This window comes from Oncorhynchus mykiss, chromosome 14 (assembly GCF_057628025.1).
Source record: "Oncorhynchus mykiss isolate SJ-2025 chromosome 14, ASM5762802v1, whole genome shotgun sequence".
In the NCBI taxonomy this organism is placed as follows: domain Eukaryota; kingdom Metazoa; phylum Chordata; class Actinopteri; order Salmoniformes; family Salmonidae; genus Oncorhynchus; species Oncorhynchus mykiss.
The window spans coordinates 21,098,488-21,242,666 of NC_143035.1; the positions used below are offsets into that span (position 1 = coordinate 21,098,488).

At 43.2% G+C, this 144,179-nt stretch overlaps 1 protein-coding gene across 10 annotated transcripts; it reads left to right on the top strand.

Moving 5' to 3' along the window:
- The first annotated feature begins 3,972 nt into the window (after positions 1-3,972).
- pcdh19 (protocadherin 19) lies at positions 3,973-87,958 on the top strand. 10 transcript variants are annotated; one of them, XM_021561495.3, is made up of 5 exons: positions 3,973-7,365; positions 12,188-12,539; positions 53,155-53,210; positions 55,695-55,879; positions 85,157-87,958. In XM_021561495.3, exons 1-5 carry the CDS (start codon positions 5,219-5,221, stop codon positions 85,744-85,746), a joined length of 3,330 nt encoding a protein of 1,109 aa, XP_021417170.1. In that variant the 5' UTR covers positions 3,973-5,218; the 3' UTR covers positions 85,747-87,958. The 10 variants fall into 10 exon arrangements, with proteins under 10 accessions (XP_021417170.1, XP_021417171.1, XP_021417174.1 ...); XM_021561496.3 differs by having other exon boundaries at positions 55,695-55,867; XM_021561499.3 differs by having other exon boundaries at positions 12,188-12,317.
- The last annotated feature ends 56,221 nt before the right edge of the window (positions 87,959-144,179 follow it).

Here is a 144,179-nt window from a genome sequence, read left to right on the forward strand (position 1 = left end):
TAAATTTGATGATGTTTTCTTTATTGTGAGCTTGACAATAAGCCATTGTCTGGATGGAAGCTTGTTGATGGTGAAGGGCACAGGGAGTTCATCCTTGCTTGGTGTCCCTCACCCAGTGGTGGAAAAAGTACCCAATTGTCATACTTGAGTAAAAGTAAAGATACCTTAATTGAAAATGACTCAAGTAAAAGTGAAAGTCACCCAATAAAATATTACTTGAGTAAAAGTCTAAAAGTATTTGGTTTTAGCAATTACATTTTCTTTTGATACTTAAATACCAAAATTAAAAGTAAAAGTATAAATCTTTCAAATTCCTTATATTAAGCAAATATTGTTCATTTACAGATAGCCAGGGGCACAGTCCAACACTTAGACATACTTTACAAACAAATCATTTCTGTTATGTGAGTCCGTTAGTCTGCCAGATCAGAGGCAATAGGGATTACCAGGGATGTTCTCTTGATTAGTGCATGAATTTGACAATTTTCCTGTCCCGCTAAGCATTAAAAATGTAATGAGTACTTTTGGGTGTCAAGAAAAATGTATGGAGCAAAAAGTACATCATTTTCTTTAGGAATGTAGTGAAGTAAAAGTAAAAATAGTCAAAAATATAAATAGTAAAGTAAAGTACAGACACCCCAAAAACAACTTAAGTAGTACTTTAAAGTACTTTTACTTAAAGTACTTTAAAGTACTTTTACTTAAAGTACTTTACACCACTGCCCTCACCGAACATTAATACCACCCTTGTCTCACTTCTCTCTGTGTCCCTCACCCAATGTTAATAGTAGAAATGAATGACATATAGTTGTGGGTCACAACTCACAGGTAAACAGAACCCAACACCATCTGGGTAATGCTTAAAGTTCCTTTAATTGCAAACAAGTAACACCTTTCCCCATGCACAGTAGGGGTGTGCTGACTGTGCTCCACATGTGGTCCAATGTCTACGGAGAAACACATTGTCATGGCCACTTTGTTAATGAGAGTTCAATTGGCAGTGCATTCTGGGTAATTAGACTGAAACAATAAAAAGTCACAATCATAATAAAGGGAGAAGTAGCCTAGCCAATCACCATCGTCTCCTCTTAGATGACAGAGGAGATACAGTATATTAGTGTCTGAGATCAATATCTGGCTTCGACCAAATGATACAGATAAAACAACACCATGCTTAGAAATGTAAACAATTATCTTTACAACCACTCAACACAAAGCACTCAAATCATTAAAATCAAAAGGACAAACCAATGAGTATAATTTGTCCAGTAGTCTACTCTATCGCTACTTCCATGGAGACAGAGACATAGCTAGTGGCTAGGCTACTGGCACTATTGATTTGTTCACCTTAATTCCCCTTTCCTATGAAACAGCAACTTTGTTTCAACCTTTGCACAGTTTCAAATGGAATATAATACAGAATAAAATGTACAGGCCTTTACTCTGCAACGGGATTCAAATATGCCGTCTAAAAAGCCTTGAGTAAAAAGTCCCACAGCCGCCTATGGTTGTTTTAATTCCCTGTCCATTAAGAATTTATTACGAGGATACTGTATCTAGCCTCAGAATCCACCCAGTGTAATGTCTTGTAAAAGCACCAGCAATGTACCCTATTACAGGCTACACAGAGAGAAATGTTGCTTGTTTTGCTTTTCAAAGAAGCAGAATGACAGAGTAGTGTAGCCTGCAGTTGACAGTTAGACGTAAAATAACTCAGAAATATTTAAATAATGCATCCATCCATCCAAGCCCATTCTATATATACATACTGTTACAGTTCTATAGTGATTCTTGTCTTACTAGAGCCTCTTATTTCATGTGGTGTAAGACTGTGAGATACTCTGATGCATATTTCACAAGCAATCAGTGTTTTGGCCTTTTCCATGTTGGGGTGTACGGCCAGTAATTTGAATATAACAGTACCCCCATTCTGAAAGTAGAGGGCTGTTTGAGGCTTTGGTGTACAGGGGTGCAATTTTCACTGGGGACAGAGGGGACATGTCCCCCGAACATTCTGAAATTGTGTTAAAAATTAGGCTACGGTGTGCTTTAGGACCATGCGGACGCCTCCGAGCGGTCGGGTAGACTGTTTGGAGTGTTATCCGATAGGATAAAAATATATATATAATATTAATATTATGTCCCCCCCATTTCTAATACCAAAGTTGCGCCCCTGGTGTTGTATTACAGAAATATGGCTATTTGGTATAATAGTTTGATGTATGGCTATTATTACTTTTCATTACATCTCAGGTAAGATAGGTGGAATACAAAACATTTCTGTGAAAGCATAACTTGTGGACAAATACTGTATGTTGATCATGAGAAAACAAGAATCACCTGTAATGCAGGTAATCAAGCAAACTACATCCAAACGTAATAAAACGTTGAAAAGCAAAATGTTGTGACAAATGTTGTTGGGTCAATGTCAATAACCGAGCCAAGCAGCAAAAGGACGCTAGGTGTCACCCTTGTGACTTTTAAACCGGGTAACCCTCGATATGGTCTGGGTTGTCTGCAGCCAAGTTTGCCAGATGGGGAGGAGTGAGCTGGGGAATGAGAAGGCAGCGAAACCCACGAGGGATAAGGTCTGTTCTAAATGATAAATAGGTCTTACAACACATACTAGGCCTAGTCGTTGCAAAAAAACAAACATTATTAGACTACCTATCCAAGCAAATAGCCAACCTTTTTGACCATGGAAAAAATATGCAGTCAATCGCATCCTCAAAATAGTCATTTTAGGAATAGGACCTGGCCAATATACACATGACACAAATGTTAGTAAAAATCAGTGTGCTTTCTGTACCATTAATACAACAATTAAATATTGCCACTCAGCTTCGTGAACTTCCGAATGTAAGTTGATATGAGTTCTCAGGTAGGCTTCCCTTCATTTCCACTGATTGACGTGTGAAGTTATAATGCTGTTCTACCCAAAAGCAGATCGAAGTAGCCTAGTCTACAGGTAATTTACCGTACTGGCCTTATCAGGGATCAGCTAGCATGACACAAAACAGTGTTCCTTTCAACAGACCTAAGGACTGCAGTGACATATTCTAAGAATTCTCTCAAATGATTTTAATTAGAACATGTTCCTGCATCAACGCAATCATATGTTTTTGTTGTTACACATTTTAGTAACCATATCGTTTTCTTCACATCTAAGAAATGCAACGCGTGTGTTTGCGTGTGTGTGTGTGTGTGTTTGCGTGTGTGCGCGCGTGTAAGTTTGCGTGTGTGTGTGTGCGTGCGCACGTGACTGAGTGTGTGTGTGTGTGTGTGTGTGAGAGAGAGAGAGAGAGAGAGAGATAGGGATATTTTGCAGCCTGCGACTACAATCACATTTGTTTCATTGTCCAGATATAAGACACGATGTTACACAAATAATATGCAACATCACACTTGTCGTCGTTGTATTGGTAACGCATGTGTCCTTGTTTTACATGCCAGACTATACCTACCTGTTTCTCAAGAATGCTTGGTTTTACATTTCACGCATCTACAGTACAGCATTCTGAAGCAGCAAAAATATTCAGCGTTTCATAGTCGAATTTGGCTCACCTTAACAAAATAGGCTACAATAAGATATAGGCTACTTCCATTATGTAAAAAAAAAAAGACTACATCAAATCATCGGGATGTCATCAGCAATCATGTGTGGATCAAGTATTATTTCGATTCATTGAAGGATTGGACTCTCTGTCCTCAGATCACAGTCGCCTTTAGGGCAAACCCTGAATACCACCGGTATATCAAATTTAGAAAGGAAGCATGCAAAAACTCCGATTGCATTGGAATGACGAGTAAACATACCAAGAGTTCTAACCATTATGCTATATAGACGTAGGGTCTTTAATTAGTCCTACTACATTAACTACATGATACACATCGAGTAATAAATAAATACATGTATTTACACTACTTAACCCATTCCACAGATGAACTAGTGTGCAGGTAGCTGGCCGAGTTTTCATTGCTGTATATTTCCCCACCAACCAGCAAATCCAACCCTCCTGTGTAACCTCTGATTGGTTGAGGGGATTGCTGGTCCTGGTCCGGAGAATTAGCGCTCAGCGCTGAGCTGTGCATTCGGCAGTGTGCAGCATTGATGCGAGCGGAGCCGAGCGCGTATTGTGGTGAACTAGTAGTCTACTGACAACGAGTGGTGCTGGATATTTTTCATGCAATTGGCTCTGCTGCATGCTTGAAACGAACTGCTTTTTATCGTGACGGTATAACATAATTTTTTGCCTCTATATTTTTACACTGGATTTGATATTGACCATATCTCCCCGGGACGTGTTCGATGTATTCATGTGTGAGATTGGAGGAAACGAATTAGCAAAAGAAAGATAAAAGACTTTGACAGAGAGAGAGAGAGTGAAACCTCTTATCGGCTCGCCTGGAAATTAAAAGGTAACCGTGGTCTTCACTGATAGCATTAGGCCCATAAGATTCGTTCTGTCAACAGCATCATTGGTCTACATTCGATGACTGGACTTTGGCTATTCACGGATTTTCTCAATGCGGATTCCTTTTTTACGTTTCCATCGGATATGTGGTGTGATATAATTGCCAATTGAAGAGGAAAAGTCATTACAAAGGAAAAGTCATTACAACTTGAACAAATCATTCATATGCATTTGTGGACGTATGCGTAAAATTCAGTGTCTAAAATTGTCCTTATGGTTGTTGAATCGCAATCATGATGCTGGGAAGAATTGAAATGGATCATTTTTAGCCAATAATTTAATCTTCAGTGAACATTATTTTTTCGGGTAAACCTGTTCATTAGAATTTTCCTCCCTTTTGATTTTTTAATTCATTATTTGCATTGTTTTCCAGCCTGTATCGAAATGGTCGGGTTATCATGTCAGACGTTCCTATAGTTGTAGCTTGATACAAACAGCGCAGATTTATATGTTGTTCTGAGACCATCAGTGTTCTGAGACAATTCATAATGTTTTCTAATATCTATCCTCAAGATCTCACGCGTTGCAGCAGATTGGAGAATGTGGTTTCTCTCAGAAGAGCACAATGAGGTAGATGGACTTAAGACCATATAATCAAGTTACATGTATACCAAACCTATTCCAAGGATAACTTTTCGATGAGATTCGCTAACTGGAAAATTTTGCCAGTTATCTCTGACATGCATAGGTGTGCGTGATCATACGAGGTCCCAATTAAATCGAAGGAAAAATCAACAGGTACAATGTACGCCAAGGAAATGGATTTTATGCAAATTATTTGGATAGTCCTTTTATGCTGGACTGGGGCTGATTCTGTTATCAATTTGAAATACTCGATAAACGAGGAGCAGAAGGCTGGGTATATCATTGGAAACGTGACAAAGGACGCACAAACTCAAGGATTTGCCATTGCACCGCGTGCGCCGTACTTGCGGGTCATCTCAAATTCAGAGCCGCGATGGGTGGAACTCAGCCCTGCTGGACTTCTCCTCACACATCAGAAAATAGACCGAGATGTGGCTTGCCGACAGACGTCAAAGTGCACTGTCTCTCTGGAGGTGATGTCAAACTCCATGGAGATATGTGTGATTAAAGTTGAAATTGTGGATTTGAACGATAATGCGCCCAGGTTCCCCACAAACCACATTGACATTGAAATCTCAGAGAATGCCTCCCCTGGTACCAGGTTTCCCCTAGAGGGGGCAAGCGATCCGGACTCTGGGATTTTCGGTGTGCAATCATATTCGATCACCCCGAATGAGCTCTTCGGGTTGGAGATTAAGACTAGGGGGGACGGGTCCAAGATTGCCGAACTCGTAGTGCAAAAATCGTTAGATAGGGAGACCCAGTCTCACTACTCATACGAAATCAGTGCAGAAGACGGCGGAGACCCCCCAAAGATTGGCGCAGTTCAGCTCAATATTAAAGTAATGGATTCGAATGATAATAATCCCGTTTTTGACCAGCCTGTGTATACAGTGAATGTGATGGAGAATTCTCCTATTAATACACTTGTAATTGACTTGAATGCAACGGATCCTGACGAGGGAACTAATGGTGAGGTTGTATACTCGTTTAACAGTTACGTCACCGAGAAAACTAGAGATGTATTTAAAATCGACCCTAGAACCGGTATTATCACTGTAAATGGCCCGTTGGATTATGAAGCAACCCATATTTACGAGATTGATGTCCAAGCCAAAGATTTAGGTCCAAATTCTATTCCGGCTCATTGTAAAGTCACGGTCAATGTGATGGATGCAAATGATAACCCACCTGTCATTAGTTTATTGTCGGTGAACACAGAGCTGATTGAAGTTAGTGAGAACGCGCCACGTGGATACGTTATTGCATTAGTAAGGGTCTCAGATAAGGACGCTGGCGCGAATGGCAAGGTGCAGTGTAGACTACAAGGCAACGTCCCTTTCAGGCTCCAGGAATACGAGAGCTTCTCAACCATCCTTGTCGATGGCAGGCTAGACAGAGAACAGAGGGACACGTACAATCTAACTATCCAAGCAGAGGACAGTGGCACCCCTCCTTTACGTGCCACTAAGTCGTTTGTAGTGAAAGTCACAGATGAAAATGATAACCCTCCCCACTTCCTAAAACCCCATTACCAAGAGATGGTCCTAGAAAATAACCTGCCCGGCTCATGTTTGCTGGCAGTGTCTGCTGTAGATCCCGATTTGGGCATGAATGGCACCGTTTCATACACCATCGTTCCCAGTGAGATTAAACACATGGACGTAAACACATATGTCAGTATAAATCCTTCAGGACGTATTTACTCCATGAGATCATTCGACCATGAGTACACTAGGACTTTTGACTTCAAAGTTTTGGCCAGGGACCAAGGCAATCCGTCCTTATCCAGTAACGCGACGGTGCGCATTGTCGTTTTGGATGTGAATGACAATACACCTGTTATGACTACTCCACCCCTGGTAAATGGCACCGCGGAAGTATCCATTCCAAGGAATGCAGGGGTGGGTTACCTGGTGACCCAAGTCAAGGCCGACGACTACGACGAGGGGGAGAATGGAAGGCTCACCTATACCATTTCGGAGGGAGACAGGCCTTTCTTTGAGATAGACCAGGTGAATGGAGAGGTGCGGTCCACTAAGATGTTCGGGGAGCAGGTCAAGTCGACCTACGAGATCACAGTGGTGGCACGCGATCACGGGAAACCGTCCTTGTCGGCGTCTGCATACATTGTTGTCTACCTCTCACCGGACCTGAACGCCCAGGAATCTATTGGACCAGTAAACCTGTCATTGATTTTCATCATTGCCCTGGGCTCTATTGCAGCTATCCTGTTTGTCACTATGATTTTTGTGGCAGTCAAGTGCAAAAGGGATAACAAGGAGATCCGAACGTACAACTGCAGGTACTGAAAACAGCTCTTCATACGCATCTCATTACTTTGGTGTTTCAGTCAGTCATGGTTATAGCCAAGTACCTATTTTCTTATTCTCATGGGCCTACATTTACACATTTTATTGCCCATTCAGTGGTGCGCGCGTGTGTTTCTGCTGGCGATATGCGCGCCCTTGCGTTGGTGCCTCCGTGTGTGTGTTGTTCAGGCTAGTCGTGAGTGCACGTAGCTGTATTTCTAGTGCATGTTGAGGGCCCCAGATGTTAGGCGGCACTAAGGAATGCAGGTGCCCATAACTGATAAGAAAAAATGGCCAATGGACTCCTAGACTAGGCGCTGTTGCCTTACTTCCTTTTTTCAACACGCACAATTAACTAGGACTAATAATCGTGACTAGGCGAGGACAATTAGCTGAATTTTACAGCTATTGAATTTCTAGTGCATTCTATTCCCAAAGGTTTAAATGGATGTTCTAAAGAAGACAGCATGGCCTACGATTCTGCAAGAATGATGACATAGTAATGATGATATTGGTAATAATAGTGTTAATAATAATACAGAATTTAAAAAAAAAGTAATGCAAATCAAGTGGGATCTACTATTATACTAAAACTACTAAGTAATGCAGCTTTGAACCATCTAGGCCTCTACTCCGTGTATGACTATGCCTCAGAAGGGAAGCACATTATTATCTTGATCCATCATAATAAAAATGTTTTTTTTCATCAATCTGTATAGCATCAGCTCTCACTTTCCTTGTGTATTACCACTTAAAATATATAAAATATATACATTACCAGTCAAAAGTTTGGACACACCTACTCATTCAAGTGTTTTTCTTTATTTTTTACTATTCTTTACATTGTAGAAATAATAGTGAAGACATCAAAACTATTCGCCTTGATGACAGCTTTGCACACTCTTGGCATTCTCTCAACCAGCTTCACCTGGAATGCTTTTCCAACAGTCTTGAAGGACTTCCCACATACGCTGAACACTTGTTGACTGCTTTTCCTTCACTCTGCGATTCCATATGTTTATTTTATAGTTTTTATGTCTTCACTAATATTCTATGATGTATAAAATAGTCAAAATAAAGAAAAACCCTGGAATGAGTAGGTGTGTCCAAAACTTTTGACTGGTACTGTGAATTTGTCAATTTAACCTGAAGCTATTATCATATTTCAGATTTTACACTCAACATCATTCTTGTTGATGTGCTGCTATGTCAGGCCATTTCATACATGTGGCAATTGGCTGACCCTGTATGATTCCTCCATAAAGTAGAGCAAACATACATCTCTCAGTAAGTCCCAGTGGATGAAGCTCTATTGACCAAAATGTTGGGTTGAGATCCATTAAACACACATGTAGCCTAAGAATGCCATTGTGCGGCAGTTACTCTTTTTTTTAACATTGAGTTTCTTCTCCTTTATGCACTTAAAGAACTACATAAGGTGTCCAGACAGATCTCCTTTTTAAAGTGTGGACCTTCACAGGCACACAGAAAAGTTTATTTCCAAAACACTATACCCACCAATTTTTCACGTGTGTTTTTTCATCAGAAATGATTGCTTATGGGTACCTTCATATGTGTTTAAAATATTACCCCTCTCAGATTTGTAATTCATAGATTTTAGATCTGTATTAAAATGTTAAAAAAATACACTTGTGCAAAACGCTATATATCCATTGTTTAGCTGGAATAGAACGTTTGCATCCTGTATATTAGTCTCAACTACTGTAGCTATATTAAGATGAATGCACTAACTGTACGTCACTCTGGATAAGAGCATCTGCTAAATGTAAAATGTTACTTGTAAATGTTTTACATACAGATCTCATATTACTGAATTGATTATTTTGTTACAAAATATATTATTTACATATATTGTCACAAATGTATAATTTGTAGAGTTCTTTATAAAAAAAAAGGCCATTTGTTCTATTTGACTGTGTAAAACTTAGCAGTACCACTTATTTCCCAGAGAGTGAGGCAGATATATAGTGTTTTGCAAAAAAACATGACTATTTGTTTAAAGTGATAGATTTCAAACAAATATATGTTTCTCATTCAACAACCCCATGCCATGATTAGATAGATTAGATAACACACCAATCTATTTCTTTAAACAATCTCTTTAAAGAATCTCTTTCATAAGTTCTTTAAAGAATAAACGTAAATATATGTACCAATATTTCTGAAAATATTGCTTTCTGAAATGAAACTTTTCACATACTCATGGATAATGGTTAATATTGATCACCTATTGATTTGAAATCTAAAGCAGTCATGTATTTGCAATATCATGTGATGGTTGGTGAGATATCCACATCAGGTTCAGAGATGTAGATTTGATGAGGGTTTCACCTAGTAGGAGAGCATCTTTACATTCAGTATTCTAAGTATGTAGTATAGCACCTCTAAGGCCTAACTTGTTAAGATACATAGCTTCTACTGAACAAAATTATAAACGCAACGTGCAACAATTGCAACGATTTTACTGAGTTACATTTTTTATAAGGAAATCAGTCAATTTAAATAAAATCATTAGGCCAGGATCTTTGGATTTCACATGACTGGGCATGGGCGCAGCATTGGGCAAAGGCCACCCACTGGGGAGAATTAGTTTTTTCTGAATGAGTTTTTCACAACAAAAGGGCTTTATTACAGACATAAATACTCCTCAGTTTCATCAGCTGTCTGGGTGGCTGGTCTCAGACAATCCCGCAGGGGAAGAAGCCCGATGTGGAGGTCCTGGGCTGCAGTGGTTACACGTGATCTGCGGTTGTGTGGCTGGTTGGACGTACTGCCAAATTCTCTAAAACAATGTTGAGAGGCTGCTTATGGTAGAGAAATGAACATTAATTTCTCTGGCAATAGCTCTAGTGGACATTCCTGCAGTCAGCATGCCAATTGCGCACTCCCTCAAAACTTGAGACATTTCTGGCATTGTGTTGTGTGATAAAACTGCACATTTTAGAGTGGCCTTTAATTGTCCCCAGCACAAGGTGCACCTGTGTAATGATCATGCTGTTTAATCAGCTTCTTTTTATACCACATCTGTCAGGTGGATGGATTATCTTGGCAAAGGAGAAATCCTCACTAACAGGGATGTAAACAAATTTGTGCTCAACATTTGGGACCAACACTTTACATGTTGCATTTATATTTTTGTTCAGTATAGTTTCAAAGTGACATTGTTGTCAACACTACAGCCCACAGACCAATTTAACGACATAAGAATAAAAACATCTGTTTTCTGAAAAGCCAATGCTCTTAGAGAACTATGCAAAAGACTCGCAACATAAGTTATGTTATTAAGACAATTTATAGGGGTTTTAGGGCATTTTATATGATTTGATGGCTGTCATTGTCATATTGACAAATATAGCCTAGTACATTTCTCAACATGCTTTCAGATTTGGATGTGACCCACAATGCACTATTTCTCTAATTAAAAAAAACACAAGAAACCAACCAACCATTCAAACAAACAACTAAGGTAAATCAAATAATATCTGACCCACACCACCTAACCTTCCTCTTTAAAAATCCTGTCTTGTGGCATAAAAATCATTTTCCTGCTGGGTACTGTAATCAGTATTGATTTGCAGTGCTCCTGAGTAGTTAGCTACCACCTCAAACCTGAGCAGTGCTTATCTGTAATTTATTGCTCATTCTCTTTGATTCTCCTGTCCATTTTCTGATTTTGGGCCCAGAAGCACTAAAGAGAACAATGACAGAACAATGCACTCTTTTTTTTACCCTCAGTCTCTTCTCTCCCCTACTCAGACTCCAAAGATTGAGAGAGAAAGAGAGAGAGAGAGAGAGAGAAAAAAAATAACAGTTTTGAGATATCCGGAAAAAGAAACATTCGAAGGCTGCTATTACCATTTTCTTTGCTAGAATGAAGGCATGGAAGAGCAGCCAGACCCAAACTTCATCATACATGAAAAGGAAAACCCATCCAGTTAATACTAAGGATGGGGAATCTTCCTAGGGCATTTCAGCATATGCAGCCAGGGCCTCAAGTGTTATTAGATGCAGGCTAGAAACAAGAGTAAATACTATTTCCAACCAGTGCTAAAAATATACCTTTGGAGAGTGGGAGTCCATGCAAATGTTTGACACGTTAAAACTCAGAGGCAAGGCCCGGGTCAGGAGGGATTCAAGGGTTCAGAGCACAAGCTGCTTAAAACACAGCTTCCCCTCATAAGAATTTGCAAGCCTGGATGGAGAATGGACCCGAGCATCAGCAGCATCCTCTCCATAAAGAATCTCCGGCTTTCTCATTTGGGCTGATTAGAATCAAAATGCTCTGCTCAAGTCAGGGAACAGCCACAGAGACTAGGCTCTAAATGAATTTGAATTTACAGTGCTCCTGCACTCCATATCGCCAGTGGGCCTCGCTTGATAATGAAAGAAAAAAGTGAATTAGCAGTGAGGCTTTAATATGATGGCTGATTCTGGTTGGTGATCTTCAGTATCGTCTTTTGTTGTTGCCTTGTGTGCTTTTGTGGTTTGGCATGTTTGCATTGTGTGTGCTTGTTGTTTGTGACATGTCAACTGTGCCGAGCATGCAAATAAAAACAAATGAGGGATGACGGCTCCATTGGTGGCCCGGGGAAGGCGGTCAGGCTTGGGTGGAGGGGGGGGGTCACTTGAGCGTGGCTCCTCTGTCTCGCTACCCCGGATGCTTACCAATGTGCTTGCCACCACCACGGCACACTTCGGTCAGCACTCTGGCATGGCTGAGCGGGGGGCCTCTGGCCGAACGACGTGTGCCTGTGGGCGGGTACGACAGAGCACTGCTTTATTGAGTCTGTTCAGTTTCTTCTACTTGCGCAGGGTGGCGGAGTACTCGTATGGCAGCCAGAAGAAGTCGAGCAAGAAGAAGCTGAGCAAGAACGACATCCGCCTCGTGCCGCGCGACGTGGAGGAGACGGACAAGATGAACGTGGTGAGTTGCTCGTCTCTCACCTCCTCGCTCAACTACTTCGACTACCACCAGCAGAGCCTGCCGCTGGGCTGCAGGCGCTCCGAGAGCACCTTCCTCAACGTGGAGAACCAGAACTCGCGCAATGCCGCGCCCAACCACGGTGGCTATCAGCAGCATCCCTTCGCCAGCGGGCAGGGTCCCCAGCAGCCTGACCTCATCATCAACGGCATGCCGCTGCCAGAGGTGAGACCACGCTTAGTTCGCTCTGATCTGATCTGTCCCTGCAGCGTGTTGCTGTTGTGCCAATCTGTGCCAATGCCCTGGGGGAGAGGGGGACAGGGGGTGGGTGTACAGGACAGGGGAGATCAATGGTTAAGACGGGAACATAGGAGAGTGATGGTTAAGATGGGCCCAGTCGACTCTCAGACTCACTACTCATTGTCATGACTGCGTAGTGCTTCAGCATCCAATGGGTGTATTGTTGTTGTGTGTTACAATATAGTCTTTGAAGGATGTATAGTCACTGTGGGTTATAATATAGTCTTGTAGAGAGTATAGTTACTGTGGGTTATAATATAGTCTTTGTAGGGAGTGTAGTCACTGTTGGTTATAAAATAGTATTTGTAGGGTGTATAGTCGCTGTGGATTATAATATAGTCTTTGTAGGGTGTATAGTCGCTGTGGGTTATAATATAGTCTTTGTAGGGTGTATAGTCGCTGTGGGTTATAATATAGTCTTTGTAGGGTGTATAGTCGCTGGGGGTTATAATATAGTCTTTGTAGGGAGTATAGTCACTGTGGATTCACCTGGTGAATGTCAATTAGAGGTCTTCACGGATCCACCTGTACTCGAATACCCTGCCTTGTCCGGAAGGGCCGGTACAAATTAGAGTGCGACTGCTGCAGTAGAGAGGTAGAGATATCTTAAAATGTGTGCTGCTGCCCTTGCTTTTCAAGAGAGTGGAGCGTGGCGTGTGTAGATTGTTGCTATTGTTGGCCAATCATAAGTCATCAAAGCAGCAATAGTCTACAGTCATAGAGCCTCCGTGTGTGGCAAAAGTCAGGAGATATCTAATCAGTGGAAGTTGAAATTAAAATGGCGGAATTAAAAGTTAAAGGACAAGGATAGGCTACAACGAACAAGAGACAACAGTTAGGCTGCTGCTTAATATTCTGGGTGGAGTTGTTGTTATTTGTAACTGTAGGATGAGAAGCACATCCACTGCAGCCTGAATTAGCCTAGCTAGCTAACGTTAACTTAACTAGGTTCTCACGGTTTGATGCAGTCAAGACAGGCACGACGTAATCATATTGCATGATAAATAACCTAGCTATGGCAGCTATTAGTCTACTACAGAGCGAGTCGGTACCTCTCTCTACTACATTTAATAAAGTAGCTTAAAAAATGACCTTTCTGCTGCTTCTATCACTCGGATCGGACCGGGTCTGGATCTGACCAGATCTGTATGGAACGGGTGTAATTGTCCTCAGGTCTGTTCGAAACAGGACTCTATATTTAACAAAGATCATCTATGTATCGGTTCGGGGTGGGAAAGCCCCAGGTTCATTTCAATCTTTTTAGATCTGTGAAGAAGTCTAAAGTGAATGAATGGTCACATTTACCGTGGATGTTCTGTCAACAGATTGAGCCACACCTTCAGGGCCAGTCATAAGCTCATATGTTCCAGAAACATAACAGATATTCTATACGGAGTCTGGTCAGACAGATACATTTGAGAAATAGATCAAGGCCTTTCAGAGGTTTATTTGTTTCAACTAATTATTATTAAGTAACTGGTTCCACAGCCTTTTTGTTTACTTAACTTTTCGATCCAAGTGTTACCGAACTTAGTCCCAACTTGAGAAAACGTTCAGAAAAAATTCAGTGAATGTATTATGCTGTCTTTGCTTAACAAGTTGAAAACATTGTATGTTAAAAATACTGTGTGTGTAACTAGTTCCACAGCATTTTTTTAGGTAAGATGTCCAAATAATAACGACCAATGCACAGACAGGAAACAGAAACAATTACACCTGGGGAAGGAACCAAAGGGAGTGACATAAATAGGGCAGGTAATCAAGGAGGTGATGGAGTCCAGATGAGTCTGATAACGCGCAGGTGCGCGTAACGATGGTGACAGGTGTGCGCCATAACGAGCAGCCTGGTGACCTAGAGGCCAGCTAGGGAGCACACATGACAGTAGTTGAATGAACATATGAACCAATTGGAGCAAACACATCACTTGATTTTTTTACAGGGTGCCAGACGCATTGATCCAGGTTATCAGCTCCACCACCACAATGAATAATCATTGCTCGATGTGCGAACTGCCCAATCGTCATGCAGTGAAGGCCAAGGTTGCAGCTTTGCACTCCGCGCAGCTTGCTATTATATAGCTATAGTCACCCCACCATGCATAGGGGTTGATTGTATTGCCGTAGAGATTCAGAAGAAAGCAAAATTCTCGCTCGAGTGGGCTATTCAAGCTAACAAAAGTGTCCACCAACCAGCTGATCTTAAGACTATAGATTTTTGCCTCTATGACCTAGTCTACTGGATTCCTGGACAACCTCTCTAGCTTGACCTACTGCTATGGCCCTCAGCTGGGTAGGTGGTTCTCACAATCTTGTTCAGCCCCAAGTAAAGCAACCCCAACCCACCCATCACATATTTGATGACTCCAAATCCAGTTTGACATTCAGCAAGAAGAAGAAAAGTCTAAAAACAAAACCAGAAACATAAGAATGATTATTGATCCATTGATTGGCGGATCCAGTTAGGATCTGGGCACTTATTGGGTCTCGCGAGGGTCAAAAGGGCCCCGTTTACAGCCACAATGATTTACTGCAGACTGTCTGGGATAGATGGGGAGAGAGGGGGATGGGGAGAGGGAGAGAGAGGGAGAGGGGACAGGGGGAGAGAGAGAGAGACAAAGAAAGAAAGAAACTAAGAAAGGGTGTAGATCCATCCTGTGGAACTGTAAAGTCAAGCGTTAGTAGAGGGGAACGAGTGCATGCCGCTATGCTGTGTCCAGGCCTTTATGTACCCACAGGTAGCATTCAGGTCACAACCCTCTCCATGAGCAAAACACAAGGATAGTCCAGCCGGCACAAAGGAATTCCTGAGCAGTTGTTAAACCCAGGCGTAGTAGCCTGTCTTGGCGGCTTAAGCATCCAATAAAAAAGCACCTTAGCCGCGGGATTAGGGAGGCCTTTCTTTGTTTCGGTTCATGAAAAGAGGAGAGAGGGAGAGGGAGAGGGGGAGACAAATAGGGCCGCAAATCGAATCTGATGATCTCATATGCAAAGCTTGGAGGTGTCTGATAGGGCTGAGTTAGGGGGTGGCTGGATGAAGGAAAAGAGGGAGAGGGATGGAGGGAAGGAGGGAGAGTGTCTTAATGCCAGGTGTCTGGGCCCTACCGCATTTTCTCATTTTCCTAGCGCCTGTGATTGGCTTGATTAAGGCAGAGGGGCTGCTTAACATGCAAGCATCGTCGCAGCTCCGCGTTCCACATGACGTTGACAAACATCTCTTTGACTGCGGCCCCATGCATATTTCCTGTGGACTGATGGAGAGAGGAGGTGCTGATAGCTAGTCGATGGAAGCGATGGAAGAGAGGGAAGGAGGGAGTAAGAGAGAGAGAGAGAGAGAGAGAGAGAGAGAGAGAGTATGTTCATGTACGTGTGTGAATTCTCCCCCTCAAGCAGGCTGCAGCTATCTCCAAATATTTCTTCTCCACTCTGACATTTAGAAAAGACAGTAACTCCGTAACCACACATTGCTGTTAAATTACAAAAACTGTTGTCAAGTGCAATTACATAGCCATTTATGTAGAGTGTAAACAGACAGTGCATCTGTAAAATTAACGAAAATACAGCTGTAGGATCTTAATTTGATTAGTATTATAGCAGAAAAATTCTCCTGCAGCACGAGGATTTGAATGTTTAGTTCATAATGTTGCTTGATCAGCAGATAGGCTATTAGCTGGCCAAAATGAGGCTACAATAAAGTGCAATACTGTTAATATCAACGTGTGTTAGTGCAGGTTTTGACTGAATGGATGTAAATCATGAAGCTCATCTGCGGTGCAGGAATATTCTCAGTAACAAAATGAAGATAATACATCTGTAGCTCTGTCACGGTGAGCAAGCCCGGGCTTGAAACCCACTTGACTCCACAAGTCCACATTTCCCCGAGGTCTAGCTAGGACACTAGAGCACTGTTGTGATTAGTGAGGCTTTTGCTTCGTCCCCAAAAACATTTGTCATCACCTTGGCGCCAGGGCGCCGTCATAATCATTTGTGAGTCAACCACTGTTTTACTGGTTCCATTTCCAACCTACTGTATGAAGCCTAGGCCGAGCCTCATGGAATTATACTATTAGGATTTGAATAAGAGGAGAATAAAGAAGAAGAATAGAAAAGATCAGAGTAAAAGACTTCATGTATAATAATGAGGATGTCACGCGGGACTAGGTGTGTGTGCAGGAATCAGACACAGAGAGAGAGTAACGGAGTAAAGTGCTTTACTATTGCACACCAAACTGATAAGCCCAATAAAATACAGGGCGCAGGACACTATACCAGACAACCCAAAACCACAGGGTGTCCAGTATAGAAAATAAAATACACCACGACCTAATATGTACACACGTAACAGAAGACAATCCCGCACAAAACAAGGGCGGGTCAAACTACCTCATATAGGGAAGCTAATTAAACAAAAATACACACAGGTGAAACTAATAAGACAAAACCAACAGACAAACGAAAAAGGGATCGGTAGCGGCTAGTAGGACGGTGACGACGACCGCCGAGCACCGCCCGAACAGGCAGGGGAGCCAACTTCGGCGGAAGTCGTGACACAGGATTTGATTTTAGGCGATTCATTATTGTTATTGGATTTGGCTTGTTGGTGTAGATGGGTCTCATCAACACCCAGTACATGTATCAGGTCTGCTACAGTGGTTGTAGTATTCTACTTCAGATAGAGAGAGCTTTTTAGTAGTACTTCACTGACCAGGTATTTACTGAGAAAGAACATAGTAGTTAGGCAGGTAGTTAGGCAGGAAGCACCTATGTACAGTATCACTTGTTTGTTTTCAGGGATTCACTAAAAAAGAACCACTGGGCACCATTGGTACCAGGTAATCACCAACAGGAATGAATTACACCCATTGTTACCACAGAATTTCCAATAAAACACCAGATAAATACCAGTGGAAAGAGGAGCATAAAATAAACTACCATCAGCTGTTCCAGCAAGGAGACACAGGTAGACTACACATAGCAGCAGACTGGTGCATAGTATACAGTAGTTGGCCAAGAAAACAGTGGCAACGCTTCCCCAAAGACTTTCTACCTGCAATTGCATTGTGTGTACAGTATTCCCTCTCCCGAGACACATGCAGCTCCAATAGACATCCCAGTGGAACCCCTGTCCAATGTTGAGAAGTAGCAGCAGCAGCTGAGATATGTTTGGTTGACCTGCCTGTGGTTGTGGTTGCAGATGAAAAGACTAGAAGTCACTGGAGAATAGAGCCTTCTGCCATGTCTTAATTATACCAGATCAGTTGGTGGAGAGAGACAATTAGACAGTAAGCAATGGCCTTTGGCTATAATGTGTTTTTGAATTGGTAATGTGTATTCCTGTGACTTGATTTTTCCTCCACCTGTGTTTCCATAAAATGAATATAGCAGAAAGAAAATAACTTATCGTGGGTATTGATTCAGTTTATGCTTATCCTTATGCGGGAAAGAGATTGAATTTGATAAAATTGTTATTGGGTTTCATTATGGTGTTCAATGAAATGGAAAAAAGGGAGGCAGTCTTTTAACTCTAGTGTTAGACTTTCTGTGGAGAAACTGTAAGAAGACCATTATTCTCGAGTTCTATCATTTTTTAAATCAAATTTAGTCAAATCAAATCAAATGTTGTAGGTCACATACACATGGTTAGCAGCTGTTAATGCGAGTGTAGCGAAATACTTGTGCTTCTAGTTCCGACAGTGCAATAATATCTAACAAGTAATCAAACAAATCCCCAACAACTACCTAATACACACAAATCTAAAGGGGTGAATGAGAATATGTACATATTAATACATGGATGAGCGATGGCCCGAGCGGCATAGGCAAGGTGCAGTAGATGGTATAAAATACAGTATTTACATATGATATGTAAGATACTGTATGTAAACATTATTAAAGTGGCATTGTTTAAAGTGACTAGTGATCCATTTATTAAAGTAACCAGTGATTGGGTCTCAATGTAGGCAGCAGCCTCTCTGAATTAGTGATGGCTGTTTAGCAGTCTGATGGCCTTGAGATAGAAGCTGTTTTTCAATCTCTCGGTCGCAGCTTTGCTGCACCTGCACTGACCTCGCCTTCTGAATGATACAGTAGCGGTGTGAACAGGCAGTGGCTCAGGTGGTTGTTCACCACACTGTCTGTGTGGACCATTTCAGTTTGTCTGTGATGTGTAAGCTGAGGAACTTAAAACTTTCCACCTTTTCCACTGCTGTCCCTTCGATGTGAATAGGGTGTGCTCCCTCTGCTGTTTCCTGAAGTCCACGATCATCTCCTTTGTTTTGTTGACGTTGAGTGAGAGGTCATTTTCCTGACACCACACTCCGAGTGCCCTCACCCCCTACCTGTAGGCTGTCTAGTCGTTGTTGGTAATCAAGTCCACTATTGTTGTGTCGTCTGCAAACTTGATAATTAAGTTGGATGTGTGCATTGCTACGCAGTCGTGGGTGAACAGGGAGTACAGGAGGGGGCTGAGCATGCAACCTTGTGGGCCTCAGTGTTGAGGGTCAGCGAAGTGGAGATGTTGTTTCCTACCTTCACCCCCTGGGGGGTGGCCCGTCAGAAAGTCCAGGACCCAATTGTATAGGGCGGGGTTGAGACCCAGGGCCTCCAGCTTGATGATGAGCTTGGATGGTACTAAGGTGTTGAATGCTGAGCTGTAGTCAATGAACAGCATTCTTACATAGCTATTCCTTTTGTCCAGATGGGATAGGGCAGTGTGCAGTGTGATAGCGATTGCATTGTCTGTAGGCCTGTTGGGGTGGTATGCAAACTAAAGTGTGTCTATGGTGGCCGTTAAGGTGGAGGTAATATGATCCTTGACTAGCCTCTCAAAGCACTTCATGAAGACAGAAGTGAGTGCTACGGGGTGATAGTCATTTAGTTCAGTTAGCGTTGCCTTCTGTGCAAGCAGCCTAGCGAGGGTTAACATGTTTAAATGTTTTACTCACGTCACCCACGGAGAAGGGGCGCAGACCTTGTTATCGGGCCGCGACGGTGGCACTGTATTATCCTCAAAGCGGGCAAAGTAGGTGTTTAGTTTGTCTGGAAGTGTGACGTTGGTGTCCGTAACGTGGCTGGTTTTCTTTTTATAGTCCGTGATTTCTTGTAGACTCTGCCATATACGTCTCGTGTCTGAGCCGTTGAGTTGCGACTCCACTTTGACCCTGTACCGGCATTTCGCTTGTTTGATTGCTTTGCGGAGGGAATAACTACACTGTTTATATTCAGCCATATTCCCAGACGTATTTTCATGGTTAAATGCGGTGGTTCGTGCTTCAGGTTTTGCGCTAAGGCCGCCATCCATCCACGGTTTCTGGTTAGGGTAGGTTTAATAGTCACAGTTGGTACAACATCTTCAATGCACTTCCTTATAAACTCACTCACCGAGTCAGTGTATAGATCGATGTTGTTCTCTGAGGCTAACCAGAACACATCCCACTCCTCGTGATCAAAACAATCTTGAAATGTGGATTTTGATTGTTAAAACCAGTGTTGAATGGCTCTAGTCACTGGTGCATCCTTTTTGAGTTTCTGCCTATAAGACGGTAGGAGCAAGATGGCATCGTGGTCAGATTTGCCAAAGGGAGGTAGGGGGAGGGCTTTGTATCCATCGCGGAAGTTAGAGTAGCAGTGATCAAGTGTATTACCCCACGCGTAATGCAATCAATATGCTGATAGAATTTAGGTAGCCTTGTTCTCAAATTTGCTTTGTTAACATCCCCAGCTACAATAAATGCAGCCTCAGGATATATGGTTTCCAGTTTACATAGAGTCCAGTAAAGTTCCTTGAGGGCCGTCTTGGTGTCTGCTTTAGGGGGAATGCACATAGCTTTAACAATAACTGATAAGAATTCACTTGGTAGGTAATATGGCCGGCATTTGATTGTAAGGATTTCTAGATCGGGTGAGACAGCCATGTTTCCATGAAGCAGAAAATGTTACAATCTCTGATGTCTCTCTGGAAGGCAACTCTTGCTTAAATTTCGTCAAACTTGTTGTCAAGAGACTGGACATTGGCGACTAGTATACTCGGGAGCGGTGGGCGATGTGCACGTCTACGGAGCCTGACCAGGAGGCCGCTCCGTCTGCCCCTTCTGCGGCGCCATTGTTTTGGGTTGGCTTCTGGGATTAGATCCATTGTCCTGGGTGGTGGTCCAAACAGAGGATCCGCTTCGGGAAAGCCATATTCCTGGTCGTAATTTTGGTAAGTTGACGTCGTTCTTATATCTAATAGTTTTTCCTGGCTGTATGTAATAAGACTTAAGATTTCCTGGGGTAACAATGTAAGAAATAATACATAAAAACGGACTCGAAGCGAGGCAACCATCTCTGTCGGCGCCATCCCAATTAGTTCAGTGCTACAATGAACAAATTGATGCTAATTGAGTGCTAATTGAGGTAAATCCGCTTCCAGATGCTTCCATTCTGTTACTTGTTAGAGGACCACATAAGTAGCTACTGTATGCATACAGTATGGCATATGCAGTACAGTTCAATTTCTGGCTTTTTTTGTTGGGCACAACAAGAGGCATTTCTCTGTCTGTGTCTTGCATTTGTTCCTCTCACAGTCAAGGAACTCCATGCTGTAAACAAAACCAAGGTAGCTAGCTACAGCAATATGCTAATTGCTAACTGTTTTGTGAGATAGCTAGAAATAGTCTACATTTTAATATTGTTTCAAGAGAGGCGATGGGGAGTGGTACTGGGTTCCATATTCCGCATGCTTACACATCATCCCGCCCCCCACCCAATCTCTTTCACATCAGGACAATATGCACAGAACACATTCAAACGTGTCATATTGAGAATGCAAAGTAGATGTCATGCTGTCAACACATAGTACACATCTGCTGTGCCTGCCAATCACCTTCCATCTTCTATCCCCCCTCTTCCTATCTTCTAATGCGCTGTCATCCTGTCTCCCTTAATCATATAGGCTGTATCCTAAAGGGCACCCTATTCCCTATATACATATGTGGGATCTTAATTTGATCACCCTGTTGTTGCAGGAAATTTGCTGCACACCAGCAAATACTAACTTTTAGTTTATAATTTTTACATTTTTTAAAAGTTTTTAACCAAAAATGTATCAACCCCTACAAAAATGTCCAGTAATTATAATGCACACAATAATTCACTTTTCCTGTTGCTGCAGGATTATTTTCCTGCTGTGAGAAACTGATCAAATTAGGATCCTATATCTGGAGTACACTACTTTTGACCAGAGGCCTATGGGTTCTAGACAGAAGTAGTGCACTATAAAGGGAATAGGGTAGGGTGCCATTTGGGACATAGACAAAGACTGCATCTTTGCCATATAAAATATAATTACATTCCCGAAGAGAACAATAGAGGAATTAAAGCACATTGCCTTGCCTCTTACTAGAGTGTTGGGTCTGGTTGGAGTGGCACAACACAAACTCAAGCCGCTCCACATTTAGTATCTGATCTTCCATTGTAATCTGACTATCTAACCCCTCCCTCCATCTCACTTCCCCTTTTCTGAGAAAAATATCTGTCACTTCTAATCTGGTCGCCTTCCTCTTTAAGCCACCAACCAATACATGTGACAACACATGCAGTATGACGGGCTAATATGTTGCGAATTACAGAATTTGATATTTTCGAAGATTCCCATCGAGGCACCCGACTAGGGCTTTTGTATTTCTCTAAATTTCATCAACCTAATCCAATTAATCATCTCTGCATCCCGTACACAATAAAGTAAAGGTCACAGCATGCTGTCTCGGCAAGGGGCTTTGTGCTGAGGAGAAGATTCAGTCAGGTTCCAGGAGAAAGCTCTGCTGAGGCATTTAAACACTTCTCAAAGCGCAGGAAAGAGAAAACAGACTAATCAGGTAGTGGAAAAATGAAACAAAGATTTTACAGATTGGAAACTGACGGATCCTTGACTACTTGAACTTGAAATGTTGCAATGTTAGTGTGTGTGTGTGTGTTTTATCTGTTGAAGGAGTTTAGGCAAAGCTTTGCCTGGTTTAATGTCTCCTCTTCAGAGGAATGCAAGAGAGTGAAGCGTCTTATCTGAAGCCCCTGATTGAGTAACTGGCAGATGAGCGTGGGAATTATAGCAAGAAAGGTTAGATTTGTGAGTGAGCTGAGGATTTGGGAATGTCTTACTCTTTGAGTGTAATTTTATGCCAAGACAAATAAAGCATCAGTCAGTCTGACAGTCAGTTAGTTAGTCAAAGAACCAAGCAAATATTTCAACATTCATGCAGTCATTTCTATGTGTCAGCCAATGGTCATGTCGGGCCATTTCATTTCCGTTGACTGAAATTATGCTGTGATGAACTCTGAAATGGGTTGCACTGGAGCCTCAATGCACGAGTAACATTATCCTATGAGATGCTTTTGCTCATAGATATAGACCCTTTTCACACTATGGTCTAGCCAAGCTGAGCTGTACTGGGCTGGCCTGGTTATGCATCCCATCATAGTTCCTGGCACCTTGCTGCAAAGGACAATGTGAAAAGACAATATCCAAGACAGCACAGTACGCTTCAGGTCAACACTATAGTGTGGAAAGGTTATCGTGACTGACAAGCCAATGCCAGTTCAGTGTATATATAGCCTTGGCCCTTAAACATTATTCATTGCTTCCTATGTTGGGGAGGTACAGTAAATATGTCACAATAAGAGCCAATGGCAGCCTAATCAAGCCCCAGGCCACTGCCCTCTTGTCAGGCTCGGTGCATACAGGCAACAGCTGAGGTGTTAAAACATACATGAGTGACAGAGCCTGACATACGCATGTCACTATAGCCTGCCTACTACCATGTGTGATGGCTGAGCAGCACTCTGTGCATCGGGGCCAGGGACACTGGACAGGGAGCAACGCCTGGAATAATGAGGAAAGGAAGGAGGAAAGGAGAGAGAGAGGAAATGTAATTCTATTGTAAAGTACAGATAACGTTATTATACTGAAAGCCCCATCATTTGTTCAGAATATAACCCATATGAAACTGTACAGCAGGAGAGAAATCATTTGTTCAGAATATAACCCATATGAAACTGTACGTCAGGAGAGAAATCATTTGTTCAGAATATAACCCATATGAAACTGTACGTCAGGAGAGAAATCATTTGTTCAGAATATAACCCATATGAAACTGTACGTCAGGAGAGAAATCATTTGTCCAGAATATAACCCATATGAAACTGTACGTCAGGAGAGAAATCATTTGTTCAGAATATAACCCATATGAAACTGTACGTCAGGAGAGAAATCATTTGTTCAGAATATAACCCATATGAAACTGTACGTCAGGAGAGAAATCATTTGTTCAGAATATAACCCATATGAAACTGTACGTCAGGAGAGAAATCATTTGTTCAGAATATAACCCATATGAAACTGTACAGCAGGAGAGAAATCATTTGTTCAGAATATAACCCATATGAAACTGTACAGCAGGAGAGAAAGAACATGTCTTTCTTAATGTTAGTTCAGAAGGAATTCTGTGTGCTAAATGAAACATCCAGTCCAGGTCTGCAGCTCCAAATGGTGGATTGGACCTGAACATGTGGAAATACTGTAGTCATTCACCAGAATGCTTATTTTTTTGGCATGTGCACATTTCGCCTAGAAGCAATGGTGGTCCGAACATTAAATATTATATGGTAGACTGTATGAAAAGGTAAGCACTAACTGTGCTTTGAAAACCAAGTCTAGCTTTAAAATTAGAATGTTGAAAGGAAAGCAAATGAATACCCTTAGTGGGTTAAAGCACAGTAATTTAACAACAGGCGTGCTACACAAGTGTCCTTGCCATGTGATGTTAATAAATTAATACTATGTTGTTGTACCCAAACTGCTGTCTAAAACAAATTAATTTTAATTTAAAAGAATGTTGAAAGGAAAGCACATGAATACCCTTAGTGGGTTAAAGCACAGTAATTTAACAACAGGCTTGCTACACAAGTGTCCTTGCCATGTGATGTTAATACATTAATAGTTGTTCTTGTACCCAAACCCCTGTCTAAAACAAAATCATTTAAATTTATTTCACCTTTATTTAACCAGGTAGACAAGTTCTCATTTACAACTGCGACCTGGCCAAGATAAAGCAAAGCAGTTCGATACATATAACATCACAGAGTTAGCTTAAACTAGCTTAAAGCTAGTGAGGGAGATAAGTGTTTCCAGTTTCAGAGATTTGTGTAGTTCGTTTCACTCATTGGCAGCAGAGAACTGTAAGGAGAGGCGACCAAAGGAGGAATTGGCTTTGGGGGTGACAAGTGAGATATACCTGCTGGAACGCGTGCTATGGGTGGGTGCAGTTATGGTGACCAGCGAGCAGAGATAAGGCGGGACTTTACCTAGCAGGGTCTTGTAGATGACCTGGAGCCAGTGGGTTTGGCGACGACTATGAAGCGAGAGCCAGCCAACGAGAGCGTACAGGTCGCAGTGGTGGGTAGTATATGGGGCTTTGGTGACAAAACGGATGGCACTGTGATAGACTGCATCCAGTTGAGTAGGGTGTTGGAGGCTATTTTGTAAATGACATCGCCAAAGTCGAGGATCGGTAAGATGGTCAGTTTTACGAGGGTATGTTTGGCAGCATGAGTGAAGGATGCTTTGTTGCGAAATAGGAAGCCAATTCTAGATTTAACTTTGGATTGGAGATGTTTGATGTGAGTCTGGAATGAGAGTTTACAGTCTAACCAGACACCTAGGTATTTGTAGTGGTCCACATATTCTAACATATCATATCACACTAATATAATGATACATTTTACCACCCATCCCAAGATGCAATTCACCTATTGAATTACTTTCTCACTTTTTCAATACATCATCCAGCACTCATGACTAGCAGATGAAAAACAACAACCTCAATTATAAATCCATATTACATATATTTCTCAATTATAGCTTGACTTATACTTACTGTGAGCCAAGCCGTGATCCATTACAGATGGCAAAACACATTTTGTGCGCAAACGTAATGAGTTTCACAATGGCATCAGCGCATTACAAGTCATACATTAAACACGTAAACTAGCCGAGCTCTTCCATAGATCCCAGAAAGGCAATAAGGAGATAATGGCTTTGGGTCTGGACTGAAGCTATGACATTGGGCCTGGACTGAAGGTATGTCTTTGGTCCTGGACTGAAGCTATGACTTTGGGCCTGGACTGAAGGTATGAGTTTGGGCCTGGTCTGAAGCTATGACTTTGGGCTTGGACTGAAGGTATGAGTTTGGGCCTGGACTGAAGCTATAACTTTGGGCCTGGACTGAAGGTATGAGTTTGGGCCTGGACTGAAGGTATAACTTTGGGCCTGAACTGAAGGTATGAGTTTGGGCCTGGACTGAAGGTATGAGTTTGGGCCTGGACTGAAGGATATGACTTTGGGCCTGGACTGAAGGATATGACTTTGGGCCTGGACTGAAGGAAATTAATTTGGGCCTGGACTGAAGGTATGAGTTTGGGCCTGGACTGAAGGTATGAGTTTGGGCCTGGACTGAAGCTATGACTTTGGGCCTGGACTGAAGCTATGACTTTGGGCCTGGACTGAAGTTTATGACTTTGGGCCTGGACTGAAGGTATGAGTTTGGGCCTGGTCTGAAGGTATGAGTTTGGGCCTGGACTGAAGGTAGTAGGGGCATACAGTACATGAGGGAAGAAGGATAGAACGAAACCACCTAAAATAAATGGAGTGAGTGAAAAGGACAGAGAGAGAGGGGAAAGGGAAAGAGAGGGATGATGTTTATTGCCGGGGAAGGGGGGACATCATTGCGCACCTTGTTAAGCCCTGCTAGCGACGCAGAGTCTCAGACGTAATTACCCATTTAAATGAGATTCCTGCAGCCACTGTTTTTATTTTTCAAATTAAAGCCTGTGACACAAATATGCTATATTCGGTTTGCGATTCGCTGCAATCTCTGGACTCTAGTAGATAGGCCTATACCTCCAGCATTTTTTAAATATACTATTCTATGCTGTTTAACTATATCTCTGAGCGTGTTTTGTCAGGATAAGTAGGCCTACTGCATCCAGTGTTGGTGATGTTGGCAGTTAGAGGTACATGGTTAGAAAAAATGACCGCTTCGCTCAAATTCATAATGTCTTAAATACTGTAGACATATTTCTGTTCCTATCAGCATGGATGTATCTTAATCTCATCTTAATCTTGGGTAAGATTTTAAGTGTAGAATATATTTTGGGTCTTAAGCATCTCCCACGGCGCTCTGTCAGTGTGAGAGAAATCCAGTGTACTGCTGGCTTTACTTCCCATCTCATTTTTAAGAGAAGCTTTTGGAAACCAGCACTGAGGGTTGCAAGAAACATAACACATTTTTTTTCATATCATACACATTTCATGTGTTAGATTTCCTGCCGTCTTCGGTGGAAAACGATTCAAATGAAGTTGGCGGTTGGTTGCAAAAGCATACCCAATAAAAGACGACTGGTCTCAGGGAAGAGCATTTGTTATCGAAGGAAAAAAATATTTTTGTCTCTCCTAGCCTCATCTCTCATTATACAGATTTGTCTACTAGCTTTTTTTAAACTCCGGCAGTTCAATTAATGGGGTGGGAAAGGTCGGCCTAGATTCCTCAACACAAGCTAGACAACTTGTTATTGCCGTGGGTTAAGGAGGAAAGGCTATTGACCTTTATACAGTGGCCTAGACTCAGAGTTTTTGTGCCAGCAAAAGTGCTGGATAGCTAAGTCTGTCACTCATAGTGCAGGCTGAGGAACATTGAGGAATGGGTTTTTTGTTGGGAATGCAGCCTTGGTATTTAGGTCCTTCGGATTTGGGGAAGTAGACACCCCTCCAATATGTTTGTCCCTGTTAGCGATAAGACTGACAAGGGACTTACAGGCTTTGAGTTCTCTTTGGGGAAATCTATGTAAATTATCTTCCAAAGTGTGAGGAGCAACAAACCTAACCATTCCCATAGTGGAAAATGTAATTAATTATGACTTTATAATGACCACTATTATTCGAGTGCACAAAATGTATTCAGTCCAAAATGCAAATGGAAAGGTATTAATTAAAATGTATGAATAGCTAGCTCTTCTTTTGGGCTCCCACACTCTCAGCTGAATTGCTAGTTACACCACCAGACTTCCCACCGCTCTGGCTGACAAGGTTTCTCACGACCTCAGCTTGAAGTGGTGATACTGTGTGGTAGTTAGAGTGATTGAGCGATGGGGGAGGGCCGTGGTGAGAACACAACAATGCTCATTGTGAAGGAAAATACTATTTTTCCAGGCATCCAACTCAGACAACTAGGAGAGAATGACATTTCCAAGTGTCCTGCTTTGCCTCCTTAAAACAAAGAGGAGATAGGGAGGATGTTAGTTAGTTAGCATTTCTCCACCATCCGATTAAATGTCAACTTCTGCATGTGTAATTGTTGGATGGTACAGGAGAGAAAGAATGAGGGGGGAAAAGGGAGATGAACCAATTTGCTGGTGGGTGAAATGGGCCCATTGTCTTGTTATCCTCGGCAGTGCTAGGAAAATAGAAGATATGCGTCACTATATTATAGTCATGCACCTTAGGCATGACTGGTCGCCTATTAATGCCATTGAATCTGAATCTAATAAAAGATAGATGGCGTTTGGCTGTCCATGTCCATTTCGGCACATTCCTGTTTTGGGTTTTGACCCTGAATGACCCTAAGTCAATTGAAGATAAATGAATTAGGCACTTCATTTCCTCATCACATGTTGTCTTACTTTAATGTCTGACTTTGATATCTATTAGAGCGAGCTGACCCAGAAAAACACAATTGCATTAAAAACCACATGATAAAAAAACAAACAGCACATTACCTTGGTGTATTATTATCATATCTATCTTAATGGTATACCATACCTTCATTTCATAGAAACAGATTTACATTTGTTTTTCATAGACTTAGTATTATCATAAATGTAGCATTAGCATAGCTAGTAGCTATAGGGGTAGTTTAATTTACATAGAAGCCTGTTGGCAGGCTATAGACACAGCACCAGTAGCCTCAGAGGCAGACAGTGGTAGGCTGTGGAAACAGCAGGGTGGAGTAATTGTGCATTGTTCATCCCCAAAACAGGAGTCAGAGCATGTAATGAGCTGTAGCACTCTCTCCCCGCGCAGGCCTAATGGGCTATGACCGGCCATAGGACTCACAGGCCTTTCAGAGCTAACACCCCCATGCATCTCTTTACCCCAAGCATTTAAAGTCACCATTGCCTCTTTCTCTCTCTGTCTTTAGTTCTCATCTCTCTTTCTCTATTTCTTCCCTTGCCCCTGCCCCTACCCTCTCTTTTCTCTTCTCCCCTTTCCCCTTCTACCCTCATCCCTCTCTTTTCTCTCCTCCTTTTCTCTCCACCCTATGTCACCAATGCCTCTGTCTCCATCTTTTTTTTCTCTCATCTTCCCCTTGCCCCTACCACTACCCTCATCCCTCTCCTTTGTTCCCCCTTTCTCTCTCCTCCCCTTCCCTCCCTTTGTCCCCTGTCTAAAGAGATGGTGGGACCCCTAATGTGTCACAATGCCTCTAGCGTTTTCTGTCTGGAAGGCCCCATTAGGGATTCCTCTATTCTGCTGGCCCTAAAGAAACTAGAGAGAATAGCAGTAGTCCATTGACTGGGAGGGTCTGGGATACTACATTATACTATATAATACTACATTAAAAAGCCAAACACAGAGCAGATGACTACAACGTTTAGAAGGAGAAATGCTGAAGTTATATGTGTACGGATTTGCGCTTTAGAGCTTCGGTGTTTCAGATTGTATTTTTTTTTTCCAAAGGCTGTTTTGCATTTTTATTTTCTGGTTTTCCCTGAAAGCGATTCAGGTGGGCCTGTTTCTCTCTGATTTGTTTTGCTTGGATTAGGCTTCTGAGAGAGAGAGGAGAGACGGGGATAGGCATCTTGTTTCTTGTTTATGCTCATATCTCGTTTCCTGGGAGGCGGAGGAAAGAAAAGTCTACCTCTAATATATATATTAAATAGGTCTATATACTTTTGGTTGAGCATGGAAGCAGTAAACAAGTAATGGTGATAATAGCTATGATTGTGAATTCATAAATATACCACCATTAACCAGTCAGAAAACAACTATAACTATAACACCATTATCCAGTCAGAAAACAACTAACTATAGTGCCGTTAACCAGTCAGAAAACAATGTTTGCAGGTCCAGCAGCCAGTGTCTATGGAAACACAATAGGAAGTAAAGCTTTGAGTTTTTGCTCACATCCAACGTTTGACATCCCGCTGCACAAGTGGCCGAGTTAATGAATGAAAGCTTCTGGGCTCTGACGTGCTGAGCCATTCTGGGCTGTTCTGAGTACGGTGCTTACAGCAGGAGCCCTAAGCTCCCTTACTCCCCTCTGCTTTGGCAGCTGTTCCCAGACCTGCCTTATGGGGGAAGGAGTGGAGATTGTGACTTATTTTGCTTGCTGTAATAACGATTGGGATTTAATGTTCCCTCTGGGGGAGTATAGTAGAAGGGTCACCATGGAGTTGTGCTTGGGTGATCTGATCACACCCACCAGTGCTGAGGGATCATTATCCACACACACACACACACACACACACACACACACACACACACACACACACACACAGCAACAATGTAATTGCGGGAAAATGAGGTGCATCTAGTTTTCAATCACAACCATCTTAATCTGAGCCACGTCACACTCTAAGCATTTCATTTTGGGTGTGTCATGACATGAGTCAAGACATTGTGCACTCTAGGCTTTTTACAAGTTCTGTGAGTAATGGTTTTGCACATTGCGGGGCAGGGATAAGTAACAAATCATTACTTTCTGCTGTTTTCCTACTGCACAGCCCTGGTCGATGTACAGGTGTGAGATCTTAATTTGATCACTCTTTTCTTGCTGAGAATTTTCCTGCACCGCAGGAAATCCAGATGGGCTTCGTGATTTATGCAGATGGGCTTTGTAAATTCACTGAAAACCCTCACTAACACATGGTTATATTGACAGTATTGCACTTTTCATATAGCCTACTTTTTTTTGCCAGTTAATAGCCTAACCACCGATCAAGCAACATGATGGACTTAATGTTCAAATCCTGTTACTGCAGGATTATTTTGATGTGACAAAAGAGGACACATTAAGATCCTACACCTGTAGCAATGTTCCCTCGAGTATAGAAATCACATTACCGGAAAAACTCAGATTCTAGTTTCAGAGGTGTTCAGATGCCTTGTTCTTGTTCTTTTTCTTCTTCTTCTTCTTCTTCTTTATCCTCATTCTTCTTCTGCTTCTTCTTCTTCTACGATAAACAATAGCCTCTCCTGTGTGTGCATGCTTGTGTGTGTGTCTACTTTTCCTTTGTGTGTACCACAGCTAAGCCAGGCCAAATACAGTACTGGGAGGAAGTTAGAATTAGAAATGGGGAGTGGCACTCTGACTTTTCATCTGTTTGTGCTCCTTAGTAATGATTATTTCCCCCTCCATCCACTAAGCTCCCCAGATTTGGCCTTGTTTTGCCTGGGAAGCAGCAAAAGTCAACTGGGGGATAGTCAGGGCAGCAGAAGCCTCGCCACGGCTGGTTGGCTGAATGAGAGGCTTGTCTGGCTGGCTGAGAGGCTAAGCTGGGTGGCAAAGAATAGGAGAAAAAGAGACAATGGGTTGTTGAAAGGCCAGCTGCGGAGAGGGGGGAGGGAGGAGGGGGGGTAGGGATGGGGTGGGACAAGGCTTTGCCGATCCTGCTAGTACCTGGGTGCCCGGGGACGGCAACAGACAACAGAGCAACATAATTCTATTATTCTTAATATTCTAATAATAGCCCTAACCCTTTTCTGATCTCCTTGTTCTGGTTGGTTGGTGGTTGGTGGCCCAACGCCAAACAAGGCAAAGCAGCAGCTTTCATGAGCAACGGCTAGAAAGCTTACTTTTGGTTTAATTTGGAAGGACTAGGCTTAATCCAGACTAAGTCTCTTAAAGCTGCAGCTTCCCCTCAGCGGGATTACCAGGTGGCGTCTTTAAACGGATAAGGGGCTGCTTATCACCGCCTCCCTCAACACTTCAGCTGCCTCCCAAATTACAATGTATTCCCTATTTAGGGCCCATAGGGCTCTGGTCAAAAGTAGTGCAGGGAGTATTTTGCCATTTGGGACACGCCCTTCTAATAGCAACTTTTTCAAATATGGTGGGAAGATGACAACGTCACAGAATGGGGCTAGTTTTATGTGTGTGCTATTTGTGTCGTCGTGATTAGGCCATCTGACATTAAGATGATAATCGGGATAACAACAATTTAGAGTTTTTAATCCTCTGAAGTTATAAAGGCATATGGATAAGCACGTAAGCACACACACACAGGCACACACACACACACGCAGGCACACACGCGCAGGCACACACACACAGGCACACACACGCAGGCACACACACGCAGGCACACACACACAGGCACACACACACAGGCACACACACACAGGCACACACACACAGGCACACACACACACACACACACACGCAGGCACACACACGCAGGCACACACACAGACGCAGGCACACACACGCACGCACACACACACACACACACGCAGGCACACACACACACACACGCAGGCACACACACACACACACGCAGGCACACACACACACACACACACACACACACACACACACACACACACACACACACACACACACACACACACACACACACCACTGAATTAAGGCAGTAAGTAAAATCTGACTAAATGTAGCAGCAGAATGGCATGTCCAGCTGTTCTATTTAAGCTGTACGGTTCACGCCTTTATAATCACTTACAACTCACGCACTTAGCAACTCAATTTGACACGATTGCCCGGGCTTTTATGAAAAGGAAAATAAGGATTTAAGCTCAAATGTGAATGCATAAATACTTGAATGTCAAACCAGATCTAAGCGGTATTCCAAAGTTAGCACATTCGCTTAAAGTTTATCTAATTACTTCTGGAAACTCGTTTACGAGGTGATACCTTCTGACTCGGTTTACTAGTACCTGGCTGCACCTGACTCAAGACGCCTCTCTCTCTCTCTCTCTTTCTCTCTCTCTTTGTCTCTTTGTCTCTTTGTTTCTCTTCCCAGTATTAATTAATGGCGATAAGAAAAGGTAAACACAAGCAAACAACATCAGACTTTAACTACTGAACGTAGAGCACAGTGTGGTCCTAGAGCCGTGGTTGCACCCCAAAGGCAAGAGGTAGAGAGAATCAATTTCAGTTGATGTGAATTCACAGCTAGTCCGCTCCCTGGTAATGACCCTCAGAATTCAATCATAGATCCATTTTCACTTTGTTAGATGGAACCCTACAGTATTTGCTGTCATAATAGGTTTTCAATATCGATTTTTTGGGGGGGGGGTTGGTTAACAAATTACCAATTTTGACAGGTAAAACGGAAGCTAGGTCATATAATATAGATCTGCAATACCCACTCCTCTCCTCACCCACTTTCTCCCCACTATTCTCTCCCTTCATTCTCTGTACCACCCTCTCTTCCCCATTCCCCATGCAGTGTGCATCCTCACTATACAGTAGCATTAATTATTGCCATCACAGAGTCCCTGTAAACCACACTGCTAATTAGATTGGATTGAAGGGACAATTCTGCTATTCCTCACCAGACCCATATGGGCTATGTTCCAAATGGCACCCTATTCCCTACATAGCCCTATGGGCTCTGGTCAAAACTAGTGCACAATAAAGGGAATAGGATGCCTTTTGGGACTTAATTTCAGACTGCTGTCAATGTGGGTGATCTAAACCCTGAAATAGGTTAATTTGGGTGATACAGTTATACGGTAGTAATTAGAGTTACAATCATTAACATGGGTAGTTAGAGCAACAATAAGGATGATGCTCCTAGCTATTAGAAATAGGTCCCGAATTAGCCCGGGTACACGCATTACAATACTACATCCAAATGAGGAGGAAATGTACTGCCAAAGAACGAGAGAGATTGAGAGAGAGAGACAGAGGAGAGAAAGACAGTGAGAGACAGAGAGAGAGACAGAAAGAGAGAGAGAGAGAGAGAGAGAGAGAGAGAGAGAGAGAGACAGTGAGAGAGAGAGAGAGACAGTGAGAGACAGTGAGAGAGAGATGTTAAAACGTTGTGTAATGCTCGTTCCTAATTACCTTATTACAGAGTCATATCTCTGTTTTTTTTCTTTTCTGTACTAATTCACCACCACGCCATAGATGTTTTAACAATGGGATGGTATGGAAGAAGAATTTTCAAAGATTCGAGAAATTGCCCATCAATGCACAGTAGGGTCAGAGGAGTGCCACTGATGTCAGATCTGTTGCATCTCACGGCGAGCGAGTTAGTACAGGAAGCGATATTTCTCAAAGCTTCCCACATAAACTGAACGGGGGCAGTCGGAGCACTCTTTTGGCTGGCGTGCTACTCTTGCAATGAATCTAAGCGGGGCCCAATTATTCTACTTTCTAAGGAAGAAATAAATAGAAAGAAAAAAGCATGGCTTTTCTGAGTGCTGTTTGATAATCTCCAACGAAGGAACTCTGACAGTGTTTTCTTGTTCTGTTAGAAGGACTAGCCTAGGCCTCCAAATCATCTTTAGATCTCCCCAGGTTTTCCTCTCTTTCTTTTTTTTAATGTTGTTTAGATCTGCTCTGTAATAAAACAACTTTCCCCAGTGCATGGTACATTAGTTTGCTCAGGGAGCCTCATGAAGCCTGTCACCTGAGCCAGAAGATATAAAGGAGGTTTTAGATGACCACGGCCTTTGGGCTATAACAGACTTGATGGCTACACAGCACTGCCATATTTTTCACAGCGTGCCATTGTAAATGTTCAGGTGCTAGGAGGTGTACTTATTCACTGGAATAGCCCACGCTGTTATTATTCTCCGGCCGCTCAGTTTTCACTTTTTATTTTCCTAGGCCCACAGCTCAGCACTGCAGTTTCCTTTCTCTCTCTCTCTTTCTGCGTTACAGTGTATGTTGTCGTCCGTCGACTTCGCCAGTCGAGTATGAAGTGGAATGTAAAGTTCTTCAATTGTGTGCAGATTTCTTCTCATTTTCATTGAATTAATTCCCAAGATTACAAGTAAAAGCACCTTAGATATCTATGGGGTAAATAAAAGGATTCCTCTATCCCTTATAGGATATCAAACTACATCAGCCTGCAAGGAATTAAATAGCCTGTTAATCAGGAAGCCATGAATAAGGAGAAGATGAATGTCATTATCATGCCATGGCTGCTGTGTTGAGACAAAGACTAACTTCACCCAATCTTGCATCAGAATGGATAAACATCAACCCCCAAGATATGTTCTCAGCAGATAACCACTGACAGTGTGTGTGTGTGCAGCATATCATACTATATACCCACACATACATACACACACAATCATTCTCTCACACACACACCTACGCACACACCCCTGCTGATAAGCCAACAACAATTACGACAAGTTGTTTACGGCGGGAAAAAATAAGGATTTCAGCTCATCATTTCAAGGAAGTCCAGGTGTGGAGGGGTCAAGGTGTGGAGAGGTCAAGGTGTGGAGAGGTCAAGCTTTGGAGAGGTCAAGCTTTGGAGTGATCAAGGTGTGGAGAGGTCAAGGTGTGGAGAGGTCAAGGTGTGGAGAGGTCAAGGTGTGGAGAGGTCAAGCTTTGGAGAGGTCAAGGTGTGGAGAGGTCAAGCTTTGGAGAGGTCAAGGTGTGGAGAGGTCAAGCTTTGGAGAGGTCAAGGTGTGGAGAGGTCAAGCTTTGGAGAGGTCAAGCTTTGGAGTGATCAAGGTGTGGAGAGGTCAAGGTGTGGAGAGGTCAAGATGTGGAGAGGTCAAGCTTTGGAGAGGTCAAGCTTTGGAGTGATCAAGGTGTGGAGAGGTCTAGGCGTGGAGAGGTCAAGGTGTGGAGAGGTCAAGCTTTGGAGAGGTCAAGGTGTGGAGAGGTCAAGCTTTGGAGAGGTCAAGGTGTGGAGAGGTGTCTTATTTAAGGTAGGCTACTGACTTCATTATGTCGAGGAGGTAAAACACAGGCAGCTGACAAAGTCAAGCCGTAAACAAGATGCTACCAGGTGTGCTAGAACATTTTGGCCTGGTGACTCCTGCCTCCCTGCAGTATGTAGCAGATCCACGCAGCTCCAGGACTGCAGTATGGATACAGGGTGTCCGGGACTGTAGTATGGAGACAGGGTGTCCCGGACTGCAGTATGGATACAGGGTGTCCCGGACTGCAGTATGGAGACAGGGTGTCCCGGACTGTAGTATGGAGACAGGGTGTCCCGGACTGTAGTATGGAGACATGGTGTCCCGGACTGTAGTATGGAGACAGTGGGTCCCGGACTGCAGTATGGAGACAGGGTGTCCCGGACTGCAGTATGGAGACAGGGTGTCCGGGACTGTAGTATGGAGACAGGGTGTCCCGGACTGCAGTATGGAGACATGGTGTCCGGGACTGTAGTATGGAGACAGGGGGTCTGGGAGCACAGTATTGAGACAGGGGGACTGGGAACACAGTATGGAGATGGGGGGTCTGGGAGCACAGTATGGAGACGGGGGGGGGTCTGGGAGCACAGTATTGAAACAGGGGTTCTGGGAACACAGTATTGAGACAGGGGGGCTGGGAACACAGTATTGAGACGGGGGGTCTGGGAGCACAGTATGGAGACGGGGGGTCTGGGAGCACAGTATGGAGACGGGGGGTCTGGGAGCGCCGGAGAGACAGGCCTTCTGTTGTTGTTGTTTTCTGTGACCCTGGCTTCCCTCTCTCTCTTTATAAACCTGTTTGCTCCCAAAGACAGGGCCTAATACAAATTAAATTAAATCAAGTTTGTGTAGGCTAGGCTAATCCCTGTGTTTATCAGCGGGTTGGAATCCCCCCCGTGAGCGAGCGGGTCAAGCGCACTGCATCTGGCCTCCTATCGGCCCTAGCCGCGCTCTCAAGCTGCTCAGCCATTCCCTGTTCGCTCCCTGACTGAAGATGACAGCAGGCCCCTACTCGACCCCCCCTCCCCACTGAGAGTGGGGATGTGAGGATGTGAGTGTGGGTGGGTGGGTGGTTGGTTGGTTGTGTGTGTGTTTCTCTCCAAGTGTATGCATGCTCTATCCTATCACTACATTGAGAATCAGCCTGGGTAAATACATGTTATAAAGCTCTATCCTATCACTACATTGAGAATCAGCCTGGGGAAATACATTTTATAAAGCTCTATCCTATCACTACATTGAGAATCAGCCTGGGGAAATACATTTTATAAAGCTCTATCCTATCACTACATTTAGAATCAGCCTGGGGAAATACATTTTATAAAGCTCTATCCTATCACTACATTGAGAATCAGCCTGGGGAAATACATTTTATAAAGCTCTATCCTATCACTACATTTAGTAGCAGCCTGAAGAAATACATTTGCTTATTGAAATAAGGTGGTTGAACTAGAACAACATGGCAGTGTGAATGACATTCCCTGTAGAGATGTGAGAGATAGAATGCTGTTGTTATGACTATGATGCCTTGGTGGCAGCCTGTCATGGCCCCTGGTGGCTGCCTGTCATGGCCCCTGGTGGCAGCCTGTCATGGCCCCTGGTGGCAGCCTGTCATGGCCCCTGCTTACCAAGCTGTTACTTGGCTGTACAGATGTGTGAGTGACGTGCTGGAGGAGGTATTGCGACTCCCGTCAATCCCACCCCTAGCTGACAGCTGCCTAGAAAGGCCATTCTGAAAAACGAGGGTCAGATGTACCTCACATGTAACCTCCGACACCAGGGGGGCTCAGAGCTAACTAGGGCCTTCCATTACTGGATGGGAGCCGTGATTGGAACAGCCCTGTTGTGGTTAGAAGCCACAGATAGTAAATGCACATCTGTCTATTAAAGGCCCCCCTCTCTATGATTCAGTAGGTAGCAAGAGCCGCCCTATCATATCCACCATTCACCTAACCCTATCATATCCACCATTCACCTAACCCTATCATATCCCCCATTCACCTAACCCTGTCATATCCCCCATTCACCTAACCCTATCAAATCCACCATTCACCTAACCCTATCATATCCCCCATTCACCTAAACCTATCATATCCTCCATTCACCCAAACCTATCATATCCCCCAGTCACTTAACCCTATCATATTGTTGTATCATTTGATTTACACAACATGCCTACCACTTTGAAGATGCAAAAAAAAAAATATTGTGAAACAAACAAGAAATAAGACAAAAAATGAAAACTTGAGCGTGCATAACTATTCACCCCCACAAAGTCAATCATTTGTAGAGACACCTTTTGCAGCAATTACAGCTGCAAGTCTCTTAAGGTATGTCTCTATAATCTAGCCACTGGGATTTTTGGCAATTTTTCTATGAAAAACTGCTCCAGCTCCTTCAAGTTGGATGGGTTCCGCTGGTGTACAGCAATCTTTAAGTCATACCACAGATTCTAAATTGGATTGAGGTCTGGGCTTTGACTAGGCCATTCCAAGATATTTAATCTTTCCCCTTAAAACACTTGAATGTTCCTTTAGCAGTATGCTTAGGGTCATTGTCCTGCTGGAAGGTGAACCTCTGTCACAGTCTCAAATCTCTGGAACACTGAAACAAGTTTCCCTCAATAATTTTCCTGTATTTAGCACCATCCATCATTCCTTCAATTCTGACCAGTTTCCCAGTCCCTGCCGATTAAAAACATCCCCACCGCATGATGCTGCCACCACCATGCTTCTCTGTGGGGATGGTGTTCTCGGGGTGATGATAAGTGTTGGGTTTGCGCCAGACATAGCATTTTCCTTGATGGCCTAAAAGCTCAATTTTAGTCTCATCTGACCAGAGTACCTTCTGCAGTATGTTTGGGGAGTCTCCCACATGCCTTTTGGCAAACACCAAACAAGTTTGCTTATTTTTTTCTTTAAGCAATGGCTTTTTTTCTGGACACTCTTCCGTAAAGCCCCGCTCTGTGTGTATGGCTTAAAGTGGTCCTATGGACAGATACTCCAATCTCTGTTGTGGAGCTTTGCAGCTCCTTCAGGGTTATCTTTGGTCTCTTTGTTGCCTCTCTGATTAATGCCCTCCTTGCCTGGTCCATGTGTTTTGGTGGGCGGCCCTCTCTTGGCAGGTTTGTTGTGGTGCCATATTCTTTCCATTTTTTAAATACTGGATTTAATGGTGCTCTGTGGGATGTTCAAAGTTTCTGATATTTTTTTATAACCCAACCCTGATCTGTACTTCTCCACAACTTTGTCCCTGACCTGTTTGGAGAGCTCCTTGGTCTTCATGGTGCCGCTGGCTTGGTGATGCCCCTTGCTAGTGGTGTTGCAGACTCTGGGGCCTTTCAGAACAGGTGTATGAGATCATGTGACAGATCATGAGACCTTTATTTAACTAATTATGTAGGTAATTGGTTGCACTAGATCTTATTTAGGAGCTTCATAAGCAGGAGATATGAGGAGATAGCTAGATAGAGGCTCTCATTTGTGAGACAGGAAAGTGTATCAGTAGTGGTGCTGCACAACCAGTGTATACAGGTACTGTGTGTGTGTGTGTGTGTGTGTGTGTGTGTGTGTGTGTGTGTGTGTGTGTGTGTGTGTGTGTGTGTGTGTGTGTGTGTGTGTGTGTGTGTGTGTGTGCGCGCGTGCGTGCGTGCGTGCGTGTTTGTTGGATTGGGATGGGAGTCAGTGAATGAGAATGTGTGTGTGTACAGTGGGGCAAAAAAGTATTTAGTCAGCCACCAATTGTGCAAGTTCTCCCACTTAAAAAGATGAGAGAGCCCTGTAATTTTCATCATAGCTACACTTCAACCATGACAGACAAAATGAGAAAAAAATACAGAAAATCACATTGGAGGATTTTTAATGAATTTATTTGCAAATTATGGTGGAAAATAAGTATTTGGTCAATAACAAAAGTTTATCTCAATACTTTGTTAAATACCCTTTGTTGGCAATGACAGAGGTCAAACGTTTTCTGTAAGTCTTCACAAGGTTTTCACACACTGTTGCTGGTATTTTGGCCCATTCCTCCATGCAGATCTCCTCTAGAGCAGTGATGTTTTGGGGCTGTTGCTGGACAACACGGACTTTCAACTCCCTCCAAAGATGTTCTATGGGGTTGAGATCTGGAGACTGGCTAGGCCACTCCAGGACCTTGAAATGCTTCTTACGAAGCCACTCCTTCGTTGCCAGGGCAGTGTGTTTGGGATCATTGTCATGCTGAAAGACCCAGGCACGTTTCATCTTCAATGCCCTTGCTGATGGTAGGCTTTGTTACTTTGGTCCCAGCTTTCTGCAGGTTATTCACTAGGTCCCCCGTGTTCTGGGATTTTTGCTCACCGTTCTTGTCATCATTTTGACCCCACGGGGTGAGATCTTGAGTGGAGCCCCAGATCGAGGGAGATTATCAGTGGTCTTGTATGTCTTCCATTTCCTAATAATTGCTCCCACAGTTGATTTCTTCAAACCAAGCTGCTTACCTATTGCAGATTCAGTCTTCCCAGCCTGGTGCAGGTCTACAATTTTGTTTCTGGTGTCCTTTGACAGCTCTTTGGTCTTGGCCATAGTGGAGTTTGGAGTGTGACTGTTTGAGGTTGTCGACAGGTGTCTTTTATACTGATAACAAGTTCAAACAGGTGCCATTAATACAGGTAACGAGTGGAGGACAGAGGAGCCTCTTAAAGAAGAAGTTACAGGTCTGTGAGAGCCAGAAATCTTGCTTGTTTGTAGGTGACCAAATACTTATTTTCCACCATAATTTGCCAATAAATTCATAAAAAATCCTACAATGTGATTTTCTGGATTTTTTTTCCTCATTGTGTCTGTCATAGTTGAAGTGGACCTATGATGACAATTACAGGCATCTCTCATCTTTTTAAGTGGGAGAACTTGCACAATTGGTGGCTGACTAAATACTTTTTTGCCCCACACGTCTGTGTGTGTGTGTGTGTGTGTATGTATGTATGTATGATCCTCTTAACCCCTGCACACACGCCCTGGCTAGTGTCCACCCCCACCACCCGTCTCGCCACAATGGCCATCCCAAGCCCAGTGTGTAAACATGACTTGTTTGAGTGAGTATTCAGGGCAAGCAGGATTAATGAGCACTGATGAAGTCCCACCTGTATCCCAGTCGGCCGCTGCCTCCCCTATTTGCCAGAGTGGCTCTCTCTGCCTTGTCTGGAGGCAGTGTGTGTGTGTGTGTGTGTGTGTGTGTGTGTGTGTGTGTGTGTGTGTGTGTGTGTGTGTGTGTGTACTTGTGTATGCGTGACTAGTGTGTTTGTGTGACTCATTCCTTATTCAGTGTCAGATTAAAACATGTCAATAACATGACCCACTCAATCCATCTCAGAGTGCATCCGCTCGCCGAGCATCCCAGTCTGTAATGAGCTGCCGCAAATCTTCATCCAACAAAAATGTCTGGAAAGATGCCTTGTCATTCTGATGAAGACGGGGACCAGAGAGAGTGAGAGTGAGAGACCTTTATTATGGAATATGACATGACAACCCAACACGGCAGCTGTCTGCCTGCTAGATATTTTGGTGGAAAACATGGCCTCTTGAGGTACATCAGATATGTTGAGGGGAAACATATCCCCTTGAGGTACATCAGATATTTTTGGAGAAAACATAGCCCCTTGTGTCATGTGGTCACTGTGGTGCACTGTCCTGGATTGATAGCTCTCTGTACACCAGCTAGGACCCGGAGATGTCAAATGTTATGTCACAGGAAAATGTTTATTCAATAATTTAATTACGTACAATAATTCAAGGTTTGGGTCGTTTGCTATCCTGCGGCACACAGCTGTACTGTGAATCATATTTATATACTGTACTCAGTGATACTGTTTCCTACAATATATCCTACTATACTGTATATTTATATTAAAGTGTAAAGGAGCACAGCCTACTCATTAAAGTTCAGCCTACTACCAGTGCCACTCTTAAGTATGTAGGATTATTAGCTAAGAATGTGGGCGAGATGCTGCAGAGTTGCTCCTATTTGAGATTTGGATTTAGTGAAAGGGAAGGAACATTCACTAAAAGCGGTGGGAATTATGAGTACATTAAATTAGTCTCCCCTCTCCCCTGTTACATTGGTGAACAGATAGAGGCCACAATTGAGTCGAAATCCTCGCTAGGTTAATTCACTTGGAAAGCTAAAATGGCTGGTAGCAACACCAGTTTCATACCTATCGCCGGAAGAACAGGACATTTGGTAAATCTGCGTGGATTACACATTCCGATTAAATGTTCCAACTTCCACCATTCTTCTAATTCCAGGTATTTCTGGAATTCCAGGGCCTGTTCAGGGAATTCCGATTTACCTGTCCACCTGTCTCAGATGACAGGTTTTGGGATGAGAGTGTGATTTTATTTCGATTTTTCCTTATTTTTTCTGTCCTGACTTCCAAATGAAGGGAAATCCCCTGGGACTGCCTCAGGGGAAGTTCCCTCTATTTGAGTTTGATTAGGTTCCCCAGGCTTAAGAGAAAAGCAAGCTGATTCATCCCTTTGAAAAAGCTGGTACGTGATAGCCAAGTTTTTTCTCCTTCCCCTTTTTAGTATGTAAAACCCCAAATCTTAATCTCGACCCATTCCTTCAGGATTTCGCTCAAGACAGACGGGCATAATAGATAGCTTTAAAAAAGGCACACGCTGACACACAAACATACACACACAGACACACACCCAACAGCACACACAAACACGCGCACACACTTAATTTCTTAACACACTTGACACACACAAGTCTCAAATGTAACCACGGTTCCCCATCCTCCCTTCTCTCTATGTCAATGGCATGACTCTACTGAACGTGATGTTACACTGATAACCTGCTACTCAGTGGATACATTGTCTTCATCTCATTTGCATTTTACCACAAAGGCAGATACACGGACAAAGCACAACACAGGTGCTATTCCACTCCTCTCCAACTCTCTCTGGCTGGGTGCGGTGGGCTAGAACAGTGCTTCTCTCTAGTAAGACAACAACAAGATCAGGCTGAAACAAACCCTCTCAGCCCCATCCTCTGGAATGCAGCAACAGACTTCTGGACGGGGGTCTATTATTAAAAATCTTTTCATCACGCTGAAAGGGAGGGAAAGTAGCTTTGACGTTTGACAACCTCATGAATTATTCATACTTTTGCTATTAATGTATGTATAATTAATCACATCTCCACTCACTTGCACACAAATGGAGCCGAAGGAGACCAAGCTTATACAGGCCTGACTGGGATGTTATAGCCTGGGCTGGCTATTGAGGCTTTACACTATTACAGGATCAAAGGGCAAGCCTCTCTCTCTCTCTCTCTCTCTCTCTCTCTCTCTCTCTCTCTCTCTCTCTGTCTCTCACTGTCTTTCTCTCCCCTGTCTCTCTCCCCTGTCTCTCTCTCTCTCTCTCTCTCTCTCTCCTCTCTCTCTCTCTCTCTCTCTCTCTCTCTCTCTCTCTCTCTCTCTCTCTCTCTCTCTCTCTCTCTCTCTCTCTCTCTCTCTCTCTCCTCTCTCTCTCTCTCTCACCACAGATGTATCCACACCCCTTCATCTTTTCTTTTCATCAATTTATTAGAATGAACAGTTGGCGATTGTTTTCAAACTAAATTCTGTTTTACACAGGAAGGCAGAGAGAAAGATCTGAAATAAAGAAAGACTTGAACCAGGAAGTAGGACTATTGTGTTGACATATCTGTTTCATTGTGTTTCCTCCCTTGGTAGACCGGTTGTATAGTTGGTGTCAAAACAATGCCGACGACACCACAACACTTGGTCAAGGTCAGTCCTGTGTTTGATTCACTCTTGGTCTGCCAATGCTTTTCTGTGGTTGTGCCCCAAATTGCACCCTATTCCCTACATAGTGAATTAATTATGACTAGATCATGGTCAAAAGACTATATAGGGAATAGGGAATAGGGAATATAGTACAGTTTGGGACACAGTCTCTCTGTGTGAACATAGTAGCACTACCACAGTGCCTGCTGACACAAAGAACTGGGAAACTGCATTTCTTAGCTCAGCTTTCAGAAAGCCATTACTACATTCCCTCCTCGCTCACTTTCATAATAAGATTGATTCCCAATTGGAGCAATTTGATTTTGGGGGCTGAATTGACAGGTGATGAAGTGAAATGATGTGGAGGACGTGGCAGGTTATTTGTCAGACGTGCCCTCTTGTCACCATAGATCGGCCGTAATTTCAGTTTGCTGGTTGACATTAAATGGTAACAACTCTAACCCTTGTATTCATCATATGGCAGACTTCAGAAAGAGAATGTGTAGTCTCATCCACTGGTTCCATGGGTGTGGTGCCTCAGGCGCTCTTTCCCCCCTGTTGAGCCTCCCTGAGGGGGCTGGGCTTCTCTGACGGAAGAGGGAAAGCTATAGCCTAGAAAATGGTACAGCATCAATAGGAAATTCTATAAGTGTGTGTTCGTGTGTGTGGTAAAGGCGGGATATTAGCAACCCATACAATCTAGATGAGCGTTTCCACCCTCTCTCGTTGGTAAACACTGCATAACTCCCACTCCTACCAGGTGCTATGGTGGTCTGGTGTGTTGTCATGGGTAGTGCCACACAGAGCAAATCTGAGCTGGTTAGGGGTTCTACAGTAGCAGGTCTGTTGTAGCGTCAGCAGTAGCAGTGGTGGCGGGGGTGGCAAAACAGGCATGCAAATCAGAGTTTGTCAGAGCAGCGTTTTTTGGAGAGGGGAAGAGAGAGAGAGACTTGCGTGACAGAGAGAGTGTGAGAGGCTTAAGGGTGAGTATTTCTTTTCACGATCAGAATGTGCAAGAGCAGGGTGTAGGATGAGAGGCTGCACAACCATAACCACACACACACACACACACACACACACACACACACACACACACACACACACACACACACACACACACACACACACACACACACACACACACACACACACACACACACAGACACACACACACACACACCCCTCTCTCTCTCACTGATCCCTACTAGCTGTCCCCTTCCTGCGGAAGAGGATATAAACAAAATGTCCTTCCCGGGACTCAAGGGACCCTATGAGTAAGCCCTGCTATAAGATGAGTCAACACTGAGACTGCAGACCGAGAGTGTGAAGGACCAAATCAGGCGTGAAAATAAGCCTGATGGAACGCCATCAATCCGTTTTAATTGAGGAAGTTCATGTTTTTTCTACGTTGATGATGTTGTGGACTATTTTCTTATTTATAGATGTAGTGTAGAAGGAATGGTGCAGCCAGAGGCTGTGTGACTCACTAAAGTGATACAGCCTCGGCCGAGTGTGTCTGCACAACAACTTGACAGGATTAGAGGCCTGCATCCATGACAGACATGGAGCGCTCCTCTTTCCAGACCTCACTGGCACCTTTTTATTTATCACCACTCACTCAACTCCCCATTGCAACCAAGTCCCAGCAAGGTTTTAGTCATTTGAGTTAAGGGTTTCGCTCTTCTGAAAGGAATTAAATGGCAAACTAATGGCCATTTTATCTACAGCGCCGAAAACAAGGACACGGCACAATAATTCATATTTGCGGCGAAACTGTGGTGCTTCAATTAGTCCACTTTTTTTTTGCATCCCTCCCTTGTGTAAATGCTAATTGCATTGGTTGATGTATCGGGACTCGGCAGTGATGAAAAATGTTTTAACAGAAATTGCTGAGGAGGTGGTGTGGCAAGATTTCTATCATCTGTTATCTTTTTTTTCTATTTTCCTGACACCTGCTGAACTGGCCTGGTGTTAGTCTGCTCCCAACCCGTCTTTTCTCTCTCTCTCTCTCTCTCTCTCTCTCTCTCTCTCTCTCTCTCTCTCTCTCTCTCTCTCTCTCTCTCTCTCTCTCTCTCTCTCTCTCTCTCTCTCTCTCTCTCTCTCTCTCTCTCTCTCTCTCTCTCTCTCTCTCTCTCTCTCTCTCTCTCTCTCTCTCTCTCTCTCTCTCTCTCTCTCTCTCTCTCTCTCTCTCTCTCTCTCTCTCTCTCTCTCTCTCTCACCCCCATATACAATGAATACACTTGCATTCGTACTACGGAACCAATTGTCACACTGGGAAGGAAGACAAATCAAATCTCACGGCAGCCACTAAGCGGGGAGATTGCTTTTCTCTCTCTGCTGCGGGAGTAAGAGCGCCACAGAGGAGGATCCCACTAGTGCCCCCTTCACGGGAGGAATCGAGGGAGGAAGGAGAAGGGAAATGTGGAGGCCTTTAGGGCTGGAGCTAGAGGGCTAGGAGATAGAGAAGACTCCTTGGGGGTAAAGTGTCACCTATCTCCCTCCTCCCTCATTCCCTCCCTCCATCTCCGCTTTCACTATGACACCACCTATCAGTCACACGGCAACAGAAAAATGGCCCCCTTTTGTTTAACCTCCCCAAAACGCTGTAAACCTCCTGTCCTCCTCTTCTCCAGACGAAACAGGACAATAATACGGGGATAGAGTAACTCCGGTCGTCAAACTGGGGCCACGCAGATCACAACAACACATTATCCAACCTGACTAAGTACCATTTGCGGTGGCCTCGCGGTAGTTAAGCGGGCCTCTCCTCATCCTCCATCGGTCTGAAACTCAACCTCAGAGCGAGAAATATTGACATGTTCTCCTCTGGATTTTGAAAGGCGGTCATCTACAGTGGGTAGAGGTGGACGGACGGGGTGGACGGTACATTTCTTTACAGGAAGCCACCCTGCTAATGTATCTGTCCGTTTTCACCCTCAGAACGACCCTCTCCAGAGTGCCTCCTTATCAATGCACTAGGCAAGGTTGTGCACCTTCCTGTTTTGTGTTTGCCTATGTGATAATAGAGGAAACCCACTGAATCAAGATTTTTTCCATGTCATTTCAACAAAATTCCATGGGGTGATATTGAATCAATGTGGGAAACTGATTGCATTTGCAAAAAGGAATCAAAGAAAAGGAATTTCATAATTTTGTCACCTAACTTTCAACCTCAATAAATATTTTATTGATTTCATGTTGAATTCATATTAGTTGACAACTCAACCAAATGTAAATAGAAAATAGATGTTGAACTGACATCTATGCCAGTGGGGATGCACTCACTTTATTGCCACTGATTTTTCTGATGAATAGAGTCCCTTGGGGGAGCACGGGTCCATGTAAGCTGTTCTAGTGTACAGTTGAATGACAGATCAAATCATTTTGAGGGCAGAAGACCTAGAATAACTCATTTCTGGGGACTGCATTTATTCCACCAGAATTTCTGGGGACCACATTATTATTTAAATTTTCATCCCAAATCTAATGACAACCTTAAAATCAGGACATGTCTATATTTACGTCAACAAATAACCTTACATTTATTGCATTTTCATCTTTAATCAAAATGAAAAGAAACCAATAAATATATTTACTCAATAAAATGGTCTTTTTTTAAATGATCTTTCTCACAAACATTTGTATATTTTCCCATACAAATAATAATAACAATAAAAAAATGGAATACCACTCTTTTAAGGGGTTACGATGACATGACTTGTGGTGAACACTAAGCAGTGCATTTTGGGAAATGCAGTCTTTATGACGTAGCCCAGTGTGTAGATAACTAAACCACCATAGAGCCTAAGTTTCATCCCTCCCTCCACCACTCCTCTCAGGACTACCCTCCACCGCTCCTCTAGGGACTACCTTCCACCACTCCTCTCAAGACAATCCTCCACCTCTACTCCAGGGACTACCCTCCACCACCCCTCTCGGGACTACACCACCACTCCTCTCGGGACTACCTTCCACCACTTCCACCACTCCTCTCGGGACTACACCACCACTCCTCTCTGGACTACCTTCCACCACTCCTCTCGGGACTACACTCCATCACTCTTCTCGGGACTACCCTCCACCACCCCTCTCGGGACTACACTCCACCACTCTTCTCGGGACTACCATCCACCACCCCTCTCGGGACTACGCTCCACCACTCCTCTGGACTACCCTCCACCACCCCTCTCGGGACTACCCTCCACACTCCTCTGGACTACCCTCCACCACCCCTCTCGGGACTACCCTCCACCACTCCTCTCGGGACTACACTCCACCACCCCTCCCGGGACTACCCTGCACCACCCCTCTCGGGACTACACTCCACCACTCCTCTCGGGACTACCCTCCACCACACCTCTCGGGACTACCCTCCACCACTCCTCTGGACTACCCTCCACCACCCCTCTCGGGACTACCCTCCACCACTCCTCTCGGGACTACACTCCACCACCCCTCCCGGGACTACCCTGCACCACCCCTCTCGGGACTACACTCCACCACTCCTCTCGGGACTACCCTCCACCACCCCTCTCGGGACTACGCTCCACCACTCCTCTCGGGACTACCCTCCACCACCCCTCTCGGGACTACGCTCCACCACTCCTCTCGGGACTACCCTCCACCACCCCTCTCGGGACTACGCTCCACCACTCCTCTGGACTACCCTCCACCACCCCTCTCGGGACTACCCTCCACCACTCCTCTGGACTACCCTCCACCACCCCTCTCGGGACTACCCTCCACCACTCCTCTCGGGACTACACTCCACCACCCCTCCCGGGACTACCCTGCACCACCCCTCTCGGGACTACACTCCACCAGTCCTCTCGGGACTACCCGCCACCACCCCTCTCGGGACTACGCTCCACCACTCCTCTCGGGACTACCCTCCACCACCCCTCTCGGGACTACCCTCCACCACTCCTCTGGACTACCCTCCACCACCCCTCTCGGGACTACCCTCCACCACTCCTCTCGGGACTACACTCCACCACCCCCCCGGGACTACCCTGCACCACCCCTCTCGGGACTACACTCCACCACTCCTCTCGGGACTACCCTCCACCACCCCTCTCGGGACTACGCTCCACCACTCCTCTCGGGACTACCCTCCACCACCCCTCTCGGGACTACGCTCCACCACTCCTCTCGGGACTACCCTCCACCACCCCTCTCGGGACTACGCTCCACCACTCCTCTCGGGACTACCCTCCACCACCCCTCTCGGGACTACCCTCCACCACCCCTCTAGGGACTACCCTCCACCACCCCTCTCGGGACTACCCTCCACCACCCCTCTTGGGACTACGCTCCACCACTCCTCTCTGGACTACGCTCCACCACTCCTCTCGGGACTACGCTCCACCACTCCTCTCGGGACTACGCTCCACCACTCCTCTGGACTACCCTCCACCACCCCTCTCGGGACTACCCTCCACCACCCCTCTCGGGACTACCCTCCACCACCCCTCTCGGGACTACCCTCCACCACCCCTCTCGGGACTACGCTCCACCACCCCTCTCTGGACTACATTCAATGCCGTGCTTGCTATTCCAAACCAATTACAGGGCTCGATCCAGGGTAAGATTCATCAGGAAATGTGTATCTCTTTAATAAAGTTTTCCCCTTGTTACTCCCACAATACATGTTCATTAGCTTCTCACTGAATGCCCGGGCTAGATGGAGATCAAGACATTTTAATGAGTGCTCACTGGGACCGAAGTGGAGCACAGGTGGCGCGCTACACCAAAAAAAAACATGATATGATATATATTTATATATCTACATACAGTGCATACACGTCCAACCCCGGTAAGACTAGCAAAAATAATTGCAGACACCCAATTACGTTTGATATTAATGGAGTCAAGCCGGACAGGAACAAAGGAGTTTTGTTCTCTATCCACTGCTTGTCGAGCAAACACGCCATGGTGCGCTCTGAATTAAGGGCAGCTAATAAAATGTTAATTAAAATGGCTTTTACTAATTATCTCCTTGATAACAATGAGTTAAAGTTTAATTAGACGGAGGGGAAAAAGCGGCCCGCCGCAGCTAACCGCTAACCTTCAGTGCGTCCAGATGCATCGTCATCTCTCAAATCTCAATCAGGAGGCCGCCTGCCCTGCCGTCTTCGCTAATTACAATATTATCTCGCTGCAGAGGTAATTAGCCAGCGTGGAGGTGAGACGACAAACAATGGCCTTATTTGGCCTGTGATTGAAGGTATTTTGGCAGGCCTAGTCTACTAGACAGAGGCGGTGGAATAAACAAGACATTTAACCCACAATAACAACTGTGACTTACATTGGTGTACAATTAACCATTGTAGTACACCAGGGCTATTCAACTGGCGGCCTGCGGGCCAGAACCGACCCGTTTACTAATTTAGACTGGTGGTTGAATTATGAAAATGAATTAAAGTCTGCAAAAAAATCCCTGCCAAAATCCAAATTTCAGTTCCAAAATGAGGAGCACTATTTTGGTTGTCTATAGTGTGGTTCCTCAAGGTTTCTTGCGCCTATGTGGCATGTTGATAATTTTGTCTTCTTATGAAAGTGGCTTTAGAATTTGAATGGTTTAAGCTAAATATTATGACCCCATTCCTGAAAGCTACGACTCCCAGAAACACGTACGTGCCTTCTGTTTCCATCTCTGATACACAAGGACTCGTTAGAAGGGAGTGTGACAAAAAACACCTGGGAAATTATTTCAAAGCATAACGTCAGGCTGGAATTTGTCAGTACCTGATTTGACATATCTTTGTGTTTTTTATTGAGATGCTTAGTTTTCAGATAATTTTAAAATGACCTAAGCTTTTAATAGTTGTTTAAATAAAATAAAAATGTATGGTGAGTGAGCATTGTGCCCTATCAAATGTTATGGTTGCACTTTTACTCAACATTGGTTGAGTGCCTTCCACTTCTTTTCTAATTAAATAATGAACTAACTAATGAACTAACTAATGAATTAAATAGACCTGTTGTATATTCTTAGAAAAAATGGTTCCAAAAGTGTTCTTCAGCTGTCCCTGTAGGATAACCCTATTTGGTTCCAGGTGGAACCCTTTTTGTTTCCAGGTACAACCCTTTTGGGTTCCATGTAGAACCCTCTGTGGAAAGGGTTTTACCTGGAACCCAACACCCACATAAAGAAACACCCTAAATTGTAGCCCGCGTTTACACTCCAGTCATTACTATGAGCCTGTTCTCCCCAATTAAGATGCCACCAACTTAATTACACCAACTGGTGTAATTGCAGACCACAATTTGGGGTGTTACTTTATGAGGGTGTTGCCTGATATCAGGAAACCCTTATTGATACCTGCCATCGGCTGGTTCAGGTGTTATGAGACTGATTGTTTCTCGACACAGATGATCTGGTTACATAGCAGGTTAGGATTACAAATTAGCGTGGCATGTTAGGAGAATGAGGTTAAGGTTAGGCAAAGGGTTAGGCTTAGCTACAATGCTACAGTTGTCTACAACTGTGCCCTACGCGAAAGAAAAGTCCACGGACAAATGGTGAGCATCAATGGATGTAACGTGATATCAAGAAATGCCTATATCAGAAAATCCCCCTAATTTGCGGTCTGCAATTAGCGGCCTCTGCCCTGAGATTGTAAGGTTGCGAGTTCAATCCCTGAATGAGTCATACCAAACACGATAAAAATGGGACCTGATGTGTCTCTGTTTGGCATTCAGCATCAAGGAGATAGATTGGGGGTAAGGCCTTGTGATAGACTAGTGTCCTGTTCAGGGGGTTTACTTGTACATCAAGCTGACTCATGCAACAGAAACAGGAGATAGGCTCCTGGCCTATGAGCTGTTCTGGCTCACACAAGACAAGGCTACTTACTTACTTTACACTTCTGTGAACTAAAATACAGTACTTTGTTAAAGCATGGGAGTTCCTCTAAGAACAATGCTAGCGCTGATATATTTATGATAATGCTTGTATTGTATTTGTATTTGAAGCTCAGGGAGATAATTCCAGGGTTACTAAAGAGTAAAACAAACACAGACACTTGCATTTACCTAGCATTAACAAGCTGTTCCATTGTTTCAAAGACCACAACGGGGGTCACAGGGTGCTATTTTAGGGCGGCAGGTGGCCTAGTGGTTAGAGTGTTGGGCCAGTAACTGAAAGGTTGCTAGATCGAATCCCCGAGATGACAAGGTAAATATCTGTCGTTCTGCCCCTGAACAAGGCAGCTAACCCACTGTTCCTAGGTCGTCATTGTAAATAAGAATTTGCCTCGTTAAATAAATAAAACATTTTGGGTCACAGGGTGCTATTTCCCACAGGCAACATTACCCCCCCCCCCCCCTTGCTTTCTACTGAAGGGTGGGGGCATGTTTTATGGGGTGTTTTTAAGTCAGGATGTCTCAATAAAGACCATCAAAAGCCTCTCTCTCTCTTCTGTATTGTGGTTTCTGCCTCAACCTACACAGGTTCAACTGGAGAGGGTGGGGATTAGGTTTCACCGTCTAACAAGGTGAAAGCAAAACTCAAGTGCCATTTTTAATCCAAATCTGTTTGGTCACCCTGCGTTGCTGCCTCACTGCCTCACCGTTACACACGGCTCCCTGCTCCCATGAACAGCAGGGCCGAGCCGGCAAGAAATGTCCCTCAATTGATAATCAGTGAGTTCGCTCCACCGCCTGCATTAACCTCGTTCATCTAGGGGTGACTCTTTTTTTCAGGATGTTTGAGAAGTAACACTTCCTCACCGGATGGGAGCCATTGACTCGGTCTCTCTATCCCTTTATCTGGGATGTAATGAGTCCATGAGAGGAATTTCTCCCTCTTCCCACAGGAAAACAATTGCATATTATCAAAGTCTGTTGAAAGGGTCAGGTCATGGAGTTTTTTATGGGCCCCCTGGGGATGTCCTTTGAGAGTGCCTTTGATACCCCCTTGACATGTTATCTGGATGTGAGTGGATGTTGGCCAATCACAAAAGACTACCTGTTCAATGTCCCCTCTCTCCCCTGTCAGTACTCTCCTCTCTAACTCACTACAACAGTCTTCTATAAATGTTGGGGGATTTTATTTTTTTATGTTGAATGCTGGATTCCTTTTACTGAGTAGATTCTCACCAGACACAAGGGGATGCCTCAACGTCCTCTCTCTCCGCTGTCAGAGCTCCCCTCTCCCTCAACCTCTTTCTATAAATATGTGTGAAGTTAAAAAGTTAAACGCATGATGCCTTGGAACTATGTGGGTCAGAGATCCATCATATGCAGATTCTTCCGTGCTGGATTTTTATCTGCTATTGCCGAAAGTTAAGATTCCCCCTGGTACGCTCTTAATTTCTTCTTTCCACACTTTTATTTATTTAATATTTATAGATTCCAATCTGCTCAAAAGTGGTTGAGGAGAAAGAGAGAGATCTAGAGAGGAGAAAAAAGGGAAACTTCTCTTCCTCCTCTCTCTCGCTCTATCTCTCTGCGTGATGCACTGTCCTCCCTAATGATCCCATTTTGAAGACTGTGGTCTGACGGAGGGAGGGAGAGGATGGAAGCAGGGTGGGAGGGAGGAGAGGCCCTGCTCACTGCAGCACTTTCCTCAGCTCTCTCAGCTCCTAGTCTGCCTTTCTCTCTCCCTGTCTCCCTGGGTGTGCTTTGAAAGAGAATGGTTTCTGCCTTTGAAAGCAGAGGCTCGCTCACCAGCCCTTTGTGTAAAATAAAATGTATATTGAAAGGCAATTACCGGTGTAACATTATTTGGTTCCCTACGTAATTAAATGCATCTCTTCTGTGTTTTTTCTCCCTCCCCCCTCTTCTCCTCTTTCTCCTCTTCCCCCTCCTCCCCCAATCTTCTGTTATAGACGGAGAACTATATCGACTCCAGCTACGTAAACAGCCGAGCACACCTTATCAAAAGGTACTTCTCGATTAGACAATTTTATGATTTTCGCTATCAATCATTGTGATCCATAATTGTCTGATGGTATTGGCTGCAAATGCATGAGTGCGCATGTTGTTAAAATCAGTGTTTGTTCTGTGTATTCGATACAAATTGACAGAATCAAGAATATAATTTGGAATTAAACTCTAAAATGTTCCCTCCCTGTTCTGTTAGGTCACCTTTGACTCTCTATCTTCACATCATGAATAATTCTACCCATTCCCATTAAAAAACAATTATCCATCTTGCACATTAAGCAATTCTGAAAAACTACTGCTAAATCGCGGATCTTAAAACAACTTACACATCACGATAAATAAGTTTAAAGAAATCAAATAACATTTTTGCCAGGAAAGTGATTTCAGTACTGAGGTTCGCAGCACAGTTAGATCTCAGTGTATAAAAATACATCAGCTCAATGCTGTTACGAAAGTACCAATAATGAAGTTCATTTGTCTGCCATTTTGAGAACATTGAGCTGAGCACAAGTGTTGTCTTTGTGAGGTATTAGTAATAGTGCATTCCTGAGTCCACCTGAAGCAGGATGTTAGGGGAGTTAGTGGTTCTGAGGGTGGTAGTGTAGACAACCCTAATAACGGCCTGCAGCGATTCGGGGGGGAGGGGGGGGGGGGGGGGGGGGGGCAGGACTATAATTCCCCCTTTTTACCTGCAGCTATGGAACATTCCAACTTCCCTTTGTTTGAGCCCATCCCCATTTGAGATTCCCTGTGTTTATGTAAACAAAGCGCCTGAGAGGCGCCTCTGCAGCACACTACAAAGTTATCCCCCCTAGGAGCATGTGGGCCTGTGGTCTGGGACAGATGCCATAACACTGATAACATCAGAGAGATGTAGAGCCATCATTACCACCACTGCACTCCCTCTCTCTCTCATTTTCCCAGGCAGGCTTCTCACAGGAAAGAAGGGAACTGCTGCCGCTACTATTTATTTTCTCTTTTCTCTTCTTTTCTTTTCTTCTCTTCCCTTCTCTTCTATTTCATTATCTTCTCTTTTCTTCTCTTTTATTTCATTCTCTTCTCTTCTCTTTCCTTCTCTTTCATTATATTTCCTTCTCTTCCCTTCCCTTCTCTTCTACTTCCTTCTCTTCTCTTCTCTTCTCTTTCCTTCTCTTTGCTTCTCTTCTCGTTCCTTCTCTTCTGTCCTTCTCTTTCCTTCTCTTCTCTTATCTTCTCTTTCCTTCTCCTCTATTTACGTCTCTTCTATTTACTTATCTTTCCTTCTCTATTTACTTCTCTTCTCTTTCCTTCTCTTCTCTTTCCTTCTCTTCTCTTTCGTTTCCTTCTCTTTTCTTCTCTTCTATTTACTTCCCTTCTATTTCCTTCTCTTTCTTTCTCTTCTCTTTTCTCTCTCACTCTGCTACATGTACAAGTATACATTCACCCCCTCCCTCAATACCAGTCTTGTTTGCCTAGCACAATTTGTTCCAATGGGCTGGCAATCAAATGAATGGAATTCATGCATGTACTATACAGCTGCTGATGGCCTTTCTCCCCTGCCTCTATTGGCTGTAAGCCCCAAACAAGACAGATGCAATCTGTGCACATACTGTATGTGCGCATAGCATTTTCTATACCCCTTTGATTGAACAGTAGAGAGTGATTGATTGCATCCCATTTTAAAGGCCCACTCCTTTTTTTGAAAAACAACACAACGGCAGCTATGACACTTGGTTTGCTATAAAGCTGAGGGATGGGCCTTCTCTTTCATTCTCTTTCATTCTCTTTCGTTCTCTTTTCTTCTCTTCTCTCATTTACAAGTGATATTCTTAATGAATCAATGGGTATGTAATAATCTCATCAATTTAAATGATAAAAACCTCCGTCAATACCCAGCGTGGGTCTTTAAAGTCACAACGGTTCACACTAGCGATGCCCTTGAAGTCAGTGCATCGGCACCCACGCTGTCCCTTTTAGAAACAGCCTGCAGCCTCTCTGCTCCGCTATCAGCCCAGTAAAAAAATGGCCTCTTAATCCCAAAAAGCCCCAACAGAGTTTATCTGTGCCTCCACCACCAACATCACAATCACCACCCTCCGACTACTGCAGGAGTAGCAAGGTTCTGTTCCCTACACTAATAAAATGTGGAAGGCTGTGAAGTTGTGCCCTTTATACAGCTGAGGCCAGAGTTAAGAGGAGTCCTCCTGAAGATGCCTACCACCTCTCTCCTTGTGTCAACGTTTCCAGTGCCTCGAGAGCTGTGTGAGAGCGAAGGATGCAGAGAGACATGTTCATTTAGCAGTCAAGGAGGAAAGAGTGAAAAGGGGTAAAGATTGAGAAAAATGTAATAAAGCAAAGAAAGAAAGAGCAAAAAAATAGATCTACAAAGAGAGAGATGGATAGGGAGAGGTGCTGAAGGAGAAAGGAGAGAGCTTCTGATTGAAGTTGATGTGACAGGAAATCAACATTCTCTCCTCCTCTCCCTCCCTCCTTCCCTCTGTAGCACATCGACATTCAAGGACCTGGAGGGCAATAGTCTGAAGGACAGCGGGCACGAGGAGAGCGACCAGACGGACAGTGAGCACGACGTCCAGAGAGGCCACTACATAGACACGGCTGTCAACGATGTGCTCAATATGACCGTGCCCCCCAACGTCTGCCAGCTGCCCGACCAAGGTAGGAGAAAAGGTGTGTGGAAAGCTGTGTGTGTTACTCATCATTCATCCCTTATTGTTAGAATAAGAATTCCCATCAGTTACTCGGTAACTGTGTGTTACTCATCATTCATCCCTTATTGTTAGAATAAGAATTCCCATCAGTTACTCGGTAACTCAGTGTTACGGTTTACACTGCCACCCAGAGCACCTTTAAGCTGTACATTATGCCCACTCCTACTTAAGCCTGAGAGACCTTTGTGTGTGTGTGTGTGTGTGTGTGTGTGTGTGTGTCCATAGAATAAGAATTCAACTGGCAGTGATCATGTTCAAAGTTGTCTGACAACCACCAGAACACTTCAACCACAACGCCATCTCCCAGAAACCTTTTACTGGCTTTGACTGTCATATGTGGTTGTTTATCTACCTTAGTTGAATGCACTGACTGTAAGTCCCTCTGGATAAGAGTGTCTATTAAATGACCAAAGTGTAAAATTGAAATGTAGAATTAATTATATTTCTAAGTGTGTATCTGTGTGTTTACACCAAGCAGAGCATTATGCCCACTTTCAGACAAGGGCCCTCAGATCTGTGTGAATACCTCAGTACTTTCCTTTGAAGTCCCCGTGCTAATGTAGAGGGATCCCTCCCAGCCAGGGCAGCCTTTGATACAAGGCTCCGGTAACATTATTGCCTGATAGTAGGCCTAGCCATGTCTGTCTGGCAGTATTCATCGGCAGTAGACTTCTGAGGCGCTTGAATGGCGGATAGCAAGAGCAATTAGGCTGACAAAGGTGGAAGGTGGGTGGGTGGGGGGGGCTCTACATATCGTTGTAACCTCTCTCATACATTATTCAGCAGGATCATTTAGCGGAGGAATTAATGTTGATGTTTCTTTGCCGACTTCCACAGTTTAACGACACATCAGAATCCATGGCAGGGGAAGTAGAAGGGGTCATGTTCGTTCTTCACTACTGCTAGTCAGTTAGTGGTTCCTGGTTCCATGGTTCTAGAGTGGTGGAGATGGGGAGCTTATGTGAAGAAGTGTCATAGAGAAAGGGGGGGGGGGTGTGAGAGGGAATGAGTGTGAGAGGGAGGGAGATGGAGGGGTAGAGCGAGAAAGGGATTGAGCATGAGAGGGAGGGAGATGGAGGGGTAGAGGGAGAGCGAGAAAGGGACTGAGCGTGAGAGGGAGGGAGATGGAGGGGTAGAAGGAGAGCGAGAAAGGGACTGAGCGTGAGAGGGAGGGAGATGGAGGGGTAGAGGGAGAACGAGAAAGGGACTGAGCGTGAGAGGGAGGGAGATGGAGGGGTAGAGGGAGAGCGAGAAAGGGACAGAGTGTGAGAGAGAGGGACATGGATGGGGGAAAAAAGAGAGAAATGGTTTGGTGAAGAATGCAAAAACCTAAGAAAGAAATTGATAAACCTATCAAACCAAAAACATAGAGACCCAGAAAACCTGAACCCACGCCTTCACTATGGTGAATTCCTAAAACAATACAGAAATACACTATGGAAAACGAAGGAAAAGCACGTCGAAATCAACTCAATGTAATTGAAGAATCCATAGAATCTAACAACTTCTTCGGAAATTGGAAAACTCTAAACAAACAACAACAGGAAGAGTTATCTACTGTATAAAAAAACGGAGATGTATGGATTAACTACTTCTCCAATCTTTTTGGCTCTATAACAAAGAACAAACAGCAAAAACATATACATGATCAAATACAAATCTTAGAATCAACTATTAAAGACTACCTAAAAGGAAGCGATTAACCAAAACTTCCATAACAAAGTCATCAGCTACAGATACATTAACCTGGAGAAGAGACCCCTAAGCAAGTTGGTCCTTGGACTCTGTTCACAAACACAAACAGACCTCACATAGCTGCAGGACAGCAACACAATTAGACACAACCAAATCATGAGAAACAAAAAGATAATTACTTGACATATTGGAAAGAATTTACAAAAAAACAGAGCTAACTAGAATGCTATTTGGCCCTAAATAGTGAGTACACAGTGGCTGAATACCTGTCCACTGTGACTGACCCAAACTTAAAAAAAAAGCTTTGACTATGTACAGACTTAGTGAATCCTGCCTTGCTATTGAGAAAGGCCGCCGTAGGCAGACCTGGCTCTCAAGAGAAGACAGGCTATGTGCAGCCTGCCCACAAAATGAGGTGTAATCTGAGCTGCACTTCCTAAACTCCTGCCAAATCTATGAACATATTAGAGACACGTTTCTCTCAGGTTCCACAGACCCACAAAGAATTTGAAAACAAATCCAATTTTGATAAACTCCCATATCTATTGGGTGAAACACCACAGTGTGCAATCACAGCAGCAGCACCTGTTGCCACAATAAAAGGAAAACCAGTGAAGAACAAACACCATTGTAAATACAAACTATATTTGCACTTCATTACACCACTGACATTTGAAATGTCTTTACTCTTTTGGAACTTTTGTGAGTGTAATGTTTACTGTTCATTTTTTATTGTTTATTTCACTTTTGTTTATTATCTATTTCATTTGCTTCGGCAATGTAAACATATGTTCCCCATGCCAATAAAGCCCTTACATTGAAATTGAATTGAAAGAGAGGGTGTGTGTGTGAGAGAAAGGTAGTGAGAACTGGCACGGACCTGTGAAGAAATGTAATTATATTTTATTTAATTGAGAGTGAATGAAAGATAGGGCTATAGACCGCGATAGAGAGAGAGAGAACAAAAAACGATGGAGAATGAGAGAGCGAGAGAGCAGTAGGTGGATAGAAACTGGCACAGACCTGTGCGCTAGTACTGTATGCACCTGGGGGTGTTTACCCAGCTCAAAGGAAACACAGGTGCTCAGACTTGGGAGAGCACAGAGCAGGGGCGTCAGTGTGTGAAGTGAAATTTTAAACTGGGTGGTTCGAGCCCTGAATGCTGATTGGCTGACTGCCATGGTATATCAGACTGTAGATCACAGGTATGAAGAAACATTTAACAATTATTTTATTTTCTGAGGAGACAGGAGGATAGATTTGCCATGCTTTGTCCAGTCTCGATGACAAGGCCTTTCATCTTAGCAACTTGAAACAATCAAACAACTCCATTGGTCAATAGGGAAAACTATATCCGCATATTACCCAGGATGCTTCACTTCAGTCTATCTTTGAATTTGTAGAGTTAGCCTACATACTTGGTCATTGGCTTCTACTATGGAGTAAATCATTAATATAGGACATGTACGGTGAAATTAAATTCACCGTGTGTGATGGTGTGTGATGGTGTCCAAATGTAGGCACTTAGCAACCGCCCGGTCTACCTGATTTTCCCTCCATTTTCTCAAACCATTGCTATCTCTGGCTACACGTGCACATTTTCAGTTTTCCTTTTTCATGCTCCCTCCTCACTTCTCTCAGCCTCGCTCCAGAAAGAGAGCCCAATAAGTGAATGAAAAAATGTGTAAGGAAGTTATTTATGAGGGAGTCAGGTTTTTTCCCCCCGCTTCCTTTTCCCAACAGAGAACCTTCTCAATAGTGGGGAATGGGCTGCAGAGCCAATTAGGAAGTTGTTAGCTCAGGATCACTTGGCCTCACACACAGCTGTTCTACTGGGATAATTTGGCAGCCTTTCACCCCAAAACATTATGGGTAATGGAGAAAGGTGGCATGATGTTGTGATACGAGGGCAATAGAGCAGTTTAGTCTCTTCCACTTCTGTTTTCATCTGTAGGGGATGCTGCTGTTTAAGGCATGTGGATTGAAGTGGATCTGGCTTAGTGGCTAGTGTTGAAGTCCAGCATGGTGCTGGTTGGTTGGGCAAGGCTCATCAGTGCCAGGGCAGGGAGTGTGTGTGAGTCTGTATGAGTGTGTGCATGCGTGCTTGCGTGTGAATGAGTTGGCATGCCTGCACGTGTTGAAGTGTGTATGTGTGTGTGTGTACTGTATCTGCATGTTACCTGCATGGGGAGGCTAGCTGCAGTTGGACTGTTGCCTCTGCAGTGTCAAACAGTAATGAACAATGATTAGTGAGTTCGACACCTATTGGTTAGCTGGACGTCATTATTTCACAAGCCTCTCCGCAAAAATGCCAGCGCCTCCAAAAGATACATACTGACAGGTCTAGGGAACTCATTATTGAATACTGACAGGTCTAGGGAACTCATTATTGAATACTGACAGGTCTAGGGAACTCATTATTGAATACTGACAGGTCTAGGGAACTCATTATTGAATACTGACAGGTCTAGGGAACTCATTATTGAATACTGACAGGTCTAGGAAACTCATTATTGAATACTGACAGGTCTAGGGAACTCATTATTGGATACTGACAGGTATTGGGAACTCATTATTGGAGACAATTAAAAAATATGGACATGAAGAATATTATGTGGAGAAAGAGAAACAGAGTAAAATGGATAGAGAGAGAGAGAGAGAGAGGGATAGAGGCAGAGAAAGAAAGAGAGAGAGAGAGAGAGAGGGATAGAGAGAGAGAGAGAGAGAGGGATAGAGAGAGAGAGAGAGAGGGATAGAGGCAGAGAAAGAAAGAGAGAGTGAGAGAGCTTTTTTCACATCCAGCTCTTTTTTCAATAACACTCCTGGTGATTGTATCTGTTTCAGTGAGATGGATGCACACTCCTGGAATGTAGAATGTAGGTAAACTGGTAAACTGGAAGCTATAGAATGACGGAGGCTATTTCACACTGCCTGGCAGGCGGCCACTACTTGCTTTGACCATAGCAGAATAGATAAGGACAAAATATCTGTTTGGAATTGGATCCTCGTCTCTATTGTTATTGGGCTCTTCTTCTTCTTCTTCTCTAGATCTAGTTATAATATGGTCTTGCTACAGGCCATTTTCTCCCTCAGTTGAAAAAGAAGCAGTGAGAAGCACTGAACAAAATGGCTTAATTCTTCCTCTAAGCTTGCATCCCAAATGGCAATCTAACCCCGATATAGTGGGCCTATGGGTCCTGGACAAAAGTAGTGCAGTATGTAGGAAATAGGGTGCCATTTGGGATGCGGATGTCTGTCTTCTCATTGTCTTTAAAGGGAGACTGTGGCAGTAAAGCTGCATAAGGGCTCGTCAGTAATGAGGGCCTGTTCATAATTATTAAATGAATTGACCGAAAGACCCTTACACATGCACTAACGTAACGACATAGCCAAATGGAATTGTACTACCATTACCATCTCAGCGGTCTAATTACACAGTTAAAGTGTATGACGGGGCTGGGGTTAAGCTCAACAGAATCAACACAGCCACATTATCTTCCTCTACCCCTCAGACACGGTCCTATCATAATAAAGCGCTCTTTCTCTCTCTCTCTCTCTCCAAACATATGTTAACATTGCCAAAGCAGTGGTCAAAAGTAGTGCACTATGTAGGGAATCAGATGTGAGAGCCACGATGGCTCCGAGTGAAGTGAAACCACGGTACGCTCAGACACATCCATCTTAATTGACAGTAAGTAAGCAAACACTGACCATGCAGTAGCCCTGTTTACCGAAGGGAAATGTGTGTGAGCAAAACAAATAGTCAGGTTTGTCAAACACCCCGTCATTTAGATGTGTTTGGATGGAAATACCTCAGATCTGCAGTTTGCCTCTCTTTCTCATACTACAGCAAAACACACTGCAATCGCCCCAAAGGACACAAACACAGGCTCTGCATACAAACGCCTTGCCTTTTGTGTTTTTATTGTGATGTTTTCTTGTGTTCGGAAGAAAAACGCACACAGGAAGTAATGAAAGGGGATAAGGGGAGTGCAGTAAATCCCCCCCTGTGCGTTCCCTAGGCTCACAGTGCAAATGTTTACTATTCTCACAGGTGCCATGTAAAGGTGGCGTTTGCACAGTGGGACGTACCTTTACCTCTGTACAAAGAGGGACGCACACACACGCACGCACACACACACACACACACACACACACACACACACACACACACACACACACACACACACACACACACACACACACACACACACACACACACACACAATCCCCTACCCCTTGTCTTATAAGTCACCAGTGTGGGAATCCCCCAATATAGAGATCTCTCTGTGAGGCTCTGGGTATCTCTCACAGCATACACAGGCTTCCTCTGTTACAGGCTTCCTCTGTTACAGGCTTCCTTTCTGCACTCTATTACCGGCTTGTTTGTCCATTTCCTGCATGTCTATTTAACCTCCCGGTCTTGATTTGTGATACTCCATAACGTGTTGTGTCTCTGGCATCCAGCAGTAGCTGTACTATGGTCTGAGTCAGTAGAGAGGGCTTTGACAGTGAAAGTCAAGGGGATTTTCTTTGGAAGATGTAACACATGCTGACTTTTGCTCTGGAGGACCATTAGTGTCTCACAGGAGAACAGGCAAACATCCCCCCCCCCCCCACACCCTTTGATTATCGAGGCGCTTACTTAATCCCTTGCAGACACGGATGAGCCATGGGTTTTTTGAAGGACTGGAGATTCTCTGATTCTCTAGTTAAGCATGGAAGTTATCAATGCGTGGAAACTCGACTTTTACATGCTCTGTTTTTTGTTGTTGTTGCCTTCTATGTATTTTTCCTGTTGACCATTGTGCGGGTTTTAGTTAGCCATCATTTGGTTTTGGGATTATGACTGTAAGGGGCAAAGTATGGGTTAGAAAAGCTATTTTTCCTGGCTTTAGCACCAGAGGGGAACAAGTCGACTAGCGGCCGCAGGACACTAGTATCTCTCTTTCTTCACATATTCCATATTGTTCACCCCTGAGGGGCTTTCCCATTCATCATTCCCATCCATGCCCCATCGGTGTGTTCTCTAAACAGAACCCCAGGAATGAAGCCCCTCCATGGGGCACAGATTCCTCTCTACTTTGCCCCACTCATCCATTTGTGCTGACAACCCGAGAGAGAGAGGGAGAGAGGGAGGGAGAGGAGTTTAAAGTCTAGTAAGCAGTCTTGACGAGGGAAAATAAAAAGGGAAGAGAGAAAATGATCTCTGACAGGTAGGAATATTTTTTTACTCACTCTCTCTCTCTCTCTCTCTCTCTCTGTCCTTCTTCACTCTCTCTCTCTCTCTCCTCCATCACTCTCTCTCTCGCTCTCCTCCGTCACTCTCTCTTTCTTCACTCTCTCTCTCTCTCCTTCTTCACTCTCTCTCTCTCTCTCCTTCTTCACTCTCTCTCTCTCTCTCCTCCATCACTCTCTCTCTCGCTCTCCTCCGTCACTCTCTCTTTCTTCACTCTCTCTCCTTCTTCACTCTCTCTCTCTCTCTCCTTCATCACTCTCTCTCTCCCTCTCCCTCTCGCTCCTCCATCACTCTCTCTCTCTCTCTCTCTCCTCCATCACTCTCTCTCTCCTTCTTCACTCTCTCTCTCTCTCTCCTCCATCACTCTCTCTCTCGCTCTCCTCCGTCACTCTCTCTCTCTCTCTCTCTCTCTGTCCTTCTTCACTCTCTCTCTCTCTCTCCTCCATCACTCTCTCTCTCGCTCTCCTCCGTCACTCTCTCTTTCTTCACTCTCTCTCTCTCTCCTTCTTCACTCTCTCTCTCTCTCCTTCTTCACTCTCTCTCTCTCTCTCCTTCTTCACTCTCTCTCTCTCTCCTCCATCACTCTCTCTCGCTCTCCTCCGTCACTCTCTCTTTCTTCACTCTCTCTCTCTCCTTCTTCACTCTCTCTCTCTCTCTCCTTCATCACTCTCTCTCTCCCTCTCCCTCTCGCTCCTCCATCACTCTCTCTCTCTCTCATCTCTCTCTCCTTCATCACTCTCTCCCTCTCCCTCTCGCTCCTCCATCACTCTCTCTCTCTCTCTCTCTCTCTCCTTCATCACTCTCTCTCTCCCTCTCCCTCTCGCTCCTCCATCACTCTCTCTCTCTCTCTCTCTCTCTCCTCCATCACTCTCTCTCTCCTCCGCCACTCTCTCTCTCTCTCTCAGTAGGCAAAATACCCCCATGAGTGTGTCAAAGGATTCGACAGCTGCTCAAATAAATATTAACATTTGATTGAATTAAACATCAAACTCCAAAGACTTTTAGTTGTTTCTGCCCGGCAACAGTCCATGTCATCTTCTGTGTAGAATGATGTAGAATTGTCTAGTCAAATATGGAACCTGTTTGAACGACTGAAGATGAAATGTTGACAATGAGTAGACTGGTAGGCAGCATATTAGACAAACCGAATGAGTATAAAAACTCATTCTACCAGGGCTGCCATCTTTTGAAAAAGCTTGGAGTGGATCTGCTATGTGAATTTCATTGCACCCTGGCACAACCCCTAGATGGAAAATTGTACGTTTTTAAAGCTAATTTCTTGCAATTCTACATATTTTGACATGGTTTAGGTGAATGACCAGGGTAAAACAAAACAAAACGAAAAAACACAGGTCAGGTGTATTCAGGATGCTTTTAACATTAAATCAATACTCAAAATACGCCAACTTTGGGACTTAGAGATTTTTTGAGGATGACATTTTAAGTACAATTGTAATATTGATGGTTGATGGCAGTGGATAACCACATCATAGGTTACAGTCTCCTTGTCCACAGACTGCTTTCAAGTTAAGGACACAAATATTTTCTCTTTAAAATAGGGCTGGAAGAAAATCCTGCTTTCTCTCCAAGAGGGTTGGCCTCCCCTGAAGTGCAGGGTGTTTGAAAATGTTCTTGTTATAACAACTAATTCATCAAAATCCCCCAACCTTCAAGAAAAATCTAATGAATATCAATATTCAGGTGGTTTATGCCTTCTAGTTGAAGATTCTTGCCATCATTTTACTCGACAAAATATGACGTGTTTGAGTTGTGAGTCCCCCATCTCATCTCTGCCTAGCATGTGCATTATACTAAAATGTCTAAAATTACATTTGATTCCTGGAGCATTTAATATCCACTGCTTATTGGTATGACATATTCAAAACTGTCCATTAATGGCTGCAATAATACATAGTCTCATAGTCTCATATAATTCATTTTAAAAGACACATATCAGATTTCAAATATGTAATTACACTGGACAAATTGGGAAGAAGTGGAATAATAATTGTGGGGAATAACAGTAGTGTTCTTGTTGACAAGCACAGTAATTACATTTATGTTTGCCCATTGTTAAGAATGATAATTGTTCCACTGATCAGAGTAAATAAAGTAAATGAGTAATGAAATCTCCTGTAGACAAGATTACAGAAATCTGCCCCTACATCCTAACCAAATAATGTTTATATTTATTGTCCCCGCTCTAGAATAATAACGTACACATGCAAGTGTGTATTAAATTAACTTTAGAACATGCTGTCAAAAGGATGCCTTCTGCAACAGGGAGTAACAGCAACTACCATGCTGCTCATTTTACAGTTTTATACACTCAGTGGAGAAAGTTCTCCATCCATTCAACTCCACTCAAATCTTGAGGGGTGTTTATTTAAAACATGTATCCAGTCCCCTTGAATACTTACAGAACTAGACCAATCATATGCTTCCAGTAAGTGTGCTGCGGTTCACAGTGCTGTGGCAAGACAGGACAATGATAGAGGTTCAGCTCGTGATGTTAAATTGCAGGCGCAGATCCTCTGATTTCAAAAAGATTTGGAACACAGTTGAAAAGTTAATGCCCTGACTATACAGTGGACTAACTAGAAAAATAAACACAGTACTTTTCAACGTGTGAGATTTAAGAGGTGTGCCGTGAGAGCATGAGAAGATGGTCAAATGCGTGTCTTCCACTCAGGCTTGAGGCCCTCTCCTCTCCTCTCTCTCTACCCCTAACATGGCTGCTGCTTGCTTTGCACCACGCACACACACAAAATATATCTCCCGCCTTCCCTCCTCTCCATCCTGTGACTCACAAGACAACATCGCTCTAACGTTGTATCAATGTCACTATCTCACTAGCTTTAAGCACCAACTGTCAGAGCAGCTCACAGATTACTGCACCTGTACATAGCCCACCTATAATTTAGCCCAAACAACTACCTCTTTCCCTACTGTATTTATTTTATTTATTTATTTATTTTGCTCCTTTGCACCCCATTATTTTTATTTCTACTTTTCACATTCTTCCACTGCAAATCTACCATTCCAGTGTTTTACTTGCTATATTGTATTTACTTTGCCACCATGGCCTTTTTTTGCCTTTACCTCCCTTATCTCACCTCATTTGCTCACATCGTATATAGATTTGTTTATACTGTATTATTGACTGTATGTTTGTTTTACTCCATGTGTAGTTTGTAGTTTGTGTCTCACTGCTTTGCTTTATCTAGGCCAGGTCGCAGTTGTAAATGAGAACTTGTTCTCAACTTGCCTACCTGGTTAAATAAAGGTGAAATAAAAAAAATAAAAAAATGTCCCCTGAACCTTCGCCTAACATTCCCTTAACGTTCCAGCCTTCCACAATACATCCAAAGTATTTAATCAGCTCGAGAGGGACGACTGCTTATCTCACATGCACTTGTCATGAGCATATTGAAGGTATCAGGGAGAAACGGAGGAGCGCTTCATTATTTCCTAGGGCTCCTCCAATGAGCCTGATGCATCTCCTCCACTGACAGCTCATTTTCTACACAATCCCTGGTATTCATTTGAGACAGAGACAGAGAGACAGACAGACAGACAGACAGACAGACAGACAGACAGACAGACAGACAGACAGACAGACAGACAGACAGACAGACAGACAGACAGACAGACAGACAGACAGACAGAGACAGACAGAGACAGACAGACAGACAGACAGACAGACAGACAGACAGACAGACAGACAGACAGACAGACAGACAGACAGACAGACAGACAGACAGACAGACAGACAGACAGAAAATAGTTATCTTGGATACTTCTTTCCATTGCTTATTCATGACCCCCGGTAGTTACTAGGCATGCTAGGCTAGATGTGTTAATAATCTCCTTACAAACCAAGTGGAATCACAATTGTTTGTCAAACACGTAGCGAGTAGTTGATGGAGGAGGCCTGAGCTGGGCAGCAGAACAGTACAGGGGGATCAGGGATCAGGTACTGAACAGAGGGGGAGAGATTAAGGACATGTCATGTGTCTGGAGTTGACAGGGAGTGGAGAGAGTAGTATTACAGCACCTGAATTTCAAATCTGTGTGTTTGTGTGTGTGTGTGTGTGTGTGTGTCTGTGTATGCACGTGTGTGTGTGTATGTGTGTGTGTGTGTGTGTGTGTGTGTGTGTGTGTGTGTGTGTGTGTGTGTGTGTGTGTGTGTGTGTGTGTGTGTGTGAAAGAGAAAGGTAGAGAGAGAGATTGTGTCTGGAGGTTGTGTGTCTGGAGATTGTGTCCATATGCATGTGTGTGTGTGTATATCTGTGTGTCTGCATCTGTGTGTGCTGGATCGAGCAAATGAGTGTGTGTGTGTGTTTAAAAGGTTAATGAGAGAGAGCAGGGTAGAGCGATAAAGCTAGATAGGAGGGGACTGTGGGTGGAGGAGAGAGAAAACAGACTGAAATATGAGTAGCCAAGCCCGGGCCTCGTGCTAGCCGTCTCCAGTCTGCCAGGCTATTGTGGTTCTGATTGATTTGGTGTTTATGGGCTGTGGAAGTCTGTGGAAACACTAAGTAGTCCCCACTCCCCCTCTACCCCTTACTCCTATCCTCCTAGTACCTCCAGAATCCTCCTTTGGGTTTGGCACAGCCCCATCTCCATTCCAACACACCCCTCACCGGTAAAAAGGCTCAGGGGGTAGAGATCTGTAGGAAGGCTAGGGATGACCCTAGCCATCTCTCAGTCATCCCTCTCTGTATCCTAATCACATACTAAATAACGGCCAGGGGACCATCGGCTGGAACCAGGGGCCGAGCCCAGTGGAGATGATCCGAACACCTCTGCTCATTAAATTCCAGATCTATAGGTCTCAACCACTACTGGAAGCTTTGCTTATGTGCTGGATCACTAATCAAAACACATTGGAAATGGTATGATTATATATTGGCTTGATTGAAATACCATGTAATCTATGGTGTCTGTACAGAGTGAATGAAAACACACTTTGGTGATGACATTTTACTTGTTATAAAATACAGTTTACCAAGAAAAATAGGATTCTTCATTTTTAGAACGTTCAGTGGGGTCTTTCTCTAACATATATATCATCATTTTTTTAAAAGTCTGATTTCGCCACCTAAAATCACAGACCTCTGTTTAACAGAGCGGTCCAGCTTTCTTTAGGATTTCACATGCTCTGGTGTTCATCTGCAAAGTTGACTCCGCAGGTCACAAAAAGACTAACATGACCCAAACTGAACACAATGTAAAAAAAAAATAAAACATGTTGAGTTAAACAGTGTGCCTCTCAGTTAGCCTTAAGTGTCACTCAGCATCCAGCCTAGCTGACACAATGCTACGGTCCTGATTTATGACACATTTTCTTCTCTGCCCTCCATTGATTTAGTCACCATAATTCTGGCCATTTTACAAGGGTAAAAACACCAATAACTTTTTAACAGATTATGATAGAGACATGAGGTTTTGACCATGGTTTTCATAGCGGAGTATCTATACAATTTACATAGTATTTTACCCATTGGTCAAAAGATGAGTTTTTGATTGGACACCCTATGTAATCTTAATCTTAGACTTTTCCTGAGGGCACATGCTTTGTATGTATATTGATGATGACGATGTGGAACTCTACTAGTGGGAGCTGTGTGTGTTGCAATAACCGAGCAAGCCAGATAGCGTTGGGAGAGGCTTTGTGTGTGTGTATATGTGCTTGTGTGTGTGCGGGCTGCCAAAGCAAAGCTGGGCCTCGTATTACAGGGATCCTTGGCTATCAGACGAGCCTGTATGCGCTCCCTCTAGGAGTTACCTTGCAATGAGCCAGCTCTAATCAACTCCATTAGCTACACTGCAGACTTCCATTTAGGAACACTTTACAGTACTACAGTCAGAATGTCAGTAGGGTATAGGCACAAAGATATGAACAGCCATGCAGCCACAATGAATGAATATGCCACTCTCACAGACATGCATACTACAGGCAAGCACATAATATGCTTGCACACACATACACACGCATACACACACAGGCACAACCTACCTGGCACCCCTATAAATAATAACCTCAAGTCAAAACCGTTACAACACACATCGTAAAACAGAGAAGCATACACAAACCAGATGCAAGCACACATGGATGCATGCACACACACATACACACACACACATGCAAGGAATGGGGGGAGATTTTCTGGGCATTACAGTTCTTGGCAATAGGTGTTTCTTTTATCTCATGCCTCCACCAAAGGGAAAGATAAAGCATATACTGGACTCTGTTTAAGGGAGAGAAAATCAGCTGTCTTCTGACAAGTACATTGTAACACTGCAGTTTTCTGTCCAGAATACAAAGAGACATTTATCACTGCAGCTGGGGAGAGGAGGTGAGGAGAGCTAGAAAGAGAGAGAGAGAGAGAGAGAGAATGAGAGAGACAGAGAGAGAGAGACGCATCTCTCCACTGATACAATGTGTGTTCTGCTTTTAACCCTCTCTCACACTTCCTGACAGATAGAAGGCTTCTCTCCTCCTCATTTAAAGTGCATTCTGAATTTTTCCACATTTTGTTACGTTACAGCCTTATTCTAAAATTGATTAAATGAAAGAAACGTCCTCATCAACCGACACACAATACTTCATAATGACAAAGCGAGAACAGGTTTTTAGAAATGTTTGAAAAAAATGTAACAATTAAAAACTGAAATAACTTATTTACAACGAGTATTTAAACCCTTTCCTATGAGACTTGAAATTGAGCTCAGGTGCATCCTGTTTCCATTGATCATCCTTGAGATGTTTCTACAAATTGATTGGAAACCACCTGTGGTAAATTCAATTTATTGGACATGATTTGCAAAGGCACACACCTGTCTATATGAGGTCCCACAGTTGACAATGCATTGATGCCTTGATGAAAACCTGCTCCAGAGTGCTCAGGACCCCAGAGTGCTCAGGACCTCAGACTGGGTTGAAGGTTCACCTTCCAACAGGACAATGACCCTAAGCACACAGCGAAGACAACGCAGGAGTAGATTCGGGACTAGTCTGAATGTCCTTGAGTGGCCCAGCCAGAGCCCGGACTTGAATCCGATTTAAGGTCTGGACAGACCTGAAAATAGCTGTGCAGCAGCACTCCCAATCCAACCTGATAGAGCTTGAGAGGATCTGCAGAAAAGAATGAGAGGAACTCCCCGAATACAGGTGTGCCAAGCTTGTAGCGTCATACCAAAGAAGACTCGAGGCTGTAATCGCTGCCAAAGGTGCTTCAACAAAGTACTGAGTAAAGGATCTGAATATTCTTGTAAATGTGATATTACATTTATTACATTGTATTTTTAATACATTTGCAAAATATTTGCTTTCTCGTTATTGTGTGTAGATTGATGAGGGGGAAAAAGTTTAATCCATTTTAGAATAATACTGTAAAAATGTGGATAAAGTGAAGGGGTGTTGTTGATGTGTGTCTCAGTGTTGTGTCTCAGGGTTGTTGATGCGTCTCCCAGGGTTGTTGATGTGTGTCTCCCAGTGTTGTTGATGTGTGTCTCCCAGTGTTGTTGATGTGTGTCTCCCAGTGTTGTTGATGTGTCAGTGTTGTTGATGTGTCTCAGTGTTGTTGACGTGTCTCTGTGTTGTTGATGTGTCTCTCAGTGTTGTTGTGTCTCTCAGTGTTGTTGATGTGTGTCTCCCAGTGTTGTTGATGTGTCTCAGTGTTGTTGATGTGTCTCAGTGTTGTTGATGTGTCTCTGTGTTGTTGTGTCTCTCAGTGTTATTGATGTGTCTCTCCCAGTGTTGTTGATGTGTCTCAGTGTTATTGATGTGTCTCTCCCAGTGTTGTTGATGTGTCTCAGTGTTGTTGATGTGTCTCTGTGTTGTTGATGTCTTTCAGTGTTTTTGTCACCTTTTATGCTGCTTTTAAATTTTCCTCCCCTCGCATTTCAACCCCTTTGACGACATTACATATATGGAATTTGTTACGGCGAAGACGCCACTTCCTCTTTCTTCTGTGGTAATTAAGGTGGTGACAAAAGATTACTGCCCTGGGCATCTGGCATTTCCATATCTCTCACTCTGCTTCATGTATATTGAGCGCCGATTGATTTAGTCTTTAACGTTCAGTCATTTGGAATGCAGACCCCCTTTTATCTGAGCAGAAACACTACCCCGCCAGCTGTGCCAGAACACCTATAAAACATGCATAATTAAGTATTTTCATGGATTTCAGGTTCCACAGGTTGAGAAGAAGTAAACCAAACCTCTTTTCTCTGTCTCGGCCTCACTGATTATTGTCGGGTGCCCCTTGGTTGTCCCCTATGATGATCACGGTATTGAAATGAAATCCAGCCATTTTGAACAGGGTATAATTTTGAGGTTGAGGGAGGGACTTCCCCTTGGTACAGAATGACTGCAGCCAAAGCCTACCTGTTGACCAGCCAGGGTCCAGATGATCAGCTATTGATGAAAGATTAAAGGGAGGGAGGGGATCAGTAAACAGCCTGTGGACTCCTGTAGCCTTCCTCACCTCTCCAACCATGCCAGAAGGCCTGTGGCCAATACTGATAAACTAGGAGCCTGCTGATGCTGACGACTCTACTTCCACCACACACACACACACTGCCCAGACCATCATGTGCACATGCCTCCTCTCCAGCCACTCTGAGTTTACGCAACCTCCATTCCTCCATGAGGTCTAAGAGAAAAATAAGAGAACAACAACCCCAAGTGCATTCTGGGTATGCCAATCGAATAGCTTTCCCTTTGTATGTGGGTTATTTTTTTCTATCTCATAAAGGAAGGAATTCCATTCAATCACTTCATTCTTCTTGGTGAGCCAATTATCATTTTCGGCTCTTCCTCCTCTTCCACCCCTTTAAAAAGGAGGATAAAAAGTAATGGGAGAGGTTAGCCGTTAAATTTAATGGCAGACAGGAAAGCTTCAAAATGGCTTTTTTTAATGATGCGCTGGCTTGTTCTCATGCATTCTCTATTAAAACTCAGGGCTACACATAAACAGCAGAGAGAGAGACCGACCGGCCACCGCCAAACCCCAGACAATGAACTGCTCCAGACACACGAGCCGCCATATATACATTAGGGGTCTCAAGCCCCTTAGTTTTCACCAGGCCATATTAATAACACACATTACTATAATGGGAATATTGTACTTCCTTGACTGCGTCCCAAATGGCACCCTATTACCTATATAGTGCACTACTTTTGACCCATAGGGCTCTGGTCAAAAGTAGTGCACTATGTCTGGATTAGAGTGTGATTTGGGACATACACCTTCTCCCAGGTCAGCTCTCATTAGCATCACAAAGAGATCAAAAACAACCTAATAAGTCTAGTTACCATGGACACTGATATCATTCGGCACTCACAGTAGATGTCTTATTTAATATCCCGCCACACGAGGAGTTCCTTCTGACATGGGTGTCCTTGAGGACATGTCTGGGCCCTCCCGTCCCCACCTCCACGACCAACCTACAAACCTTGTTATGTGTGTGATCCATCCCTACAAGGGGTATTCCAGCTGGCATAGGGGCTGAGCCAAGCTGAGTTCTTGCTCCCTTGCCACAGATATGGCATTTAATGTCAATGAGTATGTTTACAAGTAGGGTTGCAAAGGGTCGGAAACTTTTCGGTAAATTTCCAAAGCACGCAACAGGCTGACTAATACAAGGGTTGAAGATTGGTGGCCTTCCGGGCAAATTTGAGGCTTTTTGAGCCTGGCAAAAAGCCATCCTCAACAAGGTTGGAAAGTGACAGTGAAGATGAGGCCTCAGAGTCTGATGTTCAAGAGGTGGACATTGAGGAGGTCCAGGGAGAAGACATGGAAGCCTGAGAGGAAGACAACCAAAGCTTTAGTATCTAGACTATCGTTTAACAGATGTATGTTGAAAAAGTTTTTGGGAGATGCGATGGATCATTGGGATCATTAAATATTCCCTTTTGTTGTTCAATGAAATCATCCCATGTGAAGAGTCAACTCATTTAATTAAAGTTAAATTCATAACTAAATTGTTTTTTACATTTCTATTGGAAGGATTTAATCATTTGCAATAATGTATATTTATGATAAGGTCAAGTGTTTGTCTCCATATTATTTTATTTTATTTTTGTACTGTTATTTATACAGGTTGTTCTCCATTAATATAACATCTCTTTTCCAAGAGAGACCCGGTCAAAATGATATGATATGGTAAATACAGTGCCTTGCGAAAGTATTCGGCCCCCTTGAACTTTGCGACCTTTTGCCACATTTCAGGCTTCAAACGTAAAGATATAAAACTGTATTTTTTTGTGAAGAATCAACAACAAGTGGGACACAATCATTAAGTGGAACGACATTTATTGGATATTTCAAACTTTTTTAACAAATCAAAAACTGAAAAATTGGGCGTGCAAAATTATTCAGCCCCCTTAAGTTAATACTTTGTAGCGCCACCTTTTGCTGCGATTACAGCTGTAAGTCGCTTGGGGTATGTCTCTATCAGTTTTGCACATCGAGAGACTGAAATGTTTTCCCATTCCTCCTTGCAAAACAGCTCGAGCTCAGTGAGGTTGGATGGAGAGCATTTGTGAACAGCAGTTTTCAGTTCTTTCCACAGATTCTTGATTGGATTCAGGTCTGGACTTTGACTTGGCCATTCTAACACCTGGATATGTTTATTTTTGAACCATTCCATTGTAGATTTTGCTTTATGTTTTGGATCATTGTCTTGTTGGAAGACAAATCTCCGTCCCAGTCTCAGGTCTTTTGCAGACTCCATCAGGTTTTCTTCCAGAATGGTCCTGTATTTGGCTCCATCCATCTTCCCATCAATTTTAACCATCTTCCCTGTCCCTGCTGAAGAAAAGCAGGCCCAAACCATGATGCTGCCACCACCATGTTTGACAGTGGGGATGGTGTGTTCAGCTGTGTTGCTTTTACGCCAAACATAACGTTTTGCATTGTTGCCAAAAAGTTCAATTTTGGTTTCATCTGACCAGAGCACCTTCTTCCACATGTTTGGTGTGTCTCCCAGGTGGCTTGTGGCAAACTTTAAACAACACTTTTTATGGATATCTTTAAGAAATGGCTTTCTTCTTGCCACTCTTCCATAAAGGCCAGATTTGTGCAATATACGACTGATTGTTGTCCTATGGACAGAGTCTCCCACCTCAGCTGTAGATCTCTGCAGTTCATCATGGGCCTGCAGTCCATCATGAGTGATCATGGGCCTCTTGGCTGCATCTCTGATCAGTCTTCTCCTTGTATGAGCTGAAAGTTTAGAGGGACGGCCAGGTCTTGGTAGATTTGCAGTGGTCTGATACTCCTTCCATTTCAATATTATCGCTTGCACAGTGCTCCTTGGGATGTTTAAAGCTTGGGAAATCTTTTTGTATCCAAATCCGGCTTTAAACTTCTTCACAACAGTATCTCGGACCTGCCTGGTGTCTTCCTTGTTCTTCATGATGCTCTCTGCGCTTTTAACGGACCTCAGTGCAGGTGCATTTATAAGGAGTCTTGATTACACACAGGTGGATTGTATTTATCATCATTAGTCATTTAGGTCAACATTGGATCATTCAGAGATCCTCACTGAACTTCTGGAGAGAGTTTGCTGCACTGAAAGTAAAGGGGCTGAATAATTTTGCAAGCCCAATTTTTCAGTTTTTGATTTGTTAAAAAAGTTTGAAATATCCAATAAATGTCGTTCCACTTCATGATTGTGTCCCACTTGTTGTTGATTCTTCACAAAAAAATACAGTTTTATATCTTTAAGTTTGAAGCCTGAAATGTGGCAAAAGGTCGCAAAGTTCAAGGGGACCGAATACTTTCGCAAGGCACTGTATATCCAATGCAAAAAACATTTACATTTAAATGGTATTAATATTAATTAGCAAATTCTTCTGTTAATTCCCATATATTCCCATTAATTCCCACAGAAAGTTTCCACCTCTGAATATTCCCCAAAATGTGCAACCCTATTTACAAGCACACTAATAATTTGATTTTAAACTGATTATGGTAGTAGGCAGATTATGCAATAGTCATGTAAACACTTTACTCTGTTTATCTTAAATCGGCCAAGGTCAAAATCAAAGGAAGCATACGCCGATGAAACATCTACTTTTCTAAGCAATCTTTCAAATGATTAGGACATGTAAACAGTTTAATAGGCGTGGGTATTTGATCTGTGCATGTGCTAGCACCGGTAGTGCCAGCCTCCCTCTTAGGCACAAGCGAAGTGAGTTTGGAAAAACGGAAAGTATGCACCTTAGAAATAGTTTTCACATACCAACTTTATATGTCCGAACTCAGAATCAAATAGGCTTCCCAAAAATAGCATGGTTGCTGTGGTAGAACATTTATTTTGATTGATTTGAGTGTAAACAGGATTATTAGGGAAGTCGTTATTCCTGCAAAGCATGTAAATGTTTTTAACAAACAAATATTAATAGGAAGATTCACAAAATTATTGTGTGCATGTAACTGTACTGTACCCCCCCCCCCCCCCCCCCCTTACGCCATAGTCAGGTTCCATTTAACTGTACTGTAAATCTCCCTTCCTTTCCTCCTTTTTTTCAATTTCTTCCCTCACTCTCTGTCTGTCTGTACTGGTGACAACCCCCTCTCCACTGTAGTGGCTAGAGGAATGTTAGAGAACCCCTCTCCACTGTAGTGGCTAGAGAAATGTTAGAGACCCCCTCTCCACGGTAGTGGCTAGAGAAATGTTAGAGATCCCCTCTCCACTGTAGTGGCTAGAGAAATGTTAGAGACCCCCTCTCCACTGTAGTGGCTAGAGAAATGTTAGAGACCCCCTCTCCACTGTAGTGGCTAGAGAAATGTTAGAGACCCCCTCTCCACTGTAGTGGCTAGAGAAATGTTAGAGACCCCCTCTCCACTGTAGTGAATAGAGAAATATTAGAGACCCCTCTCCGCTGTAGTGGCTAGAGAAATGGTAGAGACTCCCTCTCCACTCTGGTGGCAGTGGCTAGAGAAATGGTTGAGACCCCTCTATGCTGTAGTGGCAGTGGCTAGAGAAATGGTAGAGACCCCTCTATGCTGTAGTGGCAGTGACAAGAGAAATGGTAGAGACCCCCCTCTACACTGTAGTGGCAGTGGCAAGAGAAATGGTAGAGACCCCTCTATGCTGTAGTGGCAGTGACTAGAGAAATGCTAGAAAATACTGAGTGGTGTTGCCATGGGCTCAGTGCTATTATGTGCCATCACAGCGAGGCCCCTCTCAGCTATGAATAATGGAGACCCTCGGATAGAAACAGCAGTTCTCCAGACACCAAACAAAAAGGGCCTTTTGTGGCTGGAGAAAATCACAACAAGCCCCTGTGCAACATTAGTCTCAATGTGTCTGTATGTAATACTAAGGTGTGGGGGATGGCAGGGACTGCTGCTTCCGTTGCCGCGGCGACAATGGTAATAGTTTCTTATTCCTTCTGTTTTCCTCTCATAAAAATTCCCCAGGACTTTACCTTTCCTAGGGGTTGGTCCATTGAACCGGTGCTGTGAAAGTTAGGTTGACCCGCGCCAGGCAGAGCTGGCTGACTAGGTCTCTCTCTTATCAAGCTTCTCTACTGGACCGCTAGCCTCTCCCCAGGGGGCCATTCCTGCTTAGCAGTGTTTTCTGCATGCACAGCCAAATCAGCCCAGCACACTCGGCAGCCCCCCACGTTGTCCTACTTCCATAGATTGTTCAAGTGAGCAGGAAAAAGGGATATGGAAAGATATGGAGACAATGTAAGAAATAATAACAGGAGAAAGAGAGAGAGAGATACAGGAAGGGAGTGCGTGAGAGAGAGAGAGAGAGAGAGAGAGAGAGGGGGAGAGAGAATGCTCGTGTGTCTTTCTGCTGAGAGATAAAACGGAATATAAAACACATAGTCCCGGCTGACACAGAGTGAACATGACTGAATGAGATGGCACATTACATTAATTATGTAAGGGGCCTCTGTTCAAGCAGTGCCGAGTCTCGCTGGGAAGAGACGGAGATGGGATGAGTCCTAAATTGGGCCCTACTCCCTGTTTAGTGCACAATGTTTGACCAGGGCCCATAAGCAGAGCCATAGAGCTCTTGGTCAAAAGTAGTGCATTTTCTATGGAAAAGGGTGCCATTTGGGATGAAGCCAAGGATTCTGGAGATGTTAGTGTATTCTATGCCTCGGTGTGCTGGGCCCAGCTGTTTAGAGAAAGACACATTGATTTGTTGAGCTCAGGCTGCCGGATGTCCAGGTGGGTTCATAGTCTGATGGGTACTGAGCTATTGTGTTGGGTTTCCTGAGCAAATAAAACACCACACAATAAAATACAAAATGTAAGGTTTGCTTTATGGTAGCACTAGGGTGAGAGTGGAGTTTCTATGTGTAAAGTGCATTGACCTGAGGTATATTGGAATATGTTGTCTGTCATTGCCCAATCGCACATCCATTCCCCTCAACATTATTTGGTCATGTGTTAGATTGTGATAGGGCATGAACGTGTATTGCAATACTGAAATCATCTCAATAAAATAGAAGTGTTAAGTAGCATGTGCAGCACGTTACACATCGACGTTGTCCTTTGTTGCAATAGTATTCCTGAAAATACTATTCTAATATATTCCAACTCTGGTTCTACAAACTCCACAAATAGACTAATTTGAAAGCTGTCCAATAAGTGTCTCCCTGGAGATGAGTAGAAAACCTCAGGACCTCAGCTTTTCCTGTTCTTTTCTCACAGATCATTTCATCCTGCCTACACTGCCGATCGGTTAACATCCTCCTGCCTCACCCTACTCTTCCCTCTCCATCCCTCAACCCCAAAAGCCCAGCTCTTCCTTGTCTCCCCACCACAGATGTAATTTACTGTCTGCGTTTGTCCCTCCTCGTTCCCTCTCTCAGACTCAAGGGTTTTTGCTAAAGCAAATTAGCTCGCTAGCTCGGTCAAGCTTAAACACAGCAGAAATGCGACATTTGATATAGTGTATTTAAAGATGTCCTTCCTGCCGCTGCCGATGCCATTATGGAGAGGACATTTGTGTTCTGGGGGTGCGTGCCACTGTTGTTGTGGGCCTGCAGTGAGCCAGGTTACGTTGAGGGTCTGCCATTAGGAGGCCAACTTTAGTGGGGGAGCACCACTACAATGGCTTCTTCTGCATCTAATGAGCTGGTCGCCCATGATGCTATACAGTTAAGGCTCTGATAGGTTGGCCTGACCTGGCTATGTGTGTGTGGAGTCCTCCACTACCCTCTTAGCCCAGTTTGTCCTGGTTCAGCCCAGCTCAACTCATCTTAGCTTAACTCTCCATGCATGTACGCCTGTTTAAGATCCAGTCGAGATGGGCTGTTGTCGAATCAGAGCCCCGGGCTGCTCACGCAGCGTATTAACCCCCCTCATCGCATGAATTATTACAACGTACTGATCCAAGTCGCCTACATCACACCAGATCAGTCATGATCACTTTGAAACCTGCCCCTCTGAGTGTCCCCTACCTCCTTCTATCTCCATATTCCACGTTCCCAGTAAAGGCTGAGCCCCCGGAGCTAGAGATGGCATTTTTGTACAGGCTTCTGTGACCTCTAGTTGCCATTGATGGTTATATCACCTACATTCTTAGAAAAAAAGGTTCTAAAATGGTTCTTCGGCTGTCCCCATAGGAGAACCCTTTTTGGTTCCAGGTAGAACTATTTTGTGTTCCATGTAAAACATGGAACCCAATAGGATTCTACCTGGAACCAAAAGGTTTCTTCAAAGGGTTCTCCTATGGGGACAGCCGAAGAACCATTTTAGAACCTTTTTTTCTAAGAGTGTAGGAGATATAACCATCAATGGCAACTAGAGGTCACAGAAGCCTGTACAAAAATGCCATCGCTGGCTCCGGGGGTATATATAAAACACTGTATGATAGGGTGTGGAAATGTGCCTCCCAGCAAGAATTAGAATTAGTCGCCAGACAGGGCGCGTGGAAAAACCATCCCACCAGCCCACCGCACGTATGTCATCATGACAACGAGCTCGTGCTCGTTACCACTATATCAAGCAGTCCATTGGCTCGCCGCTTCTGCCTTTGAACAAAACAGTGCAGTAGGCAGTGATGACAAAGTGATTTATAAAAACAGCAAATGCTTTTGCTTTTTTTCTCCCTCTCTCTTCTCTTCTCCCCATCGCAGTTACACAGCTGTTAAACAGATGCTGTTTGTACCAATTTAGAAGCCACTGCATTGTTTGTCAACACCGGTTTGGAGATTCATTCTTTAAAACAGGGGGAACCTGTGATGGAATGCACACGCGCTGGGGGTTGATGGAGCAGCAGAATGAAAAGGGAGGGGGAAAATGGAGAGGAGAGGAGGCAGGGGATGGTTAGAGGAAAAATGCTCCTCTGGAATTTGGCATGATTTACCGTGTGGCGTTCAAAATAATTAATGAAAACACTACTTGTAAAAGAAATAGGCAACGGCCGTGGTGGTGGTTGTTGGTGTTGACCGGAGATATAAGTTAACCTGTCAGCTTGCGTTAGTCGCCGACAAACCGCACCCGGGGCCTTCACGGAAGAGACTGGCCTGTCAGACACACTTACCCGTCCGCTCGGCAGACTAGGTAGCAAATCACTTCCTTGATAAATTGACTGGTACTAATGCTCCAAAATGGAACCAGCTAGGGCTGCATGAAACCCCGCTCTCATGGTTCCCAATCCGTACGACAGTCTTAACATGGCTTCCCAGCGACTCTAATTTCCTCCATAATTAATAATCTGACTGATGGAAAAGAGGATGAAAGGAGGAGGAAGTTTGGAGGGGTCAGATACAGATAACAAAAAAGGAGAGATTTTTGGGAAGAAGGGCAGATTTATTAAAAGCGATGTGCTGTATGTGAGACAAGAGAGAAGACAAGAGACGAGGAGAGGAAGGAGGAGAGAGGAAGGAGGGAAAACAGAGCATGGGGAGGAGAGATGGACTCATGGATGGGAGGAGGAGGAGGACGGAGTAGAGTGAACCAGATGCTGTTGGGAGTAGGAGGCAGTGGAGGGAGAGGAATGAGTGGAGGGATAGGCCTCGGCTTCTGTGACGGTGCTGGGAGAATGATGGGCTTGTGCGGCGCGGTAAGGGTGCCCCTCCACTGTTTGTAAAAACAAGACCATCACACTCCATCTTGCGCTCCTGCAAGAGCCAGGGCTCGCGGCTGATTAATGGCACCGGCCGACTGAATTGGCTGGCTGGGTTGACAGCAGCGCTTGGACTCCCTGGTGGGTAGTAGTGGGGGAGGCTGCCTCACTGGCAGGCCCCGCTCAAGCCCAGTGATAGGATGGAAAATAGAGTTAGCCCTAGCACTAGCTAAAGCAGACCAGATAGCGATACCGCTAGCTAAAGCAGACAAACCTGTAAAGGCCCTGACCCACTGTGTCTAGGTAAGCCACGACCAAGTTAATCAGGGTTGTGCTGATTGGGGTACCATTTTCTTCCGTTTTTGTGCCTAATGAACACAACCAAGGTTTTCAGCACAGTCCAGGGTTGCCTGAGAATTCAAATTCAGCTCCAGCACCAACCAACCACACAGACACTCAATTCCACTAGTTCCCTGTTTCTGAAATTCCTCTCTCTAATTTGTCTGCTGAGGGAGCTTCTGCATTAGCGGTTGAGCATTGAGAGGCTGCGGCAACAATTTAGATGTAATCTTGATAATTTAGTGTTTGGCTGGTAGAATGGAAAATTAATATGGAGAGCAATTAGAAAACAGCAATTCCACTGTCACAGATAGGGACTGGCACTTCGAGTGCAGGAACGCAGGGGCTTGGTTTGTGGTGCATGAGGAGTAATGACAGACAGACAGAGACAGACAGAGACAGACAGAGACAGACAGAGACAGACAGACAGACAGACAGACAGACAGACAGACAGACAGACAGACAGACAGACAGACAGACATGGAGGGGGAGAGGCGTCCCGCCACCAGCCTTGTCCTTAAAGGGGTCAGCGGGTGGATAACTGCTCTGTTGATTTCATTCTCATTTCATACCAGTCAGCCACAACCAGCACCACTCATGCAGCGATGTGAAAGAGAGAAAACTAAATGGCAACCTTGGCGGTTTGCTCTTTCGCTCTCTCAGAGACTATTATTTTGTCCTCTCGCAAAGATAATCTTCAAATGCATTGTTTCAGCAATTGGACACAGACAGCAATATCAACGATGGCATGGGGGTGAAACAACAACCACAGACTGACAGTAGAAAGTAAAGCTTTTTGAGGGCGAAATAAATGAAAAGTTGAAAATATCCCCAAATTATGAGTTTGCCAGAGTAGCGTCTGATGAATGATTTGGACATGATATCGTCTGATGATTTCCTTTATTTTGGGTCAGCATAAAGTGTTGCCACGGTATTATTGGGTTATTGTAATCATTATAAATTGCTCTAATCATTGCTAAATAAAGCGGTCTTACCCATAGGGAGACTATTAGTATATCCAATTATCTTGAAGCATATATCCTCATCCACCTTTTTCTAATACTACTTTTTATAGAATCTTACTGCTCTAAATTCCTTTTAGGGCTCATCGTTCAGCAAACCCAAACTGACTGAATGGTGTCATACAGAAGATCTCACAGCCCTATGGCCGCAATTAAGCCCTCCAATAGAAACAGAGTGTGCGTAGTCTCCAGAATCTGGGTTTGCATCAAGTCACCACTGGCTTTCTAGTTAGGACATTACTCTGCCTTCCTCCCCCTCATGTTGTAGGATTACATCACTGTTTTGAACCTGGAGGATCTCTTGTTGAACTTTTTGGAGGGAAAACAGTGTTTGTTTCTCAAGTGAGACCACATTACCCTGCCAAACAGGACGAGTTTAGGGGGTAGAGTCTTTTCTCCATGTGATGTAAATACTTCCCTTATGTCTTCACTGTTAGGATATTTCATCCTTAGCCGTTCACCGATTCAGATGATTCTCTCACTTTTGCTACATTAGCCACAAACAAATAGCCCCTCCAGGTGTGTGACTAGGGAGGATCGTTAAAGACGACTAGCAACAGTAAACTGAGGGATTGCTGTGCAAGGCTCATAGAGCCACTCGCTGATTTCCTATCTGTCGAGACCTAAGGTTGTAACTCCTTCCCGTGAATGAGGATGGGGACAGGAAGTGAGGTGATTGAATGAGCGAGGCTACTAGTGCTTGAATACAGCCGAGGATGCTGGAGTGAGGGGGAACAGGTGAGCTCTCTTCTTCATGCTGATGTAAACTGATGTTATTCCAGGTAAAACAAAAACGATATCTACCAGGAAATTACGGCTATTGAATTTGAAGTGGCAATATTTATTAATCGCCAACACCAGTCGACGTGTGCATAAGGACATACATATTTAAAGTGCTCCCCAAAGCCTTTGATACTTTTTGGAACTCCCAATTCGGAATTAAAAGCACAACATTTCCGATTTGTCAGCAGTGGTGAGGGACTTGGATCCTTGTGATTTTGTTATTTTCCCATTCTCTCCATTTAACTCTATTTCTATTTCAAATCTGGAATGACTGAAAAACACAGGCGAGCTTCTGGCTCCCGACGGAGTGCCCTCAGTAATTAATAGGTATTAAATCCTAGTTAGGAAATGTTCCTACTGATATAGAACCGCTCTGTACTTTAAGTCTTTTTCCCGTAACTGATTAGCAAGCTTATTTTCCTGATGACTTTCAATAGGCATTCACAGCAGGAGGGTACCTCCTTCTTGGTCTTCCTCTTGGCTTGTGGTGTTTCAGACCTCGGCAGAGCTATAAAGAGCTTTTAATTGCTTTGTTTGTGAGCATTAGATTTAGCTTCTTTCGATTTTTCCCAGTAAGAGATTGGGCTTTGTCAGGGGTTGACCGATGGCCCGTCGCTCTCCTTTCTTTTTCTTTCTTTTCAATGTTGTTCTGTCGTCTTCTAGGGGACCTTTGACAACGACATCTGCTTGTGTGGTGAGCCTCTAAGCAGAGGCAGGATGTGAATGTTCTGTTGATGGCGCTCAGGCTTTCAGAACGATGTCAGTTACAACAGAACCGCTCTCTCTCTCCGGAGATCCCTCTAAAGGAAGAGGGTGAGAAAAGGGGTTTATTCACTGCTGTTGCATGGACGGCTCTGTATAAAGCGTAGTGTTTGATTATGTCTTCTTTGTGTCCTGAGACCATTCAGTCAGGCTACGGGAAAACAAGTTTCAAATCTATCAATCCAAGTCCCCTGGAAAAGAAGGAAGAGCCTCATAAGAGAGCAGAAGTTTTGAAGGGGAGATTGTGCAATATGCCAGGTGTTCTCTAACCAGTCTCTTGTTGCCAGGTGTTCTCTTTCCAGTCTCTTGATGTCAGGTGTTCTCTAACCAGTCTCTTGATGCCAGGTGTTCTCTAACCAGTCTCTTGATGCCAGGTGTTCTATAACCAGTCTCTTGATGCCAGGTGTTCTATAACCAGTCTCTGCCACGAGCAGTATGGATAATGGTAAAACTCAACCCCTTGTTGCCATGGTGATAACATTGACTATTGGTGATGAAAATCCCCTTTCAAGATGTGGACTTGAGTGTGTTCACAGGCCCTGGTAATTACAGACAAAACTTTGGCCACTTGAGCCACCAGTCGATCCAGAGCTTTATTTTCTATTCTTTTTTAATTTCACAATTTTCCCCTGTACACATCGAAATGTGTGGGCGGGAGCGGGTATGGATGTGCGTATGAAGAGAGGAAGGGAGTGAGGGAGGATGTGGCCAGAGTACGCAGACACAGTCAATATGTGTCAAGGTACACAAACCTACACACACACACAGCAAAGCTCAAGGTAATCCTTTAGCACAGCTCTCCCATGAAACATTCATGATGGAATTGACGTTGGTCACCCATGGTCCTGGCTACCCGTTTGGCCTCTTGAGCTCTAGTGTCCCTGGTCATAAACGACCCCCATAATCCTATATTGAGATCAGCCATAGCATGGTTCAAATGGCCCACTAACCCAGCCAGTCATTCAGTCGTGTCAGTCTCATCAGATCACAGTTTATGAGGGAGACAGCTTCGGCAGCCTTGTCCCTGGAAGGCAATCTTTAAATATAGATTGGCACACCCAAAGCAGAGGTGCCCCTCAGAGTGCAGAAAAGAGGGGAAGAAAACAGATAATTAGTGATTTTAATTAGGTGATCTGTCAAGCTGCGAGTGCCAGATCTAAACGTGTGGTGTGCTGAGGGTCGATGGCAATTCCTTCCCACAATCCCTTCCTGTCACCTTGGGCCTCTCTTGTGGGAGGAGGGCCCCTTGCCCCTAGGAGGCAAGGACCAATCGGGAGGATGAATAGTTAAGGTAAATTACTGTCTATTTGGCCTGTAACATGGTAGCTACCGTATACTGTAGATATTATTCATGTTATATTCAGTCTTTTTTCACAAATGCGACATCCTTTGATTCTCATGACAACACTTGCCCTTGACCTGTGTTCAATATGTCTGTATAAAGCCATTATTTGCCTGCTTTGTGAGAGGGTGTGATTTGGTGAGAGGCTAACACTCTTTGATGGTATTCGTAAACACGAGGGCATCTTGAATGTGCCCTTGTTAGGTTATCAGTCCAGATGGCCAATAATCAAATATGTATGGATTCAAAGCCCTCAGCATCAAGTACTCACTCGACTGGCCTATGGATAAAAATCCTAAATACAGTTCTTACTTAGATAACAAAGGCAGAGAAGAGGACGACAGCTCTTCAGTTCCTGACAAAGAGTGCTTGGCTCTTGTTGTTGTTGTTCTAATGATACAAACATCGTCCTGAAAGCCCTTCCCTCCAACACAAAGGATATGTAGTAATACAGACTTTTTGTCAGCATTAAAACATCATTAGATATTTATAACTCAGCGGCAGATGACAGACTGAGCTAGATGAACTAGGCAGCGATATGGCAACGCAGCTGGTGTCTCTTAGTGGTAATATTTAAACCCTGGCTTTCATCAAGTGTTGCTACAGAAAACCCAATTATGCATGAGCTGGAAATGGACTTTGATTTAACAATGCGTCCTTTAATTGACGCATTAGAAGTGCCTGAAACTTGCAGATCTCGTCAGGAAGTAACGGCAAGTCTTGTAGTCTTGTGTAAACGGCAAGAACACCAGACATGAGAGAGAAATTACCCACAGAAAATATGAACTGGGGATGTTTGGGTTCCAACAAACTTTGCTTAATTTTTTTAAAGTATCTGACATGAAGTTAAATAAAATGAAAGGACCTGAAAGAATGCATGGTGAAATCCATGAAAGCAAAGTGTCAATGAGTTACAGTCCTGGCAAATCGGCCAGTTCAACAGACAAATCTAACCATTCCCTTTTATTTCCCCCTCCCCCTTCTTCCCTCTCTCTGCAGACCCCAGCGAAGGCTTCCACTGCCAGGAAGAGTGTCGTATCCTGGGCCATTCGGACCGCTGCTGGATGCCCCGTGTGCCTGGTCCGGCCCGCGGCAAGTCACCTGAGCATGGCCACCCACGTAACAACGTCATCGCCCTGTCTATTGAGGCCACCACCGTAGATGTGCCCCACTACGAGGACTGTGGCACCGGCACCATCAAAAGGACTTTTGCCACCTTCGGCAAGGATGGCCCAGAAGACCCCGAGCGGGGTGAGCTAAAGGGCAACAAGCGGACAATGATGGAGTCTCAGGTGTGCAGCCCCAAGGCCAACGGCGGCGCCGTGCGTGAGGCGGGCAACGGGCGCGAAGCAGCCAGTCCCATCACCTCCCCTGTGCACCTGAAGAGCCCGCTGGCCAAGGTGCCATCCGGCTACAACACGCTCAGGTGCCGTGGCGCCGAGCGCATTGCCAACCACAGCATGCTGCGGCAGCCCGAGGGGAAGGACAGCGAGCCGGCCGTCCGGGAGATCAACACTCTCCTCCATGACGGCAGCCATCTTGAGAAGGAGTCTCCCAGCAGCAAGCGCCTGAAGGACATTGTGCTCTAACGGGCCTCAGGGGAGCTTACTCACACACACACACACACACACACACCCACACACACACACACACACACACAGTGTAAACAAACACACACATATATATATATATATATATATATACACACATACTCCGCCATAGCTGTGTGTACGCAGGTGAAAGTCAAGCCGATGAAAGAAAGAAAGAGAGAGAGAGAGAGAAAGACACAACTTGAGCGTAGTATACAGTACTAAGGACAAAGCCCAGATGTGAAATATTACTGGAAAATGCTGAGCTTCATGTTGTGTTCCTCCAGAAAAGTGAAGGCCGTAGATGTGGCTTTGTTGTAGTCGCAGTACTTTTCTTGTTTGGTTTTCCGTTCGTTTTCTGCAGCCAGTGGACAGGCAGGTTGCTGTTGACTGTGTGACTTGCCCCTTCGGCCGGATTCTGCCTCTCCCCTGTTCAGATTTAGGAGGACCTGACACCTACGGTGACGGATAAAAAAAAGTACAGAACTTTATGCCTTTTGACTGTTTTTGCGTCACTAACTGAGATTGCCTTCTTTGGTTTTGTCTCGGCTGCCAAATTGACTCCTCGTTTCCTTTGTAAAGCTCCCCACAGTGCAACAGACGGAGACAGACAGACATGCACTTGATTCTTCTTCTGTGAACCATTGCCTCTATGTGCATCTTGAACAGTGGTCAGTAGTGAAGACGGAAGAGGGAAGCAACACATTCCCAGTCTCATTTTCTTCTCGGCCTGATAAGAGAATCCGTATTCTCTGTATACACCCCCCCCCCCCCCCACTGGAGGACATCCCAGTATCACCAGACTGTGAGGTCTGCACAGTATTTATGGTTTATCACTGATGGAGCTTAATGAACTCTTGCTATCTGCCCAGGCACTCCCAACACTGGGAAGTGGGACAGACTTTCGACTGAGCTATGAGGAAGATAAAAAAAATACTTATTGCTTTTGAAATCTCCTGTGCCCATTCTTGATTGTAGCCAGTGGAGCACAATTAGAACTTTGTGCTCTGGTCTTGTACTTTTTCTGACTTTTGACTATGGGGCTAGGATAGAAGGGATCGTCACTCACGTCTTGCTATGTGAAACTCTGTATAGGGTTTACTATTATCATTTTTAATAACCTGTTGTTATGTGACAATCCCTTTAATGTTTTGTTTCAAGAGTAAAAAAATAATAAAAATAAACATTGGTGTTCAACTGAAGCTACAGTAGCGTTGTTACACAAACAAAAACAAAAAAACATATGCCAAAATATATTTTATAAATAATTTAAAAATGTATAATGAGAATATTTAATTCCGTGTAGTTATTTTATCAGTAAGTTATACTTGAAATTAACTGGCTTTTGTTTATTTGGCATTTTTTCAATGATTATGGATTATTTTTAAAAATGAACTTGGTTTTTTGTTTTTGTTTACTGTGTTACCCCTGGCAACTGTTGACTTGCAGTCTACCTTGTTGTAAAGAGTTTCTTATTGGTCAGTTCTTGTGCCATCAAGTTTCTGTGTGGACAAATAGAAAATGTAAAAATACAAAAAAAATATTGCAATTTCAGCACCAATAGTAGTGTGTCAGTTCAATGAGCTTAGAGTGAGATAGCAAAATAAACCAAAAAAGAAGCAAACAAAACCGTAAAGATTGCTTAATCTTAATATTTAAGTAAGAAGAAGATGGTTAAGCTAGTTTTTTAAGCTAGTGAGATAATTCCACCTATTTCTGTGTGTCTGTTTTTGGACTAAGGTTTCCTGTTAGTTCCTCACCTCAGAACTGGCCTTAGTGATGTGAACCAGAGAATAGGCCCTGTCAACACTTCAAGTAAGAGACTAAAGGTGAAGGTATGCAGACAAGCTTTGCTCAACTGCTGTGCCATCATGTATCATCTCCTTTGAATTGAGTCTGAAAATATATTTAAGAACAGCAAGACAAACCTTTCAGTCATGACCAAACAGATTTGGTGGAATCGTATGTTTAAAGGAAATTAAGTTCTTCGAAGAACCATCTTGCAAATCAGCAATGCGGTTTTCAGTTGCTTTACAGTTAAACTATGTACAACATGGAAAATTGTAAATGAAAAAAAGGACAAAATTACATACAATGAAATAGATCTTGTAGCTGAATGTTTTTGCTTGTCTCACCCATGGCTTTTGGCAACATGAACATCGGAATAATCACTGAATGTATACAGCAGCTTATTATTAAACTATTAAATGTTCTCCACTTTGTTTCCTTGTTTTCCTGAGTGTATGAGAGAGGAAGTCATCTTCGATAACATACTCCTCGATATGACCATCAAATACCTCATAATGAAATAAATGCACGTTGAAACGAGGAGAAAGAGAGAGAGAGGAGAGTGTGTGCATTGTTGTAAATTAATGAGCATGACCACGACCCAGCATATTGCAATTATCCATTTTTAAATTATCTTTTGTCTTGCCATAATTCATTCAAATCTATAATGTGATCTGAATATCGTCTGGAAGGCTTCCTTGAAAATGGCATGACGGTGCATAGAGTGATGACTATTAAATCTATCATGATAAAATGGAAATGAACAGTTTCTGTTCAGGCTCGCTCACAAGGCGCAATTAGGATTCCAGGCAGGTGCTGATGCTGCTCTCTCATTATAAGTGCTCTGTGACATCATTTTTAAATCTCCCGATTGACTAATTTGAGCAAATAAATGAGGAAGGGCCACCAGTATCAGGTGATGGACGGTAACTACACATCAAGCTGGCTAAGCAAGGAAGTCTTTAGGGACTGCTCCAGCCAAAGTGTCTATTTCTAATGTCTGAGACCTTTTCATTTGCAGGAGTGGGTGATGCATACCATTTTAGAGGCATTGAACATTCCCTAGCTCTTCTTTAGATATCATGAAACAGATTTTGATGCCTGTGAAGCCTTGCGTTGCCATTCCTTTTACATTAGGTGAGGGAGCAATGCACATTTACAGCCAGGAAGGTGTCATTTTGGCAGTATTTTCTCTTTATGAATCATATTGATTAGCTGCCTTGATGCACTAAAGCTCTAAAATAATTTTAACGCGCATTTTGTTACGTTCCCCAGTAAGAAAACCAAAATGTGTCTCTCAAACAGAAATGGGAACTAACAAAGATTCACTGAAAACAACCAAAATGAAAGGAGGGGTTCGGAAAAGCACTCATGGGGGTGTCCACTGAAAATTGACCAGCATCAAGAACTGGCATGTAAAGACACCCACCATGAGTGTCCACTAAATTTCCCCAAGAAGAGACAAACACAATTACAACCTACACCAAACTTAAAGACACGAATCAAACCCAAAAGGTGCCGCAAAATAAAATCAAGGAAATCTGACAAAGGAATGTTTTTTAACTCAAAAATGGCACGACAACTAAAGGTGTTTATCCTCCACATCCCTCAAAACAACCGGAGCACTGGGCCAGCCTCTCTTAAATATCACCTGGGCCAGCACAGGAGAAACAACTTTCCACTAACGAGATGACAATCCAGCACAGGTGTAACACATAATGACTAACAAGGTGACACCAAATGGCATGCCTCAACGTGCAACCTCGAAACACAAATGGAATAACCAAAACTTGTAACACCTTCTGCTTTAAGACATCTAATATATCCTATATTTTTGATAAAACAAGTTTGCTCACCACTAACAGAAAGCAACTTCCATTACACAGCATGATCAATTAAAATGCTTTGCTACTTAAAAATGGGTTACCTCCCATATATAAACATGGTGTCTACTGGCTTTCAACAATTAAATATAAGACAAAACACACAATTATTTTGTAAATATGCATATATTTTTTACCATCTTTTTGTTTTTTGGCCTTTTATTTCTATAGTTGTGAAAAACTCAAGTACGCTTCTATAACTCTCATCCCCTTGGACCGAGCCCAAACAAAACAAAACTAATCTCCATAACAGCAAAAACCTAGAGTCATATTTGTGAGCCAGGGCTAAACACTGACTAAACACAAAACTTATTGACTGCCCACACTTGAAAGACAATCGGCAACCAAGTTGTCCTTACCACGGACATTTCTGATTTCTAGTTACTATGGATTTCCAGGGGAATCCATAGTAACTTTCTTCTCGTGAGGAAAGTTACCATCTCACTGAGGAGCTACTCTCTCTTTTCAGGGTTCAGCTGATAGGTATGTTGTAGGATCGGAGCCGGGTCCCCATCGTCAATGTCATGCTTTAGTACATTTGTCTGGGTTGGCACATCCGAGAATAAACCATGATATTGTAAGAACAGTGTTGCATTTTTCCTTCCGAGACAAGTGTGCTGTTATGTCTACTCCCACTTTCCTGCTCTGGTGCTCGATGTCACTGGTCTACTAACCACCAGTCCTGGCAACCCATCTTTACGCACACCTACGCCCTATCATCAGTCACACCTGGACTTCATTACTACCTTCATTTCTTACCATTTATCTAGCACTCTGTTTTGTCAGTCATCAGGTAGTATTGTTTGTGTTTTCATGTCAGACGTTGCGCTTGTTTTGTATCGGTCCATATCGTTCCATGTTCTTTATCATTAAACTCACTCGCTGAACCTGCTTCCTGACTCCCTGCGTTATCGCATGTGATGTCGTGGCTACAGAGTCCCTGTGTCACGTCCATGACAACCCGCATCCCTTGGTTCTTCTCAGGGGTTCCTCCATCTGGCTTCCGTGTATACACTTGCAAGTTCCAAGCATATAATGAAGCAGCATCACAGGCAGCCCAGATCATGATTCCATATTTTGCAGGTATAGACGGTATGTACTGCCTGAAGGGGCAGCTGCTTCTAAATGGCATACGCTGCACATCAACAATAATGCTGGTCCCAGGGTTGTAAAACAGGGGAAGGCTGACCTGACCTGATTGCAGCTAGCTTGTCTCTCTGCACTGACCTGGTTGCAGCTAGCCTATCTCTCTGCCGCAAAGCTGGTCTGGTGTCTCGGTTATCGAAGTGGATAATCCTGGAAATTATGTGGAAGTTTTCCAGAGACATTGTTTTTCGGAAAAGTTATCTGCCAGTTTCTGCATCCCACAGGGATTCTGTGGATTCCCCATTGAATCTAGGTCCAAAACCCAGCAATGAAAAGAAACCCAAAGTATGCATTTAAATGAGTTTGGCCCATCTCCTTCCATCTCTCATCAAAAACACGCCTTTCCTCCAAATTACTGCAGTCCAGAATGATTTTCTGGATGGTGTCTGGGATGAACAGTTCAAAAGAAGACATTACGTCCTGCACATGAGCAACCGCCATCCTCGTCGGCCCTGGTTGCATCTTTTTCACATTGGCAGCCATGCGGGGGGGCTAATTCCTTGGGCAAGAAGACCGTTCAATGGCAAAAAATGTTGACATCCATATTTCTCCTTTTGCAAGCTGCTGAAGGTCTGGTCCTGGGTGGTCCTTGGGCTGGCTGAGGGTTAAGCTCATCCTCTTCTTACAACTCACTGTCAGAATCAGAATTGGCAAATCAAATCAAAGTTTATTTGTCACGTGCGCCGAATACAACAGTGAAATGCTTACTTACAAACTCTAACCAAAAGTGCAAGAAAGGTATTATGTGAACAATAGGTAGGTAAAGAAATAAATCAACAGTAAAAAGACAGGCTATATACAGTAGCAAGGCTATAAAAGTAGCGAGGCTACATACAGACACTGGTTAGTCAGGCTGATTGAGGTAGTATGTACATGTAGATATGGATAAAGTGACTATGCATATATGATGAACAGAGAGTAGCAGTAGTGAAAAAGAGGGGTTGGCGTTTGGGGGGTGGGACACAATGCAGATAGCCTGGTTAGCCAATGTGCGGGAGCACTGGTTGGCCGGCCCAATTGAGGTAGTATGTACATGAATGTATAGTTAAAGTGACTATGCATATATGATAAAGAGAGTAGCAGCAGCGTGAACAGAGGGGTTGAGGTGGCACAAAATGCAAATAGTCTGGGTAGCCATTTGATTACCTGTTCAGGAGTCTTATGGCTTGGGGGTAAAAACTGTTGAGAAGCCTTTTTGTCCTAGACTCGGCGCTCCGTGCCGCTTGTCATGTGGGCCTTCCTCTGTTACCGCCTGGTATAGAGGTCCTGGATGGAAGGAAGCTTGGCTCCAGTGAGGTACTGGGTCGTACACACTACCCTCTGTAGTGCCTTGCAGTCGGAGGCCGAGCAGTTGCCATATCAGGCAGTGATGCAAACAGTTAGGTTGCTTTCGATGGTGCATTTGTAGAACTTTTGAGGATCTGAGGACCCATGCCAATTATTTTCAGTCTCCTGAGGGGGAATAGGCTTTTTCGTGCCCTCTTCATGACTGTCTTGGTGTGTTTGACCCATGATAGATTGTTGGCGATGTGGACACCAAGGAACTTGAAGCTCTCAACCTGCTCCACTACAGCCCCGTCAATAAGAATGGGTGCATGCTTGGTCCTCCTTTTCCTGTAGTCCACAATCATCTCCTTTGTCTTGATCACATTGAGGGAGAGGTTGTTATCCTGGCACCACACGGCCAGGTCTCTGATCTCCTCCCTGTCTCATCATTGTCGGTGACCAGGCCTACCACTGTTGTGTCATCGGCAAACTTGGTGTTGGAGTCCTGCCTGACCATGCAGTCAGAACAGGGAGTACAGGAGGGGACTGAGCACGCACCCCTGAGGGGCCCCCGTGTTGTGGATCAGTGTGGCGGATGTGTTGTTACCTACCCTCACCATCTGAGGGCGGCTCGTCAGGAAGTCCAGGATCCAGTTGCAGAAGGAGGTGTTTAGTTTCAGGGTCCTTAGCTTAACCTCTCTGATCTCCCAAACCCGGATCCAGTATCGTGACTACAGCCTCAAGCTCATTACCATAACGCAACGTTAACTATTCATGAAAATCGCAAATGAAATAAATATGCCATCTCTCAAGCTTAGCCTTTTGTAAACAACACTGTCATCTCAGATTTTCAACAACATTTCAACAAAAACATAAAAGCCTTCAAATAAAATCATTTACCTTTGAAGAACTTCTGATGTTTTCAATGAGGATACTCTCAGTTAGATAGCAGATGCTCAGTTTTTCCAAAAAGATTCTTTGTGTATTAGAAATAGCTCCGTTTTATACATCACATTTGGCTACCAAAAAAAAACAGAAAATTCAGTCCTCAAAACGCGAACTTTTTTCCAAATTAACTCCATAATATCGACTGAAAACATGGCAAATGTTGTTTAGAATCAATCATCAAGGTGTTTTTCACATATCTCTTCATTGATATATCGTTCTTGGACGCATGGTTTCTCCCCTATATCAAATGGAAAAGTACAAGCAGCTGGCAATTGCGCACCGAATTCCACGCAGGACACAAGGCGGACACTTGGAAAATGTAGTCTCTTATGGTCAATCTTCCAATGATATGCCTACAAATACGTCACAATGCTGCTAAGACCTTGGGGGAACGACAGAAAGTGTAGGCTCATTCCTTGCGCAATCACAGCCATATAAGGAGACAATGGAAAACAGAGCTTCAGAAATTCTGCTAATTTCCTGGTTGACACATCATCTTGGTTTCGCCTGTAGAATGAGTTCTGGGGCACTTACAGACAATATCTTTGCAGATTCTGAAACTTCAGAGAGTTTTCTTTCAAAAACTGTCAAGAATATGCATAGTCGAGCATCTTTTCGTGACAAAATATCGCGCTTAAAACGGGAACGTTTTTTATCCAAAAATGAAATAGCGCCCCTAGAGATCCAACAGGTTAATGATGAGCTTTGAGGGCACTATGGTGTTGAACGATTAGCTGTTGTCAATGAATAGCATTCTCACATAGGTGTTCCTTCTGTCCAGGTGGGAAAGGGCAGTGTGGTGTGCAATAGAGATTGCATCATCTGTGGTTCTGTTGGGGCGGTATGCAAATTGGAGTGGGTCTAGGGTTTCTGGGATAATGGTGTTGATGTGAGCCATGACCAGCCTTTCAAAGCACGTCATGGCTACAGATGTGAGTGCTACGGATCAGTAGTCATTTTGGCAGGTTAGCTTAGTGTTCTTGGACACAGGTACTATGGTGGTCTGCTTGAAACATGTTTGTATTACAGACTCAGTCATTGACAGGTTGAAAACATCAGTGAAGACACTTCCAGCAGAGTTTCATTCGCACGTCCACCTCCGGCAGGCTTCTTCTTCATGGCCAAGAAGAACGGAGGGTTGCGCCCCTGCATTGATTACAGAAATCTGAATTCAATTACCAAGGAGTACCACTACCGTCTCCCGTTGGTGCCAGTCACGATTGAACACCTCTGTGGGGCCCGTTTTTTTTAAATCAAGTTTTACCTGTGGAGTGCCTACAATTTGATCCACATCCGGGAGTAGGATAAATGGAAGATAGCCTTCAGCACGATGTTTGGTCACTACGAGTATTTGGAAATTACTTTTGAATTAGCCAATGCTCTGTCTGTGTTCCAGGCATTTGTCAACGAGGTGTTCCGGGACATGCTTGAACGCCAGGTGGTCGTGTATATCGACGACATCCTGGTTCTCAGCTATCTTGGAGGATCACATCGCTAACATCCAAGTAGTCCAAAAACATCTCCGGGCCAAACACTTGCACGTCAAAGCTGAGATGTGCCAATTCCATCAGGAGTATTTTTCCTTTTTGGGTTAACAATTTGGCCCGACTCATGATGGATGAAAAGAATGTGGATGCTGTCAGGTCATGGTCAGTACCAACCACCATAAAGGGGTTTCAATGTTTTTAGGGATTTGCCAACTTCTACCGCCGGTTCATTAAGAACTTTAGCTCCATCGCCTCTCCTCTCACTTCTCTCCTCATGGGTTGTCCAAGGATGTTGGGTTGGAATCTTGTAGCTGACGAAGCCTTCCACCTACTGAAGGGATGTTTCACCTCCGCCCAGTTTCTCAAACATCCAGATCCTATGCTGCCCTTCGTAGTGGAGGTGGATGCTTCAGAAGTAGGAGTGGGGGCTGTCCTGTCCCTATGTCAAGGTAATCCACAGAAATTGTATCCATGTACATATTACTTTAAAAAGCTCTCCTGCAGAGAAGAACTATGATGTTGGCGATTAGGAGCTCCGGGTGGTCAAGTTGGCATTAGAGGAGTGGAAACAATGGCTGGAGGGCGCCCAGGACCCATTTCTCATCCTCACTGACCATCGGAACCTGGAGTACATACGGACAGCGAGGCGACACCAAACGACACCAAACCAGGTGGGGCCTTTTCTTCACCAGGTTCGATTTCATGCTGACATATTGCCCAGGTTAAAAAGACATAAAAGTCAATGCCCTTTCCCGTCTCTATGGATCAGGAGAGGTTCTTGTCTTGAGTGCACCCATAATTACGCCCACTCAAGTCATAGCCACCGTGCTCTGGGACGTGATTGTGGACATTCGCCAGGCCCTGGAGAGGGAAACCGCACCTGCTACCTGCCCTCCTGAGCGCACCTAAGTTCCCACGGGTTAAGGAATCGGCTGTTGACCTGGGCGCACACAGCTGTCATTGCTGGACATCCAGATATTACCCGCACCATTCAGTCCATCTCTGGAAAGTATTGTTGGCCCTCCTTGGCGCAGGACGTCACTCGTTATGTCAACTCCTGTTCCATATGTGCCCAATCCAAATCCCTCTGGAATGCTCCAGCAGGAAAACTGCTTCCCCTTTCCATTCCTCAGCGTCCCTGGTCTCATCTGTCCATTGATTTTGTCACTGATCTCCCCTCTTCTGATGGTTTTACCACCATTTTTGTGATAGTGGAAATATTCTCTAAATCATGCCATTTCATCCCTTTCCCTGGTCATCCTAACTGCTATCCAAGTCGCTGAGGCACTGTTCTATTAGATCTTGTAGCACTATGGCCTTCCGGAGAATATCATCTCCGATCGTGGCCCCCAATTCACATCACGTATATTGAAGGCATTCATGGAAAATCTGGGGGTTACAGTCAGCCTCACTTCCAGGTACCGGAATCTAACGTTCAGGTGTGGAGGATGAACCAGGAGCTGGGGAGGTTCCTGAGGAGCCACTGCCAGGACCGGCAGGGGGAGTGGGCCGATTCCTTCCCTAGGCTGTTTACATAGGGAATTCATTGCGACACTCCTCCACCGGGCTGACAACTTTCCAGTGTGTTCTGGGTTATAAGCCATCCCTGGATCAGTGGACTCCGAGCCAGTCCACTGCGATGGACGAGTGGTTCAGGTGCGTAGAAGAGTTATAGAATGATGCCCACGTGAGACTCCAGCATGTCATCTGCTGCCAAAAATCGCAGGCGTATAGCCACCGCAGTGAGGCTCCGGTGTTCCACCCTGGTGATCGAGCCTGGCTCTCCACCAGGAACCTTCCGCTGCGCCTGTCCTGTATGAAGCTGAGTCCCCGGTTTGTGGGGCCGTTCAAGGTCCTCCGGAGGCTCAACGAGGTTACAGATTACAACTCCCCACTAACTACCGGATCTCACCATCTTTTCATGTTTTCCTCCTCAGGCCGGTGGTTCCTGGTCCGGTGGCCGACATTCTAGATCCCAACTTCATTACTTACCATTTATCTAGCACTCTGTTTTGTCAGTCATCTGGTAGTATTGTTTGTGTTTTCATGCCAGACACTTCTCTTGTTTTGTATCGTTCCATGTGTGTTATCATTAAACTAACTACCTGACTCCCTGCGTCTACGTTACATGTGCCAAAAAGACATCAGTTACTCAACTGTCCAACCAGCACATCATGGTCAGAACACATAGATAATTATTGTTATTAAGATGGGTAAGGGAATTGCTGTTACAAGAAAATGTTCAGAGTATGTAACATCTTTTACACTCTGAATCAGGTGACTTAATCCCTGGTCCTATCACACAGAGTACTGTCCACTTATATGGTCAATCCCTGGTCCTATCACACTTAGAGTACTTTCCAGTTATATGGTCAATACCTGGTCCTATCACACTTAGAGTACTGTCTGGTTATATGGTCAATCCCTGGTCCTATCACACTTAGAGTACTGCCCAGTTATATGGTCAATCCATGGTCCTATCACACAGAGTACTGTCTGGTTATATGGTCAATCCCTGGTCCTATCACACAGAGTACTGTCTGGTTATATGGTCAATCCCTGGTCCTATCACACAAAGTACTCTCTGGTTATATGGTCAATCTCTGGTCCTATCACACTTAGACTATTGTCTGGTTATATGGTCAATCCCTGGTCCTATCACACTTAGAATACCGCCTGGTTATATGGTCAATCCCTGGCCCTATCACACTTAGAATACTGTCTGGTTATATGGTCAATCCCTGGTCCTATCACACTTAGAGTAATGTCCAGTTTTATGGTCACCTGCAGCAAAGAAAGATATAAAACAGCTCCAAATGGCTCAAAACAGGGCTGATAGATCTTCATTGCTCTAAACAGGGCTGCCAGATTAGCTCTTCATTGCTCTAAACAGTGCTGCCAGATGAGCTCTTCATTGCTCTAAACAGTGCTGCCAGATTAGCTCTTCATTGCTCTAAACAGTGCTGCCAGATTAGCTCTTCATTGCTCTAAACAGTGCTGCCAGATTAGCTCTTCATTGCTCTAACCGTATGAATATTATCCAAATGCAGCAGAATCTCTCAAGGCCTCACGTTAAAAACAAATTACAATCCAGTCTTCTGATTTTCTTTAGGAATGTTATATTCTTCAAAAAAACACAGTATTTTTCAGTCCAGTTAGTACATACTGGCAACACGCATAACCACCAAACCAGACAGGCAAATTCAGGGCAGCTAAAACAACTAAAGCCAAGGACAAATCACCTTAAATCTACAGTTTTATATAGAGCCATAGCTGAATTGAACTCTTTACCAATCCATAATTCTCAGGCAAAACTTAAATACACCTTCAAGAAAGAAAAAAAAATGTCTAATGTGAAAGACCATATGACTGGACAGCAAATAGAAAGTATTAACTGAATGTTAAATGTGTTTCCTGTCAGGTATTTTAATTATCTGTCTTGTCTACTTGTTGTATGTTTGTGAAGTCTTGATTGTGGTTGTTGGTAATGTCTTCTTAATTGGTTGTTGGTAATGTCTTCTTAATTGGTGTTGGATCGCAGGAAGATTATCTGGCATTAGCTAATGGGGATCCTAATAAAAGGGCCAAAATTACAAAATTACAACCAGCACAGGGCGTATTGAGCTTTCCTCGTACTCTTGAGGAAGACTATAGTCAATGGTGACAGCAGTGGACACAGGCAGAACATCACTACCGGTTTCCACTGACTTCGTGCCGATCGTAGCGGGTGAAGTATGGATTCAACATGTTGACATGGTTTTTCTCCTGCGATGATGTAATCCAGATAACAATTGTTTTTCACTATGGGGTGAGGGCCTGAAAAGCGAGCTTGAAAAGCGAGCTTGACCCCTCAACGGGCAGGACTTGGTCACCCACATTGAAAGTCCGGGTTTACGCCTTCCGATTATACCAAACTTTCATTTTCGTTTGCACCCTCTCCAGATTCTCACTGGCAAACTCAAAGATGTGGTGCAATCTGTAACGAAAAGCGTTAACGTGCTCCAACAGATTTGTTTGCTTTTTAAGGTCCCGCCCTGCAACAACCTCTCTCTCAGCAAACTCAAAGGACCTCTGACATGATGCCCAAACACAAGTTAATTCGTACCTAAAACGAGATTCCTGAACAACCTTCGGCACAGCAAACAGCACAAGAGGGACCTCTTCATCCTAGTCAACTCAAAGCAGTAAGCTCTCAACATAGACTTCAAAGTCTGATGAAATCTCTCAAGAGCACCTTGAAACTCTGGGTGGTTGGCACTAGAGGGGAAATGGGTTACACCCAACCGTTGTAGCACTTGTAAGAAGACCTTTGACATGCAATTCGGGCCTTAACAATACTGGGAGATGTGATTTTCCTGGAATGTCCTCAGGGAAACAAGTGCCAGCACACATGATGGTTAAGATAAACTGGTTACCACTCTTGGCTTTGGGCAAAGTACCAACACAGTCCACCAGAACCCTGCTGCAAGGTTAATCAAAAGCAGGAATAGGCTGAAAAGGTGCAACCGGTACAGCTTGGTTCAGTTTATTCGTCTGCTGGCAAACGGCAGAGGATTTACAGTAAGCCACAACATCCTGTTTCAGAACAGTCAAGAAGAAGTTATGCAAGATCCGGTCATAAGTCTTGTTGACCCCAATATGGCCTACCATACTACCATTGTGACCCAACCTCAGTATCTCGTTGAAACATAACTGGAACAACAATTTGACATACACTGGACCAATCGTCTTGCCCAGATGTGGAAAAAGTAACTCACAAAAACTTTATCAATCTACAAAAATGTGTGTTTCTCATCAGTCGGCTCCTCTCCTTGTTCGTGCGGTGATCGATGTCACCGGCTTTCTAGCCATCACCGCTCCATTTTTCAATTATCCATTTGTCTTGTCTTGTTTCCATACACACCTGGTTTTCATTTCCCCAATCAATCTACTTGTATTTAACCCTCTGTTTCCCATCATGTTTTGTGAGTAAATGTTTCATGTTACGTGGTGTTAGTTTACTTTTATGTTCTGTTTTTTGAGCACGTTTGTTTTATGTAGTGCTCTCGTTTTTGGAACTATAAGAAAAGTGTGCCTGTTCAGTATACTCTGCTCTCCAGCACCTGATTTCGCCTCCAATACACCATTGACATCATGGACTACTATTTTAGCGAATTAGCAACTTTGCAACTACTTACTACATTTGAGCTACTTTGCACCTACTTAGCATGTTAGCTAACCCTTCCCTTAACACTAACATTAACCCTTTAACCTAACTCTTAACCCCTAGCCTAGCTAACATTAGTCACCTAGCTAATGTTAGCAACAACAAATTGGAATTCGCAACATATCATACATTTTGCAAATTCATAACATATTGTACGAATTGCAATTAGTCACATATCATATGAATTGTAATTCACAACATATCATACGGAATGGATGACAGAGATCCACAAATTAATCCATACCATATGAAATGTAACATATCATATTAACTGGAGTGTACTGGATTTACATTACTATATGATATCTGCCCTTGAGTCCAGGTTGCCCCCATAGGTGCAGATTACTGCCTTGAGTGAGTTACAATGGATTTATGCTCCAAATAACAAAATGCTAATTGACTAGGAGACATTCCAGAACTAGAGCTACATAAGAAGAAGAAGAAGACCCCACAGTAGCTGTCCTTTCTATATTTGTTAATTCATTTGCCATTGCCTCTCTACCCTCTCGTCGAGCCAACATGAAAGTTGCTGTAAAACCTACTCGCTAACAGTCCCATTAATCTATTAGGAGGATCTGGACTCCTCCAGCTAACGCTTCCTCACCTTCCTCCCAGGCAGTAGCATGCTAGCCCTGTCCCCATTCATATGGATGACTCATGCCATTCTATTATAGTTTAGACCCATGGGTTCTTCCCATAACAGTCCCTTTAACCTGGAGCTAGCCAGCTTTACTCTTTAAGGTCAAAACCTGCACTTCAAAGAGGCCTATATCATAAACTATACCATTAAAAACCAGCAAAATACTGCAATTCAGTAGCAAACACATACTGTATACACTCAAAACCTTGTGTTCATTTAACCTGGAGCTAGCAGCTACTGTCTTCAAGGTCTTTGTTTATGCCCATTCATCATCGTTCACACACTCTTAAGCCTTAGCCTCACCACACCCACACATGTAAACGTATGTGAGTCAGCATAGAATTGTCCTCCAGAAAGTACTCGCTCTACTTAAACTTTCTCCCAGTGAGCTTAGTCAATATCAACATCAAAATTCAGGGCAGTTTTTGAGAGCCATAGCAACAGTTTTGCAGTTGTCCATAGCTACAATAGTCTGTATCTTTCCAAAAGTCTGCGGTAGAAAATATTATCTATATACTGACCAGGGAAGCTCCATTCTGTTATGGACAGACGCCTGTTACATGACAGACCAATCAGGACTCATCTATTGGCATGGCCAACCACACCATTATCTCAGCCAATCATGGCTAGCCAGGAAGGATCCTGTCTTCTCCCTGTATAGCTCAGTGCTTTCTCCTTGGCTAAACTAGGCTCATCATTTTACATTTGAGTTATATTTCCAGATCCCATATAAGTTTGTAATTAAGGTACATGAAAATTCACATGTTCAAGAAGGCATTTCAAAATAAAATAAAAACTAGCGTCAAAAGATTCCGATCCTGTAATACTCACAGCCTTGTGTGAATACTGTGGCCTTCACTATCAACAGAGTCCCCCGAGTTTATTAGCTGTATTTGCAAATCGTTTCCATATTTATAATTCAAGCCATCCCCAAATGGCACTCTCCTCATATTTAATTATTTCTGATTCCCATTGGTCAGGGTGAAATCTCCCCCACTACAGCGCAGAGATTTATATAAAAGGTTACCGGAACACATGTCCTATTAACGTCTTATTAATGTTTCAATTAGCATTTTCCGAAATGGTGAAAGGGGGAATCAGAGAACAATTAAAATGATGTATTTCTGACACAGACATCCATTGAAGAGGGGGGTCCACCACCATCAACGGCAGAACATTCCTCCAATACAAAACAGTTTGTTGCCTGTTCTTCCTCTTCCCCTCCTCCTGCAATCACAGCCATCGATCTCCATTCCTGCACCAACCTCATTCTTTCAAAAGGCACTGCAGCTGCTTCTCCTGCAGAGGGACAGGCCTCATTGTGGCCCACAATTCCTATTCACTGTAACCTCTGGGACCATGGGACCAGTTCGGGAGCCCCACAACACTTTCACAGGGGGATTATATTGGCAGCTAACAAACTGTCTGCCTACAGAGTCCAGCACCATCAAATAGCAAAGGCTTGAGTTGCCACTAAGGCAACATCAAATCTCAGTTCAGACACATCGAACACCTTCAGAGAAGTCAGGGGAAAGAGAACAACTATAATTTGGAGTTCCTACAGAATTAGGGATCATGAATACAGTATATAGACTTTTGTAAGGAAAGAATGGATGTAGACCTCATGTTTGTTTTAAACTCCATTGAAATGCATCAGCTATTCAAGCTGGCTTGAAGGCCGAAGCTGTGGCCAGTCAACAATGGCACCATTAATTGTTTTAGGGAGGTCTGTCTGGTGTCTGGGCCATAAATATCCAAGGCCTAATGTGCTTTCTTCTCAAATTAATTACCAAATGCATTCAGTCTAGGGCAGGTATTCCCAAACTGGGGTATGCAATGCCGTTGGGGGTACTCCAAATAAAAATATGATTCACATTTTTTTTAAACTAAAAAAACATTTAATTATCATTCAAACAGTTCATTTCTATTTCATTTCTATTTTATATTTTCTCGTCTGAGTAGCCTCGTTTTACTGCCAAAAATAAAATTAAACCATCTAGTGTTCAGCAAAATAACAACACAATGTTAAATACAGGTAACCTAGTCAAATAATTAACATCCAATCACATTAACCGTTAGTCTCTCGCGGGAATTCCACTAACGGTTCATATGTAGCTAAACGTAGCTGCTGCCCATTCTGTTTGCTCGAAAATTGATAAATGGTTAAAAAAAGTAAGGCCCGCATCCGTAGAGACACATACCAGCTCTACTGGTAGTACTGCTACTACCAGCAGTACTACACCTGCTACCAGTAGTACTACACCTGCACCTGTCGATGACACAAGTTGTTCTGCTTCCACGAGCACATCCAATGCTAGCATCAGTAATTATACATTTGTTGTTAATGTCAGTGTCCAGCTAGCATGGACACTGACAGTTGTGAATCTGATGCAGCCAAAGAGCTACTGCCCCCTTACCCGGGAAAGCACCGAAAAACAGACAGGAACGTTGGACCATCGAAGAGGCACAAATATGATGGGGTTCACTCGTATTGGGAGTAGTGCCTTTCCTCAGCCACAGTGTGTTATAAAAAAAAAAAAAAAGTACTATCTCACAACTCAATGAAACCTTCAATCTTGCGCAGACATTTAGAAACAAAACATGCCAATTTAAAAAATAAGCCACTGGAGTTTTTGGAGTGAGAAATAAGACGACTTTCGAGTAGTAAGACGTATAAAAACAACAGATACCATTAATAAGAAGGGTCTAGAAGCGTATTATATGGTGAGCTACCGAGTGGCTAGGACAGGCAAGCCCCATACTATTGTGGAGGACTTAATTCTTCCTGCTGCCGGAAGTTGACTGTGCCTTTAAACAGCTTGGAAAATTCCAGAACATTATGTCATGGCTTTAGAAGCCTCTGATTGACATAATTTGAGTCAATTGGAAGTGTACCTGTGGATGTATTTCAAGGCCTAACTTCAAACTCAGTGTCTCTTTGCTTGACATCATGGGAAAATCAAAAGAAATCAGCCAAGCCCTCAGAAAAAAATTGGTCTGGTTCATACTTGGGTGCAATTTCCAAATGCCTGAAGGTACCACGTTCATCTGTACAAACAATAGTACGCAAGTATAAACACCATGGGACCACGCAGCCGTCATACCGCTCAGGAAGGAGACGCTTTCTGTCTCCTAGAGATCAAATCAAAGTTTATTTGTCACGTGCGACGAATACAACAGGTGTAGATGGGGGGAATAGAGGGTTATATACACAACACATAATGAGGGAAATTAGAACCAGGTGTGTGGGAAAACGAGACAAAACAAATGGAAAATGAAAAATGGATCGGCGATGGCTAGAAGACCAGCGACGTCGACCGCTGAACACCGCCCGAACAAGGAGAGGCATCGACTTCGGAAGAAGGCCTTACAGTGAAATGCTTACTTACAGGCTCTAACCAATAGTGCAAAAAAATGTATTAGGTGAACAATAGGTAAGTAAAGAAATAAAACAACAGTAAAAGACAGGCTATATATAGTAGCGAGGCTATAAAAGTAGCGAGGCTGCATACAGACACCGGTAAGTCAGGCTGTTTGAGGTAGTATGTAAATGTAGATATGGTTAAAGTGACTATGCATATAAGATGAACAGAGAGTAGCAATAGCGTAAAAGAGGGGTTGGCGAGTGGTGGGTGGCAGGACACAATGCGGATAGCCCGGTTAGCCAATGTGCCGGGAGCACTGGTTGGTCGGCCCAATTGAGGTAGTATGTATATGAATGTATAGTTAAAGTGACTGTGCATATATGAAAAACAGAGAGTAGCAGCAGCATAAAAAGAGGGGTTGGGGGAGGTTGGGGGGGGCACACAATGCAAATAGTCCGGGTAGCCATTTGATTACCAGTTCAGGAGTCTTATGGCTAAAAGCTGGATAAAACTGTTGAGAAGCCTTTTTGTCCTAGACTTGGCACTCTAGGACAAAACAGTCTATGACTAAGACTGGGGTGGCTGGGGTCTTTGACAATTTTTAGAGCCTTCCTCCGACACCGTCTGGTGTAGAGGTCCTGGATGGCAGGCAGCTTAGCCCCAGTGATGTACTGGGCTGTACGCACTACCCTCTGTATGCCTTGACTTAATTAAAGATTGCTCTACACCAGCAGAACCCATCCAACTTGAAGGAGATGGAGACGTTTTACCTTGAAGAATGGGCAAAAATCCCAGTGGCTAGATGTGCCGAGCTTGTAGAGACATACCCCAAGAGATTTGCAGCTGTAATTTCTGCAAAAGGTGGCTCTACAAAGTATTGACTTTGGGGGGGTGAATAGTTAGGCACGTTCAAGTTTTCTGATTTTCTGTCTTATTTCTTGTTTGTTTCACAAAAAAAAAAAATTTAGCATCTTCATCTTTAATTCCAGGTTGTAAGGCAACAAAATAGGAAAAATGCCAAGGAGGTGAATACTTTCGCAAGCCACTGTATGTATGTGTATATACTGTATATTATTTTACTGCTCTAGGGATGTAATTATTGTTTAGATAACCTTATTTACTATTATGTATTGATTTACTTTTTATTTTTTCACTCTTTATGTGATGCGCAATGCAGAGAACACCGGAAGAATAATTATTATTTAATTACCAAGGTGAAATATTGTTACGTGTCAATTAATCCCATAAGGGATGAGTTGCCAATTGACGATTTGACGGAAACTTTTTTTTCATTTATTCATTCATTCATTCACTACTTGAGTAAAAGTCTAAAAGTGTTTGTTTTTAAAAATACTTATGTATCAAAAGTAAATGTAATTTCAAAAATATACTTAAGTATCATTTAAAATTCCTTATATTAAGCAAACCAGATGGCACCACTTGTTTTTTTAATTTACGGAAAGCCAGACATGTTTACAAATGAAGCATTTGTGATTAGTGAGTTCACCAGATTAGAGGCAGTAGGGATGACCAAGGATGTTCTCTTGATGTGAATTTGACAATTGTCCTGTCCTGCTAAGAATTCAAAATGTAACAAGTACTTTCAGGTGTCAGGGAAAATGTGTGTAGTAAAAAGTATGTTATTTTATTTTGCATGAAGAAAATGTTAAAGTTGTCAAAAATATAAATAGTAAAGTAAAGTACAGATACTCCGCAAAACGACTAAAGTAGTACTTTAAAGTATTTTTACTTAAGTAATTTACACTACTGCTACTAGGCAGCATCCTGAGGTGGCTATTGAACGTGATCAGCCTGCAAGGAATAGAGCCCACCCAGTCTTGATTATTATATAATACACTGACTGTTAATCTGCCTGCAAACCTTTGCAACAGTCTAGGATAAGTAGAATCTTCTGATCAAATTGTCCATAATGTTAAAGTAAAATGATTTTTTTCATATGTTTTACAAATTAATACAAAATTAAAAGCTGAAATGTCTTGAATCAATAAGTATTCAACCACTTTGTTTTGGCAAGCCTAAATAAATTCAAGATAAAAATAACTTGCATGGACTCACTCTGTGTGGAATAACAGTTTTGAACATGATTTTTGAATGACTACCTCATCTCTGTAACCCCACACATACAATTATCTGTAAGGTCCATCAGTTGAGCAGTGAATTTCAAACACAGATTCCATCACAAAGACCATGGAGGTTTTCCAATGCCTCACAAAGATATTCAGCTATTGGTATATAATAATAAATTTAAAAAAGCATACATTGAATATCCCTTTGAGTGTCGTGAAGTTATTAATTGCACTTTGGATGGTGTATCAATACACGCAGTCACTACAAAGATACAGGTGGAAACTGCTCAGGGATTTCACTATGAGGCCAATGGTAACTTTAAGTTTAATGGCTGTGATAGGAGAAACCTGAGGATGGCTCAACATTATTGTAGTTAATCCACATAACTAATCTCATTGACAGAGTGAAAAGAAGGACGCCTGTACAGAATAAAAACATTCCAAAACATGCATTCTGTTCACAACAAGGCACTAAAGTAATACTTGTGTGGCAAAGCAATTCACTTTTTGTCCTAAATAAAAAGTGTTGTATTTGGGGCAAATCCAATATAACACATTACTGAGTACTGCGCTCCATATTTTCACACATCGTGGTGGCTGCATTATGTTATGGGTATGCTTGTAATCATTATGGATCATTAGGGAGTTTTTCAGGTTGAAAATGAAACGGAATGGAGCTATACACAGGCAAAATCCTAGAAGAAAAACTGGTTCAGTCGGCTTTCCACCAGACCCTGGGTGGAATTCACCTTTCAGCTGGAGAATAACCTAAAACAAAAGGCCAAATCTACACTGGAGTTTGCTTACCAAGAAGACAGTGAATGTTCCTGAGTGGCCAAGTTATAGCTTTAACTTAAATCTACTTGAAAGTCTATGGCAAGACCTGAAAATGATTTCTAGCAATGATCAACAACAAATTTGACAGAGCTTGAAGAATTTTGAAAATAATAATGGGCAAATGTTGCACAATCCAGGTGTGGAAAGCTCTTACAGACTTACCCAGAAAGACACAGCTGTAATCCACAAAGTATTGACTGAGGTGTGTGAATGCTTATGTAGATCAGATATTTTTGTATTTAATTTTCAATACATTACAAACATTTTTTAAGTACTTTGTTATTATGGAGTATTGTGTGTAGATGGGTGGCCAAATTTAGGCTGTAACACAACAAAATATGGATCAAGGGGTATGTATACTTAGTCTATCCCTTAGTGTAGCAATCAATAAAACCTATGCGCTGATCCAAGTGGGCTCTGAGGAAGGGGTGGAAGGGTCAGGAGGAAGGGGTGGGGGGTCAGGAGGAAGGTGTGTGGGGGTGTGTCAGGAGGATTGTTGGGGGTACAGGAGGAAGGGAGGAGGGTGTCAGGAGGAAGGGGTGGGAGGTCAGGACCTAAGGACCTTAGATTGAGGTTGGAAAGGTACAGGGAGGAAGAGGTGGGTGGTGTCAGGCAGATAATGGTCTTGGTCTGAAGATCCACACCTTTAGGAGAAACCATTATCCTCACGGCAGGAGGGTAATCGGATCAACCCAGCGCCGGGGCCCTGCTGCCCTGCATGCAGCCCACACACAGCCCATCTGCATGGGGCTCAGAGTAGTCCCTGGATGGGGCTTGGATGAGGACTGTGGAGCTGGGAAGCAGCACACAGGAGTAGTGGATAAAGCATCTCCCACAACGTGTTATAAGGTCACAGTCATTTGGAGGTGATGAGCCCCAAGAATACCACATTATCTGACAAGAGACACTGATTTCACTCAAGAATAAGACTGGGAATCAGTCAGAGCCTTTGAGACACTTTTTTCTCATGAGGTTACTATGCTTTTCTGACACTAAAACGTTAAGATTTGAACCCATCATTTTGGAGATTAGCAATGTCAAAGAAAAGGGGTGTGCATTTTGCTTGACATGCAGCAAAGAGGTCAAAATCAAATCAAACGTTAGTTGTCACATGTGCCGAATACAACAGTAAAATGCTTAATTACAAGCTCTTAACCAACAATGCAGTTAAGAAAATACATTAAAAAAGCAAGAGATATAAATAATAAATAATTAAAGAGCAGCAGTAAAATAACAATAGTGAGGCTATATACAGGATGTACCGGTACTGAGTCATTGTGCGGGGCCACTGGTGTCGAGGTAATTGAGGTATGGTTATTAAAGTGACGATGCATAGATAATAACAGAGAGTAGCAGCGGCGTCAAAGAGGGGGTGGGGGCAATGCAAATAATCTGGGTAGCCATTTGATTAGATGTTCAGGAGCTTATGACTTGGGAGTAGAAGCTGTTTAGAAGCCTCTTGGACCTAGAGTCTTCAACAATTTTTAGGCCCTTCCTCTGACACTGCCTGGAAGAGATCCTGGAGAGCAGGAAGTTTGGCCCCGGTGATGTACTGGGCCGTACACACTAGAGGTCGAACGATTATGATTTTTCAACACCGATACTGATTATTGGAGGACCAGAAAGCCGATACCGATTAATCGGCCAATTTTTTATTTTTTTATTTGTAATAATGACAATTACAACAATACTGAATGAACACTTATTTTAACTTAATATAATACATCAATAAAATCTATTTAGCCTTAAATAAATAATGAAACATGTTCAATTTGGTTTAAATAATGCAAAAACCAAGTGTTGGAGAAGAATGTAATATGTGTCATGTAAAAATGTGTGCCATGTAAAATATGTGCCATGTAAAAAAGCTAAAGTTGAAGTTCCTTGCTCAGAACATGAGAACATTGAAAGTTGGTGGTTCCTTTTAACATGAGACTTCAATATTCCAAGGTAAGAGGTTTTAGGTTGTAGTTAATATAGTATTTATAGGACTATTTCTCTCTATACCATTTGTATTTCATATACTTTTGACTATTGGATGTTCTTATAGGCACTATGTAGTATAGGCACTCTGTGTTGTTGTCTGTTCACACTGCTATGCTTTATCTTGGCCAAGTCACAGTTGTAAATTAGAACTTGTTCTCAACTAGCCTACCTGGTTAAATAAAGGTGAAATAAAAAATAATTTAAAAAAAAATTGCCACTATAGTATTGCTTCCATCCCTCTCCTTGCCCCTACCTGGGCTCGAACCAGGAACACATCGACAACAGCCACACTCAAAGCAGCGTTACTCATCGCTCCACAAAAGCTGCGGCCCTTGCAACGCAAGGGGAATAACTACTCCAAATCTAAAAGCGAGTGACGTTTTAAACGGTATTAGCGCACACCCAGCTAACTAGCTAGCCATTTCACATTGGTTATACCAGCCATTAGGCTTGAAGTCATAAACAGCGCTGTGCTTGTGAAGAGCTGCTGGCAAAACGCACAAAAGTGCTGTTTGAATGATTACGGGCCTGCTACTGCTCAGTCAGACTGCTCTATCAAATCAGACTTAATTATAACATAATAACACACAGAAATACAAGCCTTTGGTCATTAATATGGTCAAAATCCGGAAACTATCATTATTATTTCAGTGAAATACGGAACCGTTTGGTATTTTATCTAACGGGTGGCATCCCTAAATCTAAATATTCTTGTTACATTGCACAACCTTCAATGTTATGTCATAATTACGTAAAATTCTGGCAAATTAGTTCGCAATGAGCCAGGCAGCCCAAACTGTTGCATATACCCTGACTCTGCGTGCAATGAACGCAAGAGAAATGACACAATTTCACCTGGTTAATATTGCCTGCTAAACTGGATTAGTAGTTATAACTAGTGATTATGATTGATTGTTTTTTATAAGATAAGTTTAATGCTAGCTAGCAATTTACCTTGGCTTCTACTGCATTCGCGTAACAGGCAGGCTCCTTGTTTAGTGCAATGGTTAGAGCGTTGTACTAGTTAACTGTACGGTTGCAAGATTGGATCCCCTGAGCTAACAAAGTGAAAATCTGTCGTTCTGCCCCTGAACAAGGCAGTTAACCCACCGTTCCTAGGCCGTAATTGAAAATAAGAATGTGTTCTTAACTGACTTGCCTAGTAAAAAAAAAAACGGAAATCGGCGCCCAAAAATACTGATTTCCGATTGTTATAAAAACTTGAAATCGGCCCTAATTAATCGGCCATTCCGATTAATCGGTCGACCTCTAGTACACACTACTTACTCTCTGTAGTGCCTTGCAGTCGGAGGCCGAGCAGTTGCCATACCAGGCAGTGATGCAGATGGTGCAGCTGTAAACCTTTTGAGGATCTGAGGACTCATGCCAAATCTTTTTAGTTTCCTGAGGGGGAATAGGCTTTGTTGTGCCCTCTTCACGACTGTCTTGGTGTACTTGGACCATTCTAGTTTGTTGGAACTTGTAGCTCTCAACCTGCTCCACTACAGCCCCATCGATGAGAATGGGGAAGTGCTCGGACCTCCTTTTTCTGTAGTCCACAATCATCTCATTAGTCTTGGTTACATTGAGGGATAGGTTGTTATTCTGGCACCACCCTGTCAGGTCTCTGACCTCCTCCCTATAGGCTGTCTCGTCGTTGTCGGTGATCAGGCCTACCACTGTTGTGTCTTCTGCAAACTTAATGATGGTGTTGGAGTCGTGCCTGGCCATGCAGTCGTGGGTGAACATGGAGTACAGGAGGGGACTGAACACGCACCCCTGGGGAGCTCCAGTGTTGAGGATCAGCGTGGCAGATGTGTTCCTACCTACCCTCACCACCTGGGAGCGGCCCATCAGGAAGTCCAGGATCCATTTGCAGAGGGAGGTGTTTAGTCCCAGGATCCTTAGCTTAGTGATGAGCTTTGAGGGTACTATGGTGTTGAACGCTGAGCTGTAGTCAATGAATATTATTCTCACATAAGTGTTATTTTTGTCCAGGTGGGAAAGGGCAGTGTGGAGTGCAACTGAGATTGCATCATCTGTGGATCTGTTTGAGCGGTATGCAAATTGGAGTGTGTCTAGGGATTATGGGATAATGGTGTTGATGTGAGCCATTACCAACCGTTCAAAGCATTTCATGGCTACAGACGTGAGTGCTACGGGTCGGTAGTCATTTAGGCAGGTTGCCTTTGTGTTCTTGGGCAAAAGGACTATTGTGGTCTGCTTGAAACATGTTGGTATTACAGACTCAGACAGGGAGAGGTTGAAAATGTCAGTGAAGACATTTAACAGTTGGTCAGCGCATGCTCGGAGTACACATCCTGGTAATCCATCTGGCCCTGCGGCCGTGAATGTTGACCTGTTTAAAGGTCTTATTCACATCGGCTGAGGAGAGCGTGATCACACTGCTGTCCAGAAGAGCTGATGCTATCATGCATGTTTCAGTGTTACTTGCCTTGAAGCCAGCATAGAAGTTATTTAGCTTTCCTGGTAGGCTTGTGTCACTTGGCAGCTCTCGCCTGTGCTTCCCTTTGTAGTCTGTAATAGTTTGCAAGCCCTGCCACATCCGACGAGCGTCGGAGCCGGTGTAGTACGATTCGATCTTAATCTTGTATTGATGCTTTGCCTGTTTGATGGTTCGTCAGAGGGCATAGCAGTATTTCTTATACACTTCTGTGTTAGAGTCACACTCCTTGGAAGCGGCAGCTCTACCCTTTAGCTCAGTGCGAATGTTGCCTGTAATCCATGGCTTCTGGTTGGGGTATGTACCTACAGTCACTGTGGAGACGACATCATCAATACACTTTTTATTGAAGCCAGTGACTGATGTGGTCACTGGTCATTGCTATCACTGGTCATTGCTGGTCATTACTATCAGTTAAATTGTGAGAACACTCATTCCCCTCTCCATCTCCCTCCACCATCACATGTCCAGTAGACCCGGCAACTTCCTTTTGTGGTGCGCACAATGGAACTTTGATCGCCCTGCTGAAATGAAGGGGACAAACAATGCTTTGCATTCATCGTGCGTTGCTGCAGCCCCAATGAGACAAGAACCAGAGACCAAATGCCCTCCACCCCCCTGTAAATGGCATTGATGCTAGACAGATGATATCATAACCATTGGAGATGTCCTGATAATGCTGACCTGGAAACAGGGCTCTCTGTGGATCCTCTGTCTGGAGAAGAGCCCCCATGCCGTCAACCTGCCATCTCCAGCAGCAATCAGACACTGACCCATGGGCACCTCTCTCAGCTCTCAAAGCCCCAAAACGAGGCTCTGTGGCTGGGGAACAGACGCCGTTGACCTCCCCTCCTCTCTCTGGAGGATAAAAGCGCTGATAGCCGGGACTAGTAATTAAAGAGTCTGGCCTTTTAAAGCCTCCATTATTGTCAGCGCTAGCAGGGCAGTGAATCTCCCCGGGCCTCTCCATGGACGTGCATTATGGCAGGGCTGATTAGTTGACCTAAACTCCCTGCCCGCAAGTGATTTATTTTACCCTTGCAGAGGTAAGCTACCTGACCTCTCTGATCCTAATAGAGGTTTAAGAAGAGTGACAAGAGAAGGCCAAAGTTTGCCCGGCGTTGTAAGGAAGGTTGCCAATCTGTTAGGTTGTCTGTCAAACTGTGGTAGGAGTTGAAGTATGATACAATCAAAAGTATTTCCTTCAACAAAGGACTACTTTATGAGATCCACTTTTTTAATCTGTCTTTGAATCTAACTCAAATGTGTCTCTGTCTTCCTCTCTGGTGGGGTGGCAGGTAGCCTAGTGATTAAGTGCGCTGGACCAGTAACCGAAAGGTGGCTGATTCGAATCCCAGAGCCGACTAGGTGAAAAGTCTGTTGATGTGCCCTTGAGCAAAGCAAAGCAAAGCCTAACCCTAATTGCTCTGGATAAGTGTGTCTGAGAAATTACTAAAATGTAAAATGGTGCAAAGCCTTTTAGTGGAATTTACTATGGACTTAAAACGATCAGATCAATTGTTCCGGAGCTATAGTAATTCAGCTGGACTACAGTCCAAATACCAAAAATTTTCTGTGGATAGCTAAAATCACAGGAGCATATCACTTTAAATGTCAGTTCCCATGGTAACTGAGGTATGCTCCGAGACAAGGGAATAGAATTTTATGAAATATGCAATATCTTCCACAACTTTCTTCCTGGAATATCCTTTCATTTCACTCTCTTTATTCCAGCGGTGATACAAGACATTTGATTTTAATCTTGTGACTCACTCAGGTTGGAGTCACAGTTATCACTGTCAATCAACTCTTAGCTATATACATATAATCGAAAAAGAGTGAAAGACATTTGCCCCACAGGCAATTAATTGTGATAACCTGTTCTGGTGTGAATACCTATATTGGGGCTATTTCTCAAAACAGAGTGACTCACATGACTTATGTAATGAGGACATGGAGTGCTACCCATATGGAGTGCTATCCATAACATGGTGTTATAGATAGCACTGTCCTCCATTCATGCATTTTAGGAGGGAGCTCCATCTTTATATTAAGCTGTGTGCTTTATCACAGTACATAATGCATGCAACAGTGCAAACATAATTTACCCTGATAAATTAGAGCCCAATGGAACTTTGATCGCCCTGCTGAAATGAAGGGGACAAACAATGCTTTGCATTCATGGTGCGTTGCTGCAGCCCCAATGAGACAAGAACCAGAGACCAAATGCCCTCCACCCCCCTGTAAATGGCATTGATGCTAGACAGATGATATCATAACCATTGGAGATGTCCTGATAATGCTGACCTGGAAACAGGGCTCTCTGAGGATCCTCTGTCTGGAGAAGAGCCCCCATGCCGTCAACCCGATAAATTAGAGCCCTTATTAATTATCATAATCTTCACCAGGGGGCCAAGGGCCTAGAACCAACATGCTCTAGGTGAGGTCGAGCTGAAGGTATTGTTCTCGTGTGTAGGAAAGCAGCGAAGGTCACCCAAGCGTTGAGAGAGAGAGTTGATAAGTGGACAATGGTTTTGCCCAGATGCATGAGCACTTTAGTGAGAGCTGGACACATGCGAACGAAGGCAGAGTAGCACTTATGTTGAATAACAGCTGTCATACTTTATTTCTGAGCGAGGAGGTGGAGACGTAGGCGTGGAGGTGTGTAGGAAAAGTAGTCTTACTCTGTGATCAGTTGGAATATAAATCGAACCCAAGGGTGTCGGCGTGAAAGCCGCTACTACCTTCCAAAAACGTCTGGATCGGGGTCTACGACAAACTTTGTTTCTGTACTTACTGTTGTTAATGTGTGAATGTTTTTGCTGTATGTACAGTGCCTAGTTAAAGTCTACACACCCCTTGCAAAGCCTTCACATTTTGCTGCCTTAAAAATCAATCCAAAAACAGATTGACTGTATTAGAAATAACTACGTGGGTCTTTCTATAAACTAGGTACCATTGAGGATTTCTTACACTGGACAACTTGAAACAGCTGTTGATATGTCATTGATAACAATCAGCTAAATATTTTCATGGTCATTACATTAAGATATAAGGGGGGGGGGGGGATCATAACTATATTCAATAAAATTCACAAGTTGATAAAGGGTTAAACATAGCTTTTAAATCATGGTTGGTGTCTCCATAGATGTAACGGTTTTCTAGTGAAAGAGAGGCGGACCAAAACGCAGCGTGGTTATTTATAAACATCTTTAATAAAGATGATAATTTGAATGTATAATACAAATAAGAACCCAAACGGTCCTAACTGGTGCAAAACACAGAGACAGGAACAACCACCCACAAAACCCAACACAAAACAGGCTACCTAAATATGGTTCCCAATCAGAGACAATGGCTAACACCTGCCTCTGATTGAGAACCATATCAGGCCAAACATAGAAATAGACAAACTAGACACACAACATAGAATGCCCACTCAGATCACACCCTGACCAAACAAAACATAGAAACATACAAAGCAAACTATGGTCAGGGTGTGACAATAGATTTGTCCAAAATTGTGTGACATAAAACATTACTTTTCTGTCCTTGCATTTATGGAAGTGTAAGTTGGCATTAATCAGTTAAATTAGACATTGAACATGAAACATGACATTGAACATGTAAGAATCGTGAATCTAGCTGTCTGACTTTTTTTTTGTATAGAGAGCTCAGAAATGCAGTGTAACTACATAACATTTCATGTCTCCTTATGTTACGGGGTGAAAACAGTTTTCATGTGCACACAAATCCAAAATAATAAATGAGATTGCAAAATCGAATGCTTCTAACCGAAAGAGTCACCTATTGAACCATCTATAGTCATTAACGTGGTTCTTCAATAATTATGCATGTTGGATGCGCAGTTGGTGTCCAGCTGATTAGTTACGGGTGATATTTTAACATATCATCTGATCCAGGATATCATTTTCTGAATGACAGTCAAGTGTTGTGATAGCGCATGCAATGCAACAACAGCCCGAGTGCTGTAAAAAAAAAGTATTTGCGAATTTTCACCTACAATTTTAAACAATACCGGGGCCTTGAAGCAGCCTACTTGAACTTGAATTTGGACATCAGAAATTCAAGTGTTGGTATAGGCCTACCTTGAAAATCAGAAATTTCCTCAATTTGGTGCTTGAAAAGTCCTTGTAATTATTAAATTCTACTGCTCCATTAAAATTATCCGTAATTTCATTTTGATCCATTTTTTTGTGAGAGATGTGGCCATATTTGTTTGTTTCGCTTTAATTGAACTGTGTTGCGCTACTCTGTTGCGGTAAAACCATGTGTGTTTTGAGGACATCTAATGTTGGCTTCAACTTGGCTTTCCATACAAATCCTTCCATTAAAAAGGCAACCTGATTTTTGGTCACTTTCTCATTATAAAAACAACGATGGTGAGATTAATGCTACCACCATTTATTATGTGTGCCTGCGTTGGCCACATAGGCTACAGAAACATCGCCATGCATACAGTCTATTTCGTCAGGTAATGTCCACATTATTCTCACATATTTTACAATGTAATAATAATTGTAATATCAATAGTAAGGCCTAAAAAATGTATATATTCTTAATAGTGGTAATGGCCTACTTTTTTTTAGATGGGGGGGGGTTCTAAATTAAACGCATTATGCACAATATTCTTCTTTTTTTATAACATTGAGGTCCTTGAAAATGACAATTTAATGCTTGAAAAGGTCCCCAGAAGTCCTAGAATTTGACTTGCCAATGGCTGTATGAATCCTGCTTAAAGGATGTATAGTTCTAGGCATTTGTTGTTGCATAGGTTGAGTTATGGGCCATTTGCATATATTCACTTTAATTCCTCTATGTACACATGTGAAACTGCATCATTTTTGTTGTTGCTTATTTTGTTTCAAACGATTTTGTAATGTTGATCAAAGTCACACATTAGTCCAATTATTTATAGAAAGACCCTTATATAAACAATACACACATTTACAGCTTTCTCCTTCCATTAACTTGTTCACCCCTAAGGCGAGCGCGGGTTACTTTCCTTCCCCAACCCTAGTGCCACTTTGAAGTCTTATCATAAGTGCAGTGCAGTGGTTCCCTAAACATTGCAACCGCCCGTTTTCCCATTTCCAAACCAGTTCCGATAAAGTAAAGGCATCTCAAAAAAGGAAAATCAATTTGTATGAGGCGTAGGAAGCTATAACGATTCATATTTTACACAGAGAAAGCGTTAAACCAGTGGGAAGATGACACATGGCTAGAGGAATAAAACTCCTCTGTTTCGACCTGTTTAATCCTGCCATCACCGTGATGACAGCTCTGCTTTTTAATCTAGGATATGCCTTTTGTGTGTTGTCCAAAGCAATGTTTGTTTTTTTATTCATGAAAATCAGTTCTCTTTGGTGTAGAGACGTTCTCCTTTTGCCTCGCTAACAAACACGGCTAATGCCAAGGAACTTGAAACGATGACAGTGATCTATGCTAAGTTCTCTCCCTGAAGATGACAGTGGTCTATGTTAACTTCCTTCCCTGAAGATGTGCAGGTAGGTGACTGAGTCACAATACCAAGGTGCGAACAGAGGAGTGTGTTGTGTTTTAACTATAAATGAGAGGGCTCTCGAGATATTACATAATGCTTTACTATCATGAAACCTAGGTACATTGTGCTATGATTCAGGGCAAAATATGACAAAGTGATTATCGTGTGTAATTTGCAGTTGTTAATCTTCTAGGCAGCTGTTTTATAACAACTAGAGATGATGAGTGAATGCAAGGTCTGATCTCATAACTAGAGATGATCAGTGAACACAAGGTCTGATCTCATAACTAGAGATGATCAGTGAATACAAGGTCTGGTCTCATAACCAGAGATGATGAGTAAATACAAGTTCTGGTCTCTTAACAACTAGAGATGATGAGTGAATACAAGGTCTGTTCTCATAACTAAATATAATGAGTGAATACAAGGTCTGGTCTCATAACTGGAGATGATGAGTGAATACAAGGTCTCATCTCATAACAAGCAAGCTTGCACCTCTATGGAACAAATATGATTGACTACACACCACTCCAGCTATAGCATAGTTACTCTAAGACTGGTTACATGTGCATGCATTGTGCAGTTGTACCATAAAACACAACAGAACACCATTAAAAACGACGACACACCTGGCAATTTCCATTCGGTCACCCTATTCAAGCCAATCTGAGTGATCCAATCACTAGTCAAATCCCAATCACACACCATTTTGTTTTCTCCCTCAAGCAAGCAAGTAATTAGGGCTTTCCAATCAATTGAAAGGCTGACAAAGGGGCTGCAGATGTGGATGGGGAGTGGAGAGGGGATGTTGCTGCTACATCTGCCAGATAGACATTAATGAGCTTACTCACAGTCACAGAGAGTCATTGTTGTGTAGAGGGGTCAATTTGGAACCATGGGCATTGTTTTGACCCTCCTTCAGAAGAGTTAAACAAAGTAGATGGATGTCCATACACATCTAGCTTCATAAGGGACTACAGGTGAAAGTTATCTCTATTGCTAATTCTGTAAGATTTTTGTGGATGTGAATGCTGAAGTGATGATTAATGTGAACATGACACATGGCTGGCTTACAGCAGCATCTAGATCATCTGCACAGGTTTTGTAAGACCCGGGCTCTGACGGTTAACCTACAGTACCAGTCAAAGGTTTGAACACACCTACTCAATCAAGGGTTTTTCTTTATTTTTTTACGATTTTCTACATTGTAGAATAATAGTGAAGACATCAAAACTATGAAATAACACATATGGAATCATGTAGTAACCAAAAAAGTGTTAAACAAATAAAAATATATTTTAGATTCTTCAAAGTAACCACCCTTTGCCTTGATAACAGCTTTGCACACTCTTGGCATTCTCTCAACCAGCTTCATCTGGAATGCTTTTCCAACAGTCTTGAAGGAGTTCCCACATCTGCTGAGCATTTGTTGGATGCTTTTCCTTCACTCTGCGGTCCAACTCATCCCAAACCATCTCAATTGGGTTGAGGTCGGGTGATTGTTGAGGGCAGGTCATCTGATACAGCACTCCATAACTCTCCTTCTTGGTCAAATAGCCCTTACACAGCCTGGAGGTGTGTTGGGTCACTGTCCTGTTGAAAAACAAATTATAGTCCCACAAATTATAGCGCAAACCAGATGGGATGGCGTATCGCTGCAGAATGCTCTGGTAGCCATGCTGGTTAAGTGTGCCTTGAATTCTAAATAATTTACAGACAGTGTCACCTGTAAAGCACCCCCACACCATCACACCTCCTCCATGCTTCAAGGTGGGAACCACACATGCTGAGATCATCCGTTCACCTACTCTGCGTCTCACAAAGACACAGCGGTTGGAACCAAAAATCTTACATTTGTGCTCATCAGACCAAAAAACAGATTTCCACCAGTCTAATGTCCATTGCTCGTGTTCCTTGCCTCAAGCAAGTCTCTTCTTCTTATTGGTGTCCTTTAGTTATGACGACTCAGGATAAGACCCAGATGCAGACATTTCGAATCACAGATGTTAATTTACAAAACAGGGGGCAGGCAAACGACAGGTCAAGGGCAGGCAGAGGTCAGTAATCCAAGGCAGAGTCAATAGGATACAGAATGGTAGACAGGGTCAGGGCAGGCAGAGGTCAGTAATCCAGGGTAGTGTCAGAAAGGTACCGGACAGCAAGCAGGGTCAGGGTCATATTAGGCAGAATGGAAAGATGAGACAGCGGGCTGTGAGACAGAGGTTTATTCTTTGATACATACGGAGGGTGCGGGGCAACAGAAGATGAACAGCAGAGGGGCTAAGAATCTTAGAGATTGGGAAAAGGACGATAAAATGGGGAGAAAGTTTGCCCTCTGCCGAAGACGGTAATGGGGAGCCTGGGTTCGGTGGTGGTTCGCCTGTCATCGATACCTGGAGGTGGTCTTGAGAAGAGCAGTCCGGGCTCTCTTCCGGGTACGGCAACAGCGGCCGACGAACATCTGGGCCAAGGGTATGCTGACCTCTTCCTCTTACTCAGGGAAGAGCGGGGGCTGATAACCCATTGAAAATTAGAAAGGCGAGAGACCAGTGGCTGAGCAGGGAAGGGTCCACCCACACAAGTTGCTGGCTCCAGGTGGTGGGGTTGTTGGAGACAAGGCAACGAAGAGTCATCTCCAGGTTCTGATTGGCCCGCTCCGACTGGCCGACGACCCAATGAGTGTGTAGAACGCCTTTCAGAACCAGGACGAGTACTGAGGACCATGTCCGCCAGAAGTCCATGGATCTGGAAGATGGGCTGTACCATGAGCTGGGCTGTCTCCTTGGCTGAGGGTAGCTTGGGTAGGGGAATGAAATGGATGGCTTTGGTACACCTGTCCACCACCGTAAGGATAGTGGTGTTGCCACCGAGTGAAAAGCAGGGCCCATCGAGCTTGCCTGGAGTTGAGACGCTTGGCGGTGTGGAGATATTCTAGGTTCTTGTGATCTACCCATCCAATGAATGGCTGTTCCACCAACTCTAACCAGTGCCTCCACTCCAATGCCATCTGTTCTATTTTAGTTGTAATACTTACCTATATTACTTACCTTGAATTTGTCTCCCCTAATGTTGATCTGGAGTATTTTCCTTTAGCTAAAAAATGACCCGTCATGTGACCTGTTAGGAGGAAGTTGGTCATTGTAGGCCTCAGTTAGAGCTCAGAGTGCTCTTTCAGCTGTCTGCTTACAGTCTTCATCCATCCTTTATGTTGTGTGCCTTAGGAAGCTTTGTCAGTGAGTTTTTTTATTTCTCTTTGCATATCTTTCGTTTCAGAGCATTGTTTTTTAGAATTTGGATGTGTATGTTTACTTTGTGGAATAGATGGTCAGCACAAGCGTAATTGCTACAGAATGTTAGCCTAGAGTTTGCTAGTTGTCAGTGTAAGAAAATATCAGGTTAAGTTCATATCTAGTTTGTATTTTAGGACAGATTACATTGGTTTATGCAGACATTATTGTCTTTGTGTTTCAGTTTCACTCTGTTTCTACTCAGTGAGTTTTGTGAACACAGAGATCATGGTTTGAGGATTATTGATGTAAAGGCGTTCATCTTGCTGTCAGAATATGCACCTTAACGCATACGGAGGACAGTACACCATCTTCACCGCAAGTAGTTCTTAATTTCCCACATCATAATTCCTCTCCGTGGCATTTTAGACGATGGGAGAATAAGGCACAGGGATGCAGCTTAAGTTCCAGGGCAGAACACTGGGACAGAACAATCCCCACTCCAAAGTCTGAAGTGTTGACCTCCACCACGTACTGGCGGGACGGGTCCAGATGGATTAATATGGGAGCTGTGGGGAAGCGATGCTTAAAGTCCAGGAACGGCCAATCAGTAGCCGAGGACCACGTGAACACGACCTTGGGAGAGGTGAGTGCTGAAAGGGGGGAAGCTAGGGTGCTGTAACTCTGGATGAAATGGCGATAGAAATGGGCAAATCCCAGGAAGCGTTGCAGCTGCAACCTTTCCGAGGTCCTGCTGTATCCCAGGAAGGAGATGGTGGCGCAATGGAATTCGCACTTCTCTGCTTTAAAAAAAAGCTGGTTTTCCAGGAGAAGCTGGAGGACTTGTCGGACGTGGAGAATGTGTTCTTGAGCTGAGCGGGAAAAGAGAAGGATGTTGTCAAGGTAGACAAACACGAACCATTTCAACATGTCACGGAGACCGTTGTTACTCAGGCCTGGACCATAGCAGGAGCACTGGTAAGACCGAATGGCATCACCAGGTATTCATATTGTCCGCTAGCCATGTTGAAGGTTGTCTTCCTCTCGTCAGAAAATGGTGGCCGCCTGGAGTGGCTCGAAACCCGAGGCGATGAGTGGTAGCGGATAGCGGTATTTAACCGTGATGTCATTAAGGCCCCGGTAGTCGATTCATGGGTGAAGGGTTTTGTCCATCTTCTCCACAAAGAAGAACCCTGCACCGTCGGGGGAGGCAGAAGGACGGATACACCCTGCAGCCATCCCCATAGTATGTTTCCATAGCCTTGGTCTCCGGACCTGACAGTGAATACAGCTGTCCCCGGGGTGGTGTAGTGCCCGGGAGAAAGTCGATCACGCAGTGGTAGGGTTGATGTAGAGGAACCTTGTGGCCCGGACCTTGCTGAAAATCTCCCGGAGATCCTGGTACTCAGCGGGAACGGTGGAGACATCCAAGATTTCTTTCGAGCAATGAGTGTGGCAGAACGGGCACCAGCCTGTGAAAGCACCAGCAGTCCAGTTGAGAAGGGGATTGTGTCGCTGGAGTCATGAAAACCCTAATACCACGGGTACCCGAGGAGACTTGATGAGCATAACTATATAGACCCACTGTGGTTTCCTAGTATTATGGGTGACTCTGCCTATACAGGCTAGGGAATGGAGAGGGGATGTCCATAGGAATGGAGAGGGGCTGAGTGGGGATGCCCAGATCTGACACCAGGGTAGTGTCCATTAAACTCCCATCGGCCCCAGAGTCAAAGAGTACCCAAAGATATTTTGACCAGTCACCCCACAGCAGGATGGCATGGAGAGGGGTACGAGTAAGGGGAGAAGGAACATTCTCTGTATGGCCCACCAGAGTACTCGTACCTACTGATGAGCCTGTTATTTTAATGGACAGGTAGACACGTAATGATCGGTATTTCCGCAATACAGCCATCTCTTGGTGTTAAGTCTGCATCAACGTTCGGCTGGAGACAACCTAGCTCTGCATGAGTCGGCAGACCTCGGAGACTCTTGGGGGAACTTGGGTAACCTTGGATTCTCTCAGAAACGTAGATGTCAGGGACTTCCGGGATTCCTTGGACGCAAGGTGGTATCCTTGGGCGAGCAAGTGGGACCAGAATCAGACTTCCTCTCCCTCCTACGTTCCTGTAGCTGTCCATCGATCCGGTTGGTCAAGGCGATGAGCGAGTCGATATCCGTAGGCAGCTCCCGGGCTGTGAGCTCGTCTTTAACTTCCTCCGATATTCCGTGAAGGAATGCGTCAAACAGGGATTCCAGGTTCCAGGCACTTCCGGCAGCCAACGTGCGGAAATCAACCGCGTAGTCTGCCACACTGCGGGAGTCAGCTCGAAGATGAGGAAGCACTGGGAGAGAAATGCCCAACAGGTTCCTGACTCTCCAGCGAAGCGTTCCGGAGGAGGTAAGCAGGGTTCTCGGGAAGCTGGGGTGGCCTGGAGAGACGCGCTGCTGACAGCAGGGTTACTGATGGGCTGGGAGGTTACTGTCATGGCTGGCAGCCCAACAGACAATCCGTGGAATTGCTACAGCAGTGTATTCAAGGCATGGTCATGGCGTTGCACAAAGGACTGGAATCCTTCCATAAGACCTCGAAGTAACTCCTCGTGTCTCCCAATGGTGGCTCCTTGGGAAGAGACGTTGTAGAGGAGCTGGTCCAAGTCAGCTGGGTCAGTCATGGCCAGTTCGTACCATCACGACTCAGTATAAGACCCAGATGCAGACAGTTTGAATCACATATGTTTATTTACAAAACAGGGGGAAGTCAAACGACAGGTCAAGGGTAGGCAGAGGTCAGTAATCCAGGGCAGAATCAGTAAGGTACAGAATGGCAGGCAGGCTCAGGGTCAGGGCAGGCAGAATGGTCAAAACCGGAAGAACTAGAAAATATTGACTGACCTTCATGTCTTAATGTGTTGATTGACTGTCATTTCTCTTTGCTTATTTGAGCTGTTCTTGGACTTTTACCAAATAGGGCAATATTCTGTATACCACTCCTACCTTGTCACAACATAATTGGCTCAAACGCATTAAGAAGGAAAGAAATTCCACAAATGAACATTTAATTGAAATATATTCCAGGTGAATACCTCATGAAGCTGCTTGAGAGTATGCCAATAGTGTACAAAGCTGTCATCAAGGCAAAAGGTGGCTACTTTGAATAATCTCAAATATATTTTTATTTGTTTAACACTTTTTTGGTTACGACATGATTCCATGTGTGTTATTTCATAGTTTTGATGTCTTAACTAATATTCTACAATGTAGAAAATAGTAAAAAATAAAGACACATCCTGGAACGAGTAGGTGCATCCAAACTTTTGACTGGTACTGTAAAGAAAACAAATAAAATGAAATTCCAAAAGAGGTCCGAAAATCAGGATCACAAATATAAATTATATTTGGACACAGTTCTAATAGAACACACCAGAAACTACACATATCTAGGACTAAAGATCAGCAACACAGGTAGCTTTCGCATGGTTGTGAACGAGCTGAGAGCCAACGCAAGAAGAGCATTCTATGCCATTAAAAATAACATTAAAATTGAAAATCCAATTAGAATCTGGCTCAAAATTGTCCAATCAGTTATAGAACCAATTGCTCTATATGGCAGCGAAGTATGTGGTCCACTCTCTAATAATGAATTTACCAAACATCTATTCGAAATACTCAAAATAACGCATGTAGAGCAGAATAGGGCCAATACCCCCTCCTTATTCGAATATAAAAAAGAGCCATCAAATTTGACAACCATATAAAAACAAGGGACCCCAAAACATTTCATCACACAGGCCTACAATGTCAAGAGATTAAACAAGAGAAGAGTCCCCACAGTCAGCTGGTTCTGAGGCTCAGTTCACCAAGCCAAACCAACCCCATAGAGTCTCAGGACAGCTGACCAAATCATCACAAAGCTAAAATAAAAATATATCACCTATTGGAAAGACACCACAAAAAAATCCAAGTAAACTTCAATGCTATTTGGTTCTAAACAGACAGTACATGGTGGCAGACTATCTGACTACTGTCACTGATAGAAAACTGAGGAAAACACTGACTAGGTACAGACTCAGTGAGCACAGTCTGGCTATAGAGACCGGTAGTCACAGGCAAATCTGGCTGCCCAGAGAGGACAGGCTGTGCTCACTCTGCTCCACTCTGCTCCAGGGGAGAGACAGAGCTGCCTTTCCAATTACACTGTGACAAATACTCAGGCCTAAGATAATCTTTTTTTCACAAATTACCATTCAGTATAAAGAATTTTAACTATAAAAGAGTTAGAAAAAATTCAATATTTATTGGGTGAAAAGCCTAAATGTGTCCTGTCACAACCTAAGGGACAGCAACTGAAAAGTACAATTTTATGTCAATAACATTTACATTTTGGTTTTGTTTTGGATTTCATACCATGTCATGTGTCTTCTCAGCCATGTTGAGACTGTTCTACTACTGTCACGACTTCTACCGAAGTCGTTGCCTCTCCTTGTTCGGGCGGTGCTCGACGTTCGACGTCACCGGTCTTCTAGCCATCATTGATCCATTTTTCATTTTCCATTGGTTTTGTCATGTCTTCCCACACACCTGTTTTCAATCCCATTCATTACCTGTTGTGTATTTAACCCTCTGTTTCCCCTCATGTCTTTGTCAGAGATTGTTTATTGTCAGTGTAGTGTTTTTTTGTATAGGTGCGCGACGGGTCTTCGTACCCATATTTGTTTATATTCATTTTTTCTATTTAGTGTTATGGAGCATGTTACTTGGACATTTATTAAAAGACTCCATTTTACACTCTGTTTGACTCTCCTGCGCCTGACTTCCCTGCCACCTATACACATACTGTATATCTGACAACTACTATTGCTTTGCTTTAATGTATTGTTATTCTCATTATTGTTGTTGTAGTTGCTGCTAATGGTATTTTGAAACACACTGTGCATGTGTGGTGTGTGTGTGCTTCTACACTACCTTTGTCTCTGTGATGTTAATTAAATATCCCAACAAAAGCCAGGGAGAGCTTGCCAGGAGCTTTGAGGACAGGTGTGTAAAGCATTCAGTGCAGCAGGTGGAGGAAATTGGATTTGGTTTCTCCTGAGCCTAACTTTTTTGGAGATTGCCAAAGAGAGATTTCCCCGCAACGGAAAAAGACATGAAAAAGTAATCTAAAACCAAACAAACATTGAAAGTCCAAAAGGCTAGGTCCGGTGTATTGTGAATGTATACAAACGTAGGACTGTATCTCTGAGGATTTCATTTTAGTTTCATTGGTTTCCTTTCTAACCCTAAAAGCAGCAACATATTTCAAATGTAAAAGCACCAACAGGGGTAATTTTGGAAAATCTGGGGTAGGTCTATATCTATACATTCATGAATAGTGAAAATGTATGGAAACTTTTTGTTGCTTTTTAGTCTTAATTTTCAGTTTAGGCTTTTTTATTCCTCCATATTAATATAGAAATTATGATCATTTTTTTTTGTCATGACTAGTTGCTTGACAATGCCCTAAAATTTCTGAAGGATAAAAAAATCTAAATTATGAAATGTTTTACCACTTGGTGTGTCACGCCCTGACCTTAGTTATCTTTGTTTTTTCGGGGGGGGTTCTGTCTAGGGTTTTTTTCTCGTCTAGGGGTTTATATGTCTATGGTTTCCTAGATTGGTTCTCAATCTCAATTTATCGTTGTCTCTGATTGGGAACCATATTTAGGAAGCCATATTCCTTGGTTTATCTTTGGGTTATATTCTATGTGTAGTTGCCTGTTTCAGCACTCATTGTATATAGCTTCACGTTTGTTTTGTTGTTTTTGTATAGTTTGTTAAGTGTTCTGCGTTCATTAAAAGAATAATGTATTCTAATCACGCTGCGCTTTGGTCTCCTCTATACGACGAACGTGACATGGTGTTAAAATTGACACTTGTTAGTGCTTTTAGGGTTATAGCACCCAATCTATAGGCCTACTGCGAATATGTGCCTGAGCCTAGCAATACAGCTACTGTTGGAGGTACTAGTTGCAACTGACATAGAACAATCCTGGGGATGAGCACCATTGTTTGATATGGCCTCGTGAAGTATGATTTTGCAACAGAAAAGTTTCTTATTGGACAAGTTGACATAGTACCACCCCCAATTTTAGCCCGTTTGCCTCTGATTTGTCTAGTGAATACAGCCCTTTCCCTGGGATTTCACGGAGTAACCCCACGCTCGCTGCAACAGGTAGATTCACTTGTCAGTCACAGTGGTCTCCTAGCCAACACCCTACATAGCCTAATTTTTTTAATACCGCCAATTTTGACTTTGTGGCTGTGGTAACTAGTGACAAACCTCCTCTCCTGCCTACCTGGTTGCCTGCATCGCGAGAAAACACACATTTTCATTGAAGAAAAGGTATGTGTTAATAAAAGCAAATGCTCTAGAATGATCCAATCTACTAATGTTATATTTATTAGCCTAGCTAGATCGCTAGCAAGCTAGGATCATTCCATCATTCAGCCAGCAGCTAACGATAATAATTTAGACTCACTAAATAAATGCATTTGGCATAAAGAAGATGAAACGATCTGCTTTTGCTACTGAAGGCCACGGGATACTGAAGTTTATGAAAAGGTTAGTCAGCCAGTTTATTAATTTGTTAAAGTGGACATATTATTTTCTTTCCATTGCTGGTGATTATTCACAAATATTTGTGGTAAAAAACCCTCAAATTCAACCATAGAGAAGTAATAGTGAACACAAGAGGAAAGCCCCTCCCCCCACATGTGCCATGTCATGAGGATGCCTGGACCTATTGAGATGTGTGCCTTTTGTTAAGTAAATAATTGAGGTGAAAAGGAGACTGGAGTAGGACTTAAAATAATGAATAATTACAGAAGAACACTAATTAGATGATGAAAAAAGTCAGGGAAAACACAGACGAGGAGTCATGTTCCTTTTCGGAGTAAATTTTTCCAAGGTAATGTACAGAACTGAGGCATTTATCCTGCAGCCAGAATAACAGATATGTTTATTTTGTTACCTTTGTTTAAGCTGTTTATCCCACTTATACCACCATTTATCCCACTTATAGAACCAATTTATACCCACTTATACTAAAGAATACAATACTATAAACACACATTTACCAGTAGAAATAAAATATTTTAATTTATATTGGAAAATACATAATTTCTCATATTTTGGTTGCAAGAGACAGTTGCTAGAAATGTGTTCATTCGATTAGTTCGATATTTATGGACGCGACCCAGTCATTCGTTCTTTATGTTCTGTTGTCATGCTTGCTGGCAATGTTCTTATCCCTTGCTTGTTAGCTAGCCAGCTAGCTACGACTAACACAGTCACGACCTCTGCAGCCAGAATAACAACAAAGTAGATGTTTTTATTGACAATCATTTGGATACATCCATAACAATGAGCTGATAATGCCCGATTTTGCCTTTTGCCCTCTTTGGGTACAGCAAGCCCATCCCCCTCTCCCTGCCTCCCCCTGCCTCCTTCAACTAGGCTGCTGTGGTCAGAGAGAGGTCGTAAATTTCTGAGAATACCCTGCCTCATGGCCACACAGTATAAGGGACAGAGTGAATTTTCATAGAGAACAAAGGAATTTCTTCCACCTCACAGAACTTGAGGTCCGAACAAATTTCAAGTTCCGGACAAGGTATAAAAGATCGGTGAAGAATCCAGCTACGAACTGGTCCGTGTGTTACATTTTGGGGAAGCTCATGGGAGACGGTGTGGCCACATTGCCATAACTCTGTTTATTTAACAGCCTCAGATGTGAGGTTTACATCTAATTGTTGTATAAGATGAATGAGTGAGTATGATACTGTTTGTAAAATTGTGTGATGTGATTTTGGACTGTTTAATGAAGGAAACTCCAATTTCCTTTTGAGTTTAACTAAATCAGAGGACCGCCCCTGAGCCCAGTTAGGGTCAGGCATCCTGGGACAGCCCTTTTCTGCAATTCCGAATACAACCCAACTTTGAGAAATTATCTCCAGACCATGTTTTTCTCCATTAGGAAGGGATGTAGGTTGCAGACCATTGCTGAATCTTTTAACCACACCATGTGGTTAAACTCTTAGACTATCGATACCGACAGAATAATAACAAGTCTTTGATATTAATTACTAGTCTGCAGCTAGGAATTCGGCATCATTGAACGCGAAGAACGACAACTGCCAAAATTATTTCTATAACAAATGAATGAATGTCACTCTGAACTATCCCCTCTAACCGAGAGAGAGAGAGAGAGAGAGAGAGAGAGAGAGAGAGAGAGAGAGAGAGAGAGAGAGAGAGAGAGAGAGAGAGAGAGAGAGAGAGAGAGAGAAAACTCTCCAACAGAAACTAACTTTTCAACAGTGATCAAGACGTCAGACTGAGCGTAAATATGTACAGTGGGGAGAACAAGTATTTGATACACTGCTGATTTTGCAGGTTTTCCTACTTACAAAGCATGTAGAGGTCTGTAATTTTTTATCATAGGTACACTTCAACTGTGAGAGACGGAATCTAAGACAAACATCCAGAAAAACACATTTTATGATTTTTAAGTAATTCATTTGCATTTTATTGCATGACATAAGTATTTGATCACCTACCAATCAGTAAGAATTCTGGCTCTCACAGACCTGTTAGTTTTTCTTTAAGAAGCCCTCCTGTTCTCAACTCATTACCTCTATTATCTGCACCTGTTTGAACTCGTTACCTGTATAAAAGACAACTGTCCACACACTCAAACAAACAGACTACAACCTCTCCACAATGGATAAAACCAGAGAGCTGTGTAAGGACATCAGGGATAAAATTGTAGACCTGCACAAGGCTGGGATGGGCTAAAGGACAATAGGTAAGCAGCTTGGTGAGAAGGCAACAACTGTTGCCGCAATTATTAGAAAATGTGAGAAGTTCAAGATGACGGTCAATCACCCTCGGTCTGGGGCTCCATGCAAGATCTCACCTCGTGGGGCATCAATGATCATGAGGAAGGTGAGGGATCAACCCAGAACTACACGGCAGGACCTGGTCAATGACCTGAAGAGAGTTGGGACCACAGTCTCAAAGAAAACCATTAGTAACACACTGCGCCGTCATGGATTAAAGTCCTGCAGTGCATGCAAGGTCCCCCTGCTCAAGCCAGCACATGCCCAGGCCCGATTGAAGTTTGCCAATGACCATCTGGATGATCCAGAGGAGGAATGGGAGAAGGTCATGTGGTCTGATGAGACAAAAATAGATATTTTTGGTCTAAACTCCACTCGCCGTGTTTGGAGGAAGAAGAAGGATGAGTACAACCTCAAGAACACCATCCCAACCATGAAGCATGGAGGTGGAAACATCATTCTTTGGGGATGCTTTTCTGCAAAGGGGACAGGACGACTGCACCGTATTGAGGGGAGGATGGATGTATCGCGAGATCTTGGCCAACAACCTCCTTCCCTCAGTAAGAGCATTGAAGATGGGTTGTGGCTGGGTCTCCCAGCATTACAATGACCCGAAACACACAGCCAGGGCAACTAAGGAGTGGCTCCGTAAGAAGCATCTCAAGGTCCTGGAGTGGCCTAACCAGTCTCCAGACCTGAACCCAATAGAAAATCTTTGGAGGGAGCTGAAAGTCTGTATTGCCCAGCGACAACCCCGAAACCTGAAGGATCTGGAGAAGATCTGTATGGAGGAGTGGGCCAAAATCCCTGCTGCAGTGTGTGCAAACCTGGTCAAGAACTACAGGAAACGTATGATCTCTGTAATTGCAAACAAAGGTTTCTGTACCAAATATTAAGTTATGCTTTTCTGATGTATCAAATACTTATGTCATGCAATAAAATGCAAATGAATTACTTAAAAATCATATCATGTGATTTTCTGGATTTCTGGATTCCGTCTCTCACAGTTGAAGTGTACCTATGATAAAAATTACAGACCTCTACATGCTTTGCAAGTAGGAAAACCTGCAAAATCGGCAGTGTATCAAATACTTGTTCTCCCCACTGTATGTTCCAACTGTCCCGTTATCTGGTTTTAATGTCCATTCTAGAAAGCCCTTCTAGAAAATCAGAAACAATCATTCAACAATGCTGTGGTATAATTAAGCAATAAGGCCTGAGGGGGTGTGGTATATGGCCAATATACCATGGCTAAGGGCTATTCTTACAAACGACGCTACGCGGTCTGATATACCACGACTGTCAGCCAATCAGCATTTAGGGCTCAAACCACCCAGTTTAAAATAGGTTTTATGACACATAAAAAACATTGTTACAAAGTCTACTGTGTATTGTGGTGAATGGATAACTTAAATAAAGCTAACATAATGAATAATTGCAGAATAGCACTGTTATCAGGTGATAATAATATTAATAATACTAGGTTTTATGACATCAAATTAAAATACTTTTCTAAATTGAAACCTGTCTGTCTTTGCTTAGCATTGTGTGTAAAGAGTGACATGAATATTTAAAGGCATTGTAACCATTCACATAACGCTCAGCCATGCTATAGTAGTTCACTAAACTACAGTGTGTTGTCCATGGAAGTTGTTGTCTCTGGCTCTTTTGATATCAGACTCAGAATGAATAATAACAAGGTGTGTGGTAGTTTTGAAAGGGTTTTATCCACCTTAGGCTAGGAGTGTTTCCAATTCACATAACCCGACAAGAAAACCCTCAGCCCTATAGTCATACGACAGATGAAAAGATAAGTTATCTATAATAACAATATTTTGACATTGCCTACGAATAGGAACCAGAGTTTAACCTCTTTAAGGTCATGAGATCAGAAAAAAAAAGTTGACACCACTTTTTAACCTATTGTGCCACCTCTGACTATAGAAAAGTATGTAAATCTACACACAAAAAAAGTCTAAACAAATGCAGAGAGGAATGTGAAAGGAATATAAGATCAAGCAGCCTTTACATTTAGTTATTCCACCTACTGAGGTTAGACTTAAAACAACCCTGGCACTTTTTATAAATAAGGTGAATGCTGTGTTACTGATGCTTGGTCACATGCATGAAAAGTGTTCATTCAAGTCACCTCAAACACAGATAAATGATGCCAAGGTACTATCCCAGAGAGAGAGGAGACTGGGAACTTGGGGAATGAGTAAGCAACAAAAATAATACTTTTGTTGGGCTCCTACTTGTACAGTGTAATATAATTTTAGAAATGATAGATCTGGTTTGGGCTGTGGTCTGAATAAGTCTACCTAAACCTACTCACTAACTCTGCAAGGCAAATATTATGCTAATTTCAATCCGTTGTATTCATCGAACTGCAGAACACCAGCTGAATCTTTGTAACACATGGAACAAGACCAAGGACACTTTTATTCACACGCTTTTGTAACCGCTGAACCACACAACCATACCCTGCCCTGTGTATTCAATATTTGTACAGCACTTCTCTATGAATGTGTATTCCGCTGATTGGATTATAAATAGAATCCAAAAAAACACATCAAATCTTTGGACCGTATTTAGTCAATAGATTCTGAAGTATTAAGAAGTGAAAACAGGACTATTCGTGTCTACACATCGTGGATCCTACCCATGCCTCTTTGGATTTGCAGATAGAGAGACCAGGCTGCCACGGCTTCAGTGATCCCTCCTATCCTCTGCCTGGTTGCTGTCTGATGCCTGACCCACTCCCTAAGTCACTCTATCACCGAGCAACGGGGAGACAGGAGTCCTGTGGAAGTTGACATAGTAATATGACCCCTTTAATAACGGCAGATCAGCCGTACACTGCATCCCTCTGGTCACCATGCTGTGTATCACCCGGGTGACAAATACGATACACATTTAGATAAGACAGCCCTGGCGTCCTCCATAACAAACCTTCCCTCACACCACGACGGTACATTCTCATAATGTACCATATTTGACATTCAACTCAGCGTAATTGTGTTTCACTGAAAAGAAACTAGAACAAAGGCTGTCACAGTGATAATCCCAACAATAATAATAATGGTCATTATTATAATTATTATTATAGAGGCATCAATCCACCAAATTACACTCACCAGTCTTGCCGCAGAGCTCCATACTTTGTTAGGCAAACAAAGAGGAGCTTCACCAGGCGGATGCGAGCCTTCATTATAGTTGGTATTTGGTGTGATTAATGGATACATGCAACACGCAATAGGAAAAAAGTTACCCGCCTGCTCTGGAAAGAAATCCCCGGAAGAAGCTTGTGCCTCATGAGTCGTGTTCGAGCATGGGTGGTTTAAACACGTTTGCTCTCTCATGTCGCATTGTTCTGCAATGTCTCTTAGGGTTTGGGCCTGCTCTTTGGGAACGAGATGAGGAGTTCTTTTTTTATTTCCTTCGTCGAGTAATAGCTAAAAAAAAATTCTCTACCCGCTTTAATGAAGTGATAATTCCATCATAATTAACATAATCCTGCACCAAAGCAAATGTGCCTAACGACTGTTGTTTTGTTAGTCAGAGTTGGTGAAGGGGGGGATGGGTTGCCTGCAATGGGAGAAACTGAGGCAGAGTCCCAGACAGGGACAAGAAGGCAGAAACAGAGAGGAGAAGTGCCTGGGGGCGAGGGATGGAGAAAAGTGTTGGGGAAATGTACTTCGTGACCTTAACTCTCTCTGGTGGGTTGGAGATTGGAGCAGGCCCTGGCACTTTCCATTCAGCAGTTCAAATAATGGGGTCCTAACGGGTCAATTGGATACCAATTTCTGTGCCTGGAAGAGCACCTATTGCTGTACCCTCACATTGCCTAACAAAAAATATGACTGGCTGGGGATGATGAGGACAGGTGAGAGGGGCCACAGTGAGAGGGGCCACAGACCGAGGTATTGTCCTTGACATTTCATTTGTGCAGGGTATCATCTTTGACATTTCCTTTATTTGATGTGTGTGACTCACACCTCTCTCCTAGTCAACCAGATCAGTTTCATTATACTGAACCCTGTGTTTAAACATTACACAATCACCATCTTGTCAATCAAGCTATGTTATGTTATCTATTTTGAGGGCTTTATTGACCGATCGCACGCACGCACATACACACACAATATTTGTATTCACATTTTTTATGAATGAATAGCTGCAAATTTACAATTCAGCCTAAATTAATGTTTGCGACATCCATTTTTTTCCCAGACAGCAGAGCTCCTGCAGGACTCTGGAAATGAATAATGCCATTCAGAGCAGGGTGCTTTCATTGGTGGCACACAGGTCAGCGGCCAGACCTGATCAAAGTTTTCTGATAACTTCAGTCAGGGTTTATCACCGCCACATTCATAGCATGAAAGTATTTGGCTCTGTGGAGGATGTCAGGTCTTTTGTGTTCGTGCAGGGCGAAAGACTCTCCATCGGTATTCATAAACACTGCTGGTTTGATCTTGATTAGTTCACTGTGACTTTACTCAGGGTCAAAATATGTTTCCCTTCTTTTCATACCTAACCTTCAAGTTCTTTATATATTTTTTTTATTTTACCTTTATTTAACTAGGTATGTCAGTTAAAACTTCTTAGGGCTGCAATCCCATTAATGGGATTAATATGACAACAGCCAGTGAAAGTGCAGAGCAGAGCGCCAAATTCAAAGAGAAATCTCATAATTAAAATTCCTCAGACATACATGTATTTTATACCATTTTAAAGGTAATCTTGTTGTTAATCCCACCAAAGTGTCCGATTTCAAATAGGCTTTACAGCGAAAGCACCGCAAACAATTATGTTAGGTCACCGCCAAGTCACAGAAAAATTCAGCCATTTTTCCAGCCAAAGAGAGGAGTCACAAATAGCACAAATAGAGATAAAATGAATCACTAACATTTGATGATCTTCATCAGATGACACTCATAGGACTTCATGTTACACAAAACATGTATGTTTTGTTCGATAAAGTGCATATTTATATAAAAAAATCTCAGTATACATTGGTGCGTTATGTTCACTAGTTCCAAAAACATCTGGTGATATTGCAGAGAGCCACATCATTTTACAGAAATACTCATTATAAATGTCGATGAAAATACAAGTGTTAGACATGGAAATATAGATACACTTCTCCTTAATGCAACCGCTGTGCCAGATTTCAAAAAAACTTTACGGAAAAAGCAAACCATGCAATAATCTGAGAAGGGCGCTCAGAAAACAAATAGAGATATTCGCCATGTTGGAGTCAACAGAAATCAGAAATAACATTATAAATATTCACTTACCTTTGATGATCTTCTTCAGAATGCACTCCCAGGAATCCTAGTTCCACATTAAATGTTTGATTTGTTCGATAATGTCCATCATTTATGTCCAAAGAGCTACTTTTGTTAGCATGTTTGGTAAACAAATCCAAAGTCATGAAGCGCGTTCCCTAGTTGCAGACGAAATGTCAAAAAGTTCCGTTACTGTCCGTAGAAACATGTCAAACGATGTATGGAATCAATCTTTAGGATGTTTTTAACAAAAAACTTCAATAATATCCCGACCGGAAAATTCCTATGTCTGTAGAAAAGCAATGGAACGAGAGCTAACTCTCTCGTGATCGTGCCTCAGAGCCTGTGGCAATCTGCCAGACCTGACTCATTCCTCTCTCATTCGGTCCCACTTCACAGTAGAATCCTCAAACAAGTTTCTAAAGACGGTTGACATCTAGTGGAAGCCTCAGGAAGTGCAACATAACCGATATTCCACTGTGTATTCAATAGGGGCCGGGTTGAAAATCAACCAACCTCAGATTTCCCACTTCCTGTTTGGATTTCTTCTCAGGGTTTTGCCTGCCATATGAGTTATGTTATACTCACAGACACCATTCAAACCGTTTTAGAAACTTCAGAGTGTTTTCTATCCAATACTAATAATAATATGCATATATTAGCAACTGGGACTGAGGAGCAGGTAGTTTACTTTGGGCACCTCTGGGCACCTTTTAATCCAAGCTACTCAATGTGTATGTGATAAATAAAATTTGATTTGATTTTGATTTGATTTGATTTGATTTCATAAGTGTTGATAGACATTATGTTATAACCAATAGGGTTTTCTCCAGGATTTTTAAATATCTACCTACAGCTACTGCTAAAATAAACATTGGATGTAGGTTTTACGCCTCTGCTTGAATCTTCTCCCCATCAAACCAGCAAAACAATTCAGAAGACCTGACAGCCAACTCAATTTACAAACCTTTCAGTCCATGCTGTGACAACCAAGTCAATTTATACACCTTTCAGTCCATGCTGTGACAACCAAATCAATTTACAAACCTTTCAGTCTATGCTGTGTTTTGAGGTATGGTATCATAGCAATTGGACCCATAAAGATTTTTGCAATGATGCTATTATGTTGTTTCAAATGCACCATGGAGTTGATCAATTACGTTGTACTCAGATCTTGGTGTGCCCCTCTTCACAGTGCAACTTCACTGGAACAAAAAATAGTCCTCCATGTGAAAGGATCAGATACCTCCAAAGCCCCTGAGGGAGAGGGGGAGTTTAATTAATAGTATCAAGTTTGAGGAAAACTACATTGATATCTTCTTCTGGATAAAAAAATGTCCCTCGTTGCTTTCAGGTTGCTACTGCAGTGTGGACTTGATGATTTCCCAAGCAGAGAAACTGTCCTGCATGTGCCTGTCTTTCTTAAAAAAAATACAGACCCTAAATGTCTCCAAAATATGCACGAAAAAGTATTGATCTCAGGCTCAATTGTAGTAGTTACATAAAAAATACAGAGTTTTTAAACAAAAAAGACAAAGACCGAAAGGATCTAAAAAAAAAAAAGAAACACAGCATGATAAAAAAGAAACCGGTGAAGAAGTTCCAGTGACTGAAGACACGAGAAGAGTTCCAGCAACTAAAGACGGAAGAAGGGTTACAGCGTCTAAAGACAGGAGAAGAGTTACAGCAACTAAGGACAGGAGAAGAGTTACAGCGACTAAAGACAGGAGAAGAGTTACAGCATCTAAAGACAGGAGAAGGGTTATAGCGTCTAAAGACAGGAGAAGAGTTACAGCGTCTAAATGCAGGAGAAGAGTTACAGCGACTAAAGACAGGAGAAGAGTTACAGCATCTAAAGACAGGAGAAGGGTTATAGCGTCTAAAGACGGGAGAAGAGTTACAGCGTCTAAATGCAGGAGAAGAGTTACAGCGACTAAAGACAGGAGAAGAGTTACAGCGTCTAAAGACAGGAGAAGAGTTACAGCGACATAAGACAGAAGAATTCTAACGATTAAAGACAGGATAAGTGTTCCAGTGACTAAAGACAGGAGAAGTGTTCCAGCGATTAAAGACAGGAGAGGTGTTATAGCAACTAAAGACAGGAGAAGCCTTCCAGTGACTAAAGACAGGAGAAGAGTTACAGCAATTAAAGAAAGGAGAAGGGTTACAGCGACTAAGGACAGGAGAATGGTTACAGCAATTAAAGACAGGAGAAGGGTTACAGCGACTAAGGACAGGAGAATGGTTAAAGCAATTAACGACAGGAGAAGGGTTACAGCGACTAAGGACAGGAGAATGGTTACAGCAATTAAAGACAGGAGAAGGGTTACAGCGACTAAGGACAGGAGAATGGTTACAGCAATTAAAGACAGGAGAAGGGTTACATCGACTAAGGACAAGAGAATGGTTACAGCAATTAAAGACAGGAGAAGAGTTACAGCGACATAAGACAGAAGAATTATAACGATTAAAGACAGGAGAAGAGTTACAGCGACTAAAGAGAGGAGAAGAGTTACAGCGACTAAAGACAGGAGAAGAGTTACAGCGACTAAGACAGGAAAAGGGCTACACCAACTAAGACAGGAAAAGGGTTACACCGACTAAGACAGGAGAAGAGCTACAGCAATTAAGGACAGGAGAAGTGTTACAGTGACTAAGGACAGGAGAAGTGTTACAGCGACTAAGGACAGGAGAAGGGTTACAGCGACATAAGACAGGAGATGAGTTACAGCGACTAAAGACAGGAGAAGAGTTACAGCGTCTAAAGACAGGAGAAATGTTACAGCGACATGATAATTTTAACGATTAAAGACAGGAGAAGAGTTACAGCGATTAAGGACAGGAGAAGGGTTACAGCAACATAAGACAGAAGAATTCTAACAATTAAAGATAGGAGAGGTGTTATAGCAACTAAAGACAGGAGAAGCCTTCCAGTGACTAAAGACAGGCGAAGCGTTACAGCGACTAAGGACAGGAGAAGGGTTACAGCAACTAAGGACAGGAGAATGGTTACAGCAATTAAAGACAGGAGAAGGGTTACATCGACTAAGGACAGGAGAATGGTTACAGCAATTAAAGACAGGAGAAGGGTTACAGCGACTAAGGAAAGGAGAATGGTTACAGCAATTAAAGACAGGAGAAGGGTTACAGCGACTAAGGACAGGAGAAGGGTTACAGCGATTAAAGACAGGAGAAGGGTTACATCGACTAAGGACAGGAGAATGGTTACAGCAATTAAAGACAGGAGAAGGGTTACAGCGACTAAGGAAAGGAGAATGGTTACAGCAATTAAAGACAGGAGAAGAGTTACAGCGACATAAGACAGAAGAATTCTAACGATTAAAGACAGGAGAAGAGTTACAGCGTCTAAATGCAGGAGAAGAGTTACAACGTCTAAAGACAGGAGAAGAGTTACAGCGATATAAGACAGAAGAATTCTAGCAATTAAACACAGGAGAAGTGTTACTACAACTAAAGACAGGATAAGTGTTCCAGTGACCAAAGATAGGAGAAGTGTTCTAGCGACTAAAGACAGGAGAAGTTTTATAGCAACTAAAGATAGGAGAAGCCTATCAGTGACTAAAGACAGGAGAAGGGTTAGAGCGACTAAGGACAGGAGAAGGGTTACAGCGACTAAGGACAGGAGAAGAGTTACAGCGACATAAGACAGAAGAATTCTAACGATTAAAGACAGGAGAGGTGTTATAGCAACTAAAGACAGGAGAAGCCTTTGTTATATAAATATTCATACACATAGCTCATATAAACAGAGACATTCCGTCGTAGGAACACATACACCCAGCCATGGGACTGGCCCCCTCTTCCTTATGTAGACGCACGTCTCATCTCCCTCTGGCTGGCCGGTCCCAAGAGCAAGGAGCTTTTGCTGTGCACCAATGGGGCCCGCTCTGGCTGGAGCGGGGCCCGCCTCCAGCCCTCCGACCAGTCAGGAAGACCGAGATGACAGGACTCCACCTACTTTGTTCTGTGTATAAAAATGTATGTGGCCATTGTATGGGCCTCTTTTTCACCTGGCTCCTTGCCGAGTTATGTGAACTAGGTCCGTGCACGTAAAACTGCGGGACAAGATATCTCTGACTCATTAAAACTGTCTTTTGTTACAACTGAAATCCACTCTGTCCAGCGTCCGTGATTTGGTCTCAACTCTCCAGTATTTGAACACTAACAAAATTGGTAGCAGAGGATGGTTGTTCTTGAATTCGATCTATTTTAAGTTAGTGTGAGAGGACGAGACTGATCACGGCTAAAAAATCAGACGGAAGAGTGACTTCCCCAGCCATTCATCTTGCCTCAGGAAATCTGATCGGAGCGCTCTATATAAAGGTGAGCAGAGCCCGTTATATCGAAATCTGCATATTGTATTATAGCCTAAACCAAATTTTGATCAGAAAGTACTGGGCGTGAGTATGAATCGGTGCCCAAATTTTTACATAACCTAAGACATTGATCGGGGAGATCTTGTTTTGCTCGTTTTTATTTTTTATTTGTATTTTTATTTTTTATCAATTGGCCTATTATTAGAAGTGTAGTATGCATGTAAAAGATCCTATTAAATAAGTGCTTACTGTTTAATTGGTTGTGGCTTAGAAGTGTAGTATGCACGTAAAAGTTCGTATTGAATAAGTTCTAAACTGTTTAATTGGTTGTGTTTAGAGATTTAGTTAATTAATAGATCGACTGAATCTGCATGTAAAAGATCCTATTGAATAAGTTGTAAACTGTTTAATTGGTTATGTTAGAGGTGTAGTCGAATAGATATAGGATATGTAAGTTTGGCCTTCCACAAGACAGAGATCGGGAATGATGTGGCTATTGCACATCAAACAATAAACATAATATGAACCAGAGTTGACATTCCATGATTTGGAGATGGGGGAAATTAAATTGAAAGAAACGTTTGTCGCGGAGTAGGTTGGGATACGTAACTGGGCTATTAGGCACACAAAGCCACCTTAGTATCGAATGGCCGTGCAATTTTGATTGACAGCAGCCGGGCTGGAATACTGATTTTCGTTTTTTTCATTCCTGTTGATATTTCCTAAAGACAGGAGAAGGGTTACAGCGTCTAAAGACAGGAGAAGAGTTACAGCGACATAAGACAGAAGAATTCTAACGATTAAAGACAGGAGAAGTGTTACTACAACTAAAAACAGGAAAAGTGTTCCAGTGACTAAAGACAGGTGAAGTGTTCCAGCGACTAAAGACAGGAGACGTTTTATAGCAACAAAAGACAGGACAAGCCTTCCAGTGACTAAAGACAGGAGAAGGCTTAGAGCGACTAAGGGCAGGAGAAGGGTTACAGCGACTAAGGACAGGAGAAGAGTTACAGTGACATAAGACAGAAGAATTCTAACAATTAAAGACAGGAGAGGTGTTATAGCAACTAAAGACAGGCGAAGCCTTCCAGTGACTAAAGACAGGAGAAGGGTTACAGCGACTAAGGACAGGAGAAGGGTTACAGCAATTAAAGAAAGGAGAAGGGTTGCAGCGACTAAGGACAGGAGAATGGTTACAGCAATTAAAGACAGGAGAAGGGTTACAGCGACTAAGGACAGGAGAATGGTTACAGCAATTAAAGACAGGAGAAGGGTTACAGCGACTAAGGACAGGAGAATGGTTACAGCAATTAAAGACAGGAGAAGAGTTACAGCGACATAAGACAGAAGAATTCTAACGGTTAAAGACAGGAGAAGAGTTACAGTGACTAAGGACAGGAGAAGAGTTACAGCGACTAAAGACAGGAGAAGAGTTACAGCGACTAAGACAGGAAAAGGGTTACACCGACTAAGACAGGAAAAGGGTTACACCGACTAAGACAGAAGAAGAGTTACAGCAATTAAGGACAGGAGAAGTGTTACAGCGACTAAGGACGGGAGAAGTGTTACAACGACTAAGGACAGGAGTAGGGTTACAGCGACTAAGGACAGGAGAAGTGTTACAGCGGCTAAGGACAGGTTAAGTGTTACAGCGACTAAGGACAGGAGAAGGGTTACAGCGACATAAGACAGGAGATGAGTTACAGCGACTAAAGACAGGAGAAGAGTTACAGCGTCTAAAGACAGGAGAAATGTTACAGCGACATAAGAATTCTAACGATTAAAGACAGGAGAAGTGTTACAGCGATTAAGGACAGGAGAAGGGTTACAGCGACTAAAGACAGGAGAAGAGTTACAGCGACTAAAGACAGGAGAAGAGTTACAGCGACTAAAGAAAGGAGAAGGGTTACAGCGACTAAAGGCAGGAGAAGTGTTACAGCGTCTAAAGACAGGATAAATGTTACAGCGACATAAGACAGAAGAATTCTAACGATTAAAGACAGGAAAAGTGTTACTACAACTAAAGACAGGAGAAGAGTTACAGCGACTAAGACAGGAAAAGGGTTACACCGACTAAGACAGGAAAAGGGTTACACCGACTAAGACAGAAGAAGAGTTACAGCTATTAAGGACAGGAGAAGTGTTACAGCGACTAAGGACGGGAGAAGTGTTACAACGACTAAGGACAGGAGTAGGGTTACAGCGACTAAGGACAGGAGAAGTGTTACAGCGACTAAGGACAGGTTAAGTGTTACAGCGACTAAGGACAGGAGAAGGGTTACAGCGACATAAGACAGGAGATGAGTTACAGCGACTAAAGACAGGAGAAGAGTTACAGCGTCTAAAGACAGGAGAAATGTTACAGCGACATAAGAATTCTAACGATTAAAGACAGGAGAAGTGTTACAGCGATTAAGGACAGGAGAAGGGTTACAGCGACTAAAGACAGGAGAAGAGTTACAGCGACTAAAGACAGGAGAAGAGTTACAGCGACTAAAGAAAGGAGAAGGGTTACAGCGACTAAAGGCAGGAGAAGTGTTACAGCGTCTAAAGACAGGATAAATGTTACAGCGACATAAGACAGAAGAATTCTAACGATTAAAGACAGGAAAAGTGTTACTACAACTAAAGACAGGAGAAGAGTTACAGCGACTAAAGACAGGTGAAGCCTTCCAGCGACTAAAGACAGGAGAAGTGTTACAGCAACTAAAGATAGGAGAAGCCTTCCAGTGACTAAAGACAGGAGAAGGCTTAGAGCGACTAAGGACAGGAGACGGGTTACAGCGACTAAGGACAGGAGAAGGGTTACAGTGACTAAGGACAGGAGAAGGGTTACAGCGACTAAGGACAGGAGAAAGGTTACAGCGACTAAGGACAGGAGAAGGGTTACAGCGACTAAGGACAGGAGAAGTGTTACAGTGACTAAGGACAGGAGAAGGGTTACAGCGATTAATGACAGGAGAAAGGTTACAGCGATTAAGGACAGGAGAAGGGTTACAGTGACTAAGGACAGGAGAAAGGTTACAGCGATTAAGGACAGGAGAAAGGTTACAGTGACTAAGGACAGGAGAAAGGTTACAGTGACTAAGGACAGGAGAAGGGTTACAGCGACTAAGGACAGGAGAAGTGTTACAGCGACTAAGGACAGGAGAAGTGTTACAGCGACTAAGGACAGGAGAAAGGTTACAGCGACTAAGGACAGGAGAAGGGTTACAGCGACTAAGGACAGGAGAAGTGTTACAGCGACTAAGGACAGGAGAAGTGTTACAGCGATTAAGGACAGGAGAAAGGTTACAGCGACTAAGGACAGGAGAAAGGTTACAGCGACTAAGGACAGGAGAAAGGTTACAGCGACTAAGGACAGGAGAAAGGTTACAGCGACTAAGGACAGGAGAATGGTTACAGCAATTAAAGACAGGAGAAGAGTTACAGCGACATAAGACAGAAGAATTCTAACGATTAAAGACAGGAGAAGAGTTACAGCGACTAAAGACAGGAGAAAGGTTACAGCGACTAAGGACAGGAGAAAGGTTACAGCGACTAAGGAAAGGAGAAAGGTTACAGCGACTAAGGACAGGAGGAGAGTTACAGCGACTAAAGACAGGAGAAGAGTTCTAGTGACTAAAGACAGGAGAAGAGTTCCAGCTACTAAAGAGGAGAAGAGTTACAGCTACTAAAGACAGGAGAAGAGTTACAGAGTAAAGACTGTTTCCAAAGTGTTGGTTTTGATCAAAGGGCTGTAACAAAAACGGCTCATCTCATTTAAGTCGAAAACATTTTTCAGGACCTTCAGTCCAGCTGTAGATGACGAAGACAATAGTGGGAGTCATGGTGGTCGCTCATTAAAAGCTCCAATTTGCAGGAAGAGAACAATGGGCATTGTGCCCAAACATCATCACAAAGGCTCACAAAGCCCAGGCAGCCACAGCTCCCTTTCACTCAGGGTTTTGTATCAATTAAATAGCTTGTCGGGTTTCTCCTTTAAAAGGGATTGAATAATTTAAACATCTGGGGTCAGGTCCCATTAACCAAGGTGACATCATCAGGTCTCCATTGTGGTGGCTGTTTATAGAGTTTCTACCAGCCACTTAGGGAGTTAACTGGGGGGAATTTCAGGGATGGGGAGAGAGTGTAGAGTAGCGTTTACCCTGGGAAACAATAATGTCAAAAGTCAAGGCTGGATCATTTACAGTAAGTAATCATTTAGTAACACTTTGGCTATTTATGTTTGTAGTAACACTTTAATTACCCTTGTAATAACATTGTATTAACATGTTGTATCAAATGAATGGAGTTGTGTTTGTTTTTACACATGCAGAAATAGGAACAGTGTCTTGTGGTGTGTCCCCCACGGGACAGTTGCGCTAACGTAGGCTAATGTGATTAGCATGAGGTTGTAAGTAACAAGAACATTTCCCAGGACATAGACATATCTGAAATGGGCAGAAAGCTCCAATTCTTGTTAATCTAACTGCACTTTCCAATTTACAGTAGCTATTACAGTGAAATAATACCATGCTATTGTTTGAGGAGAGTGTACAGTTATGAACTTGAAAATGTATTAAGAAACCAATTAGGCACATTTGGGCAGTCTTGAAACAAAATTTTGAACAGAAATGCAATGGTTAATTGAATCAGTCTAAAACTTTGCACATACACTGCTGTCATCTAGTGGCCAAAATCTAAATTGCGCCTAACCTGGAATAGTACGTTATGGCCTTTCTCTTGAATTTCAAAGATAATGGGACAAAAAAATAATATGTTTTCTTTGTATTATCTTTTGCCAGATCTAATGTGTTACATTCTCCAACATTAATTTTACATTTCCACAAACTTCAAAGTGTATCCTTTCAAATGGTATCAAGAATATGCATATCAAGGCATGTACAGACAGTTAGATTTGGCAAAATGTCATTTTAGCCTACATTTTTATTAAAGTGTCCTGTGAGAATTCCAGCGAATTCCAACGTATTTTATAATGAAAAATTAATGGTTAACTGATCGGAGCCAAGCGTTGGGTAAACCAGAGAGGAAGTGACAGTTTTAGATCACTTCCTCCATCTCAATCCTAATGAGGTGTTCACGTTGGATTATGTAACACAACCAGATTCAACACCCTCTTCTTCTTCTCCTCCATCTTAAAGGAATAATCCACTCAAAACTATATTTTGGTATTTTATTTCCTTAGTCCACTGTTGATAGTCATAAAATGTTTTGAATGCCTGAAATATTTTTTTTTTTACAAATAGGACTTTCAAAAAGTAAATTGTTACTTGCCACATCACCATGATGATGCGTTTTAAAACATGATTTCAGACATACAAATAGAAACTGTACCAAAATATCATTTTTGAGTTCTTCCTTTACATTTACTATCGCACGAGTAGAGGCAACCACTCCAGCTACAGTGCCTTGCGAAAGTATTCGGCCCCCTTGAACTTTGCGACCTTTTGCCACATTTCAGGCTTCAAACATAAAGATATAAAACTGTATTTTTTTGTGAAGAATCAACAACAAGTGGGACACAATCATGAAGTGGAACGACATTTATTGGATATTTCAAACTTTTTTAACAAATCAAAAAGTGAAAAATTGGGCGTTGTAAAGGCACTGTAAATGTTGTATCCCATAGTTGAGTTTTTATTGTAACTTAAAATGCAGCGGTAATCAAAATGACTCACTGTATGTACATTTCTCGCCACAATCTTTAATTGAGCTTGACGGCTACTCACATAAATTCTTCATTATCAACATGACAGCATTGTGTTCGGGCACTCTGATATTGATTCTAGTTTCAATCCTCTTCACCATTATCCAGGAGGAAGAAAAATCCAACATTACATTTAAAGATTTTCATAATGAATTGCTAGACAGGGCAATAAGCAATAAGGCCCGAGGATGTGTGGTATATGGCCAATATACCATGGCTAAGGGCTGTTCTTATGCACAATGCATCGCATAGTTCCTGGACACAGCCCATAGTCTTGGATGTTGGCCATATATCACAAACCCCTGAGGTGCCTTATTGCTATTATAAATTGTTTACCAACGTAATTAGAGCAGTAAAAATACATGTT

What these genes read in the sequence shown, in the direction of transcription:
- pcdh19 (XM_021561495.3), top strand. Translation starts at nt 5,219, where the DNA reads ATGTACGCCAAGGAAATGGATTTTATGCAAATTATTTGGATAGTCCTT. An exon ending in ACGGCATGCCGCTGCCAGAG is followed by an intron (nt 12,540 to 53,154) that starts GTGAGACCACGC and finishes CTTCTGTTATAG; the next exon opens with ACGGAGAACTATATCGACTC. An exon ending in CGACCAAGGTAGGAGAAAAG is followed by an intron (nt 55,880 to 85,156) that starts GTGTGTGGAAAG and finishes CTCTCTCTGCAG; the next exon opens with ACCCCAGCGAAGGCTTCCAC.